At 43.6% G+C, this 121,896-nt stretch overlaps 1 protein-coding gene across 1 annotated transcript; it reads left to right on the forward strand.

Annotated features, from left to right (window-relative positions):
• Nucleotides 1-25,894: 25,894 nt before the first annotated feature.
• Nucleotides 25,895-100,233, forward strand: LOC141108366 (ficolin-1-B-like). The gene is made up of 8 exons (XM_073599925.1): nucleotides 25,895-26,049; nucleotides 50,894-50,998; nucleotides 61,583-61,636; nucleotides 67,266-67,301; nucleotides 80,779-80,906; nucleotides 87,436-87,565; nucleotides 87,967-88,101; nucleotides 98,566-100,233. The coding sequence occupies exons 1-8, from the start codon at nucleotides 25,968-25,970 to the stop codon at nucleotides 98,814-98,816; spliced, it is 921 nt and encodes a 306-aa protein (XP_073456026.1). The 5' UTR covers nucleotides 25,895-25,967; the 3' UTR covers nucleotides 98,817-100,233.
• Nucleotides 100,234-121,896: the final 21,663 nt, after the last annotated feature.

Genomic DNA, 121,896 nt, shown 5'->3' on the forward strand with positions numbered 1-121,896 from the left:
AAGACAGGTTGTTTCCAAATTGCTTGAGCCAAAAAGTTCAATATGCAGGCATACCTCAAGAGCAGGGAAATGCCTGGCCCATATGTGCTGGTCCAGCTCCCCCACGCCCACACAACACCAACCCGGAGGAGGGAAACCAGAGGACCCACTGCGTCTATCTGATAACAGCTCAATCACCATCAAATGAACCATAGGTGCATGAAAAAACCACATCCGGGGGGATGGAGGTGTGAGAGCCATTAGAGCTCCATTCCTCCTGAGGAAAACCCCTCAAGGAACAGTTTAAAACAGATGGCTTTGTTTAAACCTGGAAATTGTGTCCCTTTAAGTTTGTATATCCACCGCAGCTCCAGCTGGAGAAGAATCTTATTCCAGTCTCCTCCCCTGGAGCTAGGGTGCACACGGTCAAGAATGAGAAACTTGATCTTGGGAAAAATACCTTGGTGTATAGAGTTAGTATGGCATCCAAGCGGGAGGTCTGGATTGCATACCTGCATACTGCGTATATGTCGGTAAGCTCTCCTCCAAAATTCAAGCTTGGTTTTCCCGACATAAAAGCAGTTGCAATCGCAGATCAATAAATAGACCACCCCAAACGTGTCAAATGGATAGGAGGCAGGAGGCTGAAGTGGGAGAGAATAATACTTGCACAAGGGTGGTGACCACACCCAAAAGACAGAGAGTTAAAAGAGACATTCGCCCACCAAAAAGACTAACCTACGATGCACTGGGCGAATGCTCTGAAGTCACCCAAGTTACCAGCAAAAGACATTGTGAGGTGCCTGGTCCCTGTACTGTCAATTCAGAAAGGGACAACCCCATCTCACCCCTTGACACATCTGTACCAGACACCATGGTGTCAACTGTGAGTGCGCAGAACAGTCTCCCATCACATGAGAACTGGTGGGAGGCTCCTGTGTCGGTATTGTGCAATCGCCTAGAGGCAAAAATGTGCAATAGAGCAAAGATTTTGCATATCTTTGGAGACCAAAGACTTAAAGCAGAGGGAGTATGTAGCACTGGCATTTTTGCCATGCAATGTTAAATGGTAGATAATGCTATAAACTGGTATTTGGCTCCCTCCAGTGGTATACTTGTGAATAGACTTGTTTATTTTTTATATAATAGCAATACAGGATGTCATTTAATGGCTTTGCTAAAACGGACTCACCTACCCACAATCCTCACTCACCTACCCATGAACACTGAGTGACTGAACTGCATGCTGGGTAGGTAATAAAATGCCTGGCGTGGCCATTTTCTTGCTCTTCTGGGCGCGTGGCCTGCCTGCAAGGATTTGTGAGGAGGTGCATCTTGCAGAGCGGAGCAACTCACGGACTCTGCTCTGTCCCAGTGTGCTGGAGAAACAGTGTGATTGGATTGGGAAAGATCCAGAGACATCTGACGGAGCCATTTGAGGGTCCCAGTCATCTTGCAGAGCGGAGCAGCGTGACGGAGCTGGCTGGCAGCAGGACTGAGTCAACCGGAGCGGAGGTTTTCAACTTTCTGGAAAATAAAATAAAAACTGCACTAAGAAATGTGTGAATATGTGATTCAAAATTAATATAAACTAATGACTGTAAAAAGCAGCAATTCAAAATATATATGACACCCATATACCAAATAAATAAGAAAACACCTGAATCACGCTAATAATAAAAATATTTGAAAATCAAATTAGAAATACCATATATCCAAGACTGAATTGCTGAACCGCACAGAGTCATATGGATATATGAACCATATTACATGTCATAAAACTCAGTGATGGCTATTGATATGATCTATAACCCAATAGAATAACAAATAAAAGTCTCTAAATAAGTGATGAAAAATTGTCCACCCGTGCAAAAAATGGAACAGCATAAAAGTCCACACAAAGAGGAATCTTCAACTGTTGAATAGCAAAAAGTTGTGTGATCCACCACCAGTGTAGAAGGGGTTACTTCTTACCAGACAGAGATGATCCCCCATTACAGAGGATCATAGAAGGCATGTCGGCTGTGATGGCAAGTGTATCTCCCGTACTGCACTGCCGCTGTACCTCAGATCGTCACATTAAACAAATCGTCAAATGGGGAGCATGGCATGTAACAGAAATAGGAGAAACTACAATCGTGTAAAACCTTTAACTTTTAATAAGTATAAAAAGACAAATGCACACTTACAAACGTAGTTTGGTAATCAAGCCTAAAGTCCGTTGTGTCGGCCGAACACACACGGACAGACCCGTCCTGCTGGAAGTAAACACAGAGATGGAGGTGACGTCAGCGCGTTGTCCTGCTCCGCCCTTCATGATAGGTCACGTCATCCAGGGGTCTTTTTCAACTTTCCGGGCCTGGTGTGGTGAGAGGGCTGTCGCCCAAAGTTCTTTAACGCACTTTACACACTTAGACTTATACCACAGTGTTGCTGAGACCTGCAGTTCCGCAGAGGGGTCTCATTCAAGTAGACTAAGTTCAAGCAGGCCTCAGCCTATACTTCACTGAGAACAAACACTGTGCAGTTCAAACACAACTATACTGGAGGCAGTTATAAGTGTGTTACACAACCAGAACAGTTTTCAATCATCAGTTTATGTTACTTCTTTGCTTGTTAAACCCTTGGATTACAAACACTGCAGTATAATAGCTAGACAGAAGACCAGAGACTACATCTTCCACTGAAAGGCCTTGTGTTCAGTTACGGTAACAAAGGACTGCATCATACCTTAGGGGGAGCTCTTGAGTGATTGTACTGTGTTGTGTTTGATGACCTTGCATTAGAGGTCAATAGAAGAGTACAGGCCCAATCAAATTTCAGCAGCTCCTTCGGGAGTCAGTGCTACATTAAGTTTTGTAATGTAAAAAAAAAAGCACCTTTGAAAACGCGTCTGAGCGAAAACGTTTCTGGCATCTGAAACGTCGGAAAAATCGGCGTCTGAACTCATTTTTTTGCCTTCAAAGATAAGCCTCTAAACACAACTGCCTAAAAACAGTAGTAAACGAGTCTGTGCACATGTACACATAAGCTAACAATGGATGTGTTCAGGGGCAGCTGGAAAAAGCGTCCAACTGCCTCTGAACGTCTGTTTACCAGTAGCAGTGTACATGAGGCCTAAAGCTTTCTGCAACTGTAGCCTAGGACACCTGAGGTCAGGCACAGCAAATCGATACATTTCCCTGCAGGCAGATGAACTTTACTATTAACCCCTCTCCTTGTCAACACGATGTTTCAGCAAAGTAATATACAATCCAGGGAAACTAATACACAACCAGAATCAGAACTCCTTCCAGATCAGGAATTAAACCCTGAATCAAACAAAAGACAAAAACGCTTAACAAAACCAACCTGGAAGGTGCAAGAGAATCTTAAAGCTGACAAGGAAGAACTGTCTAATATCAATGACTTATGGTCTAATACTGTTAAATGCATGTCTGCTCTCTCCCAACAATCTCATGAGCCATTTAAACTAGAGGGCGCAATTGAATCTTATTAATCTCCTAACCACATGCCAACCGGGACGTCCATGGACGTCCTTCCAGAATCGCACTCCCGCGCGCCCCCTGGGGCACGCACCCAGGAATGTCCATGACCAATCTGGTCCTCCGGACCCGGCGCACCACGGAACGGGGTAAAGGGCCAATGACAGCGGCCCTTTACCTCGTGATCGCACTGTCCAATGATGAAGCGACCACTTGTCAACAAACCGGAGCTTGTCCGGTGCAGCTCCTCCCTTCTCCTCGCAGCGATCGGTACAGTGTGCAAGGAGCGAGGAGAGGGGAAGCCGGGTGCAGCAGCCACTGTGGGTTGTCTCTGGAGTGCCCACAGTGCTGATCTGTGCCTATCCATGTAACATCCATCCATCCATCCCTGGTTCATCCATGTTCCATATGTGGCCATCCATGTTCCATCCATCCCTGGCTCATCCATGCTCTATATGTGCTCATCCATGTAACATCCATCCATCCCTGGCTCATCCATGCTCCATATGTGCCCATCCATGTAACATCCATCCATCCCTGGCTCATCCATGCTCCATATGTGCCCATCCATGCTCCATCTATCCCTGGCTCATCCATGCTTCATCCATCCCTGGCTCAACCATGCTCCATATGTGCCCATCCATGCTCCAACCATCTCTGGCTCATCCATGCTCCATCCATGCTCATCCATGCTCCATCCATCCCTGGCTCATCCATGCTCTATCCATCCCTGGCTCATCTGTGCTCCATCCGTGCTCAACCCATGCTCCATCCATGCTCATCCATGCCCAATCCGTGCTCATCCATGCTCAATCCGTGCTCAAACATGTTCCATCCCTGGCTCATCCATGCTTCATCCATGCTCATCCATGCTCCATCCATGCTCAATCCTTGCTCATCCAAGCTCCATCCGTGCTTCGTCCGTGCTCCATCCGTGCTCCATCCATGGCTCACCTATGCCCATCCATGGCTCATTCATGCTCATCCATGTTTCATCCATGCCACAGAAGTGCTCACCCTTGCCACAGCAGTGCTCATCCGTGCCACAGTAGTGCTCATCAGTGCTTATCCATGCCACATCAGTGCTCATACCTGCCACTTACATGTCACATCAGTGCTCATCCACACCACATCAGTTCTCATTCATGCCACATCAGTTCTCATCCGTGCCACATCAGTGCTCATCCATACCACATAAGTACTCATCCGTGCCACATCAATGCAACATCAGTTCTCATCCATGCCGCATCCTTGCCACTACAGTGCCCATCAGTGTCTCACAAAAGTGTAATAGGTAGTCAAATTAGATTTCAAATGTATGTTCCTGATGGTGCTCCCTACATGTTGAGCCTCTCTATGTGGTCAGGCTGTGGAAAAATCTCACACGTGGTATTGCCATACTCAGGAGGAGTAGCAGAATGTATTTTGGGGTGTCATTTTTGCTATGTACATGCTATGTGTTTGAAATATCTTATAAATGGACAACATTGTGTTAAAAAATATGCATTTTCATTTTCTTTCCACGTTTTCTAAAAACTTGTTGGAAAAAATGACATGTTCAAAAGACTCATTATGCCTCATAGAATATACGTTAGGGTGTTTTTCTTTCAAAAATGGGGTCATTTTGTGGACGTTGCATTATCTTGGTGCTCCAGGGCCTTCAAAAGTGTAAGAGGTAGTCAAAAAATTTAATGCGTAATTTATGTCCCTTGAACGCCTGACGGTACTCCCTGCATGTTGGGCCTGTATGTGGCCAAGCTGTATAAAAGTCTCACACATGTGGTATCGCCATACTTGGGAGGAGTAGTAGAATGTGTTTTGGGGTGTACGTTGTGGTATGCATACTCTGTGTGAGAGAAATAACCTGTTAATATGACAATTCTGTTAAAAAAAGAAAAGAAAAAAATCTTCATTTTGCAAAGAATTGTGGGAAAAAATTACAGCTTCAAAAAACTCACAATGCCTCTTACTAAATACATTGGATTGTCTACTTTCCAAAAAGGGGTCATTTGGGGGGTATTTGTACTGTCCTGGCTTGTTAGGGTTTCAAGAAATGAGGCTGTCAGTACATCAGGTGAGATCAATTTTCAGTGATTGGCACCATAGTTTGTACACTCTATAATTTTCACAAAGACCAAATAATATACACTGATTTGGGTTATTTTTACCAAAGAAACATAGCAGTTTAAATTTTGGACAAAATATATGGAAAAAAATACTAATTTGAAAATTTTTATAACAGAAACAAAGAAAAATGCATTTTTTTACAAAATTTTCAGTCTTTTTTCATTTATAGCGCAAAAAATAAAAAACACAGTGGTGATCAAATACCACCAAAAGAAATCTCTATTTGTGTGGAAAAAAAAGAACAAAAATGTCATATGGGTACAATGTTGCCTGACTGAGTAATTGTCATTCAAAATGTGAGAGCACTGATAACTGAAAATTGGTCTGGTTAGGAAGGGAGTTTAAGTGCCCAGTGGGCAAGTGGTTAAAGCGGTACAACACTCAAGGGTCATTGGAAGAATTAAAGGGATTTGAGGAGCTCAATCATGAAAGAGACAATTTAGTGGTGCAAACAAAGGCAGGAGTCAGAATAACACAGCTTCATGAATCCAGACCTTATCGTTCTGCATCTACTAGATGCTCCACAAGATCTTCCAAATCCCTACAATCAAGATCTTCTACACCCAGTCAACAACTCATAAAAGCCTGTGCTGATGCTGAAGCTTCTAAAATTCAGGCAGCTTTAGACGAAAAGAAAGCAGAAATGCAAGCTGAAGCTGCATGCCAGAAAGCAGAGATGGAAGCTGCATGTCAGAAAGCAGAGATGGAAGCTAAAGCGGCACGCCAGAAAGCAGAGATGGGAGCTAAAGCTGCACGCCAGAAAGCAAAAAAGAAAGCTGAAGCCGCACACCAGAAAGCAGAAATTAAAGTTTTGGAAAAACAATGTGAGCATGCCACAGCCATGGTAAGGTTAAGGGTCTTAGAACAAGCCGCTAGTGAAAGCGAAAGAGACAACAGTCGCAGACACTCAGTTGTATCTTTTGCCTCAGATTCTTTACATACCTCTCCAAAACGTCAACTCACTGTCACAGCAGCCAAAGCACTCAATCAAAGTCTCTTCTCTGCACCTAATGTACCTCAAGACAATTTGCCTTTGTATCTTCAAGTATATCAGACTGCAGCATCACAGCAAGCAGCAGAAACTGGTATGCATATAATAGACTGGCCACCTTACTTTGGCATTAACCAAGTACCACCTAGCAAGCTCACTACTCCACAGCTACAAACGAACATGTCAATGAACTTTAAGCCAGTTTCAGCATTGAATGCCTTAGCACCAACATATGTTCCAAAGTCACTTAATGTCAATGCACCAGCCATCACAACTAACTCAGTCATGCACCCTATGTCTGAAAACATGAACATGTCACAGTTTGCTAAATGTATGCTCCGCAGAGAGCTCACTAAGACAAGTTTTACCAAGTTTGATGACAAGCCTGAATCAACAGAGGCTGGAAATCCACTTTTTAAGGCCACAATGAGTGACCTAGACATTAATGCTGCAGAGGATTCAGATCTGCTCATCAGATGGCTAGGTCCCCAGTCTACTAAATGCATCAAGAAGCTCAAAGCAGTTCATACTGATAACCCTGCTGCAGGTCTTAATGCTGCTTGGGACAAACTTGAGCGTACCTTTGGCAGCCCAGAGGCCATTGAAGTTGCCTTATTCAAAAGGTTGCAAAGCTTCCCAAAGATTTCTTCTAGAGACAATCTAAAGTTTCAAGAACTCAGCAATGTTCTATTGGAGCTTCAACTTGCTAAGGCTGACATCAACTTACCTGGTCTCAGTTACCTTGACACCCCTCGTGGCATCAACCCTATTGTTCTCAAGCTACCATATAGCATTCAAAAAAAATTGGCAGAGCTTGGATCAAAGTATAAGGATTAAGTTGCCTTTCCTTCTTTTTACTACTTCTGCGAGTTCATCAAAAGAATTGCAGACACTTAGAATGACCCAAGTTTCTCCTATGGTGACTGTAACCCTCTCAGTTCACCCTCTCCAAGACCTATGAACACACATATGACACGCAGAGCCCATAGAGGTCCAGGGAAAGGACTAATGTTCTACCTGCGCCTGCTACAGTTCTTGAAAAGACTGATCAAAACAAGAAAATTGAGAACCCAAATTGCTAATGTCCAATACATAACAAACCACATCCACCTAAGAAATGTATCGGCTTTGGAAAGAAAACCCTACAAGAACGTAAAGGAACTTTTAAAGAAATTTGGGGTTTTGGGCTACAAATGCTGTGCCTCCACAGAACACTTTGCAAAGGACTATAAAGCTATCATCAAATGTACAGAGTGTGACAGTGATGACCACATGCAAGCTCTTCATCAATATCCACACAACTCTACTATGCTCACAAAAAATCTTCCTGAGGCAAAGCAAGGCGGGGAGTGCACAGATCAAACAGCGAAGTTCTGGAGGAAGCAGAGGAGTGTACATAGACTGTATATAGGAAAAGTTGTCCCTGAAGTTGTTCCAAAAGTCAAGTGGGCATACCATAATCCCCAATCCCCATCCAAATTCTAATCCCTCAATAAAATAACAAAAACAAAGTAATTCTGACTCTGAAGTGAGTGTGAAGATTCGGTGTGCCTGACTGTGCAGGGTGGAGGATCCCATTCTACTTACGGCTCTTTAGGGGATGCACTACATACACCTGATTTCAACAGAGACCAGCCTGAATTTTGATCCAACTCTGGCCAGTCCTGTTCAAGAGCAGTCAACCTTCTGATAGACTGCTCACAAAAAGGCTTGCTGAAAAACTTTAGTTCGATCAGTGCTGCAGCACACCGGTTAGTGTATGACAACAGGGGACTCTAGCTGATTGGACACACCTCGGATGTGTGGATGGGGGAATTGGTTCCATTTTTCTTTTTTCAGCCCCTTGGCAGAACAAAAGAAAAACTGAGCCATATATGGCCAACTTTACACCCCAACATACCCCAGTCTCATCTCTTATACCCTAGCTAATACCCGCACCTCCTCAGTGCCTCCCTTACACCCCACCTCCACTCTTACACCCCACCTATTCATTCTCTTAATTTTACTCTTATCTTATAGCCCCACCTCTGCCATACACCCACCTTCTTACACCACTCCTTTACACTCTCCCTTCTCACTCCCCTACCTTTTAACCTTACCTCCACTCTTATACCCCTCACAAAATGGTGGCTGTCTGCACACAGACACCGACTCTCTGTTGCATAAATGTGAATGTGATGGATAAAAGATGGCTTCAGCTCCTGTTCTTCACCTACAGAGAACCCTTCAAAGGCCTTTGACCGTTTTCAGGGCTTAATTGTAAATTGCCTCTTTGATTAAGCCCCAAAAAGGGTGAAATGCATCCGAGGAGTACTCTACTGGTGGATAACAGGAGCTGAAGCCATCCTTTACCCATCTCATTCACATTTATGAAACAGGGAATTGGTGTCTGTGTGCAGGTGGCCATCATTTTGTTGAAGACTACTGGAGCCTGAAAAGCCAGTTCTGTCTTGCACCAGTCTTTTCACATGCTGACACAAGTTTGGAGGAGGATTCAAGCAGTACTATTTTCATTTTTTTGGACTTATACCCCCATGTTTTACTCATACCTTCTTACCCCCACGCCCCACCCCCATAACATTACACCTTCCCCCTTAGCACTCTACTTTCTTACTCCCTTCCCTTGTATACTCACCCCCTCTTATATACCCCTCCAACTGATGCCATGACCTTCCCACACCCTCCATAACACCCTACCTCACAGACTTACCCACTGATGGACCCAACTCCTCCCTCCTCTTCCTTTTAAATTACCTTCCCTCTTATCCCCTCATATGCCAACCTTCTTACCTCTTCACTTACCCTTGACCTCCTTCTTCAGATTTATCTTTTGTACACCCCCCACACACGTCCTTACACCTCACCCCTTGCTTTATATTCACCCCCCCAGCTCTTCTATAGAGCTGGGAGGTTGGTGTTTAAATGTGAACTTTAAGTTTCTAGAAATCTTATCTATGATAATTTAAAAATGTTGACCTCTGTGATTATCTGTAATCAAAAAACTTTTGATTTTAAAATATCTTTATTTATAATGCAGCATCCGCAGTATCCACAGTATCTCAAATAATAATTAATAGCACAGACAAAAACATTTTTATTATTTCCTGTCTGTCTCTGGAGATAATTCAGTATGTAAATAGTTGTGGAATTAATTTGCCCCTCGGGAATGAAGACATAAACAGGATAAGTTGGTGAGCGAATTCTCCAAGGCCTAATCCTTTAGGGATCCCATTGTGTCAGATGTGTTTGCCTAATTATTATTTTTAAACAAAGTTTGTTAAAGAAAGTAAATCATTTGGTGGATTTCTATTTGAAGATTCCTGGATTGTCAGATGACGATTATACTCAGAAGGGAAAAGATGGAGCAAAATATACTTAATTGAAGTGTATGGTATGCTATGTATCACAAATAAAGACAGTGTTAAAGACACAAAAATCCACTAAAACAAATAAAGACACAGGGTTGCATTGTCTCCTAAAAGAACCAAGTTTATAATTTTGTGCAAACTAAATGATAAGTGACACAAAAAGAACACTATTCATGGAAATGTAAAATAAGTGCTCAAACATGTGAAGTAAAGGCCACTCCTCGGGTGTAGGCAGTGATCTTTACATCAAATGTGTTTCCTTCTTCCACCACACAAGTGTTACAATGTAGCTTACCAAAAAGTCTAAATGCGCTCAATGCAGCCAATGAAGGATCTTTGTCCACAGGCAATATTGCATCTCCAAAGGCAGATTACACCAACTCCAATCTCGCAATGGTAAGATATAAAGAGAAAAAGAAAGGAATCTCTATGGTTTAGCACCAAAATCCTCACGTATTTTGCACCCAATAGAAATGTACTCACAAGAAACAAAAGCAAATAAAACAGCACTTCTCTCCAGCTGATGAGTGAGCATGAAAACATCACTGATATAGCTCCACCCAACACGCATTTCGTCAACCCAGACTTTGCCTAGATGCATAGGCACATATCATTGGGGGTCTGACTTTTTGGTAAGCTGCTTTGAAATACTTGTGTGGTGGAAGAACTTGTTTAAGTACTTATTTTACATTTCTATGAGTTGTGGTTTTTTTTGTGTCACTTGTTATTTAGTTTACACAATATAATACTTGGTTATATTAGGGGACAGGGCAACACCCTGTCTTTCATATGTATCTTTATATCAGTGAGTGCTACAATCATTGATTTTTTTATATATACATTGTTTATACATTGTGTCACCAACACACAATTTGTTTGTTGATAAAATTGTTATATCACATAATTGTATTCTGATACTCACCTATTTAACACTGAGCGCAGATATTCCTTGTTTCTCATCATGCTATGTATCACGTATATGACCAGAGTAACTAAAAATAATTATGAATGAAATGTTTATTTTTTTTTATAATTAATGTCTTTTTTCAAATTGGTTCTATATTGCTACTAAATGAAAGTTGACCTATCATATACAAAGTTGTCCATCGTACTTTACACACACACACACAAACACATACACAGTGTATAAATAGCAAAAGGTATTGTTTAATACTTATCTATTCTGAAGAAACTGCTGTTGTGTAATCTCGTATGTGGCATGACCTCCACATTGGTCCCACTGTCTCTGCTTAAAGCATATTTCTACTTTTGCTGTCAAATTTGTGAAAAAACTCACTATATGTTTGTTATATATTTCCATTCACACAACATACCTAAAAAAAGTAAAAAAAAGTTTTGCTATGTTAATGGGAACATGTAACAAATTTAAAGTAGGTGTTATCCCAATTTTGCAGCAAAAGTGGAAACACTTTAACCAGAGGTATTCAGGCAGAGCCATCCAGTCAGCTCTTCCCTTACTACAAAGACCATGTTGCTAATGCCTAGGCACTGGTCACTGGTCACTGGTCACAGTCTGGAACAGCCATTGCTACAGGACTGGTAAATGTATAAATATATTTTTATTGCATTTAACTATAGGAAAGTAAAATGATTGCTGGTCACTTTATTAAAATGTTAGTTGCCTGGCTGTGCCTGACATGTTTACTTCTGAGTCACTAACCTGGATCAAGCAAATGAAAACTTCCAATTCCTTAGCTAAAAACTTGTTCCCAGTCAGTGACTCACAAACTACTAACAGATAGGCAACCATCATTAGCCAGCCTAACCTACCTTTCCCAAAGCCAAACATGCTAGTGCAGACTTATGCCCCGTACACACGGTCGGATTTTCCGATGGACAATGTCCGATCGGAGCGTGTTGTCGGAAATTCCGACCGTGTGTGGGCGCCATCGGACATTTTCCATCAGATTTTCCGACACACAAAGTTGGAGAGCAGGAGATAAAATTTTCCGACAACAAAATCCGATCGCGTCAATTCCGACCGTGTGTGGCCTGTTCCGACGCACAAAGTGCCACGCATGCTCAGAAGAAATTCCGACACGGGACAGCTCGTTCTGGTAAACTTAGCGTTCGCAATGGATACAGCACTTTCGTCACGCTGCAATGTTAAAAATGGTTTAATACAGCGCACTCTCTTCTTCTTTATAATGTGACAAGAATTAAGTAGTTTTGCTGCTCATATTCACACACACTTCTCACAAACTTTTATTTGTGTTTTTTTAGTGGGATTCCCTCAATATATTGCTATTAGTTGTCACATCTGACAGTTTTATATTTTTTTTTTTTTTTTGGCTTTTAAGCCTTTTTTTTTCTTTAATGTTTGGATTTTTTCCAAGGCTGATCTTTGTTCAATGTTATTTTTATTTTTACTCCAGAATATTTTTGTGTGTGTTTTGTGTGTCAAGTTACCCCAACACCATTGATATCTTTTATTATTTAATCTCAAGGAGATTGTTTGTTGTTGGTGTCCCTTGTTCATTTCACATTGTATATTTGAAATGTACCTGAATCCTCACAAACCAACTGTCATTTTTGAAGTAAAACACATAGGAGAGTATAATTCAAAACAAAAATCCTTTATTAAGGGATCAGAACCAAACAAAGAGGAAGGCAACACTGGATCAACATGAGAAATTAGTGAAGCCTGGGACCCCCACGGCAGACAACAATTCTTCAACATCAAAATTGGTGGCCTGAGGAGTCCATATGTAAGGGAGGGCAGTCTGGTCCGGGATTCGCAGAGATCTGGATAGCAGCAGATGACATCAGTGTCCCCAGGCTGTGGTACCACAAGAGGCTGCATCTTTTGGCCGACCAGACTGAACCCAGGGCAATCACTGTCTGGTCTTCCTTCCACGCTTCCTTCCGGGCTGTGGCTGTGCAGTTGGAGATGTGGCAGGTGGAGGAGTAGGACCTGGAGGAGGACTGGGGGGACCTGGAGGAGGACTGGGGGGACCTGGAGGAGAGGGAGGAGGAGGAGGACCTGCAGGAGGAGGAGAAGGACCATCCCAAAGATGTGTGTGAGGTGTAATTTGGCCCCTCATACCTTTCTCCAGAGCCTCTGATATGAGGGCCTCACACATGGCTTTTTGGCCCTCCTCCATCCTCTACATTTTATAGGCTATGAAGGCAGCAATGTTCTCCTGCATGGTGTGGGATGCTCCCAGGACCTCTGTAGCCCTCCAAAAGAATGCTATAGCCGCCTCCTCTAGGGTACTCGTCCTACTGCCACTTTCTGTTTTCAGGGGGGGTGGAGGGACCTTGATATCAGCCAGCCGGCTCGGCCCGGCCACCTCCTGGCTGAGACTTCCCTGTGTATGAAAAAGGGACATGGTTTTAGTTTTTGCATCATCAATCACAATCCTAAATTAGTACTCCCAACTAACATCTAGTTAACATCATTGATTGGACAAGCAGAAATATTTAGAGGAATGCTATACCTGGCTCAATCCGGGCTCCTCCACATATCGCCTGGAAGGCCCAGGTTGGGCGTCAGAAGCCTCAGCCGGGGGGGAAGGAAGCGTGGAAGGAAGACTGGAGAGGGATGGCCTGGGTTCAGTCTGGCCTGCCAGAAAGTGCAGCCTGTCGTAGTACAACATCCTGGGGACATAGATGTCATCTGCTGCTCCGGATCTCTGTGAATCCAGGACTTTCTTGCGCTCCCTCAGATATGTGCTCCTCAGGCCACCAATGAAAATCTTTAAATAAGTGATGTCTGCCGTGGGGATCACCTGCTTCACAATTTCACACAATTGCTCCAGTGCTGCCTTCCTCTTTGCTTGGTTCTTGAAATGGGGGTGGGTAATCTCCCACAGACAGGGCAGCTCACTTAGCATATCTATGAATACTGACATGAAGTCAGTATCTTTCATTAAGATATCCATGTTCACTGCAAGACACAACACAAGACAAAGCCTAATGTCAGACAAAACTCTCCTAATCTTGTTACAATATAGGCCTCAATCTAGAAGCAGTATAGGCACAAGTTTGTCTCTTACCTTCGTTCTTACGATCGGCGCGTCCAATGCTCCTTCCTCCGCTCACAGATCGTACGTAATACGCACGCGTGTTACGCTTTATACACACTGCGCATGCGTGTAACTCCGCCCGCCCATGACGTTCTTTCTAGTCTATTCCCCGCCCCTTTTCGTTCGGTGCAGTGGGGGAAGAGCATGATGGCGGAGTTACAGCAGGTGCATGCTAATTCTAGCAACGAGGAGGAGGAGGAGGAAAGCCTGGATCCAGGCACGTCCCGATCCAGAAGGAGACGTTTTAAGGCCACAAATATGTCGTTTGGGGAGATGTTGGAGATGGTCGACATCATGAAGAAGTCCGACTATGACGGAAAATATGGGCCTTACCCCAACCCCAATATCCGAAAGGCCAAAATCATGGCGAAAGTGGTCAGGAGTCTTGAGAGGAATTTCGGGGTACGAAGATCTAAAGATCAGCTCAGGAAGCGGTGGTCGGACCTGAAGTTGAGAGAGCCAGAGCAGTACCGAAAGATCCGGAGAGTGCTGCAAAAAAGTAAGTAGTTGTGCTGTGTTCCTATTCTTTCTGTCTTTATTACATTCGTTCTGCTCCATATGCTTTTATTAATTGTAACGTTTAAAAAGGTCAACTTTAATGTTCATGGGCCCATTATTCGTTCGTATCAAACATTTTTCTTTCGGCCTCTAGAACACCATTGTTTAGGCCATATGCATTTTCACACATTTTTGGGGGCCTACTTGGATGCCAAATATTTGTTTGTGTAGATGGGTTTGTTACTAGAATGTAATAAAAGATACCCAAAAACCAGGTAGACGCTGCGCTTGGATTAACAAAATAAATAAATAGAATAAGCTGCCAGCACCCTAAAAAGTCCTGTATCTGACTCACAAAAATGTAATAACCAGCAAAGTGCAGCGCTAATATAATGTATGAAAATAAAAATAAATTTCACCAAATGACATATGAGACAATCAGTGGAAAAACATAATTCAAATACAAACAATAATAAGCAACAAAAATCACAAATGTATGTGAGGAATTATTGAAAAAAGTCCAAAGATTCTTGATAAATCCACCAGAAATTTAGAAAACACCCATCCAAGAAAGGTTGTGATAAAAGGTGCCTATATATGATCCACCAAGGCGTGTGTGAATAAAATCTGCTTACCAGACGGCGATGACTGCTATTACGGCAGTCTCGCCCAGCATAGGGATTATGGTCTCCCAAAACCAAAGGATGTAATGCAGGATCGGTGGTTCTAATAATCCATCCAAACCGGAAATACAAAAGAGAACACTTCCATAGCGCAATATTGTATGATAAAAAATTTAATAATAAAAAAAACGAAGGAATCACACTTACAATATTTGCAGGAGGTATGCAGCATATGAGAAATCAAAACAGAGCGGCGGCGTCTCCGTGTACCGCGATTCACTTCCTGTGTTCAGGCCCGTCCAAGAACGTGATGACGTCACCGTCTTAGGCTCCTCCCTACGCGTTTCATCACGATAGGACGTTGTCTGGGGATTGGCCGAGTTCAATCGGCCAATCCCCAGACGACGTCCTATCGTGACGAAACGCGTAGGGAGGAGCCTAAGACGGTGACGTCATCACGTTCTTGGACGGGCCTGAACACAGGAAGTGAATCGCGGTACACGGAGACGCCGCCGTTCTGTTTTGATTTCTCATATGCTGCATACCTCCTGCAAATATTGTAAGTGTGATTCCTTCGTTTTTTTTATTATTAAATTTTTTATCATACAATATTGCGCTATGGAAGTGTTCTCTTTTGTATTTCCGGTTTGGATGGATTATTAGAACCACCGATCCTGCATTACATCCTTTGGTTTTGGGAGACCATAATCCCTATGCTGGGCGAGACTGCCGTAATAGCAGTCATCGCCGTCTGGTAAGCAGACTTTATTCACACACGCCTTGGTGGATCATATATAGGCACCTTTTATCACAACCTTTCTTGGATGGGTGTTTTCTAAATTTCTGGTGGATTTATCAAGAATCTTTGGACTTTTTTCAATAATTCCTCACATACATTTGTGATTTTTGTTGCTTATTATTGTTTGTATTTGAATTATGTTTTTCCACTGATTGTCTCATATGTCATTTGGTGAAATTTATTTTTATTTTCATACATTATATTAGCGCTGCACTTTGCTGGTTATTACATTGTTACTAGAATGAAATGCCAACTAGATTGTGTGTAAGAAGAGGACACTGAGCAGCTGTTTTCACATCTGGACACTGGAGCACTAGTGTGGGACACAAGAACACCATTTTTATTAGGGGGGGCACACAGGTGCTCCAGTGTATACTATAGGGGGGGTCTCCATCTGTGAAGCTTGTACTAAACAGGTAAAGAATTGCAGCTTGACAAAGGGCAATAAAAAATATACATCTTGGAACTCGGCTAAAATAGACAATTGTACCCCACTTCCAAGCAATGTTTCCTATTTCTAGTTCTGCCATCAAATATCTGTGTGCTAATTATACCATTTTTGTTTTACATAGGGGAGAAAAGACTCGGAGGACACCCCTCATCCCAGGAGACCAGAGACCCCCCACCTCTGGAAGAAGGGGAAATACCAACCCAAGAAGCTGAGCAGGAGGAAGAAGAAGATGTGGTGGAGATTGGCACCACAACAGGTGAGTGTCTGCGACCACAGGCTCAGGTAAAAGAGATGGATGGTGGCAGATTTTTGAGACCTTTTTTTTTGTTCTTTATCTCTTTTTAGGTGATCGTGATGTGAGGGAGAGAGAACGTTTCACATCAGAAAGTGCCCAGATACTGATCGGGGAGATCATGGGGTGTAATCTCCAATTGCAAAACATCCAGCAACAAATCAGTGATGTTATTAAAAAAAATAATAACATCATTGATGTTTTGGGGCGAATTTAAACCCCACAAAATCACCTGTTTTATTGTGGTCCAATCTTACCAAAATTTTTTCTATGTTTAGAAAAGCCAAATTTGGAGGATGCACACAGTGTGCCAACATGTGCTATCTGCCATCACGGGAGATCAATGGACGCGTTTTGGGGGTGCAACCCCTTCCTCAATTCTAAAGTAGCATTGAGGAAGGGCTTGCTCCCCCAAAACACGTCCCTTGATCCCCCCTGATGGCAGATAGCACATGTTGACATTCGTAAATTGGTGTGCATCTTCCAAATTTGGCTTTTCCAGGGGTGATTTCCCCCCATCTGAACGCTATATCAAACCCAGTTCCTAAATACTGATGTCTGATATAACCTTCAGGTTTTACCATATGTGAACTTTGTAAGTTCAAGTTTTTTGCCTTTCTTGTTGGTTTTACACAGGCCTGTTTTATCTGAAATGGATATTTCGGTTTTTGATAATGCTACTGCAAACATTGTTATACAACAAACATGTTGGTTTGTTTTAAAAACCTTTCGTAAATGCACATGTGATTGTGCAGGTATAAAAAAGTGCCTTACTCAAGAATGTGTGGATTATTGTCTCAACACTACAACACTTTTGGGGTGATGTAATTGCTGTTTTATGCAAAAATGGGGGTTATTTCCTAAGGGCAAATACACTTTGCACTACAAGTGCAGGTTCAGTGCAGTTGCAAGTGCACTTGTAGTGAAATGTGTTTTTGCATTTAGGAAGTACCAGCCAACACTGTTTTTTATAAGGTTACCCAATCACGACATTTTCTGCACTCAACACATTTCTGTCAGGGTCAGCTAAAACAAACACAAGCAGTAAATGTCCACCAAGAATTTCTTTTGGTTGTTTTTTATTTGAAAAAGGTGTCACAGATTGTCTGGCATATTGATAGCCCCCCTACCTGCAAAGAACTCCAGGTAGCGTAACCGGACATCACGGGCATTCAGGGAGGGCAAGCCAGGACGGCCACTTTCAAGCGCCGTCAGTGTTGATGGATTTGTGATTCCGGCCTCAGGCCCAACTGAGCCAGCATAGTTGGCTGAATGTTTTCTTAAAAAATTATGGAGAACACAGCAGGCAAGTATTATATGGTTCAGTTTATACTCCGCCATATGGATGGGTGTCAGAAATAATCGGAACCGGCTGTCCAGGATTCCAAATGTGTTCTCCACCACTCTTCGGGCATTGGCCAGCCGGTAATTAAAAACCCTCTGTTCCGGGGTGAGGGTCCTCATCAGGAATGGCCGCATCAGGTGGTCCCCCAGCGCAAATGCTTCATCAGCAACGAACACAAATGGGAGACCTTCAACATTGTCCTCTGGAGGTGGCAAGTCCAAGCTGCCATTCTGGAGACGCCTATAGAACTCCGTCTGGGCGATCACTCCACCATCGGACATCCGGCCATTCTTCCCCACGTCCACATACAAGAACTCGTAATTAGCCGACACCACCGCCAACATCACTATACTATTAAACCCCTTGTAATTATAATACGACCCTGAGTTGGGTGGTGGGACGATGTGGACGTGTTTCCCATCAATTGCCCCTCCGCAGTTAGGAAAGTCCCACCGCTGGGCAAAGTGGGAGGCCACAGTCTGCCATTCCTGTGACGTTGAAGGAAACTGTTGAGGAAAAAACAATAAACATTACTATTTTTTCAAAGATACATGGCAAGCAGATTATACACAAATTATGGGGCAACCTCCAGATAGCATTTACTAAGGGGAATTTAATAACAACAAAGTATAAAGTACACCTATCATATTCCCCCTCCCCCCCTCTCATGGGCCATTTCTAACATTATAGGGGGGGGAACTCTTGGACAGGTAACCCTCTTCACTTCATTGAGAGATGAATGCCTAAATACAGGGTATTACTTGGAACAGCCCCTCCTTAGTTACTCTATTGGCAGCCCACTGGACAGGTAAGAAGTGTCATAATACAAAGATATAATTACACACTGTACACATTTGAGCACATTTAAACATTCTGCTATTACCTATCAAGATAATAATAGGATACAAAAACTTTAAACAGTACCATTGGAAAGTATACAGGCAGGCCCTTGCACTACATGCTTTGGGTAATTCATCCATAAATCTGACCAGTAAAGAGATGGGTATAGTGTGTATGGGTTTGGCAAAGTCAGCAGATAGATGATTGAGGATAGAGAATTGGGATCAGCTGACTTAGCAGTTGGGGGAGGGAGGGTTACAAAAAATTTGGGGACACCACAAAAAAAGCCTCTGGCACTCTGCCAGAATTTAAAGCTAAAATAACATTTCCAAAAATTTTAGGGGGTGTTTGGGGTAAAGCACTACTATGGAGCTGATAAAATACATTGTTAAGTGACTACATGAGGTGAATATAGGGCAGGAGACACCATGCTGGAGAGGTTAGTGAAGGGCAAATATGTATGAAGGACCTAAAATAATAATTACATAAAAATCCAGCATGCATGAGGACAAAGGGGACATTCACAGCATATTACAATCATGGTAATTAGGGAATGAGGGAAGAAATACAATATATTAGCAAACATTCAATACAATAAAATGTGATATTAAAGCATAAAAATCTTACCTTCATATACTCCTTCTGCAGGACCTGTATGATGGCAGAACAGGTCTCTGGGATAATGATCCCCAGAGCCTGGGGGGAGATGCCTGTTGAGAACTTTAAGTCCTGCAGACTTCTCCCTGTGGCCAAATACCACAAGGTAGCGACCAGCCTCTGCTCCGCAGTGATGGCTTGCCTCATGCAGGTATCCTGCCTGCTGATATAGTGGGTCAGCGAAGCCAACAGACGGTGAAACACGGGGTCCGTCATCCTGAGAAAGTTCCTGAAATCATCAGGATTATTCTCACGGATCTCACGGAGCAAAGGCATATGAGAGAACTGGTCACGCTGAAGCAACCAATTCTTGGTCCATTAACTCCTCCCCACCCTGTTCATGGACTGGACTTGTGTCAAGGTAAGGACCCCAACACCAAGCCCCCACACAGCACGAACTCTACGAGGAGTATGCATACGAAACATGGCTAGAAAACGGTCGGCTGCTCAGAACGAAGTAACAGAACGCACTGAAGAACAGCAAGGCCTGTGAAGAGCGACCTGAAAAACAGCAACGAGCAGGCAAGATCACACAGAAAACTCCGATACGAACTGACTGCACGCACTGAAGAGCAGATACAAACCCACAAGCACAAACTGAACGTCAGAAAATGATCTGAAAGCCACGAGTCTGAAAAAGCGCGAATCGTCTCTCACCAAACTTTTACTAACACGAGATTAGCAAAAGGAGCCCAAAGGGTGCCGCGCTTGGTTCTGAACCGGCCTTTTCTAGTCTCATCGTACGTGATGTACGTGACCGCGTGGTTGTCGATCGGAAATTCCGACAACTTTGTGCGACCGTGTGTAGGCAAAACAAGTTTGAGCCAACATCCGTCGGAAAAAATCCTAGGATTTTGTTGTCGGAATGTCCGAACAAAGTCTGACATTGTGTACGGGGCATTAGAAGCATCACAGATAGACAACCATCATTAGCCAGCCAAGCCTTCCATGCTCACAGCCTAACATGCTAGTGCCGCTTTGGAAGCAAAACATGTAGGCAAAGTTGAACAAAGGAGACCTTCAAGGTTATACCACCAAATTACTGTAAAATCTTCAACATCGCAAGAAGTATGAGGGAAGTATGAGGAGAGGCCAATAAGTTCTTACCCTAACCATGACCTAGATGTGCTTGTGATCTGACATTTTTGCAGGTTTATAGGTGGATAGCTTAGTAATATTGTTTTTGTAGGTCCTGGTGAATTATAGTTAGAGCCAAGTGAAGAGCCCTACACCCGTAGGAGCGGCTAAAAGTTCGTTCTACCCTGGAGCTTGTTCCATCACCCCTTTTTACCCAACCAAATAGAATACGCAGACAGTCATTGGGACATGAACTATGTACAACTTTATTGCGGTTTCCATATGAAATGCAGCACTGTACTGAAAAGTCACTCTGAATAACTTCCAGTAAGGGTTGAATGATAAGCAACACAATATTACTTCCAGTAATACTACTTAAACAAAGCTCCAAGTAGTAGACCTCCATCTTTAATAATATCTCCTAGTGCAATGCATCTTTCCTTCTTCCTGTTTACCACCACTTCCTGACTTGGCAGAACTTCTGATTTTAACTCCCTCTGTGATACTCTGAATAACACTCGGGAAGTGACTTTTAGCTTTCTCCAGGGTATTAGTCCCTCTAGGGCCAGCTCCATTCTCTTGAACCCGCACACTAACCCCTCTAAAGTATCTGCAGAAGTTCTGTTCCCCTCTGGGTTACACTCACTTGTGTTTCTGAGTGATGATCCATGTCGCACACAGAAAATCCTCACCCAGTCCTGGATGTCAGTATTGGCAGCAATTTGGAAGAAAGTACTTCAGTTTCTCTCCATCTGCATAGCTTGCTTTCCATCTCCTCACACAGGGGAGAACATCAGCTCTGTATCAGTGGCTATATCCTTACTCCTGGATACTTTCTCCATAGCATGCTTCCCCTCCCCTGTAGGGAAGAGCACCCGCACGAATCCTCCTGGATCTTACATTTTCCTACAAGATCTCTCAACTTCCCATGCAGAACAAACCCTAGGAAGCATGTGACCAGGCCTTATATAGAAGTCCCGCCCCTGTCCCAACAAATTAACTATTGGTCCAGAGGGGTCTTTCAGAACTGCCTGTCACTCTCACTTGTATTCCTCTTATCTTCTAGGCAAAACCCCAGAGAACAAAGGAAACTGTCCAAGCAGAGTGCAGGGGGTCACACCCTCCTCTACTCTAATAAATCTCCCCAGGAATCAAACCCCACCAGATTACACTGCAGAGTGAGATTCTGGCAATTTCGGCCTATTATAACACTAAACTCTCTATTGTAGCCCTCACCCAAACTGGAGGGCGCTACATATACCCCCCCCCCCAAAAAAAAATCACAACTGTCCCACAGTCATAACTAACTAACTCCCTTTTTTTTCTCGAAGTGTTCTGTGCAAAGCATATACATAAAAAAAACTAAACAAATCACATTTTCAACCATATTACATTTCCTATCTTATGAGTCCCTATCACTACAGATATTAACACGCAGACAGTCGTCTTGAAGTACCTGTAAAGAAAAACATGAAAATACATCCTAGACTTTTCCTTATCTTGCAGATTCATAATATACATTTTTTTTCTTGGCATGTGTCATACCACCAGGACTGCTGTTTCCTCAAAAGAAGTCCAAGGGACTCCCGCAAAACAGAGCCTGTATGGTCACGCCAGATATACAATTTTCAAGTCCAAAAAACACAATACTTTCTGGATGACTCCAACAGGGAGTTCATAAAACTTTTGAATATAACCAAACTACAAGTGACATGACAGGGACAGCAGCAGAGATAGTGTCCTTACTTAGTCAAGTAGGCACTGTAGCTGTTACCCTGTGTTAGCAGTCATTGGGGCAAAACCCACCCTAACCCAGCTACTCACTTGTAGTCATTGAGTGGACAAATTCAACATACATCTTGGTGACAGCTCCTGGGCCAGAGTACTGTTCACAAATAATAACGGGGATCAGGCAGTCTTTTCCGAGAATCCCCCATCCCCTTCACTGAGATCGAGAAACTACGGGTGTGCTGACCCGCTTTAAGGACTAGGACCCTGTCCTTATAGATAGCCCTCCCCAGCTTCCATTCCCTGAAGATGTCCCGAAATCGGATCCATACTTCACTGTCTGGGGTGCACTGCAGTTTGGGCACATGCAGGTAGTTCCACACTAGTTCTCTTCCCCATCCCTCTCTGGAATCCTCAACAATAGTCATGATCGACTCTGGAACATATGGGTACTCATACCCCCATTCTTGTGCCACTCTCCTCTGTACATCCCTTTGGAACCTAGATAAATGGGGTAGTTCCTTCGGTTTTCCCCTCCCAGGCAGAACACATGCATCCGGGGCTTTGATAGCCCTCTGCTGGAAGGAAGAAGAAGCAAAAGAGGGTGTCCGTTGATTTTTAGAATGAAGTCTGATGGGGGGTGTAGAAGGCTTGATGAAGATGGCTGTGTCCCTTGTAACTCCTGTGGAAGCTTCTAAGGATGTGGAGCTTTCCAGGAACACTTCATCTTCACTAGAGCTGCCCTCTTCTGAGGATGACCACTCAAACAGGCGTTCGACAGATCCATACCTGTCCAGCATCTCTGGTGACCCTCAGTCTATGGCCTGGCCCTTATCTCCCCTGTCCAGCTCACCCGAGATATCACCATCTGCTTCACCTGGCTCCCTCTGGACAGGTTCAAAAAGGGGCTTATTTGCAATGGTTGGCAATTCCGGGGAACATCTTGGGGCCTGCTCTACAAACTCAGCAACCCCTGGAGCCACAACCAAACCACAGGCCTCCCCATTAGATCCTACCTGAATCTCCGGCACATCCGATTCCTTTGAGGGAACAGGCTGGAACTCCTTTGCTGCTACTGCGAACACAGACGACTCTCGGCCCTCTCCGGCCAATCTGTGTTTGAGGCTTGCAAAGTCCGGTTGTGGGACTGGCATGGTAGTACCGGACCTCCTGTTGCACAGGTCCCAGGCTTGTAAGTTGTGCTCCGCAGTGTCCACAACGGGCCCAGGCGCGGACTCCTACTGTGGGATTCTAACATGCAGGGCATAGCATGCAGAGCTACTCCACACCCTCTACCACTCCAAGCGCCAGTCCTCCGGTGAGCTCCAGGCGGATGCCGGTGTCCACGAGGACTTGGTCCCACTGCTCAGTTTGCTGCATGGCTGGCGTACTCTGAATACGTGTAGGCACACTGAATGCTGACACCCTCTCCTCTAGGGCGTGGATCCGCCTCTCAGCTTGTTGGCTCAGCGTGCGAGGAACTGTAACTCTACATTTTGCGGCCGCACCACAGCGACACCTGGTGACAGGCTCTTTGGAACTGCAGGTTACAGCAGCGAACTGATTTTTACACAATAGAAATGTTCCTTGGGTAGCCCCAAACTGTAAAAGAGATAGCCTCTCCTTCATCACATTCCCGACTGTGCAGCAGGCAAATTTGTAGCGACAGTGGCAATGCTGGCGCTGTACTTACGCCCGACATCTCTGCATATGGCATGGTGCCTCTGGCAATAGTCCTCTGGGTCTATCCGGGATACAGTCACTGTACTGCTGGGACTGTCTGTGTGGTTGTTAGGGGTAATGGGCTCACAGGATAGTAAAATCTCGGTGGGACCTTCATGAAGTGCCCTACTCCCATAGGAGCGACTAAAAGTTTGTTCTACACTGGAGCTTGTTCCATCACCCCTTTTTACCCAACCAAATAGAATACGCAGACAGTCATTGGGGCATGAACTATGTACAAGTTTATTGCAGTTTCCATATGAAATGCAGCACTGTACTGAAAAGTCACTCTGAATAACTTCCAGTAAGGGTTGAATGATATGCAACACAATATTATTTCCAGATTAAACAAAGCCCCGAGTAGTAGACCTCCATCTTTAATAATATCTCCTAGTGCAATGCATCTTTCCTTCTTCCTGTTTACCACCACTTCCTGACTTGGCAGAACTTCTGATTTTAACTTCCTCTGTGATACTCTGAATAACACTCGGGAAGTGACTTTCGGATTTCTCCAGGGTATTAGTCCCTCTAGGGCCAGCTCCGTTCTCTTGAACCCGCACACTAACCCCTCTAAAGTCTCTGCAGAAGTTCTGTTTCCCTCTGGGTTACACTCACTTGTGTTTCTGAGTGATGATTCATGTCGCACACAGAAAATCTCGTCCAGTCCTGGATGTCAGTATTGGCAGCAATTTGGAAGAAAGTACTTCAGTTCCTCTCCATCCGCATAGCTTGCTTTCCTTCTCCTCACACAGGGGAGAACATCAGCGCTGTATCAGTGGCTATATCCTTACTCCTGGATACTTTCTCCATAGCATGCTTCCCCTCCCCTGTAGGGGAGAGCACCCGCACAAATCCTCCTGGATCTTACATCCTCCAACAAGATCTCTCAACTTCCCATGCAGAACGAACCCCAGAAAGCATGTGACCAGGCCTTATATAGAAGTCCCGCCCCTGTCCCAACAAATTAACTATTGGTCCAGAGGGGTCTTTCAGAACTGCCTGTCACTCTCACTTGTATTCCTCTTATCTTCTAGGAGGCAAAACCCCAGAGAACAAAGGAAACTGTCCAAGCAGAGTGCAGGGGGTCACACCCTCCTCTACTCTAATAAACCTCCCCAGGAATCAAACCCCACCAGATTACACTGCAGAGTGAGAGTCTGTCAATTTTGGCCTATTATAACACTAAACTCTCTATTGTAGCCCTCACCCAAACTGGTGGGCGCTACACAAGAAAAATGGAGTAAGTGTCATGCCGGACAAAGTATAATACTGAGCCGTGATTCCAAAAACAGCAACGAATGGAATGTGCACAAAGCTTTTTAAACAGATTAGTGATCATGGATGAAAGCTGAGTATATCTATATAATCCTGAGACTAAAGAAATGAGTAAAACATGGAAACATGCTTTATCACCCACGCCCAAAAAGGCTAAGGTGCAGCATTCATCCATTAATCACGGCTCGGTATTCAACTTTGTCCGGCATTACACCTACTCAATTTCTCTTGGCTCTAACTATAATTCACCACGACCTACAAAAAACAAAAATTGGCATGCATATTACTAAGATGTCCACCTATAAACCTGCAAAATTTCAGATCCCTAGCACATCTAGATCATGGTGAGGGTAAGAACCTATTGGCCTCCCCTCATACAAGTCAACAGCTTCCTTCTTCCAAAATGTAAGAAAATAACATGTTCCTATTACCTTAAATCAGCAGTACTGACTTGCATTATGTTCTACCCACTGGTGTTTCAAAAATCAAGAATTACTGTGGTTTGGAAATTGGTGGCTGCAATGTAACAGATTTTAGTGCTGAAATACAAGTTGCTAAACTCCGGGAAGGAAACTGGGCAATCCAACTATCATCACTATAAATGCGCAGAAAAAGCAGTTCACTTTCCTAGGGGAGATAAATCACTATATCCACACCAGCCATGAAGACACACACTTGGCGCTCCATATGTTTGATTCTCTGGTTGGTTACCATCCATTGCTCTGCTGAAGAGACATGCCCAGGTAACATTTTGAGATCGAATTATTATTGTAGTTGTTTATGTGTTCATTTTACTTTCATTTGCAGGTGAGGGAAATCAATTGCCTATCACCTTAATAAGCAATCTAAGAGACATACTTTGGGATTATCTAACACAGGAGGTGGTACATTACATAGAACATTACATTACATAGAAATTCATCAGTAAAATAATTTGAGTTTTCTCTGTGGGGTCAAACAGAAGATTACCCACTGGGAAGAAAAAATTAATTAGGTCTTTTTCACTGCTTAAGCCACATTATATCTGTATTAGAGTTAAACTAGCTGACAAATTGTTAGTTTGCTTCACTCCTATATTTTTTGTATCAACAGTACTAAAAGTGTATCTAAAGCTAAAATGTTGGTTTTATGTAGAGTGATGAAGTTTTAGAATTTCTGTCAGGTTTTTATTGCTAGAAAGAAAATGTTGAAACTCATAAAGTTAGAGTTGGAAAAGTATCTATTCCATTACATAGATCACCAAAATTCAGCAGAAAAACGTGTGTGCCAACTAGCTGCTGAGGTGTGTGCCTGGTAGGTAGTAGTTATACCACTCCTCACTCATATATCATTCTCCCAACCACCTAGAATTCAATTGTTACCATAAGAAATACTGCATGCCCTAATAAAGGGCGATTCCAAGACACCTAAAGCACATTAAATACCCTTGGTGAATGTAAAGAGAATGTAAACCCTCACCCCGTGAAACAACTAATTCAGTTTAAAATTGAAATAAAAGGCAAAACATTTGTGTATAGATATAAAAAAATTATAAATACCTTTTTCCTTTTTTTATAAGTGATCACATTCCCTCTGTTCTCACCTGCATTAGAGCTGGGGGAGGAGCAGCAACAGTACACTGAGCTTCCCAGTGAATTGCTGTACAGCGGGGGCATGTCAGTACAAGTCTGATCATTGGTGGAGAGCAGAGTTCCCACCACAGCTAGAGAACTAACCACGGTGTGTTCTCATGCTTAGTGTGGTCAGTTTCTAATAGGAAAGCAGAAGGACTGTCAGGAACTGATGTAGCCAATAAACTTTATAATACGAACTACAAAGTTGCCAGCTCTCATTTATCTGCTCGTTGCATCTGGTGTGAGAGGACACACCGAACTTAGCCACCTGTGCCGTGGATCACACATCAAGATTGGGTGGTTCCCTGTAGTGAACGCTACACTCACCTTACCTTTCTCAACTAGCAGGAACACCAGGGATTTCACACAAAAGGAAGCAATACAAAGTGAACAGGATATTTTCTCATACAAGTACATGGAACAGCAGGCACATACAGTGGGGACAGAAAGTATTCAGACCCCCTTAAATTTTTTACTCTTTGTTATATTGCAGCCATTTGCTAAAATCATTGAGGTTCATTTTTTTCCTCATTAATGTACACACAGCACCCCATATTGACAGAAAAACACAGAATTGTTGACATTTTTGCAGATTTATTAAAAAAGAAAAACTGAAATATCACATGGTCCTAAGTATTCAGACCCTTTGCTCAGTATTTAGTAGAAGCACCCTTTTGATCTAATACAGCCATGAGTCTTTTTGGAAAAGATGCAATAAGTTTTTCACACTTGGATTTGGGGATCCTCTGCCATTCCTCCTTGCAAATCCTCTCCAGTTCTGTCAGGTTGGATGGTAAACGTTGGTGGACAGCCATTTTTAGGTCTCTCCAGAGATGCTTAATTGGGTTTAAGTCAGGGCCCTGGTTGGGCCATTCAAGAACAGTCACGGAGTTGTTGTGAAGCCACTTCTTCGTTATTTTAGCTGTGTGCTTAGGGTCATTGTCTTGTTGGGAGATAAACCTTCGGCCCAGTCTGAGGTCCTGAGCACTCTGAAGGTTTTCATCCAGGATATCCCTGTACTTGGTCGCATTCATCTTTCCCTCGATTACAACCAGTCGTCCTGTCCCTGCAGCTGAAAAACACCCCCACAGCATGATGCTGCCACCACCATGCTTCAGTGTTGGGACTGCATCTCTGGAGCTCAGCCACAGTGATCTTTGGGTTCTTCTTCTTTACCTCTCTCACCAATGCTCTTCTCCCCCGATAGCTCAGTTTGGCCGGACGGCCAGCTCTAGGAAGGGTTCTGGTCGTCCCAAACGTCTTCCATTTAGGAACCTTAAGTGCAGCATTCATTTTTTTGTAACCTTGGCCAGATCTGTGCCTTGCAATTCTGTCTCTGAACTCTTCAGGCAGTTCCTTTGACCTCATGATTCTCATTTGCTCTGACATGCACTGTGAGCTGTAAGGTCTTATATAGACAGGTGTGTGGCTTTCCTAATCAAGTCCAATCAGTATAATAAAACACAGCTGGACTCAAATGAAGGTGTAGAACCATCTCAAGGATAATCAGAAGAAATGGACAGCACCTGAGTTAAATATATGAGTGTCACAGCAAACCGTCTGAATACTTAGGACCGTGTGATATTTCAGTTTTTCTTTTTTAATAAATCTGCAAAAATGCCAACAATTCTGTGTTTTTCTGTCAATATGGGGTGCTGTGTGTACATAAATTAGGGAAAAAATTAACTTAAATGATTTTAGCAAATGGCTGCAATATAACAAAGAGCGAAAAATGTAGGGGGGTCTGAATACTTTCCGTCCCCACTGTATCAGGAATATGAAATGTTGGGGTAACAAACGCTTTAAGTGCCTGGTCCCAGAGCCTCCCTTATGTTAGAGGCCCCAGAGTTCTCCCTTACATCAGAGTCTGCAGAGTTCCCACTTACATTAAAAGGGAACTCTGTGGATTCAGATGTAAAAGGGGAACTCTATGGACTCTGATGTAAAGGGGGACTCTTGTTATTAACTTCATGTGATTAAAAATGTTATTTAATAGCAAAATATACAGTATGTATAGTTTATACTATAAAAAAAAATTGTTGTGTAAAAAAAAAGTGTTCAGGTTTGACTTGAAGAAACGGTGGCAACCCTAGATTACATTTGACATTTGCTAAAGACTCCTGCAACTATTTAGAGCTAAGATCATCAATTAAAGTTGAACTTTAGTCTTTCTTTTCAACCTTACCTAGGCTGTTATTATTGTGGTGGTTTTATTATAATTATAATTACTATTATTAGTATTATTATTATTATTATGGTGGTTGTTCTTATTTAATACCATAACTTATTATTCTACAGGGACTTATTAAAAAAATGCTTTTTAACCATTTATGTACTCTAGGCGTGTTATGTTTAAAGAAGTACCCAGAGAGTACATTAGCACCCTCTGACATATAACTCCATGTGTTTACTCTGTTTCAATCATCCGCGTCAGTGAGTGTCAATGAGTCATGAGTGTCATCAATCTTCATATGATATCAGTTATAGCTGAATTCCAGGGATGAGCCACTGCTCCGCATGTTCAGTAAGACACAGAGCCACGGCTCAAACCCACCCCCCTTCTCCTCATTGGCTCACTGACTTTGATTGACAGCAGCGGGAGCCAGTGGCGCCCGCTGCTGTGTCTCAGCCATTCAGGAGGGAGAGTCCTGGGCAGCCGAGGCACTCGTGCAATATCGCTGGATTAAGATGGGGCTCAGATAAGTATTAGGGGGCTGAGGGGGGCTGCTGCACACAGAAGATTTTTTTATCTTAAGGCATAGAATGCTTTAAGATAAAAAATTCTGCCTTTAGAACCACTTTAACTCCTTCCCCACGTATCCCATTATTTAATCTTTGTCTGCTAATTTTTTATTTCTGTTTTTTTTAACCATTATTATTTTCCTTTTTTTTCATTTTTATTCCCATTGTTCATGACCTTTTTCCCCTTTTAGTGTTGCTATATTGAAAAAGGGAACTTTATTTCATTTGTGTATATATCTTTGCAAGGTTTTATACCAGAAACATAATTTTAGTGTCATATATAGGCCAAATTTAACCACTTCAGCCCCGGAAGTCTTGGCTGCTCAATGACCAGATCATTTTTTGCCATACGGCACTGTGTCACTTTAACTGACAATTGCGCGGTCGTGCGACGTTGTACCCAAACAAAACTGATGTCCTTTTTTTATCCACAATTAGAGCTTTCTTTTGGTGGTATTTGATCATTTCTGTGGTTTTTATTTTTTGTGCTATAAACAAAAAAAGAGTGTCAATTTTGAAAAAAAACACAATATTTTGTACTTTTTGCTATAATAAATATCCCCAATTTTTTTTTTAAAAAAGCAATTTTTTTCCTCAGTTTAGGCAGATATGTATTCTTCTACATATTTTTGGTAATAAAAATCACAATAAGTGTATATTGATTGGTTTGCATAAAAGTTATAACATATACAAAATAGGGGAAAGATTTATGGCATTTTTATTATTATTATTTCTTTTTTACTAGTAATGGCGGTTTATCTGCAATTTTTATCGAGACTGCGACATTATGGTGGACAGATCAGACACTTTTACAACATTTTTGGGATCATTGGCATTTATACAGCGATCAGTGCTATAAAAATGCACTGGTTACTGTGTAAATGTCACTGGCAGGGAAGGTGTAACAGTAGGGGGCGATCAAGGGGTTAATTGTGTGTCCTAGGGAGTGATTCTAAATTTGGCGGGATGGGACTGCCTGAGTAAGGAGAGTGATCGTTGTTCATACTTAGTATGAACAACAGATCGCTCTCCTCACCCCTGACAGCACGGAGATCTGTCTGTTTACATTGACAGATCTCCATTCTGTCTCTGTGTGGAGCGATCGCGGGCACGCGCATCAGCTCCAGTGATGCTCTGCGGCGTGCACGCACCCCCTAGTGGTCAAAAGGCAAACCGACGTAAGATAATGTTGTTTCGCCCAGGGGAGCCAACCTGCCGCATCTATTTTTTATGTACAGTTTTGCTATTTATTTTTTGAACAGTGGTTGTTTTTGCAAGGCAATCTCAACAAAGGAAATTTGGAGAAGCATAAGGGAGGAGGAAAAGTGCACCGACTAAGGCTGGCCATACATTATACAATTTTTTTGTACAATTTTCCTTTAGATTTACCAAAGCCATATTATATGAGGTCAAACCTAAACCCTTTCAATTTGTATGCAATCAGACAAGCCCCTGCACTACATAGTTAAAGGTAAATCTAAAGGAAATTGAACAAGAAAATTGTATAATGTATGGCCAGCTTTAGTCTAGTCATTTTTAATAGCATTGCTGAGAAGAATATATTGCAGTGATAAAAGCCGCAGAGCTTATCTGGTATACGGTATACTAGTCTCAATTAGAATTACTACACCGGATTGTGTGCTTTCTATCTTCTCTTATGCCTCTCCAGTATTAAGAAAAAAAATTGGTTTAAGAACAAGCAAGGCTTGTGATGTCTAAGTGCAACCTTGAAGGGTTTTTTTGTAGCACTCTGTAGCTTAGGCAGGGAGCTCCTCACAAATTTACTTGCCAGGAGTAGTTATCCTGGTTGATTGCTAGAGATCTCTTGATTTCTCCCTAAGTTTGGCCTTGTTGCACTTTTCTCTTCTACCACTAGGTGGCTGGGTACTTGTTGTTACTAGATATGAGAAGGGCAACGCAAAGTCAGATTATGGGTATATGGGGTATCTCAGCCAATGGGCAGGGGTTTTCTTGACTCCCTTGGCCTGCTGGGAGCACCTATATCTGTCTGGGTGGACGTGTATTGTACGCCTTGGGCTGCCGAGATTGGGCCTATCCCGAGGGCATCTGGGCCTATCCAGAAGTAAGAGGGCAGCTCAGCGTTGGGATTGCGGCTTACAATCTAACCAAAAGTGACGGTTCTGCTGGCCGGATAACCTGTCGTGATTGGAGGTAGAAGGGGAGCTGTTGCCACTAAGGGACCAATCATCTTTACTAGGGACCACAGTGAGTAACTGAAGCAAGTACCGAAACAGCATTCTCTTAGGCATTGTCCTTGCAGCAGTCGCCCATAGCAACCAGCTTCAGTCCCATCGGGATTTCGTTTGGCTCCGTGGGAAGGTGGTAAGCAGCATTTACCCTTCTTACAGACTGTGTTATCGTATGTACTATAAATGTGGGGAAAAACCACTAAGTCTCATTGCTCGGGGAGGGGATCAGCCTGGTCTTTTGACACTTCCCGCCAGCGCTGTGAGGGTTAATATAGACTCCAAAATGGACTCCAATACAGTTTTGGCGCGCTGCAGCAAGAAGAAGGAGGGCGCCACAGTTCCCAAAGAACTTTTGCACCAATTCATTGGCAGGGGGAGGAGTCCCTGCTCTGCAGAGGAGGATAAGGAAGTTCCGCCACGTATGTATAATTGTGGGTTAATGAAGGAGATGGCGCAGTTTGTGCGTGAGAAGGCGTATTGGCGAAAGTACGCTCCGGGTGTCTGTTTCGGTCCGAGTGATGGAAAACCTGTCCTGACTGACACCGGAGTGAGGTACTGTCAGAAACCATGAAATCAGACCGTGACAGAAGTACAGTTAAATCACACTTGTTTTTTTGTTTTTTTTAAATCTTTTTATTGAGTATAAGACATACAAACAGAAAACAACAGTAAACCCGCTACAGCATTGGGACTAGACCCACACAGGGGCCAGTGCCAGCCGGCAACTGGGCTGTTTCCATCATTAGTGACATACAGCTGTAGCACGTCTATAAGAAAAGAACAACAAACAACCTAGTGCTGTATTGGCTCCTGCTCAACTGAAATATCTAAGGATCAGATCATTCATTCGAGACCCAAGGGACAATAGATATCAAATAAACCCATATCAGAGATTACAATACAAAAGTGTCACCCAAAGTATCAAAATCACATCCACCCGTAGAGTGGTATTATGTACATGCTCAATCAGTCTGCGGTTGCCATGGAGGCCTCCGCCAGCCATTTGGCCCACACTCTACGGTATTTTTTGGGGCATCCTCTATTTTGGTAGGTTTCCTTATAAAGTGGTAGTACTTTATTGACATGTGTTTTCCATAGCAATATTGACGGCGGGGGCACGTTTTTTCCAGCAGAGAGTGATCATTTTTCTGGCATAGAAAATCAGGAGTCCTATCAGAGTCCTCTCCGCTATCCTGGGGGCTAATGCTTCTACTAAGCCTAGAAGGCATATCTGCGGGGTTGGGGCTATATCTATTCCCACCACTTCTTTTATTACAGATATTACTTGTGACCAGTAGTTTTGAATTGCTGGGCAGGACCAGAAGATGTGTATAAAGTCGCCCGGATCCCCAGTACACCTCCAACACTCCGAGGACAGGGAGGTTCTCATTTTATGCATTCTATACGGGGTAATATATGCCCGGTGTAGTATTTTGTATTGTATGAGGCGGTCACGAAGTGAGACCAGGATTTTGAAGGGGAAGTCCCACATGTCCTCCCAATCCTCGGAGTCCAGTCCCGGGATGTCTTGTGTCCATCGCTGATGGAGCTTTGACAGATCTGGATAGGAAACTCTAAGGAGATGTGCATAGAGGACCGAAGTCGGTTTCCTGGTGCATTCATATCTTGTGACCCTCTCCAGATCGGATAGCACTATTTGCGTGTCTAAATCACACTTGTTTAATAATAAAAGTAAATAGAACAAACGTAGTCAAAACATAGCCAGAGTTCAGGAACCGGAACAGATAGTCAGACAAGCCAAATGTCAGGGAGCCGGAGATGAGCATAGTAAAACAGCAAGCAGGATCTGGAGCCAAAAGGGATGTCAGCCAAGCAAGTCTTTTAACAGGAATGCAGGAGAGCGTCTCTGTGATGTTGACTAAGGTGAAGGCAGAGATCCTCTGGGCTGGACAGCTTAAGTAGGCAGGACTGACGAGCAGGATATCATCAACAGCTGAGCAACTGTGGAGAGATAGGAGCTGGCAATTAGCGGACAGCTGAGCGGCCAGCTCAGAGAAGGAAGGGCTGAGCCCAGCCCCGACAGGTACACACCGAAGGGAGAGTCTGCACTGTATACAGCTGGGGGCTACGAGTCTCTAGGACTGATTTGTGGAAAATGTTCTGGCCTGACTATGCAGTTGAGGCCTTGGATTGTCTGTGGACACTATGGAGAGCATCTGTTTGAGGTCATCCCTCCAACTCTACCTCCGCAGATCCTACAAGTCGATTGGGATAAGAATGTTGCCCTCCCATCGGAGAGCAATGCCCCAAGCCCGCTGGTGACCCAAGTGATGCAGGAGGCTTGTCAGGGACTAACCCTCAGGAGAACTAACATCTATGGCCAGCAGAATCTTGTATCAACTAACACAAATTCTCCAGCGCTAATGCGCACGCATGCACGAGCGCGGGCAAGAGCTGTTAGGACAGTGTACTCTTCAGTGTGCACGCGTGTGCCAAAGCGCGCGCTAATGCAAACACGTGCGCTCCAAAGCACACACACCACGTGAGAGACTCCAGGCGCCAAGCATACTATTTAAAGCATGTTGCAGCAGTCACCAACTGCTGCATGATCTTCAGCTTCCTGTGTATTCCTGAGTTCCTGTTCCTGTTGTCTTGGATAACCTGCTGACGACCCGGCTTGTCTTGACCTATCTGATCTGCACTTACCCCGGCTCAACCCTTGGCTCGTTCCTGTTACTCCGCTCTGATCTGCTGCACTGTGTATGACCCCTGGCTTGTTTTATGGACTTTGCTACTGTTTGCTGTCCTGTGTATGAACCCCGGCCTGGCTCCTGACACTGCTTCTGGTACTTCCTGCTTGACGATCTCATCTGGTACTCCCGAGGTACCCCTGCCTAGCAGTCTACCCCGCTGGTCAGCTGCCCACCAGTGGACTTCTCTGCTTCTTCTCAGCTTGCCGCAGCCAGCAACCCCTGCCACTTTGAGTATAGCTCCCCCTGTACCACCCAGTTATTATTGGTGAAGCATCATCAAAGTGGTACCATGACTTTGTGGATTATAAATGTGAGTTGTGTGATGTCAAGGACGCTACGCTGACAATTACCTTGCACACCCATTTAAAGTGTTGTTAAGAGGGAACACCCCAGGAAGCTGTATTGCCAGAACTGTGCTGGACTGGATGCTACCGGCAATTACAGGAAATGATCCTCAAAGCCACCTTGGCTAGAATTGAAGTTGTTGGGGTGTCATACCCTGAAGAGCGATCTGTGGACTTCAGCAGATTGTTGGTTTCAAATGATGAAGAACTTCTCTTTGTCTTGCTCCCTTGCATTAAGGCCTGGCTGCTTGTTGCCTGAATTGCAGCTGTGCCTCTGTGCCCGGAGTTGTCCCTGGAGAAGAAGGGAAACTTCTGGAAAATGTAGTTCATCCAGAAGGAAATCGATGAACTGTAGCATGCCTTGGACACTAAGTGTTAGTTAGATTAGGCTATGATAGAAGGGTCAATTCTCGCTATGCATGTGAATAACGGACTGAACCATATGTCTTGAATGTTTCTAGTGTGGTCACCAGGTGGCGTGAGCGGTGCCGACCTGAACTTTAATTCACATTATGTGCTGATGTAAATCTGTTGATTCATGGGAAGAAGGTGGTATTCCCTATGGAGGATGGGATCTGCTTCCAAAAAAAATTAAAGTTTCCCCCTGCACGGCAACATTATAATGTGCTAGTATGCAATGCATACTAACCTTCATACTAACAATGCATACTAACCAGCCCATGAACCTTCCAGGTTCGTGGGCTGCAGCCGCTTGATTGACCGAGCCGCAATGACATCACACCCACGCAGTCTTGGCTGCAGCACACAGCTCTGAAGGAATGTCACGAGTATGCCATTTCTTTAGAGTGCATGAGCCGGTGATGTCACTAGCTGCTGCTCATTAGAATATTCCCTAAACAGTGCACATTTAGGAGATATATATTTTACCTGGGAGAGAACCTCTGAGGGAATCTGGAATGGAAAAGGAGTTGGGGGTCCTAGTAGATGACAGGTTCAGCAATGGCATGCAATGCCAAGCTGCTGCAAGCAAAGCAAACAGAATATTGGCATGCATTAAAAAGGGGTTTAACTTCAGAAATAAAACAATAATTCTCCCACTGTATAAGACTCTGGTCTGGCCGCACCTGGAGTATGCTGTCCAGTTCTGGGCACCAGTCCTCAGGAAGGATGTGCTGGAACTGGAGAGAGTCCAGAGAAGGGCAACAAAACTAATAAAGGGACTGGAGGACATTAGTTATGAGGATAGGTTACGAACACTGAACTTGTTCTCTCTGGAGAAGAGACGCTTGACGGGATATGATTTCAATGTACAAATACCGTACTGGTGACCCCACAATAGGGATAAAACTTTCTGCGAAAGGGAATTTAAAAGACATGCGGCCATTCACTAAAACTAGAAGAAAATCAGTTTAACCTTGAACTGCGTAGAGGGTTCTTTACTTTAAGAGCAGTAAGTATGTGGAATTCTCTTCCACAGGCGGTGGTTTCAGTGGGGAGCATGGATAATTTAAAAAAACAATTAGATAAGCACCTGAACAACCACAACATACAGGGATATACAATGTAATATTGACATAAAATCACACACATAGGTTGGACTTGTGTCTTTTTTCAAGCTTGCCTACTATGTAACTATGTATATGTAACCTACAGGTAGGCTTTATTATAAGCTGACCTGTAGGTAAAAATAAAAAACAAGAGTTTACTACCGCTTTAACATAAGGAAATCTTTGGAACACTGAAAACCTGACATATACTTATTAGACTGAGTACACATGGACATTTTTTAATTTTACTTTGTGCTAGTCTGAAGAGTGCAATGTACTGCAAGCTTTAAGAAGCATTTAGTTGAGAAATAAGAATTCAGTAAATAAGCATAGTTACATAGTTAGTCAGGTTGAAAAAAGTCAATCTAATTTAACCAATAAAAGGGGAAAACAAAAAAAATCATACAATCCCATATACACAATCCTATAACCACAGTTGATCCAGAGTAAGGCGAAAAACCCCAGCAAAGCATGATCCAATTTGCTACAGCAGGGGAAAAATTTCCTTCCTGATCCCCCGAGAGGCAATCGGATATTCCCAGGATCAACTTTACCTATAAATTTTAGTATCCAGTTATATTATGTACATTTAGGAAAGAATCCAGGCGTTTTTTAAAGCAATCTACTGAGCTGGCCAGAACCACCTCTGGAGGGAGTCTGTTTCACATTTTCACAACTATTATTGTGAAGAAACCTTTCCGTATTTGAAGATGAAATCTCTTTTCCTCTAGATGTAAAGAGTGCCCCCTTGTCCTCTGTGATAACATTAAAGTGAATATCTCAACAGCTAGTTCAATATATAGACCACCTTATGTATTTATATGTTGATCATATGCCCCCTTAACCACTTCAGCCCCGGAAGGATTTACCCCATTCCTAACCAAAGCACTTTTTACAATTTGGCACTGCGTCGCTTTAACTGCTAATTGCGCGGTCATGCAATGCTGTACCCAAACAAAATTTGCGTCCTTTTCTTCCCACAAACAGAGCTTTCTTTTGATGGTATTTTGATCACCTTTGCGGTTTTTATTTTTTGCGCTATAAATGGAAAAAGACCGAAAATTTTGTAAAAAAAATGATATTTTCTATTTTTTGTTATAAAAACAATCCAATAAACTCAATTTTAGTCATACATTTAGGCCAAAATATATTCGGCCACATGTCTTTGATAAAAAAATGTCAATAAGTGTATATTTATTGGTTTGCGCAAAAGTTATAGCGTCTACAAACTAGGGTACATTTTATGGAATTTACACAGCTTTTAGTTTATGACTGCCTATGTCATTTATTGAGGTGCTAAAATGGCAGGGCAGTACAAAACCCCCCCAAATGACCCCATTTTGGAAAGTAGACACCCCAAGGAAATTGCTGAGAGGCATGTGGAGCCCATTAAATATTATTTTTTTTTGTCCCAAGTGATTGAATAATGATAAAAAATAAATAAATAAATAAATAAAATTTTACTAAAAGTTGTCACTAAATGATACATTGCTCAAACATGCCATGGGCATATGTGGAATTATACCCCAAAATACATTCTGCTGCTTCTCCTGAGTACAGGGATACCACATGTGTGGGACTTTTTGGGAGCCTAGCTGCATACGGGGCCCCGAAAACCAATCACCGCCTTCAGGATTTCTAAGGGCGTAAATTTTTGATTCACTCCTCACTACCTATCACAGTTTCGAAGGCCATAAAATGCCCCCCCCCCCCAAATGACCCCATTTTGGAAAGTAGACACCCCAAGCTATTTGCTGAGAGGCATGGTGAGTATTTTGCAGCTCTCATTTGTTTTTGAAAATGAAGAAAGACAAGAGATTTTTTTTTTTCTTTTTTCAATTTTCAAAAAGTGACAAAAAGTGAGGTCTGCAAAATACTCACTATGCCTCTCAGCAAATAGCTTGGGGTGTCTACTTTCCAAAATGGGGTCATTTGAGGGGGGGTTGTGCCACCTGGGCATTCCATGGTCTCCGAAACTGTGATAGGCAGTGAAGAGTGAAATCAAAAATTTACGCCCTTAGGAAGCCTGAAGGCGGTGCTTGGTTTTCGGGGTCCCGTACGCGGCTAGGCTCCCAAAACGTCTCACACACATGTGGTATCCCCGTACTCAGGAGAAGCAACGAATGTATTTTGGGGTGTAATTTCACATATTCCCATGGCATGTTTGAGCAATATATCATTTAGTGACAACTTTGTGCAAAAAAAAAAAAAAATGTGTCTTTTTCCCGCAACTTGTGTCACAATATAAAATATTCCATGGACTCGACATGCCTCTCAGCGAATAGCTTGGGGTGTCTACTTTCCAAAATGGGGTCATTTGGGGGGGTTTTGAACTGTCCTGGCATTTTATGCACAACATTTAGAAACTTATGTCACACATCACCCACTCTTCTAACGACTTGAAGACAAAGCCCTTTCTGACACTTTTTGTTTACATGAAAAAAATTATTTTTTTTTGCAAGAAAATTACTTTGAACCCCCAAACATTATATATTTTTTTAAAGCAAATGCCCTACAGATTAAAATGGTGGGTGTTTCATTTTTTTTCACACAGTATTTGCGCAGCGATTTTTCAAATGCATTTTTTTGGGAAAAAACACACTTTTTTAAATTTTAATGCACTAAAACACACTATATTGCCCAAATGTTTGATGAAATAAAAAAGATGATCTTAGGCCGAGTACATGGATACCAAAAACGACATGCTTTAAAATTGCGCAAAAACGTGCAGTGGTGACAAACTAAATACATTTTTAAAAGCCTTTAAAAGCCTTTACAGGTTACCACTTTAGAATTACAGAGGAGGTCTACTGCTAAAATTACTGCCCTCGATCTGACCTTTGCGGTGATACCTCACATGCATGGTGCAATTGCTGTTTACCGATGCTTGCGTTTGCCTTTGTGCGAGAGCAGGGGGGGAAAGGGGTGCTTTTTTTTTTTTTTTTTACTTTTTTATCTTATTTTTAAACTGTTCCTTTCATTTTTTTTTAATCATTTTTATTGTTATCTCAGGGAATGTAAATATGCCCTATGATAGCAATAGGTAGTGACAGGTACTCTTTTTTTGAAAAAATTGGGGTCTATTAGACCCTAGATCTCTCCTCTGCCCTCAAAGCATCTGACCACACCAAGATCGGGGTGATAAAATGCCTTCCCAATTTCCCAATGGCGTTGTTTACATCCGTCGAAATCGAAGTCATGAAATGCTTGTAGCTTCTGGTTTCTTAGGCCATAGAGATGTTTGGAGCCATTCTGGTCTCTGATCAGCTCTATGGTCAGCTGGCTGAATCACCGGCTGCATTCTCAGGTTCCCTGTTGGGACAGGAGAGCCAGAGAAAAACATGGAAGACAGTGGGGGGGGGGGCATTCCCTCCCACTGCTTGTAAAAGCAGTCTAGAGGCTAATTAGCTGCTAGGATTGCTTTTACATGAAAGCCGACTGCTGGCTGAAAAGAATGATACCAAGATGATACCTAAACCTGCAGGCATCATTCTGGTATAACCACTCAAGGTCCAGCAACATACCAGTATGTTGCTGGTCCTTGTTGGGCATATATTGTAAACTTTTTTTTCATGCAGCCTGTGGGCTGAACGAAAAAAAGAGATTGATCGGTGGGTATGCCCACCATTAGAATACCTCCCTTCATCCACCCACTTCTAATGATGGGCATACATGCACCGTTTATATATGCCGAAGCTTGGGGGCCATTGCCCCAAAAGGTAGAAGCAAATTGCTCCTCCGCCCCTGCTGCCCCCATGCTTCGGCATATATGCTCTTTTTTTTAACTGTGGTGGTGAAATCACCTCCTACAGCGCTGGAGTCACAGCTTTATGTATCGTGGGAGCAAACGCTGTTGCTGTCAAGATAAATAAATCCACGCTGCAACTGAATGGCGTTCCTGCTAAGCAAATGATGGTTAACAATAAAACAAAGTAACATTACAGTATAACAGTAAGACTTACCATACCTGCAAAGCAAATACAAAAAAAATTGTAAAAAATAAAACATTTTTTGACGCAACCTGTGCCTAAAATATATATATGCCGAAGCATGGGGGCATCCACCCGCAAAAGGTAGGAGCAAATCGCTCCTCCGCCTCTGCTGCCCCCACGCTTCGGCATATATGCTGAAGTATGTAACTGTGGTGGTGAAATCACCTCCGACAGCGCTGGAATGACGGCTTTATGTATCGTGGGAGCAAACGCTGTTGCTGTCAAGATAAATAAATCCGCTCTGCAGCTGAATGGCGTACCTACAGTAAAAACAAAAAAATGGTTAACAATAAAACACAGTAAACAGTAAAGTATAAAAAAATTGCATACCTATAAAGCAAACATGATAAAACATAATAACAATAAAACATTGCAGAATAGAATACAGTAAAAAAGAGCAGAACAATAGAGAGAGAATAGAGAGAGAACAATAAAACAACAACAATTTTTGGTTTTTATATTTTTTTTGTGTTTTTTTTTTTTTCCTTTTTTTAAATTTTTTTACACTTTTTTTGTAACTGTAACTTTTGTAACTGTAACCGGTTCCAGGTTCGGGTCTCTCAAAATGCGATGGCATCTTGGGAGACCCTGTGAAAGTGTGCCTAGTCTGTGTAGTGCTGTACCCTATGCTAATACTCAACTAGTGTATGGTAGCGTTCAAAACATTCACCAATGCAAAGACCACGATTGTCAGAACAGGAGGGACAATAATAGCGGGTGTCACGCCTATATCCACGCTTGCTGCGGACACGACATCTTTTTTGGGGGGCTCGTTGGGTAGGGGTACTCGGGAGGACATAAAGAAAATGCCACTCATGCAGCCGGCTTACTGCATTTGGTTGGGGAAGGTGAGGTGGAGTACCGTCTGGAAACAGAAGGGCTCTGACGATTTCTTCCTGGAATTTAAGGAAGGATCCAGTCCATCCTGAAGCTCTGTATAGCACATAAGCGTTCAGCAAAGCCAATTGAAATAAATAAACAGACACTTTCTTGTACCAGCGTCTGGCCTTACGGGCAACTAGGTACGATGCCAACAACTGGTCGTTGAGGTCCACCCCTCCCATATTTTGGTTATATTCGTGGGCACAGAGGGCTTTCTCCACAACACCAGTCGCCGTAGTAATTTGGACCGTGTCTGCATGAAGGGAGGTAAGAACGAAAACATTCTTATTATCCCTCCACTTCATAGCGAGTAAATTATTACACTGCAAGCAGGATCTCTCCCCCAGCCTAAGACAGGAATCTACAAGCCGCTGGGGAAAGCCCTGGCGATTAGGTCGCATGGTGCCACATGCTCCAATCTGCTGATCAAACAAGTATCTAAAAAGTGGCACGCTCTTGTAATAATTGTCCACATATAAGTGGTACCCCTTTCCGAATAAGGGTGACACCAAGTCCCACACAATCTTGCCAGCGCTTCCTATGTAGTCAGGACAGTTTGTCGGCTCTACGTGGCTATCTTTTCCCTCGTAAACCATAAAACTACATGTATATCCTGTGGCCCTGTCACAGAGCTTATACATCTTGACCCCGTACCTGGCACGCTTGCTGGGAAGGTACTGTTTGAATGACAAGCGGCCAGAAAACTTAATCAGGGACTCATCAACGCAGACAACTTGATGGGGAGTAAACAAGTCTGCAAAACGTTGGTTGAAGTGGTTTATGAGGGGCCGAATTTTGTAGAGCCGATCGTATCCAGGGTCTCCACGAGGATGACAGAGTTCATTGTCATTGAAGTGCATGAACCGCAAGATCTGCTCATATCATGCCCTGGTCATGGAGTCAGAGAACAAGGGCATATGGTGAATTGGGTCAGTGGACCAATTTGACCGCAACTCACTCTTTTTAGTTACGCCCATGTTGAGGGAAAAACCTAGAAAGAGCTTAAATTCGGAGACCGTAATTGGTCTCCAATCTCTGGCAAGAGAGGACTGGGGAATAGTGGCGATGTGTTGACCAGCGTACAAATTGCTTTGGTCCACAATAGATCTATAGAGATCTTCGGTGAAAAACAGCGAATAAAAATCAAGTGACGTAAAATCAACTGTTTCCACCTGAATTCCGGGTTGGCCAGTGAATGGGGGAAGTACGGGTGCTGCAGAAGTGGTGGGTTCCCAATTAGGATTGGTGAATGCAGCAGGAAGGGCACTATGGGCACGACGGGCTTGTGTTCGTCTTCTTGGTGGCAGCGGGACACTACTTGTGCTTGCCACCTCACCAGTTTGAACTGCACTTATGGGACTCGCCACATCACCACGTGATACTGCAGTGCTGGATGTACGACCAGGGTGTACTAGGCCACTGGTGCTTGCCAGTTCACCAGAAGGAATAGCGGCGCTAGTACTGCTCTGCTCCATACGAGGGACCTGCGGTTCTTGCACATCAATGACAGAAGAAGAAGTTCTGGGTCTGGTACGCCTGACCTTGGTAGGGACCACAACTCCGTCGTCAGAGCTATCTGTCATGGAGCTGCTGTCATCTACAGGATCGTATTCTGAGCCTGAATCTGACAGATGAGTGACTTCCTCTTCACTATCTGTCATGCTCAGAAACGTGTAGGCCTCTTCACTAGTGTACCTTCGATTTGCCATTTTGGGCTCTAAATTTAGTGGTACACTAGTGAGACTCACAGGTAAAAAAGCTCCTGACTGTTAGCGACTGTATCAAAACGCTACCAAAAAAACTGTTAGCGATTGCAGGGATCAGGCCTGACTCTGCGAACGCTGCAGTTATGTGTGTTTAGTGTTTTGTAAGTGACAGTGATCGATCAACTTGGGTGGGCTGGGCAGGGCTGGGCCGAGGGGCAAAACGCAGGTGCTAGCAGGTATTTGGGCTGATCCCGCTAACACTGCGTTTTTGGGAACCCTAAACTGCTGGGGACGCTAGTATAGATCTGATCAGATCAGATATTAATTTGTTCAGATACTATACCACTAAGGGAGGTGTATACTGCATGCGTGGGTGTTAGCGCTACTGGCGCTAACCTGACGCTGCCTGGGGCGACGCAGACCCTATCTGACCCTAAAACTTAACTTATATCACCGCCGGGTGATCAGGGGGTTAAACCTTTATTAGGCAATAAACGGCGGGTGCCCTGAAACTATAAAAAACAAACGAACTAACCATTGTTACCTGTAACAGTTATACGGTGGTGAAAGGGTTAACTAGGGGGCAATCAGGGGGTTAAAACTTTTATTAGGTAGTATATGGGGGTCCCTGACGCTATAAAACGCTGACGGCGAACCTAAATACTTACCTCCCTAACTAGCATCACCTGTGACACTAATACAGCAATCAGAAAAACGATTGCTTAGTGACACTGGCGACGGGGGGTGATCAAGGGGTTAAAACTTTATTAGGGGGTTTAGGGGGGTATCCTAGACCTAAAGGGGGCTAACACTAACTGCTCTACCACTTATAACTGTCACAAACTGACACCAATGCAATAATCAATAATAAAAAAAAAAAAAAATGCTATTGGTGTCACTGTGACATGGGGTACAGGGGGGTGATCGGGGGGTGATGGAATGAAAAAGACCGACACGAGGAGAGATGACATCACTTCCTCTGCTGCTGTTTACATTAAAGAGGCAGAGGAAGATTGTCAATCGTTGGAAGTGATCGCGAGGGGGTGGCCACGAATGAGTGGCCTCCCCCACAGCATGGATCGCTCCCCTAACGATGCCGACCGCTATGCGCCCCCCGCCCGCGGGAGGCAGATCACGTACCAGGTACGTGATTTTGCCTGCCCGTGCGATTCTGCCGCAGTATATCTGTGTTAGGCGGTCGGCAAGTGGTTAATCTCCTCTTCTCAGTTATTCTAATCTTTCCTCATAGCTGAGCTCCTCCATGCCTCTTATCAGTTTGGTTGCCCTTCTCTGCACTTTCTCCAGTTACCCAATATCCTTTTTGAGAACTGGTACCCAAAAGTAAACTGCATATTCCAGATGAGGTCTTACCAATGATTTGTAGAGGGGCAAAATGATATATTTCTCTCTGGAGAGAGAAAAGACTTTGCCCGCTTTGGAAACCACATATTGGCATTGCATGCTATTATTAAGCTTATGATCTACCAAAACCCCCAGATCAGTGGCGGCTGGTGAAGTTTAAGGATGGGGGCACCAGGCCCCGCCCTTCCTTTTTGACCCCTCCCACTTGGTGAAAATGGGGGTGGTTTCAGCTAAATAGTGGGCGTGGCTCTAAGGTGGTGTGGTTAGTGTCTGAGTTGAATGAGGGATGGAGGGAGAGAGGGATGGAGGGACAGCATGCCCAGATCCTATACAACAATGTGTATTCTAGAAAGTTTAACAATCAGCAGATAAAGATACTCCAAACACCTGGTGTTAGCACTTCAATCATCCCGGCACCATGGTTGTTATGGTGTCAGGATGATTGAAGCGCATTATTTCTATTATTACTTTGTAATATAAAATGAAATTATTCAACTCACCATAATGCAGAATCAGTGGGAGCCCCGAGTGTGTCACTAGCCACGTTTCCTGCCACCAGATGCCATCAGGTGTCCCCAGCAGAGTCCCTCCTTACATCAGGTGCCCCCAGCGGAGTCCCTCCTTACATGCAGCCTGTGTCACATAAAATGCAGCCTGTGTCACCGCCAAATTGCAGCAGCCTGTGTCACCGCCAAATTGCAGCAGCCTGTGTCACCAAATCGCAGCAGCCTGTGTCACCACCAAATTGCCGCAGCATGTGTCACCACCAAATTGCAGCAACACGTGTCACCACCAAATTGCAGCAGTATGTGTCACCACCAAATTGCAGCAGCATGTGTCACCAAATTGCAGCAGTATGTGTCACCAAATTGCAGCAGCATGTGTCACCAAATTGCAGCAGTATGTGTCCCCAAATTGCAGCAGCATGTGTCCCCAAATTGCAGCAGTATGTGTCCCCAAATTGCAGCAGTATGTGTCACCAAATTGTAGCAGTGTCACCAAATTTCAGCAGTGTCACTAAATTGCAGCAGTATGTGTCCCCAAATTGGAGCAGTGTCACCAAATTGCAGCAGTATGTGTCCTCAAATTGCAGCAGTGTCACCAAATTGCAGCAGTATATGTCACCAAATTGCAGCAGTATGTGTCCTCAAATTGCAGCAGTATGTGTCACCAAATTGCAGTAGTATGTGTTCCCAAATTGCAGCAGTGTGTGTCCCCAAATTGCAGCAGTGTGTGTCCCCAAATTGCAGCAGTATGTGTCCCCAAATTGTGTGTCAGTATGTGTCCCTAAATTGCAGCAGTATGTGTCCCTAAATTGCAGCAGTATGTGTCCCCAAATTGCAGCAGTGTGTGTCCCCAAATTGCAGCAGTGTGTGTCCCCAAATTGCAGCAGTGTGTGTGTCCTCAAATTGCAGCAACGTGTGTCACCACCAAACCCCCCTCCCCCCGTTACTTACCTTGCTATGTGTTGTCCTCTCCAGCGGTGTCTCCTGTGGAGAGCTCCGTTGTTTTTATACTTCCTGTTTCCGAGAGAGAGAGAGAGAGAGAGAAGCAGGAAGTGACATCATACTCAGATGTCAATCAAACTGCCCGGCCATAGTAATAGATACTAGGGCCGGGCGGAAGCTACTCGATGCTTCACAAAGCGCCACAAGGCGGGCTAAAAGCCCGCAAATGCAGCGCCACGTCTGCAATCTTGTGATTGCATAGACGTGGCCCTTCCCATAAGTGCACTGTGTCCGGCGTCGCACTGTGTCCGGCGTCCGAACACAGTGTACTTAACCACTTACCAACCGGCCCATAGCCGAAAGACGGCTGCAGGGCGGTTGGATAACTCTGGGTGGACGTACTATGACGTCCTCCCAGAATTCCCCTCTCGCGCGCCCCCTGGGGCGCGCACCCGAACACATCTGTGACCGCCGGGTCCAGGGGACCCGGCGCATCACGGGTCCCGGTAAATGGCCGCTGATCGCGGCCGTTTACCATGTGATCGCGCCGTCAAATGACGGCGCGATCACATGTAAACAGACCGGCGTCATCTGATGACGCCGGTTCCTCTCCTCCCCTCCTGTGTACCGATCGGTACACAGTGAGCGGGGAGGGGGATGGATGGGTGTCTGCAGCGCTGTGGGCTGTATGTGTAGTGCCCACAGCGCTGCACAGAGACATCCATCCATCCATGCTCAGCCATCCCTCACTACTAATGCTGTGCAATACTCTGCAATACCCCCACAATACTCTGCAATACCCCCACAATACTCTGCAATACCCCCACATTACTCTGCAATGCTGTGCAATACTCTGCAATACCCCCACAATACTCTGCAATACCCCCACAATACTCTGCAATGCTGTGCAATACTCTGCAATACCCCCACAATACTCTGCAATGCCCCCACAATACTCTGCAATGCCCCCACAATACTCTGCAATGCCCCCACAATACTCTGCAATGCTGTGCAATATTCTGCAATGCCCCCACAATCTTCTGCAATGCTGTGCAATACTCTGCAATGCCCCCACAATACTCTGCAATGCCCCCACAATACTCTGCAATGCCCCCACAATACTCTGCAATGCTGTGCAATACTCTGCAATGCCCCCACAATACTCTGCAATGCCCCCGCCATACTCTGCCATGCCCCCGCCATACTCTGCCATGCCCCCGCCATACTCTGCCATGCCCCCGCCATACCCCGCCATACTCCGCAATACCCCGCCATACTCCGCCATACCCCGCCATACTCCGCCATACCCCGCCATACTCCGCCATACCCCGCCATACCCCGCCATACCCTGCCATGCTGAGCCATGCTCAGCTGTACTCGCCCTCTGTATGTGGCCAGGCTGTGGAAGTCTCACACGTGGGGTATCGCCGTACTCAGGAGGAGCAGGAGAATCTATTTTGGGGTGTCATTTTTGGTATGTACATGTTATGTGGTAGAAATATTGTATAAATGGACAACTTTGTGTTAAAAAAAAAAAAAGCGTTTTAACCACTTCCCGCCCGCCGGCCGTCATACAACGTCCTTGACTTTGTGCGGAGATATCTGAATGATGGGTGCAGCTACAGGCATCATTCAGATATCAGCTTTTTCAGCCGGCGATTCCCTACACCATGAGAACGATCATAGCAGCTGTTCCACTGCTTGATCGTTCTTACGGGAGGCGAGAGGGGACGACCCCCCTTCCCGCCGCCTTGCGGTGCTTCTACCGACTCACCGCTACGATCGAAGCCAGGATCTTTTTTTTTTTTTTTTTAAATTTCAGGCTTCCCAGCCTAGAGGTGAGATGTGGGGTCTTATTGACCCCATATCTCACTGTAAAGAGGACCTGTCATGCCATATTCCTATTACAAGGATGTTTATATTCCTTGTAATAGGAATAAAAGTGGTCAAAATTTTTTTTTTTTGGAAAAAAGCATCAAACTAAAATAAATAAAGTAAAATGAACAATAAAAAAAAAAAAAAAAATTTTAAAGCGCCCCTGTCCCTGTGTGCTCGCATGCAGAAGCGAACGCATACGTAAGTCCAGCCCACATATGAAAACGGTGTTCAAACCATACATGTGAGGTATCGCTGCGATCGGTAGAGCGAGAGCAATAATTTTGGCCCTAGACCTCCTCTGTAACTCAAAACATGTAACCAGTAAAAAATTTTAAAGCGTCGCCTATGGGGATTTTTGAGTAGCAAAGTTTGGCGCCATTCCACAAGCGCGTGCAATTTTGAAGGGTGACATGTTGGGTATCTATTTACTCGGCGTAACTTCATCTTTCACATTATGCAAAAACATTGGGCTAACTTTACTGTTTTGGTTTTTGTAAAGCACAAAACAGTTTTTTTTCCAAAAAAAACGCGTTAAAAAAATTGCTGCGCAAATACCGTGCGAGATAAAAAGTTGCAACAACCGCCATTGTATTCTCTAGGGTCTTTGCTAAAAAAACATATATAATGTTTTGGGGTTCTAAGTAATTTTCTAGCTAATAAATGATGATTTTTACATGTAGGAGAGAAATGTCAGAATTGGCCTGGGTGCTCCAGAACGCCTGAAGGTGCTCCCCTGCATGTTGGGTCTCTGTATGTGGCCACGCTGTGTAAAAGTCTCACACATGTGGTATCACCATACTCGGGAGTAATAGCAGAATGTGTTTTGTGGTGTAATTTGTGGTATGCATATGCGGTCTGTGAGAAATACCCTGCTAATATGACAATTTTGTGGAAAAAAAAAAAAGTAAAAAAAAAACCTTGATTTTGCAAAGAATTGTGGGAAAAAATGACAACTTCAAAAAACTCACCATGCATCTTTCTAAATACCTTGGAATGTCTTCTTTCCAAAAAGGGGTCATTTGGGGGGTATTTGTACTTTTCTGGCATGTTAGGGTCTCAAGAAATGAGATAGGCCGTCAGTACTTCAGGTGTGATCAATTTTCAGATATTCGCACCATAGCTTTTGGACTCTATAACTTTCAAAAAGACCAAATAATATCCACGGATTTGGGTTATTTTTACCAAAGATATGTAGCGGTATAAATTTTGGCCAAAATATATGAAGAAAAATTACTAATTTGCAAAATATTATAACAGAAATGAAGAAAAATGTATTTTTTTACAGATTTTTCGGTCTTTTTTCTTTTACGGCGCAAAAAATAAAGAACCCAGCAGTGATTAAATACCACCAAAAGAAAGCTCTATTTGTGTGAAAAAAAGGACAAAAATTTCATAAAGATACAGTGTTGCATGACTGAGTAATTGTCATTCAAAATGTGAGAGCACTAAAAGCTGAAAATTGGTCTGGTTAGGAAGGGGGTTTAAGTGCCCAGTTGTCAAGTGGTTAAGGACCGTTTTTTGTATTTTTTTTTTAAAGGGCCATCTTTAAAAAAAATTTTTTTGACTGCCTGGATGGGGGGGGGCGGCACCCAGGCGCCCCCTATGGACGGGCCGCCACTGCCCCGGATCCTTCTCCACTATGGATTCCCCCAGGTGTACGCCCCTAGTATGTATGATGCATGCATATTCTTAGCCCCCAAGTGCATAACTTTACATAAACATTAAACCTCATTTGCCACTTAGTTGCCCAATTAAACAGTGCATTGAGGTCGGCTTGTAAGTTGGAGACATCCTGTAAAGACCTTATTCTACTGCATAGCTTGGTGTCATATGCAAAGACTGAAATTGTACTTTTAATCCCAGAACCTATATAATTTATAAAGATATTAAAAAGTAAGGGTCCCAACACTGAACCTTGGAGCATACTACTGATAATCTAAGACCACAGGTGTCAAACACAAGGCCCGTGGGCCAAAACCGGCCCTCCAGGCCATTTCATGCCCTCGCACCTCTCCTGCAGCTGCAGGAGAGCTCCAGCCCTCCTCTGGTCCTCCTCCAGACCCTTACTTTCTGCTTTGAAGCAGTTCATCCAGCTTCTTCCCAGCAGCAGCATATGGAAAGGGCGGTGCACTGTGATGTAAGGGAGAGTAGGGAACTTCTGATGGTGGGGTGGCTCTTGACATCTAATGTAAGGAGAGCGGGTGCACTGGACATCTAATCTTACAGATACAACTGGCCCTTTTGAGGGCAATCATAATGCTGATGCGGCCCACAATAAAATTGAGTTTGACACCCCTGCCTTAGACCATTCAGAGTAGGAATCATTAATCACTACTCTCTGAATTCTGTCTTTAAGCCAGTTTTCTATCCATTTACAAACTGATCTTTCCAAGCCTGTAGACTTTACCTTACACATTAGCCATGTGTGGGGAACTGTGTCAAACACTTTTGCAAATTCCAAGTATACCATGACCGCAGCCACCCCTCTGTCCAAGGTTTTACTTACCTCCTCATAAAAAGAAATCAGGTTTGTTTGACAACTTCTGTCTTTGATGAATCCATGCTGTTTGTTGTTAAAATATTTTTTTTCCAGCAAGAACTCATCTATGTGGTCTTTTAATAAACTCTCCAGTATCTTCCCAACTATAGAAGTTAAACTAACAGGTCTATAGTTACTTGGTAAAGACTTTAATTCCTTTTTAAATATAGGCAACACATTGGCCCTACGCCAATCCAGTGGTACTATTCCAGTCAATAAAGAGTCCCCAAAAATTTGAAACAATGGCTTTGAAATTACAGAGCTCAATTCTTTTAGGATCAGTGGGTAGATACCATCTGGTCCAGGTGCTTTTTCCACCTTTATTCTGCTGGATGTGTTTTTTTATGCTTTATTTCTTCTGTGCCCATCAAGTTTCCCCTACATGCATTGGAGGTTCCCTCCAATATTAGCCTGGTGTGCAGCAGTGCACACTACTGCACACCAGGCTAATATGTGGTAAATAAGTAATGTTGGTAAGTGACAACCAAGAGCCAAACATGGGGAAGTGTAAAAATCTCTGTGTGTATGATCCCAAAATTTCTTTGCTGTGTGGTATGACACCAAAGTTGCTTTGCTGTGTATTGATTACCTGAAAAATGCCCTTGTGAATCCAGATTTATGCTCAGGATATATCATTTTATCACTACAGATGTCAAGCTTGTTGGGGTCGGAGGATCGGAGAAGCTAGCCATTCTTCGGGGATGTCCTGGGGCCCCTGGAGCACCAGGCCCTGCAGGATCCACTGGACCTAAAGGTAGCATCTCTACTCATGCTATACCATGTACATTTAAACAGTTTCTACATTTATATTTTTTATTTTGTGACTGTAATAAGAAGAAGAAACCTCAATGTCCCTTACCTAGTCATTTGCAGACTTTGATGCTTATTCAATGGATGACCTAATATGTAAACACAGCATCAGTTTAGAATAGGTATGGGTGAATCTGCCTGGGTTCAATTTTCCAAGGGTTGGGTTAATCTCGTTTGAAGTTTGACAAACCTGAACTTAGTGGCAAGTCCCACTGAATTTTATGGATGGGGAGGGGGATTGCTGGTCTTGTTTGTAAGTTCTGGTCATATTTTGGGGTAATAGGCAAACTCCCTTTGGCTTTACAGAATCTTGGCTTGCATGCAGCATCCCAATCCGAATCATTTCAGTTTAAATAAAAAATACTTTTTTTCAGGTAGTTTTAGGAGCAACGCTTGCTTTCTCATCAAGCAAATTATGCTCACTTTGATTGGCCAGTAGTTTACTGTGGCTATCCCTGTCCTCACTGATGCAAAATTCTCCTGTCGCTGGTCAATTTCTATCAAGCTCTTATTAAGAATTAAGAGACTGCAAATGATGGACCTAAATTTAATAGAGAGACAAAAAGCACAGGCTGGGAATTCATATTCTGCAGATGAGACAGCAGTGTAAAACCTTTCAGCAGCTGGACAGATTTATTCAGAGATAGTAGGTCTAACCAGAGTATGCCTAACTTCTATTTAATTTATGGGCATAGGGCGGTGCAGTGAATATATGTAATATAATGTAAAGTAGTTTAGGTGCACAGTGCCTTTGCACTTAGCTTTTTTCCTCCTTTTATTTTCAAATGATGCAGCAGTGTGGTGCGAACAAAAGACAGCTCGAACAACAGATGGTCAATAATGAGTGAATACTGCACTTTGAGCACCCCAAACATAAAAGGAGGAGCTATCAATGTAAAATTAAAATAAAAACACAAAAGAAATAATAATCCCAAAATACTACCCCTGAAGCAAAAGCAGATTTTTTTAGGGGAAATTTTATTGCAAAGAAAATGTTTGCTAAGGATTGGACAGAAGCTATAGACAAAATTGTATTATTTTAATGCTAACAATACAATTTTTTTTTGGGGGGGGGGGTTCGGGCTTTGGTATATTGTACATTGCTCTTAATGCAACTGATAAAGATTTTTGTAATGTATTTTATCCTAAATGTTTAAATGTTTTCAGTACGATTTTCTCTTCTTTTTGTATACAATACAATTTTTGGTTTAAGGAACAACACCAGTTTGGAGCCAGGCATATACACATATAACTAACCATTGGTTTGGCTTTAGCAATTCGTTTTTTTGTGAATTTTTTGGAGTTTGTACGTTGTGTGTGTATTTATATTGGAGTGGGTGTGTGGTTTGTTGTTGGGTATGGCATATCATGCCGGAGCAGATATGAATTAGAATTAGATCAGCATTTGCTGATCATGTAATTAACAAGTAACAAAAATATAGGGGGAGGGGCTTAACTTGTGACGTAATCATGCCCGCTGAGTACTAGCAGGTGCAGCAGTTTACTTATGTGCTAATTTGTTTTTTAAACGTGTGAGTCCTGGTCTACATTTAAAAAAAAATACATGTGAAATATAGTTTATGTGTGGCCTTTATTCCTTTGCATAATATCCTGCATGGTGTCACCTGGCCGAGTTGACTGCTTCTGGAACCATCTGTAGGTCTAGGAATACACGCTGGTGTTTTAATGCTATAAGTTTGGAATCCCTCATGCGTTGTTGATCTTTGTAATTGGGGGAACAACACAGTCCGGTGAGAGGCTTAGTTGTATGGTGGAGGGCACAAGGTGCTTTTGTTTTCAAGAATAGTGCATTCTGCTGGTGGAAGGCTGGAATCTCATGTCTACCTTGCTATTTGAATAGACTCACTGTCCCATTTTCACTTTATCTGGGAAACATTGGACTTTATTCTTATATGGATGTTTTGTCTGTATGTGCACCTATGGTTTGTGTATATTAAAAAAATAGTAGGTGAGGAATTGAAGAGCAACCTCCTGTTGCTGTTATTTTACCATAGCTCCCAACTGTCCCAGATTTTGAGGGACTGTCCCTCATTTGGAACAAAATCCCTCTGTCCCTCTTTCCTCCTCATTTGTCCCACATTTTGGTCTGATTTATAAAGTTGTATATAAAATGTGTTTCCTAGTGCTAAACCTTTCACCCATTTTCTAAATTGCTGCATTTTTAAATTTCAAAAGCTAGTATAAAGGAAAAGTAGTGGTAAAAAAAAGCACTTGTGGATTTGACTAATCTTTTTTTGTATAATTCTTACTTAAGGGTATGTGGTGGGGGTGTGCCCTATGCCTACATACTATATGTGTTCCTCATTCCCATCTTAAAAGTTGGGAGGTGTGATTTTACCAATCTGAAGAAAACATCTAAAAAAGTGCTTCTGCTAACTTAGGGAATTATGTAACCATGATTGGACTGTAGTCCAGAAATTAGTGTTAATATTTCTATGGTATGGCAAAGAGTCCTAAGGCAATTAAAGTGGTTGTAAACCCTCACATATACCCAGTGAAGTGAGTAGCCTCAGATGATACACAGAGATGAAACAAATCTCCCTACATAAGTTTTACATGTATATCTGCAGTCTTCCCCTTTCTACACTCTTTGGAAAGTGCAGATTGTGTTCGAAATCTTTCTTCCTCTTCCAGCAGTGGGAGGGGAGTCTGTGTGAGAGCTGATTGGAAAAAAGGCACCCCCCCCCCTTCACATAGGCAGAGGAACGAATGGAACATGCAGATCTGTATTTTGAATAGACAAACTCCCTGTTTATCTCCCTCTAAGCTCCATCCCGAACGCAAATTTTCAGCTGCTGTTATCTCATGTGTCGGAGAACTTGTCAGAAGTGACTCTGCTGATAGCAGAGGAATGGAGCACCAGAGAGAAACGACACTTGGAGCTTTGGAAAGACATAAGTAAACACTACATATATATGTGTTTAGGTCAAATTTCATTACTGGGGTTTACATCCACTTTAAAGTCTTTGGAGGGTATTATTTTATAGTGGTATTAAACCAAAAAGCAGACATTCAATATACTGCAGCTTAACAATTCTTAAATGTGGTGGTTGCATTAATTTTTATTTCTTTGACTTTTTTTTTCCTTTATTTTTTCCTTGCTGATCCAGCCAGTGAGTTATTTTTAAACTTCCTTTAGCAGACCAAGATATTCAGAAAATGTGGCAGTAAAATGGATGATAAAAACCATTTAACATTGACAGTGGTGCTTGCAATATTTCTTTATGTAAATTCTTTATCCCACAAGGAAACAAAAACTGTTGCAGTAACTGCTTAAAAGGTGTTAGCTGGAGTTTGGCTTTAATTTGTCAATCAAGACCATCTAAATCTGCTGGTGTAGCTAACACTACCCTCTCCCCAAATTGACAATGCTGATGTCCATAGGTGACTCTGTTGCTTCTCCATCCAGAGTGGAGATATCCCAAATGAGAATGTGTGTTACTGGCTGGATTAGCAGGTGAAAATAAAGGTTTAAAAAAATGCTTTAAACCTGTGATAAAGAGGGTAATGTCATTTATATTACTATGAAAAATGGATAAAAATGTCAGGTCAGGGATGTCTATTACTATGAAGAAATTAGAAAAGGTTAGTTAGGTAATTCAGGAGGCATGGTACCATGGAGTTATAAAAAAATAATAAAAAGGGAAACATTTTGGTACAGGAATGCAGTTTTCCAACATTATATATAATTCTAAAACTATACAAAAGTTTTCAAGCACTACCAAACTGGTCTATCGTCTCTGTGCTGACTGGCCCATAGTAAAAATACATCATTAATTTGCTGCCTAGCTGCCATAACCCTGGTATCATTTTTCACTATGGCCGGTTCTCCTTCACATAAAAGTGGTCCGGTAGGTGGATTTGCCGCAAGGTCACTTTTAAAAACAGCAGAAGGGGTTAACCCCCCCCCCCCCATCGCTTCTCAGACCTTTCTGGGCTTATCGGTCGTTTGCTGGGCAGGAAAACAAGTGAGGTCAGGATTGCCGCCATTTGTCTCTATGCCCTTGGAGGACCGAAGCGATGTTTCACATTACTTCCGGTTCTCGGGGCTGAAACAAGTAATTTTTTTTTTTTTAAGTCAAAATGCAATAAAAAAAAAATCTTTTTGCTTTTAAAGGTAAATGAGAGATCTGGGCTCTTTGTTTCTATCGCAAGGGATGTTTACATTCCTTGTAATAGGAATAAAATGTATTAAAAAAAATAAAAATAAAGGAACAGTGTAAAAATAAAAAGTAAAACAAATAGGAAATGTTTTTTTAAAGTGCCTCATCTATTCACAGAAGTGAACACATACGTAAGTCGCGCCCACATATGTAAAAGGTGTTCAAACCACACATTTGATGTATCACCATGATCGTTAGAGCGAGAGCAATAATTCTAGCACAAGACCTCCTATGTAACTTCAAACAGGCAACCTCAAAAAAAATTTAAAGCGTCGCCTATGGAGATTTTTAAGTACCATCATTTTTTACCATTCCAAGAGCGTGTGCAATTTTAAAGCATGACATGTTAGGTATCTATTTACTCAGCGTAACATTATCTTTCACATTACAGTCAGGTCCATAAATATTGGGACATCGACATGATTCTAATCTTTTTGGCTCTATACACCACCACAATGGATTTGAAATTAAATAATCAAGATGTGCTTTACCTGCAGACTTTCAGCTTTAATTTGAGGGTATTTACATCCAAATCAGGTGAACGGTGAAGGAATTACAACAGTTTGTATACGTGCCTTCCACTTTTTAAGGCACCAAAAGTAATGGGACAATTGGCTGCTCAGCTATTCCATAGCCAGGTGTGTGTTATTCCCTCATTATCCCATTTACAAGGAGCAGATAAAAGGCCCAGAGTTCATTTCAAGTGTGCTATTTGCATTCGGAATCTGTTGCTGTCAACTCTCAATATGAGATCCAAAGAGCTGTCACTATCAGTGAATCAAGCCATCATTAGGCTGAAAAAACAAAACAAACCCATCAGATAGATAGCAAAAACATTAGGTGTGGCCAAATCAACTGTTTGGAACATCCTTAAAAAGAAAGAACGCACCGGTGAGCTCAGCAACACCAAAAGACCCGGAAGACCACGGAAAACAACTGTGGTGGATGACCGAAGAATTCTTTCCCTGGTAAAGTTGGCCAGATCAAGAACACTCTCCAGGAGGTAGGTGTATGTGTGTCAAAGTCAACAATCAAGAGAAGACTTCACCAGAGTGAATACAGAGGGTTCACCACAAGATGTAAACCATTGGTGAGCCTCAAAAACAGGAAGGCCAGATTAGAGTTTGCCAAACAACATCTAAAAAAGCCTTCACAGTTCTGGAACAACATCCTATGGACAGATAAGACCAAGATCAACTTGTACCAGAGTGATGGGAAGAGAAGAGTATGGAGAAGGAAAGGAACTGCTCATGATCCAAAGCATACCACCTCATCAGTGAAGCATGGCGGTGGTAATGTCATGGCGTGGGCATGTATAGCTGCCAATGGAACTGGTTCTCTTGTATTTATTGATGATGTGACTGCTGACAAAAGCAGCAGGATGAATTCTGAAGTGTTTCGGGCAATATTATCTGCTCATATTCAGCAAAATGCTTCAGAACTCATTGGACGGCGCTTCACAGTGCAGATGGACAATTTCCCAAAGCATACTGCGAAAGCAACCAAAGAGTTTTTTAAGGGAAAGAAGTGGAATGTTATGCACGGGCCAAGTGAATCACCTGACCTGAATTCGATTGAGCATGCATTTCACTTGCTGAAGACAAAACTGAAGGGAAAATGCCCCAAGAACAAGCAGGAACTGAAGACAGTTGCAGTAGAGGCCTGGCAGAGCATCACCAGGGATGAAACCCAGCATCTGGTGATGTCTATGTGTTCCAGACTTCAGGCTGTAATTGACTGCAAAGGATTTGCAACCAAGTATTAAAAAGTGAAAGTTTCATGGATGATTGTTAATCTGTCCCATTACTTTTGGTTCCTTAAAAAGTGTGAGGCACATATACAAACGGTTGTAATTCCTACACCGTTCACCTGATTTGGATGTAAATACCCTCAAATTAAAGCTGAAAGTCTGCAGTTAAAGCACATCTTGTTTGTTTCATTTCAAATCCATTGTGGTGGTGTATAGAGCCAAAAAGATTAGAATTGTGTCGATGTCCCAATATTTATGGACCTGACTGTATATGAAAATGTTGGAGTAAATAATATGATTTTTTTTTTTTATTTCATTAAAGGGTATTTTTTCCCAAAAAATTGCGTTTGTAAGACCGCTGCTCAAATACTTTGTGACATAAAATATTGCAAACATCACCATTTTATTCTCCAGGGTCTCTGCTAAAAAAAATGTATAATGTTTGGCTGTTCTAAGTCATTTTTAGCAAAAAATACTGTGAATAAAAAGTTCCAGAAAAGGCCTGGTCTTCAAGTGGTGAACGGGCTCAGTGAGCATGTGGAGAAATATCTACATGTTCAATTAAAACCACTGGTTATTGTCCTTTCCTCCTAGGTTTTTAACACTGGAGATTAACTAGGATGGGTAAAGGACTTGTGAGCGGGGGAACCTTATATTCCCATCGGTAGAAATGTTTAGTCGTTGTATAAATCAATACCGCACAAGAAGAGAATTGCTGCACTGTATCTGAACAGTTTTTAAGTGTATGCTATCCTGATAAACAGGACAAAAATGCCTTTGTTCTGAAGTTCTTGGGTCTTATTCTACATTAGTATTATTTGTATTTTCTGGTAGATTTTATTGTCAAATTATGAGTATTTCCATGGGTTCAGGTTGTGCAACCGCTTAAGCCTTTTTGCATTAGGTGCTGTGGAATGAAAATTAAATGTATGCCTCCAAGGGATACATGAATCATATGGCTTTATGGTTGAGGTACATAGATGATGTGCTGGTGTCATGGAGGGGTACAAGAACCCAGCTAGATGAGTTTCTGGGTGAGAACATAATTGTGTTTTTGGACTTGCAAGTCTTTCAAACAAAGATTACTTTGCTACAAAAACTTTTAGGAAGCCCATTGCTGGGAACATACTTCTCCACTCCACCAGCCATCTTCCACCTGATCTCGTTGAAAAGTATTCTCATTGGTCAATTCATTCATATCCATAGGATTTATTCTGATGACAATACCTTCGAGAAGGAGGCATAGGAGCCTATGACACAATTTTGAGAAAATTATTATTCCCATTGGACACTTTGAGTGAATAAGTATAAAGCATGGAATCGGGAACCAGCATCTCATCTTGTCCCCTAAGAAATTGTACAAGATAGCATTCGAAAGGTACAACTTATACCTTAGTATGGTACACATTGGGAAAGGTTACATAACCTTTTATAGACATTGGAATATTTTGTTGAGCGCTCTCTCTCCTCTCCCCTGCAGCCACTGCTGGCTGACACAAGGGGATCACATGATAGGACCAGAGCAGTCTGAAAATAGGTAAGTATATACATCTTTCTTCCAGCATAGGCGTTAGAAGGGGGGATGGAACATTTTTAAGACTAGTTAGATTTAGCCTGGATTTCTACTTTAAATCTATTAAAATAAAAATTTAATACATCCAGCTATTGGAAGTATCTGAATTATACTTTCTACCAGCCTCTTGTAATTCCCTCATGTACTAATAGTTCTCAGAGTGGAGAGGGAGCAGCAATAGGAAACCAATCAGGTGTGCTGGATGCATAGGAGGCATTTTCTGGTAGGAGGAGAAAGCAAAATGAGCTTAAAGTGGTTGTAAAGTCAGAAGGTTTTTTATCTGAATGCATTCTATGCATTTAGATAAAAAATAAACTTCTGTGTGCAACAGCCGCCCCAGTATCCCCTAATACTTTCCTGATCCCCATCTCTCCAGCTATGTCTACGAGTGCCTTGGCCATCTGGGACTCTCCTCCTGATTGGCTGAGACACAGCAAAGGTGCCATTGGCTCCCACTGCTGTCAATCAAAGTCAGTCAGGAAATCAGGAGAGAGAGGGGGTGGCAGGGCTGCTGATAGAAATCGCGGGGCCCCGTACAGACTACCTGACAGGGCCCCCCAAGAAAATATTAAAGCTATATTTCACTAAAAATACAATAAAACTATTAGCATACACAAATACTACATAACTCATATAATTCCTGCCAAATCTAAAAGATAAAACTGAGTTAATAAATAAAAATGAAGGCGAGATGAAAAAAATATACAGGCTGCGGGATCAGAGGGAGAGAAACAAAGTTAGGCTCTATACATACTGGGCTTAAAAAAAACTCCAATTCACCTAGCAGAAAACATTTTTTTTACAAAGTTTAGACAAGTTTAGGAGAGTTTTACATTTTTTCCTGCCAGTAATCTCCAATCAGAAATGCAAACCAGAAGGTTTTTTTTTTCCTGCCTCTAAACGCTGAGCTCAAAATACGCCTGTAAACGTCCTAATGTGCATGGACACATAGGATAACATTGAGCTACTTCTACAGACAGAACACAAAGCTCCTGTAGAAGCAGTGAATTTTAAATCAGTGTGCATGGAGCCTAAGTTAGAGAGATAAACTCAGGAGCTGAAATAACCTTAAAAACCAGTGCTGAGAGGAGAGGAGGGGGCCCACACAGGGAGGGGGATTAGTGAAGGACGACTGTCTCTTTCTTAGCAGAAGAAAGCTGGCAGCAGGGAAAGGAGAGGAGAGCAGCGTTCATCTACTGGAGGAAAAGAAACACAATTGTCATCTGTCACTAATCCCCCTCCCTGTGTGGGCCCCCCTATGTTATCGGGCCTGTACTCCAGAGCTGGTGGTCCTCCCCTATCAGCGGTCCTGGGGGGTGGGGCCAAACTGGGGTTCCAAGTCTGAATGAGCACACAAAGCTGTGACTCGGCTCAGGTACCCCCACAGCAAGCTGCTTGCTGTAGGGGCACTCGACAAGATGGAGGGGCCAGGAGAGCTGAAGAGGGACCCGAGAAGAGAAGGATCTGGGCTGCTCTGTGTAAATCCACTACACAGGGCAGTATAACATGTTTATTATTTTTAGAGGAAAAAAAGAGACTTTACAATCATCTTAAAAGTTGTTTGCTGCTCTGCTGATGTTTCTTCACTATCCAATCACTGGTTGGGGGGGGGGGGATAGGTGACCATTTTGTATTGCTCAACTGCAGTACAGAATAGGCAGATCACTAACCTGGCTGTGCTGTCTGGAAGGGCAGTGTAAGTATAAGGAATGGATGGGAAAAATACAAATGTACAATTGTATTTCAAATGTGAATTTAGCTATTTGCTGGAGATTCAGCTTTGTAACATGACAAAGGACTTCCAATGCACTATAGCTTAGCTAAAGAGAAGGCACACTAAAGTTAGCTCCTTTTCAAGCTCTCCTGAAGGTAGCTTTAGACTGAGCCATTGGAAAAAGGGATGCATCATTGCTCGTACTCCTTCAGTTTTGTGTTTCAGCTTGAGCTACTGATCTCTGTGAACAACAGGCTTTTTATAAAGCAATTAAAAAGGAGAGCTCCACACTAGCTAGATAAAATAATACATAGTATTCATATGCATAATTTGTATTTGCCTAACTAAAAAGGAATATTTTTTTTTTATTTATTTAATTTTCTTTAGTGCAGAGCATAATATAGAAATACAATATTTACAAATTCACTAAACATTCCATTTAAAGAATAAATGCACTTAACATTACTGGGCTTTGATTCCCAACAAGTCTGTATGGCATGTGTGCTATGGACTTCACCACCAATGAGAAACTGAAATGACTGGAGTCAGAAGCAATGCATCAAGCATGCCCAGAAAGCACAGGGCCTGACTGGGAGGATTTGGAAAAAAGCCCATGTGGGACCTACAAGATTTCAATGCATGGAGTGCATGCGAAAACGCTGCTGTTTCATGAATACCTATGCAATGTAACTGTATATACATATTGTTGGATTTCTTATAATATAAGGTATAATTTGCATTAACAAATGCTTTACATGATATGATATTTACACACACCTATGTGAAACAAATGTACTATCATATCCTTTTTTCTTCTTTTATTTATTTGCAATTTCCTATGCTAAATCATGTCACTTACATATTGTTTATTAATATTTTTAGAATTCATGTGATATCTAATGTGCTACTCTCAAGGCCCTGACGAAGCGGAACTGTCCGCGAAACGCGTAGGCCATATCTTTTCTATTTTGTCTGGGACTGGCACACCCTGACTTCAAAATTCTAAGACTGTAACTCATTTTAACTTGTTTACTCTCAGAAGGTACTGCCGTATAGCAGATGAATAAAGTTATATTTTTCTATAATTCAAGTATGTGTATTATTTTTTATTATACTCCTCTGAGGCACATTTAAAGTCCCACTCTGTTATAACCTTTTCTTTGAAACATAGTCGCATATTCTTAGAGCACAGTGCCTCTTTAGGAGTACCTGTAACTCCACGTCTACCCCAACCCCTATATAGCATCTGGCCATTGCAAAGTAACACATAAGCTTTCTTTGAAACTGTTATTCAATCATATTTTCAGGTGATCAGGGATCACCAGGAAATCCTGGGAAGATGGGACCAACAGGACCAAAAGGTAGGTAATTTATTATGCATGTGCAAGTGGAAATGGTTACTGTGCTAACCCCCAAAAAAGAAGGAAAAAGCAGCTACATACAAATGTGACAAACATATGGAAAACAAAAAAGGGTGCAAATCTAGCGCTAACGAATATACACAAATATCAGAATATATGTGAAAAAATAAAGAATACAAAAAAACATCTGCAAACTAGAGTGATGAACCAAAAAGGTGGACCCCTAATGCTAATAATGTGGGAGAGATAATGTCCAACTGTGTAAACAAAAACGTCCAAAATCAGATGATATAAATTCAAAAGTGGTGAAGTGGAAACACAACTCCGTCCATTGAAGTGACTGGATCCCATCCCGGAGGTCTTAACCATCTGGATATCCATACATCTGCCGAGTGCGGCACACAGCCTGTATGACTCTAGGTCGCTGACGTTAGAGTCTATCCTTTCCGGTAAGAGCATCTACATTTCATTCAGTTATTGATGACCTTCCATCTTGATGTCACTTCAACGGACGGAGTTGTGTTTCCACTTCACCACTTTTGAATCTATATCATCTGATGTTGGACGTTTTTGTTTACACAGTTGTACATTATCTCTCCCACATTATTAGCAATAGGGGTCCACCTTTTTGGTTCATCACTCTTGTTTGCAGATGGTTTTTTGTATTCTTTATTTTTTCACATATATTCCGATATTTGTGTATACTCGCTAGCGCTACATTTGCTCCCTTTTTTAATTTATTATGCATAACAACAGAGGCATGGACTATAGCAGTGAGTCGAGTATCAGCTTTAATCTCTGACCTGCACAAGTAGAATTAATTATGTTATTGACCATAGCAGCTATTACGTACCTGGTGACAACTGGAATGTTGTGGAGGCCTCTCTTGCACCTCCTGCCCAACACTCCTGAAGGGGGAGACAGAGAGTGTAAGGGCACAGTGTGGCACAACTATTGGAGTAACTGACTGGTGAAGTCTGCTCTTTAGGTAGATGAAGCTGGGGGTCACAGTCCTAAGAACAGGATAATGAAGCAGCCTGGCACCAGAACAGGAGATGGTAGCAGAGCCGGGATGCAGGCCAAGACTAGTGGTAGCCGGGCACTAAGGGATCGAGTCAGCAGGCAGAGAAAGTCTAGGAAGCAGGCCAAGGTCAGTAACAGCTGGGCAGCAAAGTACAGAATCAGCAGGCAAAGACAAGTCCAGTAAACAGGCCGAGGTCAGAGAGATCAGATGAACAAGGTTGATGCAGAAGCAAAGGCACAGTCTAGGAGAAAGCTGGGTCATACACAGGTAAGCAGGTTCAATGGATCAGGTCTCAGGAATACAGGTACAAGCTGAAGACCATTCAGCAACTGCTTATGGTGACAGACCAGTTTAAATAGGCCAGTGGGTGCCGCATACACAAGCTAATTTGTATGCGCATGTGCACGTGTGCGTGCCAATGCGAGCACAATGAACTAGAATCATCTATTGCCTCTTTGCCTGGAAGCATGAGCATGTAAGCAATGCACATGCCATGCGCAAGAATATGAGCATAAGCCCACACTGGTTTTCTTGTGCTGGGAATCTTGTTTACCTTACAGCAGCTATCAGCTTTAGTCTATAACCTGTATAGGGAAAGTAGAGAAAATTACTAGAGATGAGCTTGATGTTCGAAAGGAGGAGAGCAAAGGGGGCGGGACTTTGTGTGAAGCACAAGGTAGCAACAGAATTGCTTGGTGAATTTTATTGGTTATAAACAATGATACATACATAAAATACCGGTACATAAATACAGTAATAATGTCAGAAAATTGATATTGAACATATTAATAAAAGTGGTAGCTCAAGATAAAACAACAATAACATTCCAGAGTTCACCAAGAACAAAATTAGGTAAAATTATCAGCATGGTAGGGCCTGCAGGACCTATTGCCTCCCTAGGCCTGTGAGTAGAGGTAGTATGGTAGTAGCTGGAATTGCAAGTAAATATAGGGAGGAGCACGACAATTGGTATCTCTACGCGTTTCGTGGTTTTTGAACCACTCATCAGGAGCAAGGCACGTGATGATTCTATAATAAAATAGTGATATACGGCTAAACAGATTGAGGTAGTGAGAAACATGGACAGGGGAGGGGTAAATAAGCTCTACACAGAGTACATGTTGACTTACTCGGATACATTAATTGGTGGTAGGGTGGTCGGGCGCCACAGCCATCCAGGGACATCCCCAACCAGGAGCTAGGGTAGGCAGCTCGGGAAAAACACCCATGCAGGCTGGAGCCAGGGTAGGCATGGAAATAGCGAGGCACTCCTGTGAAGGGAGTGAAAAAAATGGGGTGAGCCAAAGAAATTAATGGGAAGGTGAATGAGATGGACGATGGGCAAGGAGCCCATGCTGGTGAGGGAAAAGGCAAGTGGGGCAGTGAAAACAAACCAAAAATGGAGTGAAAAGTGACGATGTGACTAAATGCTGTGAGTAAAAGGAAGCAAATGGAATATTGGTCAACCACCGCCGGTCTTAAGAAAGTGAATATTGTTGAGGACGTGAGGAAAGTGAGAATACACAGTTACCTTTGTTGATTAGGAGTGTGGGGGGAGAGGAGAGCCCCAGATACGTGTGGTCCAGTGTAAGGAGAGCCTCGAATGCTAGACACTGTCTGGGAGATCACCCACATAAGCGCCACCAGGGACCGCCCACCAACGTCACGCCGCAAGGCAAGAAACAGGAGAGAGGGCGCCATCAGACGGACAACCAAGTTTCTGGCCAAACGGCACCATAGTGACTTCCGTATTGCCCGCGAGTGTGGATTACACATGGGCATGACAGCATCAGTTTGACGTTGCACATCCAGCGTGGAAACCGTGACGTAGACACGCAATGCGGCACATCCGCCCACCCCAGGTATTAGATGAGGCGGGGGGCGGGGGGAGGCCTGCAGAGCACGTCACAGCTCCCGGAAATGAGGACAATTCCGGGCGGCAGGGGAACCCGCTCATACCAAACACCAATGATGTCAATGAACCAGAATTGCATGTCCACAGAGGGACTTAGATGTACAAAAAAAGTAAGTTTGACTCAAAAATTAGCTGTTCGTTTGTTCATAGAAAACACAAACATATGGGGCGCTCGCGGGATGTTCGCCAACCGAGGAGCGCCCAATAATGCACTGCGAGATCGCAGTGCATGAAAGGCTGCTGATTGGCCAAATCATGCACCTGACCTGTATGTTTTGGCCAATCACAGCGCGATGTGCTGTGAGAGCCATGATTGGCCAAAGGCAGGGTGCCTTTGGCCAATCATGGCTCAGGGGCTAAGTCCACGCCCCACACTATATAAGGCTGCTTACACGACGGCCGTGAATAGTGAGAATTGAGAGATTAGGCAGGGTAATCAGTTGATTGAGGATGCAGTCAGTGTAGTATATATAATACAGTGCAGAGTACATAGTGCAGTCAGTGTAGTATATATAATACAGTGGCGGGTATATAGTTCAGTCAGTGTAGTATATATAATACAGTGCAGAGTATATAGTGCAGTCCGTGTAGTGTATATAATACAGTGCAGAGTATATAGTGTCGTCCATTTAGTGTATATAATACAGTGCAGAGTATATAGTGCAGTCAGTGTAGTATATATAACGCAGTGCAGAGTATATAGTGCAGTGAAGAGTATATAATACAGTGTATTGAAGTGGTTAAGGTGAACCCCATGACAGAATTAAGAAAAACGGCATGGGCCCCCCCCCCAAAAAAAAAAAAAAAAAAAATTCATACCAGGCCCTTTGGGTCTGATATAGATTTTAAGGGAAACTCCATGCCAAATTTTTTTTTAAATGGTATGGGGTCCCCCCAAAATCCATACCAGGCCCTTTGGGTCTGGCATGGATTTTAAGGGGAACTCCAAGCCAAAATTTTAAAAAAATGGCATGGGGTCCCCCCAAAACCTATACCAGACCCTTATCCGAGAATGCAGCCTAGCAGGCCAGGAAAAGGGGGGACAAGCGAGCACCCCCCCTCCTGAACCATACCAGGCTGCTTGCCCTCAACATGGGGAGGGTGCCTTGGGGTGCCCTCCCAAAGAACCTTGTCCCCATGTTCATGGGGACAAGGGCCTCTTCCTGACAACCCTGGCCAGTGGTTGGTTGGGTCTGCGGGGGCCCCCAGATCCCGCCCCCCCTTATGTGAATGGGTATCTGGTTGTACCCCTACCCATTCACCAAAAAAGTGTCAAAAAGAAAAACCACAAGAGACAGTTTTTGACAAGTCCTTTATTAAAAAAAAAAAAAAAAGTGTCCCACGATGTAAATCCACCATCAATTACGCCGCCTGACGAACCCGACAAATAGCAAAAATGCGAAATGGGAGGCCTCAATGGGAGGCCTCCTGTCGACACATGATGTCAGAAGGGGGCCCCCCCTTGCCTACATAAAAGTTGTCAAAGAGAAGAGACAGCAGTCGGCTGGAGGCCTTCCATGGAGGTGAAGCGTTTTGCATTTTTGCTTTTTCAGGTCCGTCGGGCAGTGTGATTGATGGTGGATTTACATCGCGGGACACTTTTTTATTTTTTTTTTTATTTTTTAATAAAGGACTTGCCAAAAACTGTCTCTTGTGGTTTTTACTTTTTGACATTTTTTTGGGAAATGGGTAGGGGTACAATGTACCCAATACCCATTCACATAAGGGGGGCTGGGATCTGGGGGCCCCCTTGTTAAAGGGAGCTTTCAGATTCCGATAAGCCCCCCCACCCGCAACCCCTGACAACCACCGGCCAGGGTTGTCGGGAAGAGCCCCCCTGCCCCAAAGCACCCACCCCCCCATGTTGCAGGCATGTAGCCTGGTATGGTTCAGGAGGGGGGGCTGCTCGCTCATGCCCTCCTTTTTCCTGACCTGCCAGGTTCCATGCTCGGATAAGGGTCTGGTATAGATTTTGGGGGGACCAAGCCGAAGGGCCTAGTATAGACTGGGGGGGTCCCCACACCATTTTTTTTTCATTTATTTTTAACTATATTGCCAGAAGTCGGCAATACATTACAGCTGCGAGCAAGTTTAAGTGATTTTTTTCTTTAGAAATGTAATTATTGCTGTGGCATGTTCTACACATCGCACAGATACGCCACTTTACAGGCAGACTAAGGGGATCCCCCAGGCACGATATTTAAAGGAATAATTTATTTTTATTGTTTCACTTGAACCACTTCCCGCCCAGCCTATAGCAGAATGATGGCCGGGAAGTGGTTCAGTTATCCTGACTGGGCGTCATATGACATCCAGCAGGACAACATGCCGGTGCGCGCACGTGGGGGAGCGCAGCACGGCAATCGCAAGTGCGGCGCGTAAGTCTGACACGACGCATCTCTGACAGAAGCTTCTTACCACGTGATCAGCTGTGACCAATCACAGCTTATCATTGCATGAACCAGGAAGTGCTGGTAAACGGCATTCCTCGGTTCACACTGACAGGGAGAGCCAATCGACGGCTCTCTACTACAAAGTAGATCTGCTTCCCCCAAGAACACATTCTGCCACTAGTTATTGCTCAAATAATCACAAACAACATACAAGGGGCAGATTTTGTATAGAGGTTGTGACTAGGGTAGGGTTATGTCTAAATACGGCTGTAAGTAATTGAATCTTTCTCTATCCAGGTGAAAAAGGGGACCCGGGAGTTGTGCTCCAAGGAAGTAAGTAACAAAATAAATATGTTTTTTATGTGCTCTATATTGCTTTAGTTTGGGCAAAAGATGTACACTGAAATAGAAACAACTCTGAAATGGCTTAAAATGGACCTTTTCCCTATTTTTTTTTTTTAAAGATATTTTTATTGGTTTTAGGTTCAACACAAACCAACAGACACAAAACAGTCACAAATAAAATAAAATAAACAAAAACAAAACACACCTGGATATCTGATCCATTCAGTATACACAAGTCATATTCAATTAGTAGGTAGATCACACAAGTCGTAGTAAGCATGTCATTTCGTTTCAAGAGAATTGAGAAATTGGTAATCGCAACAGTCAGATATATGCATTTTTACACAGCATAACCATATTAATGGACCTGGTATTGGGGGTCCCTGCGGCACGGCCCATCAATGATCAATTGTATTCAATTTTTGGAAAGAGTTAGTGGACTATCCAACCATTTCCCCCAAATTTTATGAAAGGTTTTATTTCTTTTACGAATTTCAAAGGTTAATTTGTATAATGGAATAGAGTCATTGATGAGTTTTAACCAGAGGGACTTCAAAGAGGTCTGTGCACCTTTCCAGGACAGTAGAATAGATTTTTTAACATAAAAATAAAGAATACGGAGCAGTCTTTTGGCATGTGATGGTATATGTAAATCTCCAAATACTCCCAACAAGCAGTTCTTAGGGTGAATTATATTAGGAAGGCCCAGTACAGTCGAAATAAAGGCACCCACTTCTTCCCAGAAGTCACTAACTATCGGGCACGAGCAGAAGCAATGTAAAAAGTCTGCCTCCTGGCCACAGCCTCGGAAACAGACAGCTGATGGCAAGAGACCCATTTTATGCAGTCTGGCCGGAGTGAGGTGGGTTTGATGAAAAATTTTAACTTGTATGATACGGTCTCGGGAGGAAATGACAGAGGTTTTATATGTGTCACTAAATTCAGTCCAATCGTCTTTTACCATATCAATATCCAATGTCTCCCACTTCTCCTGTGCTCTGTGAAACCTAGGGTTAGAGTCTGTCACTAAGGCTGCGTAGTAGGTGGAAACTAATTTAGAGGGTTCTGGTTGCCTAAGTAGTCTTTCCAGTGGAGGCAGATCAGTAATATCATCTAGGGTACCAAATTGGGTATGTATGGCATGTCTAAGTTGATAATAATAAAATAAATGAGATTCTGGTAGATCAAAGTCTGTACTCAACTGAGAGAAAGTTTTAAAGCCCTGCATAGTATATAAGTGACATAGATATTTAACTCCCTTTGAATACCAGCGATTGGCATCTGGAAAAGAGTATAATTCTTGCAGATTGGGATTAAACCACAAGGGGTTGTTAGGGGATTTCAACCAAGAATGTTTCGATATTTTTGTGGTAATGTATTTAAACAGTGAAAGGGAGAATGAGAGTAGAGAGGTTCCAGGACGGTCTGGGACCTGGCTTCTATATATTATATTATGTAAGGTTTCATGGGAGGATGCGATAGCCCCCTCTGTGGCTGTACAGGCATTAGCTGGATCCGGGTTCATCCAGTCATGTATATGCACCAGTTGAGATGCCATGTAGTAAAGGAAAAAGTTAGGGAATGCCAGACCTGCCAGATGAGCTGGCAATCTCAAGGTCTCCAGTGCCACTTTGGGGGATCCGCCCTTCCACAGGAAAGAAGTACACATCACATCTATACGTTTGAAAGTAGCTTTGGATATTTTACATGGGGAGTTAGAGAGAATATAGAGCAGTCTAGGTAAATAAATCATTTTGAGTATATTGGCCCTCCCCATGAGGTCTAACGGTAAATCCATCCATTGTTTAGTTTGTTCCTGGAGGCGGGTCAGCAAAGGGTCAAGATTATTAGTAGCATATAAAGATAAGGGAACCTGAACCAACACCCCAAGATATCTAAAAGAAGACATCACCTGAAGCTTAGAGTCTGGGTGTACCCGAGGGGGGTCATTCACATCCAAAGGGAAAAGACTGGACTTATCCCAGTTAACTCGGAATCCAGAGTAGTCCCCAAAGGTGTTGACCTCCTCCAGCAACGCCCCCAGAGACTCATCAGCATCTGCCAGGTATACCAGTGTATCATCTGCGTAGAGAGAAATGCGCTCCTCTATATTTGCAATTGGGAGGCCTTTAATTATAGGGGAGGAGCGAATGCGAACTGCAAGTGGCTCCATAGCCAGGGCAAACAACAGGGGCGACAATGGGCACCCCTGTCGAGTGCCCCTAGTAATTGGGAAGGAATCAGTAATAAATGAATTAACCCTTATCCTAGCCGTTGGGGAGGTGTACAGAATTTTTATCCATTCTATCACTCGGGGACCAAAACCATACTTCTGCAACACCTGAAAAAGGTACGGCCATTCCACATTGTCAAATGCTTTACAGGTGTCTAAGGACACGATGACGCGTGTAGGAGGGCAGTCATGTGGATATTGCAAGTTATGGAACAGTCTGCGTATGTTCATTCTGGTAGACCTGCCAGGGATAAATCCACCCTGGTCGCTGTTAACCAAGGATGTGACCACAGTATTTAAACGATTTGCTAATATTTTGGCCAGAATCTTAACGTCTACGTTTATAAGCGAAATTGGACGATATGATTCACAGTGAAGTGGGTCCTTTCGGGGCTTCAGCAGAAGAACTATCAAAGCTTCCCGCATTGATGGAGGAAGGATCCCAGCCTCTAGGGCTTTGTTATAGGTTCGGAGAAGGAAGGGGGATAGGAGGTCCTTAAACTTAGCATACCATTCAGTCGGGAAACCATCAGGTCCAGGGGTTTTATGTGCAGGCATTTGGGAGATAGTTGCTGCAATCTCCTCTACCGTGATAGGCTCCTCCAACATGTCCCGTCCCTCATCTGACAGGGAGGGAAGGGATATGTCAGCCAGATAGTCAGACAACTGGGAATCATCATAGTCAACCCTGGAAGTGTACAATTTTCTGTAAAAGTTTAGAAAGGAGTCTAGGATGTCTCTTGGGTTGTCACTGATCGTACCTTGAGTAGTCAGGATTCGTGGTATAGAAATGGGGGTGTGGTCAGGTTTGGTCAAATATGCCAAGAGACGTCCTGCCTTATTACCATATTCAAACGACTTTTGTGAGACATATAACATGCGTTTTTGTGTGAGATCTAGCAAACGAATTTCATATTCCCTACGGCACTGTAACCATGTCTCCCTAGTGTCAGAGACAGGGTTAGAGGTATAAGCAGATTCCGCACTTATCATAGCATTTTCTAATTCCTCAGTGCGCATCTTATTATTTTTACGTAAAATACCTGTAATAGACATAAAGGTACCTCTTAACGTGGACTTAAATGCATCCCACTCCGTGGGGGGGTCTACTTTGTTTAAATTTTGCTTCCAGTAATTTGAAATACTCATCCTGCACTCACCCTGAACTATCTCGTCTTCCAGCCAGTATGAGTTCAGGCGCCACAAAGCAGGTCCTGAACCTGGAAGGATGAGAAGGGACACAGACAAGGGGGCATGATCGGAAACCCCCCTGGGCAAGTATGAGACGGCGGAGACAACCGGAAGGGTCTCCGTCGACGCAAAAGCCATATCTAGCCTAGACATAGTATGGAAGGAATCCGAATGGCAGGAAAATTGGCGTTCATCCGGATGTTTCCATCGCCACACCTTGGTCAGACCATGAACCTGAGCCCAGTCTACAAATGAGGGAAAAGATCTGCCTCCCCCACCCAGACGATCCACCGTTGGGTCCAGGACTGCATTAAAATCCCCTATATAAAGTAGAGGGCCCGAAGGCCTATTCAGTAATTGCAGAGATAATTTAGAGAGTACTTCTACTGAGAATGGAGGGGGAACATAGATGTTCACCAATGTAAAGATTATAGTAGAAATTCGTAATATAAGAACAATATACCTCCCCTCTGGGTCTGTTTTAACGCTAATCAACTCAGTTGGAAGGGATTTAGCCAGGAGTATAGATACACCTCTTGAGTAGTTAGTGTGGGTGGCATGATATAGCTTAGATAGCCAGGGGCGTTTTAGAGCCCTTATCTTAGAACCTGTCAGGTGAGTCTCCTGGAGGCAAATAATGTGAGGGTGATATTTTTTTAACACAGATAAAACCAAGGATCTTTTCTGAGGTGCATTCAAGCCTCTAGTGTTCCAGGAGACTATCCTGAGGGGTTGTGCCATAATAAAACATGAAGTAATAGAGATGCATAAGTAAACCTCTGAATTGATATCAATATGAGTAGATAGGCCGTGCCACCTGAAGCACACACAAGCACATGACAAAAAAGTGCGTGGGTCTGCCGATAAGGTAACATGGACCAGGAAAATTTTCCCTTCTTTGCCTTAGAAAAAAACATTAGACATATAACTGACCACAGAGGTATTAATAAACCCCTATATGCAATGACCCAGTATGCCTTTGATGACTTTCCATTAGCAAACGGTATAGGTGTGTTAGAAAGAACATAAAAAGTAAAAAAGGAAGGAAAAAACAAAAAACAAAAAACCTGAAAAAAAACCCCAACCACCTTTTTCTTTAAACCTTTGTGCCCCCCTCCCCGCTCAGCCATCCCAAACATAGCAAGCTTTGGATCCCTAAACTAGAAGTCCTTCCTAACTAGCAACTGCGGAAGTAAAAAAAAACTGTACCGTGGCCTCCCCACAAGCTGGTAGGGGGGGTAACGTGGGGTCCGGTGGGGCTCCCAACTATTGACCGAGGAGAGAGGGAAGAGAAAAAAACTTTTATTCCTTCCCCTCTAGTAGACATGTCCTGTTGAAGGATAGATGAGCTGAAAAATTCTCTTCTTCTCTTTTCCCCTTTCCTTCTCTCCCTTCTTTGATCAGATGATTGTTCTGGTATGATTGTTCCGGTACGCAAGTTACCATACGATGTAAATCGTGGCAGTGCAGGTTGGATTGTAAAGTAGAAGATCAGGAACAAAAAAAAAAAGGGGGGGGGAGAAACAAAAAAAACCCCCCCCCCAAAAACATTACAATGGAGAGACATGCAGACTGTTGACGCTGTAGCTTGCATAGCAGGGTGTAGATCTTTCCTTGCAGGTTAAGAGTGCCCTCAGTCTCTTCTGCTTCTATGTGCTGCGCCATATTGATCGTTCAGCCATTTCATGGCCTCCTTGGGGTTGATATAGAAAAGAGCCCTACCATCATGGATAATGCGCAATTTAGCAGGGAAAAGCATGGCGTAGGAGAGGCCTTCTGTGCACAGTCTAGACTTCACTGCTGAGAAGGAGATCCGCTGGCGCTGAACTTCAGCAGAAAAGTCTGGATAAACAGAAATATTATTGCCATTAAATGTGAGCGGGCCTTTTTCACGTGCCAGGCGTAGGATGGCCACTTTATCTTGAAAGTTGAGGATATGTGCTATGATGGAGCGTGGTGAGGCTCCCACTGGAGGTGGACGAGGAGGAGTGCGATGTGCGCGCTCTATAACATGTGAGAATGAGGGCGCGTCTTTACCGAAAATGTCCCGCAGCCATGAATAAAGAAACTTTTCAGGATGGGAACCTTCCGCGCGTTCTGGAAATCCCACAAATCTGAGATTGTTCCTGCGAGAGTGATTTTCCAAATCGTCGATTTTAGCGCGTAGTGCCGCCATCTCGCTTATAGTATCACGTATAGTAACAGACATGGGATGTACAGTATCTTCTAATGTACTAATCCGTTCCTCAGCATCCCCTGTGCGGTCTCTGAGATTCTGGACATCTTGTTTCAATAGTGAAAAGTCCATACGGATAGAAGCTATTTGAGTGGAGAGGGAGGCCTTGCAATCCTGAATAGCCAGCATAATAGTAGATAGTGTAGGCTCAGCAGGGGGAGAATCCACAGTCTAACTAAATTCAGCAGACTGCTGTGATTCTAGTATCTGCAGGGGTTCTGTAGGTGTGCGGAATATAGCAGGAATTGATGCACTCACCCTTGTTACAGAGTCCTGGATGGCTGAGGAGGAGGGCTGCAGCGTGTCTGAGTGCCCTGCATGTGTCTCGGCGCCATTTTGCCTCCGGAACCGCGCCAGTTGTTCCGCTGTATGTGAGGGCCGCGGCGGCCCGTATTTCACCATGTCAGCCAGTCTGGTGGGTGCCCACAGCCGTGTGGAACAGGATGATGCCTTCCACGAGGATCTAGGACCAAGGATAGCTGTAGGATGGCCGTTGAGAGCCGGAGCTGTGTGTCTATGCGACTGCTCTCTTCACCATCCGGCCACGCCCCCCTACCTTTTCCCTATTTTACTTAGATTTACATCAGCCTGCATATCTGCAGGCTGATGTGAAATCATCTAACACTAATTTTTTTTAAAGTTTTTTTTTATTTACTTACCTTTCTTCTGTCCAATTTCTGGTTTCCCTGAAAGTAGCCCTGGTCACAATGATGCCCTTTGGGAAGGCAACTTTATCAGTCCTTTCTGGGAGATCTCTTACCCAACCAGGGTAATCTCGAGACTCAAGAAATCTCGGGGGAAATAGAGGAATTAAATGTTTTACAGCGTATGCAGGAGATGGGCCATATGATATCATGTGCTTGTTCTCATGCACACTCGCTTGGATTATATGAAATTCTGACCCTGGAAAGGATTTTCAAATTGTCAGCATTGAAGCAAGGGCACGGGCAGCAGAGCAGCACCATGAAAAGAACAAAAGGAGAAGCAGAGGCAGCATGGAGGTTGGTAAGTACTTAATAAGGTTTTAGGTTGTCTTCATGTGTATTTCCATAAAAGGAAAGGGGGGGTGTCTTCTTTAATTGTGGTTAAAAAAATAATTCTGATCACTTTTATTGCTGTCACAATAAATGTAAACATCCCTTGTGACAGTAATAGGTGGTGACAGGTGCTCTTTATGGAGGGATCGGGGGTCTAAAAGACCCCAAACATCTCCTTTGCACATAAAAGTATTCAGATCGCCAAAAACTGCAATTCTGAATACTGTTATTTTTATAAAATCGGTGCCGTTTGCAGCACCCCATTTTAACCCCTCAAGCCACATATTCATAGCAAGCCTTTGCGTAAAAAAAAAAACAAACTAGATTCTTAGTTCACATACATTGCAATACATGTTCAGTCTGGCCAACTGCATCAAAGTGATCCCTTCATGGTCAGTCCCTTACTCTTTATTGCAGATTACTAAATTGCTAAATGGCATATTCTTAAGAGTGTGGGTAAATAGTGCCAATATGAGGTAAACAGGTATAGCTGGAAGTGAGCTGCAGACCAAGATCCAGTGAAGTACGTCCACAATAGAAGAAAACACACTGGGGTTTCTTGTTGTTTGTCCAAGTGTCCGTTTTTATCGGGTCTATTCACTAATAAGTGAAGAGAGGTGAATTGTCAGAAAAATCTAAGCCAAAGTGGCTGAAGTAGAAATAAAAAAAAGTTCTCATTGAAATATTTTTAGTTCAGCTTTTTTGGCCTATATTTTACCATTTCCCTAAAAAATGTACCTCAGTTCACTGAATAGTACATTAAGGCAAAACTGATCTTTACAAAAACATTTATTAAAATAGTTTAATAAAATCAATACATAACACTGGCTTATATCTTAGTTATTTTTTTTTATTAGGATGAATATTTAACAAAACATAAAAAAAGAACATTCTCAAAAACAATAAAATGATACAATAAAAAAAAAACACACAAAACAAAAATTGCAGTAATATGTGATACTATATGAAACAGTGCTTTAATTCAAAAAGCTAAGCAGTAAAAATAGACAGATATACATGAACGCCTATCCCTGATTTAAAAAAAAAAAAAAAAAAAAAACATACAAAACAAAAATTGTAGTAATATGCGATAATATGCGATACAATGTGAAACAGTGATAAAGTGCACCAATTCAAGAAGCTAAACAACAAAAAAAACAAATATGCATAAATGGCTAGAAAAATGGCTCATAAAAAAAAATACAGTAATATGCTATAATATGTGAAACAGTGATAAAAGTGCTTGAATCAAAAGCAGGTATTCATCAGATTTTACATAAAAAATAATAAAATAAGTCCCAAATAATAAAGTGCATGTGCATCAAAAAGTGATGAGATGTGAAGATCATGCGCTCAAAAAACAGTTCTTGAAAGTTGTGAACACAATTGTTTCTGCCATCCAGGCATCCACCAGGAGTGTGCCCTAGCAGCTCACCTTAACCACTTCCATACAGGGCATTTTCACCCCCTTCATGCCCAAGCCAATTTTCAGCTTTCAGCGCTGTCGCATTTTGAATAACAATTGCGCGGTCATACTACACTGTACACATATGAAATTTTTATCATTTTTTCTCCACTAATAGAGCTTTCTTTTGGTGGTATTTGATCACCCCTGCATTTTTTATTTCTTGTGCTATAAACAAAACAAGAGTGACAAGTTTGAAAAAAAACACAATATTTTTTACTTTTTGCTATAATAAGTATCCAATTTTTTTTTTTTTTTTAAACATTTTTTTTCCTCAGTTTAGGCCGATATGTATTCTTCTACATATTTTTGGTAAAAAATATCGCAATAAGCGTATATTTATTGGTTTGCGCAAAAGTTATAGCGTCTACAAAATAAGGGGATAGATTTATAGCATTTTTATTATTATTTTTTTTTTTTACTAGTAATGGCGGCGATCTGCGATTTTTATCGTGACTGCGATATTGCAGTGGACACATCGGACAATTTTGACACATTTTTGGGACCATTCACATTTATACAGCGATCTGTGCTATAAAAATGCATTGATTACTGTATAAATTTGACTGGCAATGAAGGGGTTAACCAGGAGGGGGCGCTGTAGGGGTTAATGTGTTGCTAGGGAGTGATTCTAACCGTGGGGGAGGGAATTCACAAGGGGAGGAGACCGATTGGTGTTCCTCTGTACAAGGAACACACCATCGGTCTCCTCCCATCTGACAGGACATGGATCTGTGTGTTTACACACACAGATCCACGGTCCTGCTCGGTTACCGGGCAATCGCGGGTGCCCGGTGGACATCGCGGCCGCCGGGCACGCGCACCGGGACCCAAGCGATGCGGCGGGTGCGCGCGCGCGCCGCCAGCGGCACACGCGGGCCCCCTGGGCTGCCTGGAAGGCTGCGCCGTCATATGACGGTGGCCCAGAACAACAGCTGCACCGTCCCGCCGTCATATGACGGCGGGCGGGCAGCAAGTGGTTAAACAAAGACCACAACAGGTCTAGTGGCACTTTGGTATACAAATCCTTAATGGCAGTTCATGTTCCACTCTCCTCTCCTGCATCGAAATCCACAGCTGGCCTGACAATGCTTTATATATGTATCCTTTATGAAAAAGCACATTCCACTCCACTCTCCTCTCCAAAAAGCGCCACTAGACCTTTGTTTAAGGTGAGCTGCTAGCATATAAACAAGAAAAAATAAAACATTCCAAATTGTGCTCCACCAATTGGATATTAGGGTTAGTCACTCCTTGATTTCTACCTCTCTGAACTCCATATCAGATCTCATGGATACCACTCACCTCTCTGCACACCACGCCCCAGAACCAAATAAAGAAAAACCTTACATACAGCAGGGAGTAATGATGAAAATTCAGCCACAGTGGCCCCCTGTGGTGGGATAACTATTACACAACATAACTGAACTAGAACTTGCCGCAGACTTGAATAATGTATGTAAAGAAAGTTGATCTGGAGTCATGCAATGCAGACTTGCTGCAATTGTGCAACAAACTTGTGAAGCTTGGCAAGCCTAGCAAGAGCTTAGAAAGTCATTTTCAAACTTGCGGCACAATTACTTGCTTTCTGGGTAGGCTATAAGAAGATTGCCAAGACCCTGAAACTGAGCTGCAGCACGGTGGCCAAGACCATACAGCGGTTTAACAGGATGGGTTCCACTCAGAACAGGCCTTGCCATGGTCGACCAAAGAAGTTGAGTGCTCAGCGTCATATCCAGAGGTTGTCTTTGGGAAATAGACGTATGAGTGCTGCCAGCATTGCTGCAGTAATTGAAAGGGTGGGGGTCAGCCTGCCAGTGCTCAGACCATACGCTGCACACTGCATCAAATTGGTCTGCATGGCTGTCATCCCAGAAGGAAGCCTCTTCTAAAGATGATGCACAAGAAAGCCCACAAACAGTTTGCTAAAGACAAGCAGACTAAGGACATGGATTACTGGAACCATGTCCTGTGGTCTGATGAGACCAAGATAAACATATTTGGTTCAGATGGTGTCAAGCGTGTGTGGTGGCAACCAGGTGAACAGTACAAAGACAAGTGTGTCTTGCCTACAGTCAATCATGGTGGTGGGAGTGTCATGGTCTGGGGCTGCATGAGTGCTGCTGGCACTGGGGAGCTACAGTTCATTGAGGGAACCATGAATGCCAATATGTACTGTTACATACTGTACTGAAGCAGAGCATGATCCCCTCCCTTCGAAGACTGGGACGCAGGGCAGTATTCCAACATGATAATGACCCCAAACACACCTCCAAGACGACCACTGTCTTGCTAAAGAAGCTAAGGGTAAATGTGATGGACTGGCCAAGCATGTCTCCAGACGTAAACCCTATTAAGTGTAGCCATGCAAGGTTGAATATTGGAACACAATGCAGGAAGTTTTACAGGTTATAAGAACCAGCACTGTATTGTTTCTTAAGCAAATGTCTCCCTCTAGTGGTCAGAGTATATCTGTGAAGCAAAACTTTGTGCACACTTCAGAACATGCTTGATATATGGGAAAAAATTACTTACCCACAGTTCCTCACTTACCTACCCATAAGGCTAAGTCAAAGAACTGCATGCTGGGTAAGGAAATAAAAGGCCGAGTGTGGCCATGTTTTGTCTCTTCTGCCCGGGACGTGTGACCTGCCTGCAGGGACTGGTGTGGGTGTATGTTCGGAGGAGCCGGCCTGTGTGGCGTGGAACGGAGCTGAAACCACAGGAGAGACTCTCACTACAGAGTACTGGAGCCGTGGTGTAATTTCCGGAGGATCCAGGACATTTGACGGAGCCATCCGAGGGTCCTTGGTCATTGTGTGGAGTGGCACGGTGTGACGGCGTGACCGGAAGGAGACTGAGATCACTGGAGTGGAGAAACCCAACTGTCCAGACCTGGTGTGGTGAGAGGGCTGTTGCCCAGAACTTATATAAAGCACTTAACACACTATAGACTAGTTTCACAGTACTGCTGAGATCTGCAGTCCCACGGAACAGTTTTATTCGGTTAGACTGTGCTCATTTAGGCCTCAAAGCCTGTACTTCACTAGAAACTACCTGACGGTCGGGGTGCATTCTCACATAAGGAAACTATAAGTGCATCTCATAACTAAAGTTGCTCTTATTCACTATTTTACATTACATTGCCATCTGCAAACCCTATGGAATACAAATCCTGCACTATAATGGCTAGCTGAAGAAAGAAGACAAGAGACTAAATCACTCATCTGCTATGTGCAAGGGATTGCACTGCACCACAGGGGGAGCTATTGAGTAATTATACTGTATCGTGTGCTGAGGATTCTTGTGTATTTGCACGGCCTGGCTGGAATTGGGAAGGTGCCTAGAGCAAAAGGTATTACCACTCTGAGCCTCAGTCCCACTTGGAGGCATGCCTGCATGTACCAATTATTAGTTGTGTATGTGTTAGGGTAAGCATTTGTTTATATCTTCATTTCAACTGTTTGTATAAAAGAACTTGAGAGGTGTTTCTCTCCAAAATGTAATACAATCTCTTTTCAGTAAACTACCAAAGTTATTCACTCACTATCTGTGTGTGTGTGTGTGCCCTTTTACTGATAACATGGAACCCGAGGTGTCAGAGGTAAAGGTAGCCCTGAGTAGCCGGGATAGCCAGTGGGAAATAGAACAAACCAGCAGCCCCCATGGGGGTACATAAGCATCTGTGGGGCATCCTCAAACGGAAGGTGGAGGAGCACAAGGTCTCTAACATCCACCAGTTCCGTGATTTCATCATGGAGCAGTGCAAGAGGACTCCAGTGGCAACCTGTGAAGGGACAGCAAATTTACACTGTTATATAAGCTGTACATTCACTACTTTACATTGTAGCAAAGTGTCATTTCTTCAGTGTTGTCACATAAAAAGATATAATAAAATATTTTCAAAAATCAATGATTGATGATTTGTCAGAATTTGTGGGGTTTTTGTGTTCACCGGGCCTCTTGAAGATTGACCACAAGTTCTCAATTTGATTAAGGTCTGGGGAGTTTCCTGGCCATGGACCCAAAATTTCAATGTTTTGTTCCCAAAGCCACTTAGTTATCACTTTTTTCCTTATGGCAAGGTGCTCCATCAGGCTGGAAAAGGCATTGTTCCTCACCAAAGTGTTCTTGGATGGTTGGGAGAAGTTGCTCTTGGAGGATGTTTTTGTACCATTCTTTATTCATGGCTGTGTTCTTAGGCAAAATTGTGAGTGAGCCCACTCCCTTGGCTGAGAAGCAACCCCACACATGAATGGTCTCAGGATGCTTTACTGTTGGCATGACACAGGACTGATGATAGTGCTCACCTTTTCTTCTCCAGGCAAGGTTTTTTCTGGATGCCCCAAACAATCGGAAAGGAAGGGGATTCATCAGAGAAAATGACTTTACACCAGTCCTCAGCAGTCCAATCCCTGTACCTTTTGCAGATTATCAGTCTGTCCCTGATGTTTTTCCTGGAGATAAGTGGCTTCTTTGCTGCCCTTCTTGACACCAGGCCATCCTCCAAAAGTCTTCCCTTCATTGTGCGTGCAGATGCACTCACATCTGCCTGCTGCTATTTCTGAACAAGCTCTGCACTGGATGCGCCCGATCCCACAGCTGAATTAACTGTAGGATAGGGTCCTGGTGCTTGCTGGACATTCTTGGGTGGCCTGAAGCCTTCTTTACAACAATTGAAACTCTCTCCTTGAAGTTCTTGATGATCTGATAAATGGTTGACTTAGGTAAAATCCTAGTAGCAGCAATATCCTTGCCTGTGAATCCCTTTTTGTGCAAATGATGACTGCATGTGTTTCCCTGCAGGTAACCATGGTTAAAAGAGGAAGAATTTCAAGCACCACCTTCCTATTAAAGCTTCCAGCCTGTTATTCTAACTCAATAAGCATTACAGATTGATTTCCAGCCTTGTCCTCGTCAACACTGACACCTGTGTTAATGAGAAAATCACTGACATGATGTCAGCTGGTCCTTTTTGTGGCAGAGCTGAAATGCAGTGGAAATGTTTTTTTTGTTTGGATTAAGTTAATTTTCATGGCAAAGAGGACGTTTGCAATTAATTGCAATTTCTCTGATCACGCTTCATAACATTCTGGAGCATACGCAAACTGCCATCATAAAAATTGAGGCAGCAGACTTTGTGAAAATTAATAATTAATATTTGTGTCTGTCTCAAAACTATTGACCAGGGCTGTGTATAATATATATATAATATAAAATAATATTTTGTCCCTCAAGACAAAGATTTTCTGACATTCACCAGTTTTTTAACACTCTACAACCAAATTGTTAATTTTCTCCAGCTGCCCAAAACTGCAAGCAGTTACTGGATCAGGGTCAATCTTTGAGCGGCTGGTACACAGTTCACCCATCAGACGGTATCCCTCTTATGGTATTTTGTGATATGGAGAGTGATGGAGGAGGATGGACAGTAAGTGCAACTTTCCTATGGAAACTTTTACTTTGTATATTACATATGACTTGGGTTTACCATTCTGTGGAAAGCAGGATTTCCTAATGACTATGTTAAGAAACATGTTTTGATGTACACATGGGGGATAAATACATTTGCCAAACCTGAAATATAGTTTCCAGAGACACTTTGCTGTAAAGCTGGTGTAATAAAATTGTGCATGAAAATTAGGATACTATTTTCCACACTGTTAACACACTAAATGAGTTTTGCCAGCTTAGTTTTGATGTTTAAATTTATTCCATGACTTTGAGAATTCTTAATCCTGTAGGATTTAAGGGAGGCAGGCTGAGAAGGTAAGTCAAGGACTCCAGATTCCAGCTCTCCCAGTTCTCCTATCATGACTTCACTAAAGCTGTCCTTTAAAACTGAACTCCTCCTGCACTGCAATAATTAAGTGCCTAATAAACACTCATAAACACTTTTTGACAAGTCCTTTAATTAAAAGAAAAATGATCATAAATATATATTATTTTTTCAGAGAATATAAATGATAACAAAAAAACTTTTCTTTCTCTCATGGTTAGTGTTTGGCTGAAGCCATTTATTATCAATCAACCGTGTTTACTCTTTTTAAATCATAATGGCAACAGAAATTACCCAAATGACCCTGATCAAAAGTTTACACACCCCAGTTCCAAATACCGTTTATTTCCCCCTTTAACATCAATGACAGCTTGAAGTCTTTTGTGGTATTTGTGGATGAGGCTCTTTATCTCCTCAGATGGTAAAGCTGCCCATTCTTCTTGGCAAAAAGCTTCCAGTTCCTTTAAATTATTGGGCTGTCTTGCATGGACTGCACATTTGAGATCTCCCCAGAGTGGCTCAATGATATTGAGGTCAGGAGACTGAGATGGCCACTCCAGAACCTTTACTTTATTCTGCTGTAGCCAATGACAGATCAACTTGGATCATTGTCATGTTGGAATGTCCAAGTCTGTCCCATGCGTAGCTTCCTAGCTGATGAATGCAAATGTTCCTCCAGTATTTTTTGATAACATACTGAATTAATTTTGCCATCAATTTTGACCAAATTTCCTGTGCCCTTGTAGCTCACACATCCCCAAAACTTTAGCGATCCACCTCTGTACCTTTCATCATAGGCCTTGCTGACTCCTCTCCAAATGTAGCGTTTATGGTTGTGGCCAAAAAGCTCAATTTTGGTCTCATCACTCCAAATGACTTTGTGCCAGAAGGTTTGAGGCTTGTCTCTGTGCTGTTTAGTGTATTGTAAGTGGGATACTTTGTGGCCTTTGCGTAGTAATGGCTTTCTTCTGGCGATTCAACAATGCAGCCCATCTTGCTTCAAGTGCCTCCTTATTGTGCATTTTGAAACAGCCACACCACATGTTTTTTGAGAGTCCTGTATTTCACCTGAAGTTATTTGTGGGTTTTTCTTTGCATCCCGAACATTTTTCCTGGCAGTTGTGGCTAGTAGTTTTAGTTGGTCTACCTGACTGTGGTTTGATTTCAACAAAACCCCTCATTTTCCACTTCTTGATTAGAGTTTGATCACTGCTGATTGGCATTCTCAATTCCTTGGATATCTTTTTATATCCCTTTCCTGTTTTATACAGTTCAACTACCTCTTCCCGCAGATCCTTTGACAATTCTTTTGCTTTCCCTATGACTCAGAATCCAGAAACTTCAGTGCAGCACTGGATGAAAGATGCAAGGGTCTGTCAGGAGTCCAGAAACTCATTGACCTTTTATACACACACACTAATAAACAAGCAAACATCACAGGTGAGGATGGTTACCTTTAATAGACATTCAAACCCCTTTGTGTCAACCTGTGTGTATGTTATCAAGCCAAAATCACCAGGGTATGTAAACTTTTGATCAGGGTCATTTGGGTAGTTTCTGCTGTCATTATGATTTAACAAGAGTAAACACAGTTGATTGATAATAAATGGCTTCAGCCAAACACTAACCATGAGTGAAAGAAATGTTTTTGTGTTATCATTCATATTCTCTGAAAAATGGCCAAGAAATCATAAATTCTGCCAGGGTATGTAAACTTATGAGCACAAATATATATATATATATATATATATATATATATATATATGTATGTAGCAATAACTCTCGGTGGAGCTGCTAGTTTAAGCGGGCTGTTACTGTCACCTTCTTTACCCTAATTTCACCAGAACCAGTTGAGTTTACCATAAACAATGTAGGCACCGGACACTTGAAGAAAGTAGCAGGAAAGAGGTAGAAGGAAAGTTGCAGGGAAGCTCAAATACCTTTTCTTAATGTTCTTTGTGTAGCATTAGGGATTGAAAACTTGTAGCTGAATATACTCTCTCTGTAGAGTAGAATCTTTGCCCACCTGGATAGGTTTCTCTCACTAACCTAGCAGCACCTAGCAGCCAGTACGCAGCACGAACAAAAGTCTCTGCCACAGACTTGATTGGAACAAAACCCGTACGATCCTCTGCCACAGGATGTATTGGTTTACGATGAACAGCAAACACAGCACTAGGTCCTTTAAGCCAACCCGGCAGTACTATGCGGTAGGATTACTTTAGGATACCTCCTCCAACTGAATCACCAGGCCCCTCTCCAGACCAGCACTCTGCATGATCCTTCCATGACAGGTCCTCCCCTGGGATCTTCTCAGTTGTCCAGCTTCTTCACAAAGGATAGACAGCCCAGGACCACTCCTCTGCCGCCGTGGTAGGCCCCAGACAAGCCTCTGGGCCCACCCACACGCCGCAGCGCCATGGGCCTCCCGATCGGAGGACCACGAGGTAGTGGTGGACGGAAAAAAAACCCTGAAACATGGCGTCTGTCCCATAAATACCCTCTCCCAGAATGCAACTCGGAGGACCACCTCCACCGAGTTATCTCCGGGACAGAGGAGCACCTATACACTTCAACGTGTTGCCTTTCCAACACTGGCCCATAGTAACAATGACACCCACAGGCACAGTGTAAAATTACATGCAACTCAGCCGAGCTGGAACAGAGGCAAATCTGACTATGTATGAACAGATAACCCACTAAATTTACCTATCAGCAGTAGATTAAAAATCTACCAGCGCTACATATATATATATATATATATATATATATATATATATATATATATATATATATATATATATAAGTTTAAAACTGCTCCCACCACCCTTCTAACTCATATTCTAACTACCCTGTAGAAGGAAGATGCTTATACTTACCTATTCTCAGGGTGCTGCAGACCAGTCACGTGATCTCCCCAGCAGCAGGGGAGAAGAGAGAGAGCCAACAATGGCTGGAATGTCTGGGTGATGACGTCACCCATAGGATTACTATGGGACATCTATTGTCAGCTGTCCCTCCTCTTCCCTGAAGCCAGCCACTGGGAGCTGATTACGTGACCAGACTGGAGCACCCTGAGAATACATAAATATAAGCATCTTACTTTCACAGGGTAGTCAGAATAGGCGTTAGAAGGGAGGTGGGAGCCCTATTACTTAGATCTAGCCTGGACTTTCACTTTAAATTTTTAAGTCAGCAGCTGCAAATACTGCAGCTGCTGACTTTTAAAATAAGGACACTCACCTGTCCCGGGGTCCAGCGATGTCGGCACCCGAAACCGAACCGTCCCTCGGTCCTCGGGTGCTGCCGCCGCCATTCTCAGTGAGGGAATCAGGAAGTGAAGCATTGTGGCTTCACTTCCCGGTTCTCTACTGCACATGCGCGAGTCGCTCTGCGTATTCTCATAGGTCCCCGCTATCTCCTGGGACCTGTGTGTTTCCCAGGAGACAGCGAGGGAGTGCGGGAGGGGGTGTGACTCCCGCAGGAGTCTATTCCCGGAAGTGGGTGCAGATACCTATAATATACAGGTATCTGCACCCCCCCCCCCCCCGAAAGGTGCCAACTGTGGTACCAGAGGGGGGGAGGAATCCGATGAGCGGAAGTACCACTTTTGGGTGGAGGTAGGTCCTTCATGGATCAGACTTGAATTCATCAGGTCCTTCATGGATCAGACTTGAATTCATCAGACAAGGCCACCAATTCCATTGCTCTGTGGTCCAGTTCTAAAGCTCAATACACAACTAACTGCAATGTACTGTGTGTTCTGACACCTTTCTATTAAAACCATCATTAACTTTTACAGTAATTTTAAATTTTAGCTACAGTAGCTCTTCTATTGGATCTCGCTATACAGGCCAGCCTTCACTCCCCATGTGCATCAATGAGCCTTGTCCACCCATGACACTATAGCCAGCTCACTGGTTTTCCTTCCTTGGAGCACTTTTGGTAGGTCCTGACCACTGCAGACCAGAAACATCTCAAGAGCTGCAGTTTTGGAGTTGCTCTGACCCAGCTATCCAACCATTATAATTTGATTCTTGTCAAAGTCCTTATGCTTGCCCATTTTTTCTGATTTCAACAAATGAATTTCAGAGACAACATGTTTACATGCTGCCTAATATATACTACATACTTTCAGATGCTATTGTAGCAAGATTATCAATGGCATTCACTTTACCTGTCAGTGGCCATATTGCTATGGCTGATCAGTATATATCAACTCTGTGTTTATTTATAGTCAACGACTATATAGTGACATCATTGACCATATCTGGAGATGTGTATATATTGTTACTGATGTCACCTGGAGGCCCTTTGCTTATATTGTGGTAGAGCTGACATTTAGAGAGAGTCAAGTGACGGGTTCAGACATGTCATTGGGCAGTGTTTTTTTTGGTTGTCCGGCAGGTCAGCAGCTGCCAGGCATCATGATTGCCATGGATCTACATTGTGGATGACATGATTGACAATGGATTTATACATAGACCTAAAGGGCCTGGTATGGATTTGGGGGACCTCACGCTATTTTTTTTTTTTTTACATTATCCCTCTGTTTGCATTGACCTGTCAGTCATGAATTCCCAGCCGACAGCTAAATGAACGTGCAGCTACGGGGCAGGGATGAGTCACTGTTTGTTAGGACACTGCCAGCTCCCTAACAACCAGGAGGAAGCTATCACATTTAGCAGCTGTAACAAAAGACCTGCTACATGTATTGCTTTACCCTGAAGCTGGAGGTTCACTTGGTCAAACACCCATTCATTCAATTGTTCTCAAAAGATTCTCCGTAGACTGTACTTTTTTCTCTTAACTGAATATTATTGGTTGTCACATTTGCCCAGTGAAAGGCAACAGGGAAACTATTACACACATGTTATACAAAAAATGGCAACCACCCCAATTTGAAATTAGCCGTTAAAGGAAGGCACACATATAAGGGCACTGCACATCACAAAAACAAAAGATTTCCTAGCACACTTACCAGCTAGCCTGAAATAAAACAAGACTGGCCCTGACTGATAATACACATTAAAAACAGAGGGTTCTGCTCTTAGCACTATGTTTGAAGGTCTCCATGTTGGAATATATATAGCAGTGGATAAATCAAGAGCATGTATGCTCTGGAGGAAGCCCATCCCTCCTTAAAGCCAAAGGGACTTTTACCCAAATAGAATGAACACACATGTAAGAGATCAACGGCTGCACACACCGACAAATTGCAATATGGGATAGTTTTTTTTAGCAGCCAAGTAATTAGATCAAAAAGCTGTAACTGTTTGTAAAAACCTTTATTTCCAAAAATAGGGTACCAACACAGTATCATGTAAGTTAAAATATGAGCTCTGGTTATATAGTATTATGACACATTCCATCATGTATGATGATAAAAATACAGTGGAGCAACAAATGCCAACCACATAGATGCTCCAATGCGTTTTGATCCGTACAGTCATGGTCCTCCTCATGGTCCTCCTCAGGGGGATTATTGCTCTAAAAATATACATGTCAAAAACTCAGAATTCAATAAATTCTATAGTGCACACACATCTATGTACACGACAATGGTATATTTACCCTTTTACCCTTTCATTTTGTAACCTGCCCAAGAAATATGAGAGAAAAGATATGACTGGTTGCAATGATCAGACACTTGTCATGAGACCTGTTATGTGATGGTAACACCATTACATGGGATTTTCCTTGGCCTAGTGCAGGGGTCTCCAAATCTTTCAGGACAAGGGCCACATTGTATAATTTATAAATACCCATGGACTGAAATAAATCCCCATCAGATTAGGGTCCACATCAGAGTCCCCCCTTCCATCAGAGTCCCCCCATACATCAAGGTCCCCACCAGAGTCACCCCTTACACTAGGGTCCATATCAGGGTCCTCCTTACATCAGGGTTTCCCCTTAGATCAGGGTCTCCATCAGAGTTTCTCCCATACATCAGGACCCCTTCTTACTTCAGAGTTCCTATCAGAGTACCCCTCCCCCCACCCTTATGTCAGAAGCAGAGACCATATGTAGCCTTTGCTGACCTTAATCCTCAATCTGTGCACGTTGAGGATAAACAGCTGATCCTAGCTGCGCGTTAGATAGAATCTTGTAGCTTGCTGTATGTGGCCCAAGAACTGTAGCTTGGGAGCCCCTAGTCTAATCACATGTACCTCTCTTTTAGGTTTTCCAGAGGAGAATGGATGGATCAGTGGATTTCTTCAGGGATTGGAATGAGTATAAAAAAGGATTTGGGAATCAGAACAGTGAATTCTGGCTTGGAAACAATAACATTCACCGCCTCACATCCACAGGTAGAGTGATAGCACAAATAGAGACGCACACAACAATTGCTGAACTAAAAAATATTGTTTTTTTCAAAATTGTCGGTCGTTCTTTGTTTATGGAACAGAAATGTAAAAAAAAAGTTGATGGAATACCACCAAAAAAAAGCTTTATTTGTGGGGAAAAAAAGGACATCAATTTTATTTGGGTACAGTGTCGCACGACCGCGTAATTGTCAGTTAAAGTAACGCAGTGCCATATCGCAAAAAAATGGCCCAGTCGGGAAGGGGGGTAAACCTTCTGGAGGTAAAGTGGTTAAAGTAATTACTCAAAATTCTGACTCCTGGTTGGATAATGAAAACGAATGTTACTTTTCACCTAGCATGCATGTTCATTGACTTAACTTTATCCTTTTCTTCTGTTGTCTTAGGAACTTTTCAGCTACGGATTGACCTTGCTGATTTTGAAAACGGACGCTTCTATGCTTTGTATAGTAATTTCCGCATCGAGGGGGAAGCAAAGAATTACACACTGAGTGCCATTAGATACAGCGGAGGAACTCTGGGTAGGAAAATATAGTCTGGTGTTATAAAAAAAATAGCACGTCAATCAAAAAAGGTTTTGTTTTGCCCCTCCTGGAGGTGTTCAATTCCACTTCTTGTACCAGCGATGGGTGTCACAAAGACAGGAAGCGATGGGATATCATTCATATAGGCTCAGGTACATCAACAAAAGCCCAATATTAGAGTAGAGAGGGAGAAAGTGAGGAATTCTGCATTCAGGTCATATGTCCCTGAATGCACACAGCCCTAAATGCAAATACTGACCAGTACGGCCCCTGTGCCTCCTGAACACCCAAAAACACTTTAGGTAGGTATGTTTGATGTCTCTAGTTACTTGGAATGCATTCTGATCAACTACCCAATAACATTTAAATGATGCTTGTTTGCTGACAAGCTATGATCGCAAATAGCGCTCTGTGTCATTAAATTATATATAAATAGACATGTGCAGAACAAAAAAGTAGTTTTGTTTCGATTCGTTATTTACATAAATCCATTTAGTTAAAATTGTTTAATTTGTTTTCAGTGTAAATTGTTTTTATTACGTTTTTACAGATAAAAAATCTTACATACTTTGCAAAACAATCTGCAAGTCATTCATAAAAATGCAAAACATTTTCAAAATACACATAAATACATAAAAATACATATAGGTACAGGGATAGATCTATCCTCTAACATGCACTTAATTGCAAAAATGAATCTATACTGCAGCATATACTCTTAATTCTCCTGAGCCGTTTAAGTAACCTTTCCACCCCCCCCACACCAATGTATGAAATATAAACCATGTATGGTAGCCACACCAAACACCTTAATGCATGGTAAGAATTCCAACAAACACATCTAATCTTCTTTGATTTTGCTTCCTAATTCACTTTTATTTTCAACTTATTTTATTTAATTTGAGTCAAAGATACTCATAACTACCTGTTTTACCCTGTAGAGGTGAGCTTAGTAGGGTACCACAGAGTCACACTTTTCAATCAGAACAGCGTCACACCCACACTTGAAACATCTTTACAGCTCAGCTTTCTCCACTTCGGTGGTGATTGCTTTTGGGGGGGGCAGCAGTTCTAAACCAATCTTTTACCTATATCCACTGCACGGGGCACCATTAAATTACTATTTTTATTCAAATTCAATTTTATTTTATTCGGATTTTGGAAGATGGTTATATTCTATTTTATTTATTTTTTTCCATTATGTTCTTTTCTTTTCTATTCTAGTCAATTCTACTTTATCTTCTAATCGATTCTTTTCTATCTCTTCTATTCAAATTTGCATTTTGGAAAATGGTTTTATTCTTTCTCATCTATTCTATTCTATTGTTTTTTGTATTCTATTCTTTTATTTTCTATTCTATTCTTTTCTATTCTATTCTTTTCTATTAGAATTTGATACTTTGTTCTATTTGAAATACGAATTTCAGAAGATGGTTATCTTCTTTTTATTCTATTCTATTCCTTTATTTTCTATTCTACTTTTTTCTGTTTTTTTATTTTCTATTCTATTTTGTTCTGTTTTACTCTGTTCTTTTTTTTTCCTATTCTTTTACTTTCTATTCTATTATTTTCTATTCTATTCTATTATTTTCCAATCCATTGAAATACGAATTTCAGAAGATGGTTATCTTCTTTGTATTTTATTCTATTCTATTCCTTTATTTTCTATTCTATTTTTTTTCTGTTCTTTTATTTTCTATTCTATTTTGTTCTGTTTTACTCTATTCCTTTTTTTTCTATTTTTTTTTTTATTCCTTTATTTTCTATTCTATTTTATTCTCTTTGGAAATTCCAATTTGATTAGAAAACTGAATTTGATTCGAAAACTATTCAAATTCGAATTTCGTCTGAAAATTTTGTTTCGTTATTTCGGATTCATTTTAAATTTGTTACTATTGTAATTCTGAAATTTGGATACATCGACGAAAAATTTGTCCAAATTTTAATTCAGAACAAAGCAAACTGCACATGCCTATATGTAAACCCTAAGGCCCCTTTCACACGAGGTGGACTCCATTTTTTTTTTTGTTTCATAATGGACTCTGATTGATTAGCAGGGGATCTGTCCGCTGATCCCCTGCTGATCTAAGCAGAGCGGGTGGATGACAGGACCGCGCCTGCTCAGTTTATGCAGAGCGGACATGGACCAAGCCCACTCTGCTCTATAGACTGGTGGGTGTAGCAGACTGCGCTGTGCATTTACACCCAATGGCCCTCCAATCCGAACCGCCTAGATGGAGGAGGGATTTTTTATTTTAAGTGCACTAGGCGGGTGTAGACAGACACAAGTCCAGTTACATCCACCAGTCCATAGGGGCGAATGGAGGGTCCGATCAGATCCACCTCAAAAAGTGATGGGCAGACCTGATCAGACCCTTCATGTGAAAGGGGCCTAACAGGTAACTGATCGTTTCCTCTGCACTCTACCTCCTGATCATAAGCATACGCAGGGGGTGTGCCTGGGCACACCCTAATCACTCTTTGCGGTGCAGATTCCTCCTACTGCCCGGGCATTCCCCCGTGTTGTGCGCCCCTAACGCAGTGCTGCTGGCTTCACTCCTATCCTCTCCCCCAGGCTGCTGCAGGGGATGTTTCAGGATGGAGAGTGGGGGAAGGCTAATCAATATCCCCTTTCCTGGCCCTATCCTTTTCTAAATGAACACACACCCACTCACTGTGTTCAATCATAATTGGAGCATAGTAAACTGTATGTGTGAAGTATACTTCAGTTTGCGAATGAACAAGTAACAGCTCAGCACAGAGCACTTCCCATTCATTCACTTTTTTGTGCAGCTTAGGCTGCAGAGAAAGGCATGTGTGTGTTGAGCTTTGAGGTGCACACGCTAATGCAATAGGCTGAGCACACCTACACTCCTGATGGCTGTTATCATTGGGCATTGTTCCCAGCTTGTGGGTTCCCCATTATTCATGCCAGGCCCTTAAGGTCTGGTACAAATTTTAAGAGGGACCCCACGCAAAAATCCAGAAAAGAAATGTGAGGTACCCCCCAAAAATCCATACAAGGCCTTTATTCAAGCATGCAGCCTGGAAGGCCAGGAAACGGGTGGGAGAGCATACAACCCCCCCCCTTCTCCCTGAATCATACCAGGTCACATGCCTTCAACATTGGGGAGGTACCAGGTCAGGGGGTAACCTGGAAAAGCACCATGACCCTTTACCCCACAACCCTGGCCCATTAGTTGTGGGTGGTCTGTTGATGGGGTATTATCAAAATCTAGAAGCCTCTTTAAGGGGGCATCCAGATACCACCGTCCCCCCCTTGTGAATAAGTAAGGGGTACTCAGTACCGCTACTCATTCACAAAACTTATGTAAAGTGTAAATAAAAGCACAAACACAGTTTCTGACAAGTCCTTTAATTAAAAAAGACATCCATCAACAATCACATTGTCCAATATCTACCATGATACCCAATGGCAGCTAAAAGAAAAAAGCACCACCCACCAACCCACGTTTAAACTAAATACTACTCGCTCTCTGGGGGATGTTCTAACCCTGCCTGTGAAGTGGCATATCTGTGCGATGTATACAACCTACTAGAGCAACCAGGCTAGGCCCTAAACATTAGGGAAGTACCTTGCCAGGGGGTTGATGATGGGGAGCCTTGTTGATGAGGACAAGAGCCACAAAAGTCACAACTGCATTGCATACTAACACATTATGAAAGACTTATGCCCCGTACACACGATCGAACTTTCCTACAACAAAACCGTGGATTTTTGTTCGAAGGATGTTGGCTCCAACTTGTCTTGCATATACACGGTCACACAATGTTGGCCAACAATTACGAACGTAGTGACGTACAAGACGTACATGATGTCTCCATTACGAACGCTAGTTATATCTCCGGCTCGGACTTGATTTCGAGCATGCGTGGACTTTTGTCCGACGGACTTGTGTACACACGATCGAAAAGTCTGACAACAAACATTTGTTGGCGGAAAATTTGAGAACCTGCTAGCCAACATTTGTTGGCAGAAAGCTCCCTAGAATATCTCCTAGACGGTGCATGTAAATTACAGAATAAGACTTATGAATTAAACACTCTATTTGCAGAGGTGATGGCCACAAGAAACACAAACTTGTGAGTGATTAGGGATTATCCCTAGTCAGTTCAAGAGGCATGTTTTGAAGTGCTGAAAGAACCACATTTAGATCACATGGAGTCATGGAGAAGTGCATAGGGGAGCCACATGTCAAACAAAGGTCCTGAAAGAATGGAAACCAGCAGTCTCTGGAAGAGGACTGCAAATGCAGAGACCTGACCAGTGATCATGCTAAGAGACAAATGCTTGTCCAGAGCCATCTCCAAAATAGGCCAGGATTCATCCCACTGAGAATTTCCTGATGTAAAAGTTTCTTAGGACTTGGGCCTCAGCACAATGAAGTTAAAGCCAACAATCGTAAAGGATGGAAAACTAGTCCTTGAGACAGAAGATCTAGAATATGAATGTTCCCATGCAGCGCCTGCCAGGAGTGTCATCAGGTAGGATCACCACATCCACCTGGGCTAGTCTAGGGGCTATGAGTGTAGCCAGGAGCTGGCTATTATGCCTGCAATTCAGGAACAGTGTACAGCGTTAATTAGTGTGGGGTTGTCTCCCTCTAGTGTTGACTTTGGTCATTTCCTTTCACACTAAACTTGGAGCAGAGCAAAGCATCATGGGATGTGTAGTTCAGAGTGCTGAGGTTTTAATTCCAGCAAGACTGGCTTGAACTACCACTACCAGAATGCTGAGAAGTCAGAACAGCCTGTTGGGAAGGATATAAAAGATCTGGCTTAGGCCTACATCGCTCTCTTGGGACGCCGGCTTGGAATTTTGCCAGCGGCAAGAGCTCTGTGTCAGTGTGAGCTGCTGTTGATTTGTGGCCTGCACAGGAGAGAGTCATACAGCTGCATCCAGTGGGACCTCTGCGGACAGCATCGCTTTTCCACTACAGCGGTCTGGAGACTGTTACAGATCTTCCAGGAATGCCTGCACTCCAGAACCGAGTAGGCCGCAGTGTGCTGTGATGGGGTCAGACACCATTTGCAGAGCCAGGAATCAGGGGAGTTCCTGAAAGAGCCTTCATCAGTATTACCTGCATCGCTGCCAGCGGCTTCTGTAAACAGTGTAGTGAGCGGGCATTTGACCATTTGGATTAATTAGAACTCTGCATATAGACATCATCTACTCAAACCAGCTTTCTGGTACTTGTGGTGCCATTGAAGTCAGTCTTTATACTATACAAGACACTGTATGCAGACATCTATATTCTATTCACATCTTTAATAGCAGCAATCCTATAGGATACAATACTATTACAGCCATAAGGGAAAAGTTGAAGTGGAATACAGAAACCTCACAGATCAGCCAACTTTGCTATGCCCTACCATCCAGGATTATTATATCCACAACACTGTAAGACTAGCTGAAAACTGCCAGATTCCAAGGAGAAACATTTCAACCTTTATATCCTCTCTTTATTTGCTCAAGTGACTAAAGTTATTTAGTACAAAAAGGTCTGCTTTCATTCTCTAGAACATTTAAAGGAGCCAGCCAATTTAAATACATTATTTTGCACGGTGTTCTATTGTGTTGTATTGATGTTAATGGTCTGTGGGTTGAGGAGACAGAAGTGAGCGAATATGACATAGAAAATAAAGTGTCAGTTCCCTACACTTCTGCTGACCTGTTCACATAAGTCTCTGTGATCGTATAACATACTTGCCAACTGTCCCGAATTTCCCTGGACATTCCTGGGATTTAGACCCTTTTCCCGATTTTACTGTGTCCCGGGAAATCCGTTTTTTCCTGATTTTTCCCCGCCGCCGCTAGAGGTCCGCGGCCGGCGGAGACAATGTCTCTGCCGGCCATAATTTTTAAGAAGACCAGAAGAAGAACATGGGTGGCTACAATAGAAATTAAGCTGCGGCGCCGCCCACCCCCGCCCCGATGCTGGTCCATCTGTGACCTGTTATAGAAAGGGGCGGGGGTAGGTGGCACCACAGCTTAATTTCTATTGTAGCTACGCGGCTGGCTCTGCCTCGGGGAATGGGGAAACTGCAATGACGGCGGAGACACCGCTATACCTGATGTAAGGGGGGCTCCAATGGGGGGGACAACTGATGTAAGGGGGCTCCAATGTGGGGACACCTTATGTAATGGGGGCTCCAATCGGGGGACACCTGATGTAAGGGGGGCTCCAATGGGGGGACGACTGATGTCAGGGGGGCTCCAATGGGGAGAAGCCTCTTTTCCCCTTTCTTTCTCTATCTCTCATTCATCTCAGACCACACCCCCATTTGAACCACGCCCGTATAAACCACACCCACTATTTCACGTAAACCATGCCACATTTTTATTTTCTTGCTATGTCACGCCTACAAACGCATGCCTCGCCCCTTAATAATAATAAGACTTCGCCTACACCTAAAAAATTGTCCCTATACATTTTTTTACAATGTTGGCAACTATGCAATGGGGGGATGCCTGATGTAAGGGGGCTCCAATGGGGGGGACGCCTAATGTAAGGGGGCTCCAATGGGAGGACACCTGATGTAAGGGGGCTCCAATGGGGGGATGCCTAATGTAAGGGTGGCTCCAATGGGGGGACACCTGATGCAAGGGGGGCAACAACAGGGGGGACGACTGATATAAGGGGGCTCCAATGGGGGGACACCTGATGTGAGGGGACAACAATAGGGGGACGCCTGATTAAGGGGGATCCAATGGGGGGACACCTGATGTAAGGGGGGACATCTGATGTAAGGAGGGACTCCGCTGGGGATGCCTGATGTAAGGAGGGAGTCCGCCGGGGACACCTGATGTAAGGAGGGACTCCGCTGGGGACGCCTGATGTAAGGAGGGACTCCCTTGGGGACGCCTGATGTAAGGAGGGACTCCACTGGGGATGCCTGGCGTAAGGAGGGACTCTGCTGGGGACGCCTGATGTAAGGAGGGACTCTGCTTGGAATGCCTGATGTGAGGTGGGACTCTGCTGGGGCAACTTATGTAAGGAGGGACTTCACTGGGGACGCCTGATATAAGGGGGTACTCCGCTGGGGACACCTGATGTAAGGAGGGACTCTGCTGGGAATGCTTGATGTTAGGAGATACTCTGCAGGGGGCACCTGATGTAAGGACAGACTCTGCTGGGGGCACCTGATGCAAGGACGGACTCTGCTGGGGGCACCTGATGCAAGGACGGACTCTGCTGGGGACACCTGATGCAAGGATAGACTCTGCTGGGGGCACCTGGTGGCAGGTGACACGCTCAGGGGTCCCATGATTCTGCATTATGGAGAGTTGAATGATTTCATTTTATATTACAATGTAATATTAGAAATAATATGCTTCAATCATCCTGACACCATAACAACCATGGTGCCAGGATGATTGAAGCGCTAACACCAGGTGTTTGGAGCATCTTTATCTGCTGATTTGTTAAACTCTGGAATACACATTTCTATTGTGGTGTAGGATCTGGGCCTGCTGTCCCTCCATCCCTCTTTCCTTCCTTTTCTCTCCTTCCCTCCTCTTTCCTTCTCTCTCCTTCCCTCTTTCTTTCTTTCTTTCTTTCTTTCTTTCTTTCTTTCCTTCCCTCCTTCTTTCCTTCTCTCTCCTTCTTTCTTTCTTTCTTTCCCTCCTTCTTTCCTTCCCTCCCTCCCTCCCTCTCTCCTTCTTTCTTTCTTTCTTTCTTTCTTTCTTTCTTTCTTTCTTTCTTTCTTTCTTTCTTTCTTTCTTTCTTTCTTTCTTTCTTTCTTTCTTTCTTTCTTTCTTTCTTTCTCTTTCTTTCTTTCTTTCTTTCTTTCTTTCTTTCTTTCTTTCTTTCTTTCTTTCTCTCTCTCCTTCTTTCTTTCTTTCTTTCTTTCTTTCTTTCTTTCTTTCTTTCTTTCTTTCTTTCTTTCTTTCCTTCTCCCTCCTTCTTTCCTTCCCTCCTTCTTACCTTCCCTCCTTTTTTCCTTCTTTCCTTCTCTCTCCTTCTTTCCTTCCCTCCTCCCCTCTTTCTTTCTTTCTTTCTTTCTTTCTTTCTTTCTTTCTTTCTTTCTTTCTTTCTTTCTTTCTTTCTCTCTCTCTCTCTCTTTCTTTCTTTCTCTCTTTCTTTTTCTTTCTCTTTCTTTCTCCCTCATTCATCTCAGACTCTAACCACACCCCATTTGAGCCATGCCCATTTAAGCCACGCGCACTATTTGCATAAACCACGCCCATTTTCTGCCATGGCATGCCACATTTTAATTTTTTTGCTATGTCACTGTCAGAAACCATGAATCAGACCGAGACAGAAGTACAGTTAATCACACTTGTTTAATAAGAATAAAAAGGTTAACAGAGTAAGCGTGGTCAATACATAGCCAGAGTTCAGTAACCAGATTGGGTAGTCAGCCAATGCCAATGTCAGAGAGCCAGAGATAAACATAGTAGTACAGCAAGCAGGATCAGGAGCCAGTAGGGACGTCAGCCGAGCAAGTCTTCAACAGGAACGCAGGAGAAAGTCTCTGAGATATGACCAAAGGCGAAGGCAGAGATGAAGTGAGCTGGATGGCTTTAAGTAGGCAGAACTGACAAGCAGAATCAACAACAGCTGAGTCACTGTGGAAAAAAAGGAGCTGGCAATTAGCCGACAACTGCGTGGCCAGCTCAGAGAAGGAAGGGCTGAAAATAGCCTTTTCCATAGTAGTATATTGTTCAGATAAGAATACCTTTGTGATTTACAGTGTACTGTTTTGCACTTTAATGTGTCCCTTTTACTACAGTAAACAAACTTAAACTGTTTCATTGATATTGTGTAAGTCTCTTATTATTGGTAACAGTTGGTGCAAAATGACCGAACCCAGGGCAACCAGTGGTGTACAGATTCTATCAGCGGCCCTTAGGGTAGCTACATGAGGATCAAAGGAATGCCCTCCATCTTGATGCAATGAAGCAGACAAGCAAGGAGTTTTAAGGGAGGAATGTATTGATGACATGGAGCTACTAGAGCATTTACTGCTTCTATTAGCAGGGGCAGGCAACCTTTGAGAAGTGGAGATCTGCCTAAAGAACATGGAAGGGATCAAAGATTACCAGGGTGCTGTGCCACTTTTCTTCTTTTTTTTTTCTTTTAAAGAAATTACCTAGCAAGCTTCCAATAAAAAGTAAAGAGGCCATGAAGAAAACTGCTGTTTACACCTGCTTTTGCTTGGTGATTCGATGAGGCTTCGGTGGGGCTTCAATGAGGCTTTGGTGGAGCTTCGATGAGGCTTTGGTGGTGCTTCGATGGGACTTCGGTGAGGCTTCGTGGGGCTTCGGTGGGGTTTCAGTGGGGCTTCAAGCAAGCTTTGCCATAGACTTCTATGGAGGCTTTGAAGACGCTTTGAAGCACCACTGAAGCTACATGGGGTATAATTTTTGAAGCGAAGCCAAAGCAAAGCAAAAGCAGGTGTAAACAGGACTGTAAGCTAACCATTTTATTTAGTGACAGCGTTCAGAGAGCTTTAACAAAGTCTGTCTGAAGCCTTGTTTTGAAGCAAGTGTAAACTACCCGTTCATGTGTGTTGAAGTCGAAGCAAGTATAAATGTGACCTAAAAGTATATTCTTAGCCTACCTTAAAATTTAGTTGTAGTGAGAAACTCTGCAATTACTTTCAATCACAATTTTTTTCATGTCTGGGGAGTAATTGCTTACCCCCACAAGGCTGATGCCGGAGTCTATCATAAAAGCAGAACATCTGATTCCGCAGGATGATTTACTCGGCTAGTTTCAGGAATGGCTGGCCTCAATGCTAGCCTGGCAATCTGCTCTAATTTCTGGCCAGTGTAGGTAGTATCTAGAGCAGTGCCCAGGTGTCAGTAGTAGGTAGGGCAGTCTACAGAGGTCAATAGTATGTAGGGTCAATAGTATGTAGGGCAGTGTACAGGTTTCAGTAGGATGTAGGTCAGTGTCCAGGTAAGCAGTACGTGGAGCCATGTACAGAATTTAGTAGTATGTAGAGCAGTGTACAGAGGTCATTAGTATATAGAGCAGCGTACAGAGGTCAGTAGTATGTAGAGCAATGTTCAGGGGTCAGTAGTAAGTAGGGTAGTGTACAGAGGTCAGTAGGAGGTAGGGCAGTGTCCATGGGTCAGTAGTAAGTAGGGCAGTGTACAGAGCTTAGTAGGATGAAGAAAAGTGTAGAGAGGTCAGCAGTATGAAGAGCAGTATATAGGTTTTAGTAGGACAGAGGACAGGGATAAGCAAGGGACGTATGCAAGGGATGTGCTGAGGGGTGGGAAATGCCTCTGCAGCCCAGGATTGGCTGAGCCTAAACCTGTGCTGCTCTGGGGGGAAGAACTCTAGGGCCAGCATGGTGGGGTGTGTGTTCACAATCTACCCGTCACCTGCCCACGATTGAATGGTAGTCTGTGATTGACGTGTTGCCGACCCCCGATTTAGATACACTTTAACTGGTAAATATGTTGTTGTCTTCTTTCCTTTACAGGTGATTCATTTTCTCAGCATAAAGACAATCAATTTTCAACCAAAGATCGTGATAATGATAAAATCACAGGCAATTGTGCCAATTCTTACCGAGGAGGATGGTGGTATGGTGGTTGTCATAATTCTAACCTGAATGGACTTTATCTAAGGGGTAACCACACCAGCTATGCTAACGGCATAAATTGGAATTCCAGTCGTGGGTATAACTATTCGTACAAGGTCTCTGAAATGAAGATTCGTCCACAGTCTTAAAGAAATTAGAAGCAGATCTGGCATCAGATGTATTTGATCATGTTAAGTGCATGCATGCTGAGTAACGTGCAACACCCCCATGTATTTATTGCCACAGTATTTACCCCAACAATGGCTTTTTTTTTGCTTTTTTATTCCGTCATCATCCAGGGTCAGCATCTACTTTTTGAACTGAAATGATGATTTAGAGATGACATGGTAATGTAATTTCTGGTGCCGATGCAGTTCATGGCTGTGTTTCCAAATGACTGATGCAGATCGACCTCTGTTGAAGCCACTCACCTTGTGACTTGCTACAAGTTACAATGTTACAGTCTGATCACGGGAGAGATTTGAATGAGGAAACATTTTCTCCTGCCTGCAGTATACTGTTGCCTTAACCAAGGCAAAGTCACCTGCCTAGGTCTCAAGGACTGCTCTTTAATGATAAAAGGTTAAAGTGATATTTTAAGAATGTATTTATGCAGACTAAACTAATTAAAGGGTCCTCTTTAATATCCTCTGCTATATTAATGATTCCAGAGATTGCTCTTTTAAGCTTTCCAATAAATAATATTGAAGGACAACTGCCATTTACTTTTCACATTTTTGTTATGCATGTTTTTTTCCGATACTCTCCTGCAACCTTTACCTCTTTTTTATTTCTCAGTTAGTAAATTCTGAGCAATTTAGGGACAGTTATCTCTTTAACAGAAAATTAGTTGAAAATGTGTAATTATGAAATTAAGAAGAAGAACTCCAGGAATGTATGCACTTCTAAAGGCTGGCTTATAATGGGTTAAGTCCAAGGAAGTGTATGCTATCTTGTGGACTTATCACTTTTATTTTCAATTTATATATTTACAGATCGCCGGGAGTACAGCTTTTGCTATACTCTCAGTGCTCTGATAGCAGATGCGACTCTACTACCCCTCTGCCCATCACTCCCCTCCACTATCTATTCACAGAATACTTAGCATTTTCTGAATGGGTCCACAAAATGTCAAGTGCTCCATGACTGGACAGGAAGAGAGGAGTAGCGGACAGAGACGTCTGCAAATGACCTCATAGCTTTTGTGGAGGAGGTTCAGTGTCAGAGTGTGAAGGAATGTGATGTAGATAAAAATAATAATAATCTGAAAATGTCTATTTTCTTATGTGCATACATATTTTTCTACCTTACTCATTATATAAGTATACAGGTTTGCTCTGTTCCTATATTTTTCTCAAAATGGCAGGTACCCCCTACATCCCACACATCAGAAGAACGCGGAACTGAAGATAAAACCAAGGACAGCCAAACCTCGTTATGAAGATTCTCCATCTTCTTTTCTATCTTAACCAATGAGATGTACCTATTAGACTAACATAGCAATGACGTATTTGTGTGTATAAAACATTAGCACCGCCTTGAATAAATTAGAAGTGTAAAAAGTAACGGTGCTGAGCGTGTCTCAGAGTGTTTACTTTTATATGCATGCATAGCCACACTTTCCAATTAGAGACAGCAGCAGATAACCTTGGGCTCGATTGGAGCTCTTAATCATTTCCATAACAAGAGTGCTGGAAGTACAGCAAAAGCCATGTCTGGAACAAGGGTGGGGCAGGAGGGGCATGTACCCTGGACAGAGTGTTTTTATTTGGGGGTCATGGTGTCGTTTATTCAACTGAGTGCCTCGGGTTCTGATCCTGCGACCACTTGCCGTTGTTTTTACACGTTTGCTCACTGGTCGCCACTGCAGAAGTAGTTTGGCCCCCTGCTGTTCAAAAGCAGAAGTGAGTAGAGGAGGGAACAGTGGCTTGTAGGCAGGTGGAGTCTACTTTCTCCACTGCATGTGGCGCTCATCTGCGGCAGCATTGCAGTTAGAAAGGAAGTCAAGAGGAACATGGTTTCTCTTTGGTTTCCTGGAAACCCAAACATGCTCAAGGAGAACATGCAAACTCCATGCAGACAGTGTACTATAGCTTAGAGGGAGTTTGCTTTGTAGGAATTTTTTACTGAATACCAGCACTCACTCTGAGCTCTGAACTCTGTATGCTGGAAGTGCAGCAAGAGTGTGCTATTTACAGCACAACATACAGACTGCAGAGGTCAGGATTAGATAACAATCTGTACATTACATACATATTATATGATTCCATGCCTTACTCAACGTATGTATTTATGCCAATTACACTGTATGTTACATACTACTGCATTCAGTACTCTATATTCTCCTGCACTTAATATTCTATTATGTAACTAAATGCTCCAGACAAACATGTTTAATGTCTCAACAGTTATTGGTTAAGTAGACCCTGACATTTTTAATGACATTCTTTTTTAAAGGGGTTGTAAAGGTATGTTTTTTGTTTTTTTTAAAATAACAAATATTTCATACTTACCTCGTCTGTGCAGTGATTTTGCAGAGCATCCCCGATACTCCTCTTTGGAGAGTGCCCCCCCTTTCCCTAGAGGCACTCGTGCAGGTGTGTTCCCAAGTCCTGCGTCCATTGACACAGACAGCAGGACTCGACCCCGCCCCCCGACTCCCGTGTCACTGGATTTGATTGACAGCAGCTGGAGTCAATGGCTCCTGCTGCTATAATTCTATCCAATGAGGACAACAATAATAAAATAATTTGTTGCGCTAAATACAAAAAATATCAAATAAAATGAAAATAAAAAGCTGCTAACACTAAATTGCTGGGTACAATTAAAAGAAATGAAAAAGAAGATGTAGCGCTTTAAATAAATGATTAATAAAAAACATCAGAATAAAATGTTCAATTGATCTGCACAAAGTCCATTTAAGGCATCTTCATATATGGAAGGAAAGTAAGACTATCACCATCACCCAATAGTACTGACCCTTACCATCAGTGTATAGGGTGTACACTTTTAAATGTACGAAACGTGACGAAATGTTGGGTGGAGCTAGGGACGTGTGATGCAGATCGTGGGCGGTGATGTGGTGGCCATCTTATTGGTTTGAAACGCTGGACATTTCTACATGCTTGTTTAACCTGCATTAAATGTCTTTTCTGGGAGTGGAGTGATTTCCTTACCCTTAATGGTCTTATATGAGGAGGATTAGCTTCAATCGCAAGTGAAGTGGAACAGCGTTTGTAGGAAGGATTGATGGTGCCGCGATTTAGTACATTTAAAAGTGTATACCCTATACACTGATGGTAAGGGTCAGTACTATTGGGTGATGGTCTTACTTTCCTTCTATATATGAAGACGCCTTAAATTGACTTTGTGCAGATCGATCAAACGTTTTTTTCTGATGTTTTTTATTAATAATTTATCTTAAGCGCTACACCTTCTTCTATCCAATGAGAACCCGAGACAGCGTCTAGAGCAGCTTTGCTCGTCCCCGTCGATGGAACGATCGTGTTCAGGTAAGTAAAAGGGGTGCTCTAGGGGCCTGCTGCACTACAAAAGTTTTTTCATTCTAATGCATAATGCATTAGGGTGAAAAACTTTGAGGGTTTATAACCCCTTTAAAGTAGGCTCAAAAAAAGTGATAGTTGTTTGTTTATATTTTGTGTGCAGAGAATGCATATGTAATTGGGCAGTGGGGGGTGCAGTTTGGCATTTTTTACTCTGGGTGCTGAATTACCTTGTCCCAGTACTGACAATAGCTACATTCGCAGTGCTCTGTAAAAATGTAAATTCTAAATAAAAGAGGGCACAGGGTGACATACACCAACCTTTAAGCTAGAACAGGTTTAAAAATGCATACATTCCTGGAATTCTTCTTTAACCACTTGCTTACTGGGCACTTAAACTCCCCTCCTGTCCAGACCAATTTTCAGCTTTCGGTGCTCTCACACTTTGAATGACAATTATTCAGTCATGTAACACTGTACCCAAATGATTTTTTTGTCCTTTTTTTCATACAAATAGAGCTTTCTTTTGGTGGTATTTGATCACCTCTGGGTTTTTTATTTTTTGCGCTATAAATGAAAAAAGACTGAAGATTTTGAAAAAAACACAAATTTTGTCTTTCTTTTTGTGATAAAATTTTGCAAATTAGTAATTTTTCTTCATAAATTTTGGCCACAATTTATACTGCTACATATCTTTGGTAAAAAATAACCAAAAATTAGTGGAAATTATTTGGTCTGTGGGAAAGTTTTAGAGTCTACAAGCTATGGTGCAAATCATAAAAAATGTATCACATCTGATGTACTCATTTTTTTGAGACCCTAACAAGCCAGGAAAGTACAAATGCCCCCCCCCCCCATAACCCCTTTTTGGAAAGTAGACATTTCAAGGTATTTAGTAAGAGGCATGGTGAGTTATTTGAAGTTGTAGTTTGTTGAAGTTTGTTTTCACAAAATTGTCATTGTAATAGCTTATTTCTCTCACATGGCATGTGCATACCACAAATGACACCCCAAAATACATTCTGCTTTCCTCCTGAATAATCTGTGAGGCATAATGAGTCTTTTGAACGGTTCATTTTTTTTCCAGAAGTTTTTGGAAAATGTGGAAAAAATGAAGACGCATTTTTTTTTACACAAAGTTGTCCGTTTATAAGATATTTCCAACACATAGCATTTAAATAGCAAAAATGACACCCCAAAATACATTCTGCTGCTCCTCCTGAGTATTACGATACCACAGGTGTGGGACTTTTTCACTGCCTGGCCACATACAGAGGCCCAACATACAGGGAGCACCATCAGGTGTTCTAGGAGCATAAATTACACATCTCGTTTCTCAACCACCTATTACATTTTTTAGGGCCCTGGAGCACCAGGACAATGGAAACACCCACAAAATTACCCCATTTTGGAAAGCTAACACCCCAATGTATAATCTATGAGGCATACTGAGTCTTTTGAACACTTCATTTTTTTCCAGAAGTTTTTGGAAAATGTGGGGAAAAAATGAAAACGCATTTTTTTTACACAAAGTTGTCCGTTTATAAGATATCTCCAACACATAGCATTTAGATAGCAAAAATTACACCCCAAAATACATTCTGCTACTCCTGAGTATGGCGATACCACATGTGTGAGACTTCTACACAGCCTGGCCACATGCAGAGATCAAACACGCAAGGAACACCGGCAGGTGTTCCAGGGACACATAGCATGCACATACCAAGAATTACACCCCAAAATACATTATGCTGAGCAAAGCGTAAACAAAAGATTACCTGTGGTTGTAGTAGCGCAGTTGTACGCAGGAGGATAGCACTGGTCCAGGCAGCAGGCAGGGACTTGGTCAGCAACGCAAACACAATTGTCCAGGCAGCAGGCAGGGATATAAAAACCAGGGTCAGTGCAGGCAGAGATATTGTCAGCAGTGCCAACAATATTGGTTCTGGTAGTAGGCAGGAACATGTGGTGTGGTCAGTGCAACAGGCAGAGACCTAATGGCTGCAAGTCCTACAGGCAGCAGGCAGAAGTAGGGGCTCGTTCAGGGAAGAATGGGGACAGGGGTAGAGGCTTCTCCCACCCAAATCTCTTTTAAGCCTCCAAGTCTCCAGACCCTAATCTAGGAATGAGAAAACAAAAAAAATTGTTTTCTTCATCCAGAAAAACAATTCTGGAGCCCCTCACATATGTGAGACCCCTGTGTTGAATCCCGCTAGTCCAGTAGTAGGGTATAAGATCAGTCCATGAGGTAGGCAAAAAACATGGTCAAACAGTCCAAGGTCAGTTTCAGATCAGGCAGAGTTATGTACAGAATCGTTAGGCAGAAGCATGGTCGAATAACAGTCCAGGGTCAGTTCCAGATCAGGCAGAGGTATGTACAGAATCAGCAGATAGAAGCATGGTCGAATAACAAGCCAGGGTCAGTTACAGAGCAGGCAGTAGCATAAGGGGTGTGAAGGTGTGTGAAGGCAGGAACTGAGGATTATGTTTACCATACTTCACTAATAATTTATTGAAGTATGGTAATGGCAAAAACATTCACCTATGCAGAGGCCTGGTTAGGAAGGACATTGGGCACAATAATAAGATGTGTCTTTTCTGACTCCTGCATGGTACACACCTTACATTTTTTTTTACGTCGTTGGCCTGTTGTTTGGGAGGGATTTTATTTGGAAAGTGGTGCTCGGGGTGTCGACTAAGAACATCTGATCAGATATTTTATGGTGGGCCGTTCGGGAATAAAAGGGCAGTGAAAACTTCCTCCTGGTAGCCAAGGAAGCATTTGGGGTTTTGGGTGGAGTTGCAGTAAATGACATACGAGTTGTATATGGCCAATTGAAAAAAATAAATTGTGACTTTTTTATACCAGTGGTATGTCCGTCTTGTGGCAAGGTATGGTTCCAGCATTTGGTCATTGAAGTCGACTCCCCCCATGAACAAATTATATTCATAGATGCATTTTGGTTTTTGTATGGGGATTTCCATGAAGGTATCATTGTGGATCGAAGACAACATGTAGACATCCCTTTTGTCCCTCCACTTCACTGCCAAAATCTCCTTGTTTCGCAGACTTGCCGTTTCTCCTTTTCTCAACTTCTTATTGACAAGACTTTGAGGAAAGCCCTTCCGGTTCTTTTTTATGGTGCCACGTGCTGGCGTCTTCTTCCGGTGAAGGTTGTGGAACAGGGGCAGAGATGTGTAGAAGTTGTCTATGTATAAATGGTAGCCTTTCTCCAGTAGGGGGTATATGAGGTCCCAAACAATTTTCCCGCTTGATCCCAAGTAGTCTTAGCAATTAGGAGGGTGCATCCACACATATGTGTTGGTCCGGGGTAAACAGCTGAGGGAATACTTAAGAAAAATAATTTAGAAGTGGACGAATTTTGAAAAGCCTGTCATAATTTGGGTCATTTCGGGGAGGGCACTGGGTATTATCATTAAAATGGAGGAACCTCATTATCATGAGATATCTGGTTCTGGGCATTACCTTGGAGAAGATTGGCATGTGGTGGATGTGGTGGATTGACCAATAGGAATTCAAAGTGTTTTTTTGGTGAGTCCCATACAAAATGTGAGGCCTAAAAAAACCTTCAACTCCTTTACCGTTAGGTCTCTCCACTCGTAGGGACGGGCATAATAGGATGTTGGATTATTTAAAATAAATTGCTGTGCATAGAGGTTGCACTGGGCCACAATTGTTGATAGCATGTCCCCTGTAAAAATTTAATTTAAAAAATTGATTGGGGAAAAATTCTCCGTGTCCACCTGGACTCCTGGCTGGGCAGTGAAAGGGGGAATGTTTGCTTCTCCTGAATTAGGAGGAAGCCAAAAGGGGTTCTGAAGGGCATAGGGAAGGCTGGCATGGGTCCTTTGCCTTTCTTGCCGAGGTACTGCGGTGCTGGTGGATGCCACTGCCTCCACACCAGAACGCCTTCGTTTGGCGGGCAGAATATCTTCCTCCTCTGAGTCACTCAGTGTTCCACTACTGAGGGCTGGCTTAGAATTGGAGTTTGAAAGGGAATCCGAAAAAGAGAGCTCCCCGTTGCTCTCGTCGGCCTGGGAAAGTATTTGGTATGCCTCCTCGGTGGAAAAGCATCTTTTGGACATGGTTGCTGGTGGTGATGCAACTACACAGGTGTGTGCTAAGCCTGCACTGATGGGCACTGATTAGGCGGCACTGATGAGCACAGATGGGCACTGAGGTGGCACAGAGGGGCATTGATGAAGTGGAACAGATGTGCACCGATGAGGCGGAACAGATATGCACTGATGAGGCGGCACAGATGTGCACTGATGAGGTGGCACAGATGGGAACTGATGAGGCGGAACATATGTGCACTGATTGATTGCACAGATTGCACTGATGAGGTGGCACAGATGTGCACTGATGAGGTGGCACAGATGGGCACTGATGAGGCGGCACAGATGTGCACTGATTGATTGCACAGATGTGCACTGAGGCGGCACAGATGGGCACTGATTGGCACAGGTGGGAACTGACGAGGTGGCACAGGTGGGCACTGATGAGGTGGCACAGGTGGGCACTGAGGTGGAACAGATGTGCACTGATGAGGTGGCACAGATGTGCACTGATGAGGCGGCACAGATGGGGCGGCACATATGGGCGCTGAGGCGGCACAGATGGGCACTGATGAGGCGGCACAGATGTGCACTGATTGATTGCACAGATGGGCACTGATTGGCACAGGTGGGCACTGATGAGGTGGCACAGGTGGGCACTGATTGTGAAAATGTGCACAGATGGACACTGATTACCGATGGCAGATTGGCACAGGTGAGCACAGATTGGCACAGGTGGGCACAAGTGGGCACCGATTGGCACAGGTGGGCACTGGACTGATGGGGCACTGTTTGGGCACTGTTGGCAATGTAATTAGTGTTATTTCACTCACAGATCGCTGTCAGATTCTCTCTCTCCTCACACTCAGTCTATATGTGAGGAGAGAGAGCCGGCAGAGATGATCTCATATGTTTACATTTGAGATCATCTCTCATTGGCCACGGCAATCGCGCTGTAAATGGCCGCTGTGATTGGCCATTTACAGCGATCTGTGATTGGCTGTGTCCAAGGGAGCACACACAGGGAGCGAGGAAAGGGGAGGCCGTCATATGACGGCCTCACAGAAATTGAGGTCTGCGCTGTAGCCGTCATTCGGCTATGGCCCGGACGTCAAGAGGTTAAAGAGGGTAAAGCTTACATTTTTTATATTAAAATAACAAACATGTCATATTTACCTCCACTGTGCAGTTCGTTTTGCACAGAGTGGCCCCAATCCTCAACTTCTGGGGTCCCTCGGCGGCTCCTCCTCTCATCAGATATCCCCTAGAAGCGCTCATAGGATGCTTTAAGGTGAAAAAACACGAGGGTTTAAAACCCCTTTAAATACATCCAGCTTTCTGCTACAGGCAATATAGCTGTACAGTAGTTTAAGAAACTCACAATGACAGGTATTAGCCTGGCTGTGCACTGCCATCTTGTGGCTAAAAACATGAAGACATCACAAATCATATAACGGAAAATTGTATCAAATACTTACCGTAATTTTCCTTTCCTGACTCCAAACCATGGCATCATATTAGTGATAGAGCTCCACCTCTTGACCACTCCCTCGGGACCAGTGAATAGCATAAATTAGAGGCCTAGTTAGGCCTCATCCCATTCTTTGTAATTATCTACATACCGAAACGTACAAGGGTGGGACCATATGCTGCCATGGTTTAGCGTCAGGAAAGGAAAATTACGGTAAGTATTTGAAACAATTTTCCATTTTCCTGAAGCCAACATGGCAGCATACTAGTGATAAATAATTAGCTGACAGGGTGGGTTCTACTTGCCAAATCAATCAATAACTAGGATAGGCTAGAAGACTGAATAGTCCTTCCTTCAAAGTCCCCTGTTGACAAGGCACCCGGGTCTACTCTGTAATGCTTAAACAGGTATGCTGTGACAATCAGGATACCTCTGTACAGATGGATTCCACAGATGCTCTCGAATGGGCTGTCCATGAGGCTGCAACCACTCTGATACAATGTGCAGTCACCGTTGACGGAGGCTCGCAGCCCCTCGCTCCTCATGCCAAACCTGCCAGAGTCAAGGCAGATAGCCTCTTTTGCCTGGCAATTTCCAGCTGGAACGATGAAAGGCTGATTAGATGATCTGAAAGGAACAACTGTGGACAGTTACTTCCTCCAGGTTCTAAACATGTCCGTGTGACTTTCCTGTGTGATTTTCTGGAAAGTTAGGTAATGCTCAAATGTCTGTTAAATGTAGGACGTCACTCCCCTTGGTACAAAGTGACCTACAGAAAACAACTCTACTCTTTCTGGTAAGAAAGCACTATGTTCTTCTGAAGCTCCAAGAGTCTGAATCTTGGACATCCCTCTGGCTAAGGATATCATGATAGATACTGCTCTGTAGTAGGGATGGGCTTTATGTTTTACTCGAACAATAGCTATTCGCCCGTTCGCCGAACAGCAAATAATTTGGGGTGTTCACGGCAAATTCGAAAGCCGCGGAACACCCTTTAAAAGTCTATGGGAGAAATCAAAAGTGCTAATTTTAAAGGCTTATATGCATGGTATTGTCATAAAAAGTGTTTGGGGACCTGGTTCCTGCCCCAGGTGACATGTATCAATGCAAAAAAAAATTTTAAAAACAGCTGTTTTTTTGGGAGCAGTGATTTTAATAATGCTTAAAGGGAAAAAATAAAAGTGTAATATTCCTTTAAATTTCGTACCTGGGGGGTGTCTATAGTATGCCTGTAAAGGGGCGCATGTTTCCCATGTTTAGAACAGTCTGACAGCAAAATGACATTTCTAAAGGAAAAAAAGTCATGTAAAACTACTATCGCTACTATCACTACTACCTGGGGGGTGTCTATAGTATGCCTGTAAAGGGGCGCATGTTTCCCGTGTTTAGAACAGTCTGACAGCAAAATGACATTTCTAAAGGAAAAAAGCATGTAAAACTACTATCGCTACTATCACTACTAACTACTGTAAAACTACTATCGCTAGCGTGGGCTATAATGAATTGTCGGTCCGGCAATACACATAGAAGTTCATTGATAAAAACGGCATGGGATTCCCCCACAGGGGAACCCCGAACCAAAATTTAAAAAAAATGCGTGGGGGTCCCCCTAAATTCCATACCAGGCCCTTCAGGTCTGGTATGGATATTAAGGGGAACCCTGTGCCAAAATTTTTAAAAAAGTGGCGTGGGGGTCCCCCTCAAAATCCATACCAGACCCTTTCAGGTCTGGTATGGATTTTAAGGGGAACCCCATGCCACAATTTAAAAAAAAATGACGTGGGGTCCCCCCAAAAATCCATACCAGACCCTTATCTGAGCACGCAACCTGGCAGGCCGCAGGAAAAGAGGGGGGGACAAGAGAGCGCCCCACCGAACCGTACCAGGCCACATGTCCTCAACATTGGGAGAGTCTTTGGGGTAGCCCCCCAAAGCACCTTCTCCCCATGTTGATGGGGAGAAGGGCCTCATCCCCACAACCCTTGCCCGGTGGTTGTGGGGATCTGCGGGCGGGGGGCTTATCGGAATCTGGAAGCCCCCTTTAACAAGGGGACCCCCAGATCTCGCCTCCCCCCCGTGTGAATTGGTAATGGGGTACAAATGTTCCCCTACCATTTCACAAAACAGTGTCAAAAAGGTTAAAAAACACAAGAGACATTTGCCTTGAACCGACAGTCACTCGCAGTGCGCCCTCCTGACTGTCTTGCCAACATGATTTGTAACAGCAACCCAGTCTAACAGAACGTGACTTGTTCAAAGTCTCCCTGTTTGCTTCCAGCCACAGACTCCTACTCAAACTGAGTGACACTATTAACTGTGCTAGATTCTGTTTCCTCCATCGAGTTAAGAATCCCAACTGAAAACTGGTGCAGGTGTCCAATGGACCAACGGTATGCATGATGACATTGTGTCCAAAAGATTGTGACACTAAGAAGCGCCAAACAAGCGGAGGCTTCTGTCCTCAGAATTATCCTCCTGTCACCTCTTTCCCCGATGGAAGCAAAACAGAGGAATCAGTAGAGCACCCCGGGTACCCTAACTGTTGGGTTGAAGAGAGCTGGCTTTTTTTTTTTTAAGTTGATAACTCAGCCATATCACTGCAGGGTGTAAATGAAGATTTGGTGTGCCAGCAATTGTTCCAGACCTCTGGCTAGGAAGACAAAAATTTAGGATGTGAGGGTAGGCATCCTGAAATTCCAGTAATCGCACCTAGCCATCTGTCTGCACTGGTTGAATAGACTCCATCTGAAAAAACCCTTTTTGCGAATGGAACCGGTACAATGACCCCCTGGATCAGAAGTGTTTGTATGTATGGTAGCAGCCCACCTGCTTTTGTGGAGAAATGGTCTGGAAGAGGAGCAATAAGAACTTTCCCAAAAAGGTCCATGAGTGCCTGATATTTTCACCCAAGAATCTGCACAACATGTGTCCAGAGCACCAACTCTGGCTTCTACATCAAGAGCCTGAGCATGCGCTCGTCCAAAGTGCTTAGTGGGTACCCGCGGTGTATCCATTGTCTTTTACTTATGGGCCGTGGGAAAGGTTGCTTGATATGGCTGTCTCCAATCTCTTACCAAACAGAGCTTTTCTGTTATAAGGTATCCTACACCATTTTTTTTTTTTGCTCTGCAGCAAACACAAAACAGCAAACACAGCCTATGGAGTCAACCGTAGGGCCCCCTTAGCCATGACTGATTATATCATTGCCCTGGTCGGACACCTGGATGGGACCACTGACGTTTCTGCAATAAAGTTTGCTGACACACTCACTTTGGCTAGGGTCCAAATGATATAAGCTTCATGGAATTCCTCTTCAACTGCTGTCACTATATTCTAGGACTAAAAACATACAGCACTAGCCTGACTAAACTGAAACCAAGCAGCTCTGATGAAGAGGAGCCACTATTATCTGCAGGCTGCCCACTCGCCAGAGTTGAGTGATTGAGTGCCACATGCCAAGGTGCCTGGTTGCTCATCTAGTCGAAACTAGGAAAACATTTCACACCAGTCCCATAGCATTTTTATACCAGCCCAACAGCATAACGTCATTATTTTCTTGTTCATAAAAGGGAAAACCATGCATTTTAAAGCACATATATATATATATGCAGGAAGGCCAGTATGGTGGCCTGAATTTATGGGAGGAGCCCGGGGGGTATTTAAGCAGCCCGCTCACCTGTGGTGCTTGTCGGTTTCCTGTGCGCGATATACGTCACTAGGCCGACTATTCGAATACCAACGTCCGCAAGTTCTTATTGTGCAAAGTTCCCGCATTCGCAATTTCCGTGCTCGAGAGTTTCGAAGCCCGTGTTTACCGATTCGTACGTTCGTACCACGCGTCTGGCTTGGCTGTCGCAGGTAGGGTCCCGTCGGACTTTTGTTTTCACGCATTATAGATATCAGGTCACTAAACCGTGATAGCAAACTTACGAATCACTCGCAGATTTCACGAACGTAACCGCAATGTATATCACTCGTACTATCGTTATGTTACCATTTCGCGTTATCTGAGAAACCATCGCGACGCAGGCGTCGCTTCATTTCAGGCATGTCTAATTTGTTAAACATGTGTCAGTAGACAGCCATAGCGATTCGCAATTCGCAAATCTTATCGAATCACGTCAGTTCGATACCAATCATTTCGCATTTCTGAACATTTCTAAATACATTTCTAACATTTCAAACCATTTCGAATCATTTCTCATTTCAGTCACATACCGTGCTCCGATTCGAATCCAGTCGCACCTAAAGATGCACCGATTCGCTCCGGTGTGCCCCAGTAGTTACGGCCTCATTTCAGTACATGCTCCAGAGTCACGTCATTATCAGTCGCTTTCGACTCACCGATTCGTACCTCTGTCATGGTTATCATGCCACGTATCACGCTCCGTTACGAATTCAGTCGCATGGAAATGCACCGATTCGTCTCGGCGTGCCCCAGGTATTGGCCACATTTCAGTACATGCTCCAGAGTCCGATTCGCAGTCAGTCGCTATAGCGGCATGATCGATTCGCGCCTCTGTCATGGCAACAAATGTTACACCTGCACTTACCGCGCTCCGGTTCGAATCCAGTCGCATCTTCCATGCACCGATTCGTTACGGCGTGCCCCAGGGCCCGGCCTCATTTCTGGACATGCTCCAGAGTCCGGTTCGTTGTCAGTCGTAGTTTGCGGCTCACCGATTCGTGCCTCTGTCATGGGAATCATTTCAACTGTCACGAATCACGCTTCGATTCGAATCCAGTCGCATCCAGTCGGCGTGCCCCAGGTATTTTCGGCCACATTTCAGTACATGCTCCGGAGTCCGGTCGTTGTCAGTTGCAATCGCGACATGACTCGTATCTCTGTCATGGCACGTGCTCTACCATGACAAATCATTTCATTCATTTCATCATTTCACTCATCTCACTGTCACGTACCGCGCCCTGAATCGAATCCAGTAGCATCCGAGATGCACCGATTCGTCCCGGCGCGCCCCAGTTGTCTTGGCCTCATTTCATTCGTACTCCATAGTCCGACTCGTCATTTGTCGCAGTCGAAAAAAAAAAAAAAACATATATGTATATATATATATATATATATATATATATATATATATATATACATATATAAATAAAGTAGTATAAATAAAACATTTGGGCCTCAGCCAACACCTGCATCAGAACTTGGTTAGCTATCAGTTGCGGCATAACCAATTCGTGCCTTTGCCAGGGCAAACATTTCACGGTTACATACCACACTCCAATTCAAATCCAGTCGCATCCGTGATGCACCAATGTACTCCGGCATGCACCAGCGTTTCTTTTGCCTCATTTCAGTACATGCTCCAGAGTCCGGGTCGCTGTCAGTTGCAGCTGCGGCACGACCGATTCGTGCCTCTGTCATGGCGAAACGTTTTTCATTCATTTCACTCTAAGGCAAACATTTAATTTATTTCGTTGTCGCATGCCGCGCCCCGATTCAAGTTCAGGGCATCCGTCAAACATCGATTCATCCTGGCAAGCCCCAGTTGGCGCGGCCTCATTGGCGCAGTCATGGCACACCGATTCGTGCCTCTGTCATGGCACAAACAGTTCACTCATTTATTTAATGCCATGCACCTGTCGCTTAAACATGTTACAATTTACCTTTCAAACCAGGTAGTCAAACCCTCCACCGGTTCTCATCTGTCATTTCCTCTAGGTCAGTCAAAAAAAAAAAAAAGGGGGGGGCCACACCCCGTCTTCCTTCGAAGCTCAGTCATGGTCCCGATTCATTCGTTGAAACCTTCGCCTCGCTACTATACCTCCTCATAGTCACAGCACATCCAAGTATAACTTTTTGCAATCATCGCAAATACGCATCCAAACACAACTTCTTGCATTTCATTGCAAGCACACATTGAAACATAACTTCTTGCTATTGTTGCAAGCACACATCCCATCATGACTTCTTGCAATCGTTGCAAGTACGCATCCAAACAGAACGTCTTGCAATCGTTGCAAGCACACATCCAAGCACAATTTCTTGCAATCATTTCAAACACGCATCCAATCATAAAACTTCTTGCAAACGTTGCAGGCATGCATTCAAGCATAACTTCTTGCAGTCGTTGCGAGTACGCATCCAAGCTTAAACTCTTGCAGTCTTGCAAGCACATGCAGCAATATGAATTTTTCACAATCACTACAAACACATCTCCACCGACAGAAACTCCCTTGCAATCGTTGCAAGCACACATTCAAGCACAAATCTTACAATCATTACAAGACACGCATCTTAGCATAACTTCTTGCAAACGTTGCAAGCATGCATCCAAGCATAACTTCTTGCAATCATTGCAAGCACGCATCCAGTCACAACTTCTTGCAAAATGTTGCAGGGACACACCCAAGCATAATTTCTTGCAATCATGGCAAGCATGCAGCCAAACACAACTTTATAATCGTTGCAAACACGCATCCAAGTATAACTCCTTGCAGCCCGTGCAAGCACATGCAGTAATATGGACTTCCCGCAGTCACGGCAAACACATCTCCATTGACACAAACTCCCTGGCAATTGTTGCAAACACGTATTTAAGCACAACTCTTGCAATCATTGCAGGGCTCGCATCTTAGCATGACTTCTTGCAATCAGTACACATTTCCAGTGGCACACAATCAGTCACACATCATTCTTCAGTGGCACTTAATCGGCCACTTGTCTCCAGTGGCATTTCATACGAGCCACTCATCAATTTCTGTGTCATTTCTCACTTAGGTCAGTTGAGTTCAGGTTCCACCCCGCACCAGGTATCGTATTGCCACACACAGCTGGCTCCTCATAACATCATCAGGCTATACCTAGCCAACATCCAGCATTTCTTGCCCTCACAGGACCCCAGAGAGTCATCCGTGTTTACGGCTCATACAGTAGGATCCTTTCTACGTGGCGTCCAGAAGCATCAGCCCATAGCTAAACGGCAAACGCTTGCCCATCACAACTGCCATCTTCAGGGACATGTCAAAACCTCAGACATTCCCCAGTCTAGTCATACAAGCAGCCATCTACCTTGCCTCTGTGGTTTTCTACGGCCTAACAAATTCACTTTACTGGCACAGGCAGCCAGGTACTACGTAGACACAACTTGACTCGCTGGTAATGCCATTATGTCCTTCAGCTTGTAGTCTCAAAAAACTCAATAATCCAGAACCGAGGTCTACAATAACCTCCTCCGAATTAACGAATACCACACAGGCCAGCCTCCCCCTCGACAAACTGACCCGTATCAGGTTAGTTCCCCAAGACTTCACCCATACACGGGTGTGTACTAACAAGTAGCTGCAGTCTTTCCTAAGAATGTGGACCTATCAATGTCGGAAGGTCCCGTACTACGTGGATCGGTGTATCAATGATTATACCTTAAACTCTAGGGTCTTATCACCTACGTCGCCCTTGTCACCCCAGGTAGCGACAGATGCCACAGCCACCACAGGCATCGCGGCAATTTTTGGCCATCATCGGTTTACAAGTACATGGCCCCCAGAGACACTCCTAAAACCCCGGGTTTACCCGGACTTCCTCCCTCTTCAAGTTACACCCGGTCATGGCAACCGCTTAACTCCAGGGTCTTATCTGGACAGGACAGGCCGTGGCTTTGCCACCGACATCCGGTCCGAGGCGAGCCTCTTAATGAAGCCAGGTCCGCATCGCTCTGTGATGTCCTTCCTGCGCACGCTGGTGTAATTATTATTATTATTATTATTATTATTCAGGATTTATATAGCGCCAACAGTTTACGCAGCGCTTTACAATATAAAAGGGAGACAATACAGTTATAATATAATACAATACAATACAATAGGATTAAGAGGGCCCTGCTCAGAAGAGCTTACAATCTAATAGGGTGGGGCAGGTGGTACAAAAGGTTGTAACTGTGGGGAATGAGCTGGTGGAAGTGGTAGGAGATTAGTTGGAGACGTGATAGGCTTTCCTGAAGAGATGAGTTTTCAGGGATTGCCTGAAGGTAGCAAGAGTAGGGGCTAGCCGGATAGATGGAGGTAGCGAGTTCCAGAGGATGGGAGAGGCTCTGGAGAAATCCTGGAGACGAGCATGGGAGGAGGAGATGAGAGAGCTTGAAAGCAGGAGGTCTTGAGAAGAGCGGAGAGGACGATTTGGGTGATATTTGGAGACAAGATTAGTGATGTAGCTTGGGGCAGAGTTGTGAATGGCTTTGTATGTTGTGGTTAGAATTTTGAATTTAATTCGCTGGGTGATTGGGAGCCAGTGTAGGGATTGAAGTAGAGGGTTGGCAGACACTGAGCGGTTGGTAAGGTGGATAAGTCTGGCAGCAGCATTCATGATAGACTGAAGAGGGGATAGCCTATGGAGCGGTAGGCCAATGAGAAGGGAGTTGCAATAGTCAAGGCGAGAGATAACAAGGGAGTGAATGAGGAGCTTGGTGGTTTCATTTGTTAAAAAAGGGCGAATTTTAGAGATGTTACGGAGGTGGATTCTACAAACTTTTGACAATGATTGGATTTGAGGCTGAAATGACAAGTCGGAGTCTAGGATTACACCTAGTACCCTGGCGTGAGGGGAGGGACTGATGGTTGCATTGTTGATTTTGATGGAAAAGTCATGGAGGGGGGCACGGGCGGGGGGGAATATTAATAGCTCAGTTTTAGAGAGATTTAGTTTAAGGAAGTGGTGCGACATCCATGCTGATATGTCAGTTAGTAAGTTAGTAATGCAAGAGGAGACTGAAGGAGTGAGGTGAGGAGTAGACAGATAGATTTGGGTGTCATCAGCGTATAAGTGGTATTGGAAGCCGTGGGCAGTTATTAGGTGACCAAGGGAGGTGGTGTAGATAGAGAAGAGAAGGGGTCCAAGAACCGAGCCTTGGGGGACCCCCACAGAAAGGGGCAATGGAGAGGAGGAGACAGAGTTGTAGGTGACACTGAAGGAGCGCTGTGATAAATAGCCAGAGAACCAGGATAGAGCAGAATCTCGGAGGCCAAGGGAATGTAGTTTATTGAGAAGGAGCGGGTGGTCAACAGTATCAAAGGCCGCAGAGAGGTCAAGTAGTAGGAGTATGGAGTACTGGCTGTTGGTTTTTAATTATCTTGGCAACACCAGTTTAATGTCCACTGCATGTTCGTTCCAGGCTGCCATCTTCTGGGACATGTCTACTATATTAACCAGTACGCTATTGGGCCTTCTCCCCAGTTTGGTCATACAAGCAGCCATTTACTTGGCCTATCACGGGTTCTGGCGGCCCAGCGAGTTCACCCGCAGCAATCCCGCAGGCCAAGTTCTGTGTAGTTGGCTCGCTGCCAACACCATTTCATCCTCCACCCTGCAGTGTCCAAAACCCAGCAATCAAGCTCCAGGATAGACATCCATCTCCATAAAGTAAACAACGTCCGGTGGCCAGTAACCATACTCGACCACCTACTGTCACTCCTACCGGAACACTCAAACTCTAGTCCCCTATTACCTTTTCGGGCAACCCTCGAGTGCCTGCCAGTTCATCAAACACCTGGGGTTCTTCTACGCTGCCTACACCTCGACCCCAGTCAGCACTCCAGTCACTCTTTAGTATTGGGGCAGCCTTGGCAGCATGTCGGCATGGGTCCCAGACCACGTCATCAAGAGACTTAGCAGGTGAAACTCTGCCTACCTCGCCCGGTACGTCCCCACTCCTTAGATGGAAACGGCACAAGCATTCACCAAACTTGCTCAAATAAATAAAGCCAAAACTAATAAAACCACACCCCTACCTGAATGTTTTTGCCCCCTTATTCTGGCATACCGACCGGCAGACCAAGGCACACTTTCAGGTCCATTTCATATGGTAAGTCCACACTTCCAGGTCTATTTCCGATGGTAAGTTTTATGTTAACTACAAATGTTATCTATGTCCATATCGGACATCGGGCTCCACCCACAAGTAGGAAGGCCAGTATGGTGGCCTGAATTTATGGGAGGAGCCCGGGGGGTATTTAAGCAGCCCGCTCACCTGTGGTGCTTGTCGGTTTCCTGTGCGCGATACCCACCCTCCCATCCCCATTTCAAGGCATTCATTTCATTCATTCATTTCATTCATTTCTCTCTACAGAATAATCATTTCTTAAACTAGGGTATGCCCCCTTATTCTGGCATACCGACCAGCAGACCAAGGCACACTTTCAGGTCCATTTCATATGGTAAGTCCACACTTCCAGGTCTATTTCCGATGGTACGTTTTATGTTAACTACAAATGTTATTTATGTCCATATCGGACATAGGGCTCCACCCATAAATATATATATATATATATATATATATGAGCAAATTCCGGTTAAAAGTGGTAAAAGCGGAGCAACCTCTTCTGTAGACCACCTTCCACAGAAAGAATACACTAAGGTAAGTAGGTGGGGTTACTGATATAAGGGGGAAACCTTTATATCAGTGCCTCCTACATTATTGAATTCACTCCCCCCTTACATCAGTGACCCCCCCCCCCTCTGTCCTGGCAATGCTGCCACTGACCTCCTCTCAGGTACACCGTGCAGGGATCAGTCAGACGGCTTCAGCTTGGTGGCTCTGGTTTCATCCTATAGTCTCCTCTCCACAGTCACACACGTCTGACTCCTCCTGTGACCCCCATAACCTGGTACTCTCACTTCTCTCCAGACTGCCTCAGAGACTGCAAACATGATACAAGAGATGATCAGAGACTGCAGACATGATACAAGAGATGGTCAGAGACTGCAGACATGATACAAGAGATGGTCATAGATTGCAGACATGGTACAAGAGATCAATGCAGCCTCACTGTGCCCATCTGCAGTCTCACTGTGCCCATCAATGCAGCCTCACTGTGCCCATCAATGCAGCCTCACTGTGCCCATCAATACAGCCAAACTGTGCCAATAATGTAGCCTCACTGTGCCCATCTGCAGCCTCGTCAGTGCCCATCAATGCAGCCTCACTGTGCCCATCTGCAGCCTCATCAGTTCCAACAATGCAGCCCAACTGTGCCCATCTGCACCCTTATTGGTGCCAAAAACGCAGCCTCACTGTGCCCATCTGCAGCCTCATCAGTGCCAACAATGCAGCCTCACTGTGCCCATTTGCAGCCTCATCAGTGCCAACAATGCAGCCTCATTGTGCCAATCTGCAGCCTCACTGTGCCAGTCTGCAGCCTCACTGTGCCCATCTGCAGCCTCGTCAGTGCCCATCAATGCAGCCTCACTGTACCCATCAGTGCAGCCTCACTGAGCCATCAATACAGCCTCACTGTGCCCATCTGCAGCCTCATCAGTGCCAACAATGCAGCCTCACTGTGCCAATCTGCAGCCTCACTGTGCCCATCTGCAGCCTTGTCAGTGCCCATCAATGCAACCTCACTGTGCCCATCAATGCAGCCTCACTGAGCCATCAATGCAGCCTCACTGTGCCCATCTGCAGCCTCATCAGTGCCAACAATGCAGCCTCACTGTGCCCATTTGCAGCTTCATCAGTGCCAACACTGCAGCCTCACTGTGCCCATCTGCAGCCTCACTGTGCCAACAATGCAGCCTTGTCAGTGCCCATCAATGCAGCCTCACTGTGCCCATCAATGCAGCTTCACTGTGCCCATCTACAGCCTCATTAGTGTCAACAATGCAGACTCACTGTGCCCATCTGCAGCCTCACTGTGCCAACAATGCAGCCTGACTGTGCCCATCTGTATCCTCATCAGTGCCCATCTGCAGCCTCACTGTGCCCATCTGCAGCCTCAATGTGCCAACAATTCAGCCTCACTGTACCCATCCGCAACCTCACTGTGCCAACAATGCAGCCTCACTGTGCCCATCTGTATCCTCATCAGTGCCCATCTGCAGCTTTGCCAGTACCTTGATTACACACAGCGGGTGTCTCCCGTTATGTCATGCAGCTATAGTCTTAACTGTTCGGCAGCCGGCCACTGTAACAAAGCCCCACCCATCTGCAGCCTCATTGTGCCAACAATTAAGCCTCACTGTACCCATCTGCAGCCTCACTGTGCCAACAATGCAGCCTCACTGTGCCCATCTGTATCCTCATCAGTGCCCACCTGCAGCCTCGCCAGTACCTTGATTACACACAGCGGGTGTCTCCTGCTATGTCCTGCAGCTGTAGTCTTAACTGTTCTGCGGCCGTCCACTGTAACAAAGCCCAGCCTCCTCGTCCGTGATAGACGGAATACTAAACACTGATACAATGCTCTGAAATTGAATCAGTGTTCCGTCTATCATGGATGAGGAGGTGGGGCTTTGTTACAGTGGACGGCCGCCGAACAGTTAAGACTGAAGCTGCATGACACAGCGGGAGACACCCGCTGTTTCTGATTACACAAACGGAGGGAGAGGACGCTGCTGGATCGGCCCTGGGCACCGCTGCAGCTGAAGCTCAAAGTGACCCCAGGGTAGGCGGCTTACCAGGAAATTTCCCAGTATCCCAGTAGGCCACTCTGGCCCTGCATAAGGAGGCACTCTCAAACTTACTAATACAGTGGTCCCGACCTTTGGGTTTGAGGGTCTTTTTTGCATAAGCGGAGACTGACTCATGGCTTGAGGACAAATAGGACCACCAGCTGCAATGAGGATAGCCAGAATGGAAAAATAAATAATAAATAATAAATAATAATAATAATAAATTTATATATACCCATATATATTATATAATCACATACATACACACTTTTTTTGTGACAAAAAGGTAAGGCTGTCCCAGGAATCAGAGGAAAGATGATCCAGATCCAGGTAAAGGAGGCCTTGTTCCACCAGGCATCAAAGGCAGACAGCCCCCCCCCCCACCACCACCACCACCACCACCCCCACCACCCCGAATTGTCTGAGCGAGAGGTCTCCCCCAGGACTCCAGCCTGCTCTGCTGGTAATAGGGCAACTTTTGCCCACAAGCAAGATGGCGGTCAGCATCCCTAACGGCCAGCGTGCATGTGCCACCCGGCGCGGTCTGCTGACATCATCCAGAGCGGCCCCAGCCCAGAAAAACAGCACCTAGTGGCCGATCTCAGCCTATAAGGAGGCCGGGGATGCCACAGGCAGCGCGACTTAGACCCCCAAATGGGCAAGCAAGAGGGAAAATTGAGAGACATGGGAAGCACACACCTGACAGATAGATCAAGGTAAGAAGGAACACATAACAGGATATGGGGAGACAGACAAGAGAAAAGGGGAAAGGCAGCCCTGTATGGTATAAGGGACCAAAAAAAAAAGAGAGAAGAAAGAAGAAATAGCTGGCACCCCTAATGCCGCGTACACATGATCGGGATTTTGGTCGGAAAAAGATATGATGGCTTTTCGGCGGGATTCTGCTCAAGCTTGGCTTGCATACACATGGTCACACAAAAGTTTGCTGAACTTACGACCGTCAAGAACGCGGTGACGTACAACGCTATGGCGAGCCGAGAAAATGAAGTTCAATGCTTCCGAGCATGCGTCGACTTGTTTCCAAGCATGCGTAGGAATTTTGCACGTCGGAATTGATACAGACGATCGCATTTTCGGATAGGAACTTTTTCCGACCAAAAAATTGAGAACATGTTCTCAATCTTTTGCTGGCTGGCCAGCAAAAGTCCAATGGAGCATACACACGGTCGCATTTTCCGACCAAAAGCTCTCAAAGGTCTTTTGCTGGCCGAATTTCCGATCGTGTGTATGCGGCATTAGCCTCAGCCCGCAGACACTTACATGATGGCAGATTTGGTTCCTAAAGAGGAAACATGCAGGGCCCCATCAAGATCCACTGAAGGGGTACCTGGGCTCCTCAGCGCCTTTAGCAGCCCGAGCAATGTGACTTTGCACTGGGAGAGGCTTGAACCCAGGCAGATACTGCTCTGAGGCAGAGGTGGGGACATAGAACTGCTTACTCTTCACTGGTGCGTGGAGGTATGAGGAAAAAAGAAGAATGGGGTGGTCAAGAGGCGGAGCTCTATCACTAGTATGCTGCTATGCTGGCGTCAGGAAATACGTTTTTTTATATATATTGTACATGTAAAAGAGGTTAGCTTGATGTACACAATGTAATCAATGTAGCTTTTGTAAAATGTGTTTCTATATGTTGTTTTTAATGATAAGTGAGGGCAGTCATACTTTTTTGGCTTTGATCAACAGCAGTGGAGCTAATGATTTTGGGCAAACGGGGGCAAAAGTGAATGTTATTAGACTATTTTCTCTCCAGG

Source organism: Aquarana catesbeiana, linkage group LG09 (genome assembly GCF_042186555.1).
Source record: "Aquarana catesbeiana isolate 2022-GZ linkage group LG09, ASM4218655v1, whole genome shotgun sequence".
Classification (NCBI taxonomy): Eukaryota; Metazoa; Chordata; class Amphibia; order Anura; family Ranidae; genus Aquarana; species Aquarana catesbeiana.

Coding starts and splice junctions, on each gene's coding strand:
- LOC141108366 (XM_073599925.1), top strand. CDS start 25,968: ATGAAGACACACACTTGGCGCTCCATATGTTTGATTCTCTGGTTGGTT. Junction 26,050..50,893: donor TGCTGAAGAGACATGCCCAG/GTAACATTTTGA, acceptor TTATCACTACAG/ATGTCAAGCTTGTTGGGGTC. Junction 67,302..80,778: donor GGGAGTTGTGCTCCAAGGAA/GTAAGTAACAAA, acceptor AATTTTCTCCAG/CTGCCCAAAACTGCAAGCAG.